Source organism: Uloborus diversus, chromosome 3 (assembly GCF_026930045.1).
Source record: "Uloborus diversus isolate 005 chromosome 3, Udiv.v.3.1, whole genome shotgun sequence".
NCBI classification, from domain to species: domain Eukaryota; kingdom Metazoa; phylum Arthropoda; class Arachnida; order Araneae; family Uloboridae; genus Uloborus; species Uloborus diversus.
In genome coordinates, this window is record NC_072733.1 from 124,533,436 (window position 1) to 124,677,614 (window position 144,179).

Consider the following 144,179-nt stretch of genomic DNA (forward strand, 5'->3'; position numbering starts at 1 on the left):
GCTTTTGACAAGGTACCGCATGTTGCTCTTCTCAGCAAGTTAGCTGACATTGGAATAGGAGGAAAAACTTTACTTTGGGTTAGAAATTGGCTTACTGGTAGGAAGCAAGGAGTAGTTGTGAGAGGAAATCATTCTAATTGGAGCGATGTTTTAAGTGGGGTTCCTCAGGGATCAGTTTTAGGGCCTCTTTTGTTTATTATATTTATGAATGACATCAATGAAAATATTTCTGGAAGCATGAATTGTTTTGCTGACGATGTAAAAGTTATGGGGATTGTTGAAAATGAAGAACAAGTAAAACAGCTGCAAGAGGATTTAGATCATATTACTAAGTGGGCAGATAAATGGGGTATGGCAGTTAATGTAGGGAAATGTCAAGTGCTACACTTAGGTCATGGAAATAAGCATATGAGATATCGTTTACAGGGTTCAGTCATAAATCAGGCAGAAAATGTTATGGATCTGGGTGTCTTTATAAATCAGGACTTCAAGTTTAGTCAACAGTGCAGTATTGCTAGTAACAAAGCCAACAAAATGCTTGGGTTCATCAATAGATCTATTTCAAACAAATCTAAGAAAGTTCTTCTGCCTTTATATAGGAGTTTAGTAAGACCTCATTTGGAGTATGCTGTTCAGTTTTGGTCGCCTTATCTGAAGAAAGATATTTTTGTATTGGAAAGGGTTCAAAGAAGGCTAACTAAATTAGTAAGGGGACTCTCAGATTTAGATTATGATACCAGACTTAATAGGCTTAACATGTATAGCCTGGAGCAAAGGAGAGTCAGAGGGGACATGATTCAGTTATTTAAATTTATCAAAATGAAAGATGTAAATGGATTAAATTTTTGCTGGAAAAGCAGGACGAGGGGTCATTGTTTTAAGCTATTTAAACCTCAGGCTAACTTGGAAATCAGGAAAAACTACTACTTTAGCAGGGTCGTGGGCACTTGGAATAGCTTACCGGAAGAGGCGGTAATGAGCAAGGGAGTGGATAGCTTTAAGAGGGCCATTGATCTTCATTGGGGACTAATTAATTGACTAGGACCAGCCTAGCTGGGCCCAGAGCCTGTTGCTGGTCGTCACATTTGTATTTGTATTTGTATTTAATTATGGGGTTAATCACACCTGGTTGAATGGAATACATATAAAAATATTAATTTGACACTAAAAAATCAAGAATATTTGCATTTCGTAGCACTTAAACATTTCTGGGAAGTGGGATGGAGTCTTACACGTTTGGCATGTATGCATAATGAGAGTGCATACTTCAAAAATACGTAGTCGAAATTGGTATGTAGTCACGTAACCTTTATGTTATCTATCACATTAAAGCCAGAAGGAAAACTGATATTTGTATTGCAATTTATCTGTAACAAACGAGTTCTTTAATGAATCAAAATTATAAAACAAAAACCTAAAATGCACAAGACATTTCATTCAAAAAACAGAGAGTAAATGCCATTAAACATGAAGTTTTACAAATTGGTGAAAAGACATTTTTGAATGAATACTAGCAACATATTACAAAGTTATGTATGAGAACATAAATAAATAATGACACCGAAATGTGCAACTGAAATGAAATATCACAGGTTTCACGTTATACATGTATGCATTTATGACTTGTCATTTCTACAAAAATTCATGTCAACTATATTAAGATATCTTTTTACTTCAATTAAGCGCTGCCATTCAAAATAAATTCATTATGAAATAAATAAGCTACTTTTCAGATTTGAATGAATTTGAGATGACTTATTTTACAAGTTAAAAGTTATGTTTTTGTTACAAACCATACTTGGTGGCATAAGTTTCGTTATAATGTAATGTCACCAAGTGAAGATTTTTTGAGCTGATAAAAGCACGAAACTCCATTATATTTCACATAATAAAGTTTCTATACAGTTAAGAATCAAATCATTTAAAAAAAAATTTGTTCTTATTAAATAATGGGTTTCGCTTATTGGTTGCATCGTTACACATTCCTTTACAGATCCATGATAAATCAATGCTAAAATCAATTTACAAAATTGACATTCTAAATTATTAATAGAAAAATACAGGTAGTAATTTTTTTTTACTGTTTACTTCTAAGCTTGTTAATTGATTTAATTAGTGTACAACTTATAATCTTTAAAGTATTAGAAATAGAGCAAAATTATGTTATGGGATTAACTGTTATGCTTTGATAGTATATTAAAACGTGTATTATTCCCCAACAGCATTATTTTTTGAAGGATTTGGTAAGCTGGAAAAATAAAAAACTTAGCCTTACACACAGGAAATTTGATTGAGAATCGCCCAAAAACCCATTAAATAAATAAGAATTCAGATTTAATAGAATAAGGTAAGTAGCACAGAATTGATAAAGGAAAAACATTATTTGCAAAAACTGAAAAATAAGGATAGTTTCAGTTTACAAGTATACATTTTTGAGTGCTATGCATTGGAATTATAAATATATTAGCAACAGTCTGATATACCTTCAACTTGAACAGTGGGAAAATCCTTGATTTTAACTAAAGATCCTAAGAACCTGTGCAATAGAAAGTCAATGTCAACTCATTACAAAATAAGTGAATGCCCATAAGATGACAGTCGTCTTTCCAGAATGGCAAAATGGATTTTCATACAAAAACAAATTTGAAACAATAGCATTTTGAATCCAAGTATCAGATAAATAAAGTGATATTTATTAAGAGGAAATATGTTTAATTAACGAAATTATGAATTTTTAATATACACAGATTACGGTATGGAGGTGCTCTTAAGCAAAGGGATTGTTCCTAAATTAAAGGTAAATTTACTTAATACTACATCACAGTAACTAAGAAATATGCATTAGGGCACAAGTAAAATCATGCTTAAAACACAAAGATATTTACACTATTAAGTGCGCACATGCACTTTGAAGTATGAAATCTATATCTACCTTATAATAAATGGACTTAGCATAAGCTGTTAAAAAATTTGTCATGATGGCTAATTGAATCTAAAAATATTTGCATGAAATATACATTTCAGAAGACCTTTTCAAATTTCCTTAATCGAAAAACATTTACATATTCCAATCGCAAAATCAAAAATGATGTTTTACATAATGGATACAAAAAATGTACTTATGGAAAGCTGGTATTAGTTTTAAGGAAACAATCTTTGCTTTCTTTTATTGTTCTCATTCAGAACATCCCAGAAATCTTGAATTATTTTGTTTTAAATTTATAATCGGTCTTTCATTTTTTTAACAGAAAATATAGCAAATTGCTAATTATTACTTATGTATCCATTAAATACACCATGATGTGCTAAACATTTAAGGCACAAATTTACAATAATGAGTAATATATGTGGCTAAGAGATCAAAATCAGAGCTTTATGTTCTGTGCAAAAAAATGGAGTTATGTAAAATTATTTACATAAATATTCATTTAAATAAAGCTTGCAAAATAGAATGAAATTGTGCATACATATGAATGAATCTTAAAAACAAGAACACTGACATTGACAAAACTTCCCCAAACAATTTTTATATTTGCAAGCGGATGCTCTTGAAATGCTAATGAAAGAGCATATTCATCAACTTTATAAAGATTTTAAACTTACAGATATTGCTGAATATTAAATTACTTTATACAATATTAAACTAGGAAAGTAATATTGCACTACAAAAAGTTAGCTACTTTTCTTTAAAAGATCAATTTCTATGTTTGGACAAGGCTTCAAATATCCTGAAATATATATATATATATATTGTAAAATATTTCATTGCAAAAATATTTCCATGTAACTAGAAGAGAACAAAAACAAGAAAATGAAAAAAAAAAAAAAAAAAGTTCTATTTTATAAGATGTGTCAATAGATCATACTTAAAAAGGAAGATTTAAGACCAGAATCAAGAGACCAGAATCTCATTCGCGAAAAATGAAAACTTATAAAATGGACAATATGGTTAATATTGTAACTAATTTGTTTAAATCAAATTCAAATACATGTAGAATGTATAAAATGACGTAATCCACATTACGATTAAAGCAAAAACTGACTAATCAGGATCACATAACTACAGATGGACAAAATAATGACACAGAAAACTGAGATTATGCATTATCAGGGTTTGAGCTAAGGATTTCTAATTGCTAGCCAACAAATTAGCCAAATTTTGAAAGTCTTCATCAAAAACTAAAAATTAGCCAAAGACTTATTTTTAATGAATTTTAATTGTGAATTTTTGAATTATTTTCAACTTTAATCAGTAAACAAAGTAATACTTTTATAAAATATGCAATGCAAGTGCTTGTACTTTAAATATGCAGTCTAAACTTTTGTCTAATAAACACTTAAAAATAATTCCTCGTTTCCCTTTTCTGGTGGGGAAATGTGTGTGAATTTTCAATTCTCCTCTTTTGCCATCTCAGAGTTTCTTTCACTCAATTCATGAATTTATCACATTTGGCACGATTGCAAATGCATAACACAGGACCCTGCATTGTATTATGAAAAAATTACTTTTTACTGCTGCAGAGTTTTTAAATGGATCTTTTCCCCTGTATATTAGTTTAACTTGTTTCACAAAAAAAAATGTTACTAGAACACATGAATTTGCATTAAGGTACAATTATAATCATCATGGATCATATGATGGATAACAATAATTTTAAAAACAAGTCTCAAATTTATAAAAATAGAGAAATTCATGTGCACTTTAATATATTAATATTGCAATTTAATATTTTAAAATGAATCAATGAATAGTCAGGGATTTTCTCTGCATAAAATTTAAGCCACATTTGAAATGCATAGGTTTGCAAAAGATTGCAGTCACATGTTTTGAGCTTAGAAGGAATAGTCCCTTTAATGAAAAAGATGTAGGCTAATGGATGAAAAGGCTCCCCAAAATATGCATCTGCAGTTTTCCGGAAATTTGTGCATTTTATATAGTACATAATTACCTTTTTCATTTCAGCACAAAGAAATTCATTTATTTCTTATTTCGTATATGTGTTTACTTTTCTAAAAAATTTATTATTTGGAAATCTAATAAAGAGTAACAAATATTAACTTATTGATAGGAGAACATTAAAGCATTTTGACTGTTTTCAGCATTTCAAATAGGTTTCAAGCATCATTATAAAAAAAGGTAACACTTTTTAATAAACATAATTTATATTCAATAGTTTGTAAGAGCACCAAAACAGGCAACTGTTCCTAACAGTGAAACAGTTATTTCTTTTATTCTTGAAGTTTTGGTCCAATTTCATAGTACAGTCGACTCCCGCTACAATGTGATTCAACTTACGCGAAATGGCTATAATGTGAGTTTTTCAGGAGTGAGGAATTTTAGAGCTAAAGCAAATTTCTTGCTCTCAATAGAAAAATATTTTGAAACGAATTGTGATGCTACGTTTGCTACGTTTCCACTTTGTTATTGACTACTAAATATTGACTTTCTGAATGCACTTTCATCCTTTTAGCATCACTGAACGTGCAAGTTCCCACACTGCATTATAAACATAGCATTGTTAGTGTGTATTTATCGCCCCTCCTCATTTTTCATTTACTTATTCTAAATATGAAAGCTGATGAAATATTGTGGCACCTAGGCACGTTGTTTCATCTAAAATTTGAAGATGGAAACAAAAAGCAAAGGTTTGCGACAATTTAAAAAAAGGTAAAGATTCTTGATACGCATAAACTAGAAAGTGGGTTGAAGGTAGCACCCCATTAGGTATCAGTAAATCTTTCATACGTGCAATTTCAAGTCAGAGAAGGCAATCCATATAAGTCCAGATCTTAGTTTTAATATGAAGCTCGCAGAGTAGTGTTTAAGCAAAATGCAAACAGTATGAAACTGGAACCTGCTCTTGTATTGTAGATATTAGAAACCCTGAAAGAGGGGTGTTACCATAGATGTAAATGTTATAAAAGTAAATGCGAAGCTACTGTATTTAAAAAATATATTCAAATGACGATCAGATTGCGCAGCATAAATTAATAACTTCAATTTGTAAGTTATAAATGTAACTTATGGTATCTACTGCATAGTACTCTTACAATGCAGTGCTTTATTATTACGATATACCGTACTGTTTTATTTTTATGCCTTTCTCCCACATTGAGCATTGATTTTGCGCATCATAGCAGTATTTTTTGTTGAATAATGCAGTTTTTTTTTTTAAAAATAAGATAAAAATTTAGCTATTTATGTAAGAAAAGTTAATATATAGTTAAGAAATGGTCTAAAACAGTTTAAATGGTGGTTAAAAATGCCTAAAATGATTCGGTATGTGAATAAAAATCATATACACAACACTTTTCCACAACGCAAAATTTCGACTTACGTGAGGAGTCTTGGAATGCATCCCTCGCTTAAGCTGGGATCCGACTGTACTTCAAAATTAAGGAACATAAAAATGGAACTTTGGGACAATTCATTGGAATGTTATAAGAAAACATTTTATCAAACACTCATATAGGAATACCAGGTAGCTCGCTTCTATTCAGCAAACTTATTTACATTGTTGACTTGAAGATGAAAATGGACAGTCATAAGATGAAAAAAATCACATATGTTATGAATAATATAAGCGCTGATAACTTATATGAACCCTGAACACTGTTCCAATCGAAACCTTTATAAGGTTTTAAACCACACTGCCTGATGATGGAAGTCTAATTAAGTAAAACTTGGCATAGGTCCAAATTTCTCAATTCAATGAAGTCCTACGAAACTTGAAATAGTAGCATGGCACAAACTCTCACAAGCGATGCAACATATGCTTCATTAAAGAAAGATATCCATAAGGGCAAGCAGCCACACTTTGTCATTTTTTGACAGTGATTTTGAGTGTCTATTCTCAATTTTTCCATCAAGAAAATCAAGGGTACATATTTCCATAAGAACTTTGTACATGAAAATACTATCTTCATAGAGATTCTATTAAAAAGTTGCTCAGGAGAAAAATAATTAAATTGTAAACATACCCCATTTTTTGAAATGCACCTAATCAGGCAGTGAGTTATTCATATGGCAGATGAATGAAAGCATTATGTTTCTGAGGCACTGTAGTTTAAAAAATCAAATATTAGAATTGTATCATCATGTGAACTGCTCACTATCTGAAATTCATCAAACTGAAGTCTGAACACTCGTCCTGAATGCTCCTGAAATATAAGAAATGCATAAAATTACAAGATAAAAAACAGGCAAAGATGTTAAATGCACAAAAAATAGGAAAGGAAAAATAACAGGAGAGCCTTCTAACATTTCCTTAGATACACACTAATCATACTTTTATTTAAAAAAAAAGCTAAAATGAGTATTTAAACAATGCACATATGTAATGTTTCTTTTAAAGAGTCATTCAAGTTTTATTATAATGAAAAAAGCTTACCACCAAAGTGCGTAAACACAATGTCCCTGCTGGTGCTCTTGGGTCTAAAGCAGCAGCAAGATCCCAAACTTTAATTTTGCTGAAAATTATAAATATATCAATTTTAAAAAAGAAATATTGAATCAAAGCATAACTAATGTACACGACAATATGTATGTTATTAAAAACTAAAAATATAAAATGCCTTACCCATCATAAGCACCACTAACAATTCTTTTATTATCAAAGCGAATGCATCTTACTAGTTCTTCATGACCTTCCAGTGTTCGTAAACAAGCTCCACATTCAATGTCCCACAACCTGTTGAAAGTTTTTTTTTTTCATGAGACCATTAAAGTAAGCTATTATGTAGTTGAATGCAAAGTATTTTAATAAAAAACATTATTTATATAAATATAAGTAAATTTAAAACTGAATTTTTAAATTTATTAGAACAATTTGAGCTATTTTACGGTAGGAACTAAGCACTAGAAAGACTATGCTTTCTGCATACCTAAAAAGACTAGCAGCGGTCATTTTGGCTGTTGTACTTAAAAGCCTGAAAATTACTTTTTTTGATCATTATAATATTTGTTTTAATGTGCCGCAAATTAATTTACTAAGTCAATCATAATATAATCTGTAAATCAGTTTCAGGCAGCTTTTTTTATAATTTTAAGTTCAATCAAGTGAAGTACACAAATGCAGGACATAATGGGAAAGAATAAAAATTGTATGAAATAGAGGACATTTTCCAAGAATGTAATACCTAACAAGTATTTTCAACCATACTTGTGACTGTTTTCCTAAATGCATGTGATTGTTTCACAATATAATTTAACATTACTATATTTTACAATATTTATAATACTCATCTTTATCACTTTGCTTGTATATGAGTCACAAACAGTCTTTTTGCAATCAGAACAAACATTCATAGTTTTATTACTGCATTGTTTCATTTGAGACTGTTTTCATTTTTTCTCCTGAGGTGGGACTTTTTCATTTGTAGCAAAATTAATTAGTGGAGGTGGCAGGGAAGAAATATATTTTTCAAGAAGCTTGTGTCCGCTAAATTAAAAACATATTCTCGGCGTTCAATCTTTGTACCAGCTAGCAGATTTAGTTGGCCATCGGGTCGAGCAGGGCTACATCATACAGTGCAGAGCCTTTTATCCGGGAACCAAAAAACCGGAAAACCAGAAAACCGGCAACCTTTTGCCGATTTTCCTGCCATTTTTTAAAACTTCGCATTTTAGGCAATTTTTGAAAAACAAAGCATTTTTTTTTTTTGAAATACCTAAAAGAAAATGAGCGATTTCTTAATAAATACCATATCACTCATCTGTAACTAGGGAAAATGTGTACAAAAATGAACTTCAAAGGGTTGTCTTTAACGCAGGGGAAAAATGTCCGGAATATTTTCTTGAACTAAAAAGTACACACGTAAGTCGGAAATTTTTTTATTTTATTCCAACTGAAAACTAAAGAAATGAATATTGTCACATTATAATGAAATATTTTATTGAATGTCCTTTAATTAAAACCGTTTACAGAGGAAGTGACGTCGCAAAAGCGCGTGAAACGCCGCAATTCTCGAATTTTCCGGATAGTTGATGGTGGAATCTAGAAATCGTTTAACGCAAGACTGTAATAATGCTGCAGGAACTCATAAATTAAATTTCAACGGGTATTAACTTAATGCAAAAGCAATAGTTATCAATAATCGCTAACGCCAAACCTTTACAAAAAAGTGAAAAAACAAAACGTGTTCATGAAAACAAATTTTCTCACACACTATAGTAGAAGAATCGCACATTTACGTACAAAAACTTATTTCTTGCCCTTCTCTTCATTCCCTTTCATTTTAAAACATCGAAAATTGGTGTTTTTCTTTCCTTTTCAAAATGAATGTGAGGGTCTTGGGTCTTATTAAATAACTTAAGGTTTTTGGTGTTAAAATTATTCTCTCACTAGTAATTTTTAATGTTTCGATATTGATAAGCATTTCCGAACTGTTTTCTTCTTATTTTAATAAGTATTACTATTTATTTTAGTAATTTAAGTTTTATAAACAATTGGTCAAAAGCTCTTTAAGTGTTCCAGAAAACCGGGAAATTCAGATATCCGGGATAGCTATGGTCCCGAACTTCCTGGATAATTGGTTCTCTACTGTATTTGTGGAGTTGTAGAAACTAACAACTTTGGGTTTCTTCTTTTCGTTGTCTTGAAATTCGAGGGTATGGTGCAAAGTACTTCACAATAACACATTTTTGTCTTTCTTCCCTTGAAATGACGCCAAAGTAATGTTATCATGCTTGAATACAATTGAGATTTTAGATTTTTTGTGCTTGTAAAAAAAATCTGGAATTCCTTTTTTTGCATGTTTTACAGGGCCAACGAGACTAAGACCTTCATCTCTTTAGTTTTTGGTTTATTTAAATGATGTGAAGAAATTATCAGTTTTAAGGTTCTTTCCAGTGGTACGAAATGGCTCCACTAAACTACCAACTTTATGTTCCCCTATGGTTTCATCACTGGGTCTAGTTTCCATGTTGCCTAAATATCGAAAAAAAAAATGAATAAGTAGTTTTACTGAACATCAGCAGCAAGCCAAAACTGGATTCCAAATTTGTCCGTGTTTTGCGGCATATACTGTGTGAATGGACAGCAAGATTTTGGGAGTATGAGAGTTCTGTATTTAAATGTTTCTCAACTTTTTTTTTCCCGACATCTAACTTTTTTCAATTTTCTTTTCTTACACATCAGTTTATTGGCAATGTTTCCTCTGATTCTGACTCTGAAGAAGAATCTTCATGTACAACTCTAGGTTCTGAAAAATATTCGCTATCATCTGATGAAAGCAAACTATTTTCATTGCTTGGAATGTACTCTTCTGCTGATAAGTCAGACAGTTGTAAGAATTCATTATCTGATCAATTTTGCTTAACCATCCTTCACGACATCATGAAGATAATTATGTGATTGAGCACTTCAAGATCAATAAGTGCCGGTGTTTCAAGCAAAGCATATGTTTTGGAGTACAAAAGAATTTCAGCACAAGTTTATGGGAATCTTCCTGTTTTAAATATACCCTTTTTCAGACTCAAAATTTTATGTGTGCTTTTCAATTTCACCTCACTCAACTTCGCCTCCTGTTCTAATAGCAGAAAAAAAAAACATGTGAACAACTTTTATTTCACATTTCTCTAAACGTTCAAAGAATCCTCCCGACTAGCAAGTGCTGCTCAAACTCACGAACTACAAAAGAATGTTATTCACCCTGACAATTAATAAAAATTCATAGTGTGCATATTTGATAACAGAAAAGCGAACAAAACAAATGCATAAATAAAGGTTTGTTGAGCAGTCAAAATGACCCCAGTCAGTCTTTCTAGGTATAAACATTTATAGGGACAATAATAATAAGGCTAAAGAAATAAAATTTACTTTTGTAAGATATCAATAAATTGTTAGGAAAAGTCAATGACGGAAAGAGTTTGAAAACTAAACGCAGCAAATATGACCATTTGAAAAACTTTTGCGGTCATAACGACCACTTCCGTTTTTCTATAGTTAAGAAATTCCATTGTGCTGCTAGTATATATTTCTAATATATATTAATAAGAAGATTTTTGCACTTTTAATTGTAAAAGAAAATCTGTACCAATAGTGCTATTGTAGCGGGAGAAAAAACCTCTTTGGGAGCTTTGTGGTTACAACAATGATTGGAATGGCAGTGTACTGGTTCGTACACTTATTACAAGCATTTTAAGCTATTTTGCAATTATATGAAACCAGTATTTCCTAAGGCAAAATCCAGAAACTTTCAATGCTATAAAACTAAAATATTTTTAATTAGAGACTAAGTTATTGTAGGGCAGGGTTCAAAAAAATTAGGACATCAAAACTAGATGTCATGGCCATCTAGCTTTTTCGTTTTAATAGCTGAAATGCTCTATTTAGACATAATTAAGAATTAATTCATGCAGCTTAAGCAGAGCATCCAATTACTTAATTTTATAATAGTTATGAATTCACTACCAAGTATCTCAAAACATCACAGCTTTACTGATAAAATTATGGATAATTAAAAACCTACCCCTTCTATTAAAAACCTTTAGTACATTGATTATGTTATTTAGACGTAAACATGTGTATAGATGCTTTTTCCATTAATCACATGCCTAGATGATGGATTGGATAGGATTTGATACCCAGAAATTTCATTGGTGCTCAGAAAAATCAAACACAGGATAATTAGTTTAACCATTACAATTATAGTTGTCAATTTATTATTTTTGTAAAAAGCTAGGAGAAAAAATGACAACTGAATGTAAAATCATGGGCAATTAAAAAAATATAAAAAAATTCAGGTGCAAATTACGAATAACAACTGGCAATTTTAACCCGGTTGCAGGGTATGGTACATTTGGGAGTTTTTAAATTCACAACCTTTTCAATAATTTCTGTCAGTATTAAAATAGTAACATTTTTGCCAAGATACTAAAAGTTTCGATCATGAGCTGCAGATATTTTTTATTTATTGCCTTAAAACAAATTAAAGTGTTGAAGCTAAAGTTCAATAGTTGATTCATCTTAAATTTCAGTACTACAGGCAATTTCTGATAATAAAGTTAGTAATTTCTAATGTCTTTTGGGAACATATGTCTCTTTAAACTCACTAGCTGATTTTGCTGTGCCACAGTGTAATGTTCATAGTAGCAAAAGTGTTAAGCAATATTTTGAACAAACAGAACTCAATTCCTGAATTTAAAAAAAATTAACAAAAGCATTTTTCATACCTAATTGTGTTGTCTGAACTACCACTCACAACTAAACGATCTCTGTATTGAAGGCAAGCTATTCCTCGTTTATGACCATTTAGAGTTCGAACGAATTCACAAGATGTGGTATTCCAAACTTTTATAGTACGATCTCCAGATGCTGACACTATATATTTTTCATCAAAATCAACTACATTAACTGCAGCTCTGTGACCAACAAGCACTCGTCTTAAGTTAATTTCTTGTGCTGTATTCATGTCCCACACTGCTATTGATCGATCCTAAAAATGCAAAACACAAAGTAACTTTCTTTGAGCAAGTAAATATTACAAAACTCGAAGAAAAATGTATTTTAAAGAATATATAACTGATCTGTAAGATGGCAAGAATAGCTTAAAATAAATTATTCATCAAACATTAAGGAGAAAACACAAAATAACAGTCATAGTATAAAAGCATTAGGTCCCTTTTTCTCCATAATTAAAGGAATGAGTTTTCTTTTGAGTGTCAAAAACACAATGAAGAATTTCAAACTGCTAATTTTTTTAGCACTGTAAAAAATTTGTAAGTTGCAGTTTATGATAAATGTCAAATGTTGATGAAAACGTTACAAAGAATTCTTTTGTCAGCCAATAGTGTTCTCCCGCATCTGGCACATTGGGACAGACAGCAAACATCTGCCATTGTTTTAACTTTTCTGCATCCAGACACCCATCTTGTACTAGCATTTTGATCATTTCGGTAACGGTTTCACAACCTATGGAGAACACTATCATATACCAACAGCCCTCTGATATTTAATCATGGACGTGATTTCTTCTACCCATGTTTTGAACTTCGGCTACCTGGATTTCTGTAGAATTATTGATGTTTACAAACTGCAGCATGAGTAAGCCCATTTTCTACAGCATTGCATTTTATGCTAATTTTGGCTGCCTGCTTGCATTCAGTGCTGCAACCTCTCCTCATATAAAATCAGGGTTAATAAAAAACCCGATAATTATTATTTTTTTTTAAACAAAAAAGATTATTTTTTTTAAAAAACCAGGTGTTTTTAGTTTAAACACTATTTGTAAGAGGAACAATTTTATTTTTGGAAAGTTGTGAGTATTTAATGTTAACTGTTTTTATTTTTAATGTTAACTGTTTTAATGTTAACTACTTACTGATTTTGTGGCACTTAGGCAGAGTTTGAAAGCAGTTTTTTCTTCCAGATTGGACAATAGCGATGTGAATCTTCAGTGGGCAGAGTTTAAGGAAAAGCTAGTGGAAACAGTTGGGGATTATGTTCCTTTTAGGAGAAAGGGTGTCAACACTAAAATTTGGCCAATGTGGTTCTCCAGGGAAACTAAAGACGCTCTAAATTACAAGCAAGCTGCTTTTCGTAGGTTTAGAGAAACTGGTCACTGTGCAGATAGGCTCCAATATTGCAAGGCAAGGCGTAAATTTAAGTATTTGGTGCGGATTCAGAAAAGAGAGTTGGAGCAAAGACTGGCAGATAACATAAACAGGAATCCCAAGAGGTTTTTTGCATACGCTAATTCGGGGAAAGTTCGAAATGGTCATATTGGGCCACTGGTTGATGAGCACGGAATTTTAATTCAGGACGATAGTGATATTGCTAATGTTCTTAATAACTTTTTTCGAGTGTTTTTAACGATAATTGTATCTCAACAGTTGACACCAACAAGACACAAGCTATAGTACAGCTTGAGGACTTTGTATTTTCTAGGGATGACGTTTTACTTCATTTGAAAAAAATTAAAGAGACTAAGGCTCCGGGGCCAGATAATATTTATCCGAAAATTTTAGTTGAATGTGCAGAGGAATTAGCAGATGTAATCGCAAACATTTTCAATGCTTCTTATAATTCGGGGACAGTGCCAGAGGACTGGAAGCTGGCTAACATTACACCGCTCTTCAAGAAAGGGTCTAAAGGGAGTGCGGGAAATTATAGACCTGTGAGTCTAACTTCGGTGGTTTGCAAAATTTTTGAAACATTGATAAAAATTAAGATAGTAAATTTTCTAGAGACTAATAATCTATTGACTAGTTTTCAGTACGGTTTCAGGAAAGGCAAATCTTGTGCAACTAATTTATTACATTTCTATGACAAAGTTACCATGGCTTTGGACAATAGGAAGCCTGTAGATGTTGTTTACATTGATTTTCAAAAAGCTTTCGATAAGGTACCGCATGTTGCTCTACTTAGCAAATTAGCTGATATAGGAATAGGAGGGGAAACTTTCATTTGGGTAAAAAACTGGCTGACCGGAAGGAAACAAAGGGTAGTTGTAAGGGGAAATTACTCTAATTGGAGTGAGGTTTTAAGCGAGGTTCCTCAAGGATCAGTTTTAGGGCCTGTTTTGTTCATTGTTTTTATGAACGATATTCACAAAAATATTTCTGGGAACATGAATTGTTTTGCTGATGATGTTAAAGTTATGGGGACTGTAGACAATGCAGAACAAGCAAAACAGCTGCAAGAGGATCTAGATCATATTACGGAGTGGGCTGATAAATGGGGTATGGCTGTTAATGTTGGGAAATGTTAAGTGCTACATTTAGGGCATGGAAATAAGTGTACAAGTTATTATTTGCAAGGTTCAGTCATTAGTCAGGCAGACAATGTTACTGATCTGGGGGTCTTAATAAGTCAGGATTTAAAGTTTAGCCAACAGTGCAGCATTGCTAGTAACAAGGCCAATAAGATGCTTGGGTTTATCAATAGATCTATTTCAAACAAATCTAAAGAGGTTCTTCTGCCCTTATATAGAAGTTTGGTAAGACCTCATTTGGAGTATGCTGTTCAGTTTTGGTCTCCTTATCTTAAGAAAGACATTAATGTATTGGAAAGGGTTCAAAGGCGAGCTACAAGGCTAATAAATGGACTTTCTCACTTAGACTATGATTCCAGGCTTAGAAGGTTAAAAATGTACAGTCTTTAGCAAAGAAGAGACCGAGGGGACATGATTCAGTTGTTTAAATTTATTAAAATGAAAGATGTTACGGGGCTGAAGTTTAGCACTGAAAACAGGACAAGGGGTCATTGTTTTAAGCTATTTAAATCTCAGGCTAACATGGATATTAGGAAAAATTATTATTATAGCAGGGTAGTGGAACCTTGGAACAGTTTACCGGAAGAGGTGGTAATGAGCAAGGGAGTAGATAGTTTTAAGAGGGCCATTGATCTTCACTGGGGATTGTAAATTGATTAGGACCAGTCTAGCTGGGCCCAGAGCCTGTTGCGACTTTTTTAGACGACTTTTTTTTTTATGGTCAAAGAAGGACTTTTCACAAACTCCTTCCCGAAATTTTTTGAAATTAAAGCCATAAAAACGAAATTTAAGACGATCTTTAATGATGTTTTTTGAAGGGAGGGGGGGTGGGGGGTGCTTATGTGACCTGAAAACCTTTATGCCTGTAATTAATTTTTTCTACATTGTATTAAAATGCTGATCTAGCTTCTGAGAATGAAAATAGAAAACAGTGAAAACTTGTAACCCCCATTCTATATTGTTCACATCTTAGTTAGCTTTGTCAGCAACATAAGGCTGAAAACGTCATTAAAACTAATACATACAATGCTTAGTAATTCTACCACGGTGTGTTTTTTTTATTAACCGAATCATATTAAATTGCTAATATGTTTTTCATGATTTTCTATGTATTTAATGAGTATGTTGGTGTACGGAATGTTTTCCGCAACTGAATAAATGTTTTTGAAAAGTATTTTTATTCTCCAAAAATACAGCTTCCAAATTCTTATAAAGATTAAAAAAAAAAAAAATAAAACTATTTCTATTGTGAAAACTTTCTGAAGACATCAGAAAGCCTTCTGTATTTTTGTTTTCTTGTCAGTCTAAAATGTCGGTATTAGTAATCTAGAAATTTTGTATTTGGATGAAATTTTGCTTTTTAATTTCATCCACATTGATGTTTTTTTCCTGAAATGTAATTTTACAACCCCCCCCCCTTTTTAAAGGTAAAATCTACTTAAGTTAAACATTGAATGAACACAAACGATTAGTAACCATGGCGACGACAATTTGACTTCTTAGTAAATATTAAAACAACGAGCTAGAGTTATTCTTGTCATCATGACAATCTGAAAAATCAGAGCAACATCAGCTTTGTTCAAGTAAGGATAATAAGCATTCGCAATTGCTCAAAAAAGAAAAGAAAAGAAAAAAAACTTATTTTTTTCTGGAAGAATAAATATTGTTCTGAATTTTAGTAGTTTTCCAAAAATGATAGCACTGTTGGAGAAATAATATTTAAGCAACGTACTTCAAAAAATATAAAACATGTTTTTAAATTGTAAAGACTATTTGTACAAGCTTGATTCGCTCTGAAAAGTATGGAATAACACAAGTACATGATTGCTTGATTAAAACACTCAAAACCTGCAGTTAATCACAATATCCATATATTTAAGCTATTTCCAAAACAGCTAATTAAAAATAAGTGTTTTAACTTTTTTTTTTCATTGTTTCTGGCAATAAATAAAAACTTGGTGTAAAACGCAGGAATTATGACACAAAATGTAAGCTAGGAAATAGTCTTTAATAAAAATAAAATTAACCACGATTCGCATTGCTGCCCTGGAAAATAAAAATTATGCTATTTTGTTTCTCACGTAATGTTTTAAAAACGGTATAATATCGTACAAAAAGAAGGAGTAATATTGCGACCCCATAAGAAACGTTTCACGATTCTATTTAAGGTCAAATTATGCATCGTTTTCCTCCTTAGGAAGTTTCCTAAAGAGAAATACAGTAAAATCCTATTACAACGCATACTAATGCAACGAAATACTTGTTTCAACCAAATAAATTTCCAATCCCAATTCTGAAATTCGATGGATTTTACTGTATATTATGAATTACATGTTCAATGTGTATCTACCTTCTAAAGAAATTTGACGAGTCTGGCTTTTAAAGACACAAATAATTTTCAAAAACGTTTGTTGAGGTGTGGAAAGCACTTTATGTGTGTACCATTTGTAGTAACATAAAACACATGTAAAACGATGCAAAATACCTAGTATCTGGAATACGATTTAATCTATAGATAAAAATATTTTTCTACTGGAAGGGAAAAATGTCAACTTTTCGCATTCGACAGCATTGTAACAATGTTCATTATATTGTAAATAAACAATTTGACTCAGAAATATACCTTTCAAATCTATTTCTTTTCAAACCACAAATTTGAAAAAAAGCAAATGTTGCTAATTTAACAGCTAATAGCATGCATCTACATGGATTCACTTTCAAAAGCACTTGATTCTTCACGAAAGCCTTAGGAAAAGAGGAAAGAAGAAAGGACGTCCAGCGAAGGTCATTGAGGGGAACTAATGAGAGGGTAATAAATCTTACACCCCATTAGCGCTTACCCCTCAAAAAGGGGAGGTTACTATTCTAGGGCGGGGCAAATGCAAAAAGTGAACGTATTTTGAAATTTTTTTCAATAGTTAGAACATGATATTTGTTTAAAAAATGGTCGCATTATTTCAAACAAGATCTCAAAAGAGAGCTGGAAATATTTTGCGTGTCAGGGGGTTCTTAAAATTTCGATAGCACGAGCTGCAGATGTTTTACAGAAAGAAATGTCTAACAGTACCTCGTTTTCGAAGAAATTCATTTTTTCTAAAAATCGGAGAATGGACACATCAAAAAAGTAAAAACTAAAAGAAACAGACATGGTCTTGAAAAATACACATAAATTTTTCCTTAAGCCTGCATGCGGGCGAGGGGGGAGGGGAGCTGAAAATATTTTCCGTCTTGAACACATCACCAAACTTGCACCCATGATGATAATGCTAAATGAGTTGTTTCCATGTAACTTGCAAGCATTCAAGTTGCCATACACATCTGCCGAATGTCACAAACTTAAAGATTCTTGGTTATCAATAGCTATAAATCCATTATATCATCATTGTTCCCCTATTCTACAATCTTGCAGAAAAGGGGGTAGATTGTGCTAGTAATTAATCAAGACTCATAGATCTTAAAAATCATCTTAAAATTATGTATTGGTACATAGTATAAATAGTACCCTTTTAATAATTTTTATTTGTTGAGCAACTGCCGCGATAGTACAGTGCCAGCCACTGATATTCCCATCAATTATTCTGAGGGTATACTCCCAGTAATCCATTACGCACAATTTGTGTATGCGATCATATATATATAATATGTCATAATATGAAATTTTTTGAAGCTTGAGGGTATAAGCTATACCTCTAAAAAATGTTTGAGAGTATACGGCGTATATGGAGTATACCCTGTAGGTACATCACTGGAGCCAGAAAAAAAAATCTTTATATGTGGGTGGCTATTAAAATCCTGGCATGCAAATTTCTTGTCTTGATTTTACTTGGCATGCTCACCCTAATGATGTGAGACGACTGGAGCACAGTGTAACCGGCCAGTCATCTCGCATCACTCGATGAGCATACGAAGTAAAATCATGACAAGTTAGCATGTCAGGGTTTTAATTGCCACCCATATGTAAAGATTTTTTTCCGGCACTGTACTGTATGAAAATTCGCTAGAGCCCGGGTATATACTTGAAGAAGTGTGGCAGGTGAAGGAAGTCCCTTAAATATGTAAAATAAACTGTTAATAAAACCCTGAGTATTTTTGTCTAAAAAAGGGTACAGAAGAAAGAAGTAAAGTTCATGCTTTATTATTAATATAACCATTGAACTAAAAGTACATACATGTAGGAAAAGTAATATTATTGTATTTATAGCTGGGCTTAATATCTACCAAATGAAGTGCAAAAGCCCTTTAATCCCCATTGACTTATTTTTATGCATTAGTAGCCTGAAATTCTGCTAAAATGTTGCATAAGCATTTTGCTGAATTTGCATAAAATTAAAAAGAAGTGTGGTAACTCAGTTCTCGTAAGCTCCTATATAAATTAAGCCCTGATTCATAGGTATGTTTCAGTACGTATTTAATTTTAAAAAGTTCAATGACTTGCTTTTCTTTATTTCTTCTTTCAGAAAAGGGTTTAGATCATGTAGCAGAAAGTATTTTGTCTTATTTGGATGCCAAATCTTTATGTGCTGCCGAACTAGTTTCCAAAGAGTGGTACAGAGTTATATCTGAAGGATTATTATGGAAGAAGTTAATAGAACGTAGGGTAAGAACGGATACCCTATGGAAGGGTTTAGCTGATCGGAAGGAATGGTAAATATTTTTTAAATTACTAAATTTTAAGAGTTTTATTTAACTTTTTTAATTATATTTCAATGAGAAATTGCTTGTATTTTGGTTGAAAACTTGCTATGTTTACTTATTTAAAGGTATTACAATAGAAGCATTTAAAATAGTTGATTAAAAGTATACCACTTATTCTAGGGCTGTACAACCTTTTTCAGTGAAGGACCACTCACGTTACTGGAAAGTTTGCAAAGTATTCAACATATAAAATCCAAATGAGCAGGAGTTTCAACATTTAAGTTGAAAACATAGGTTTTGAGCACTGAACTATTAAAAAATATGTTGTCATGTGCTCTTCAAAATAACACCTTTTTTGTATATGATTGTTTTCGAGTGCGTTATTTCTGCCAGAACAGTTATTACAGTTCCCAAAGAAAAACTTGAATTTTTTTTTTTTGAAGAGGGCCTTTTAAAATGATTCTTGCAGGCCAGAATGCATAAAAAAATTAAATATGCTTGATTTTTTTCCTTAGATAATATAGGAAAGCACAGATAAGAAAGAGAATTACAAACCAAGAATTGTTGTTATTACTACGATATACCTATTGAATAAATACAAAGTTTCCATCTGAAGAAACCAATTTCTGATTATTTGGCCCTCCAAATTTGCTGCAATCATTCTTTCTACCAAATGAAGATAAATGGTTGTTTTATAAGTTTCCAGTAAATAGTTTTTGAACTGTAACATTGGAACAGAGTGAAGGGCCACATGTGGCCTGCGGGCCATAGGTTGGGTACCACCGATCTATAGAATGGGGTGAGAAATACACTAATAAGATGCTATTTTCTTGAACAAGATTGATCACATCTAGGATGTGAGTGTGTATCGTGTAGCCATCTGATATTAAAACTACTGGATGATCCTTAGTTAGTTTTACATTATAAAAGAAATTAAAACGTAGTATGGAAATTAGTTTGCATTCATCCTGATACATGTCAAGTAGCAATGCTTGTGGAAGGAGCTCCATCGATTGGTTCAGGTTTCATCTTTTTGTAAAGAAACACCAGCACTTGAGGAACAAAATCTCCCAACTCTGATATGATTTCAACAAGTGGTTATGAGCCAGCCTCTTTCTGCAGTGGAAAGCGATGTGAATCTTCAGTGGGCAGAGTTTAAGGAAAATCTAGCGAAAACAGTTGAGGGATCATGTTCTCTTTAGGAAAAAGGGTGTCAACACAAAAATTTGGCCGAGGTTGTTCTCCAAAAAAACTGAAGACGCTCTAAATTACAAGCCGCTTTTCATAGGTTTAAAGAAACTGGTCACCATGCAGATAGGTTCCAATATTGTAAGGCAAGGCGTAAATTTAAATATTTGGTACAGATTCAGAAAAGAGAGTTGGAGCAAAGACTGGCAGATAACATAGACAGAAATCCTAAGAGGTTTTTCGTGTATGCTAATTCGGGGAAAGTGCGAAATAGTCATATTGGGTCACTGGTTGATGAGCACGGAATTTTAATTCAGGACGATAGTGACATTTCTAATGTTCTTAATAACTTTTTTTTGAGAGTTTTTAACGATAACTGTGTCTCAACAGTTGACACCAGCAAGATACAAGCTATAGTTCAGCTTGAGGACTTTGTATTTTCCAGGGATGACGTTTTACTTCATTTGAAAAAAATTAAAGAGACTAAGGCTCCAGGACCAGATAATATTTATCCAAAAATTTAGTTGAATGTGCAGAGGAATTAGTAGATGTAATTGTAAATATTTTTAATGCTTCTTATAACTCGGGGACAGTGCCAGAGTATTGGAAGCTGGCTAATATTACACCGCTCTTCAAGAAAGGGTCTAAAGGGAGTGCGGGTAATTACAGACCTGTGAGTCTAACTTCAGTGGTTTGCAACATTTTTGAAACATTAATAAAAATTAAGATAGTAAATTTTTTTGAGACTAATAACCTATTAACTAGTTTTCAGTACGGTTTTAGGAAAGGTAAATCTTGTGCATCTAATTTATTACATTTCTATGACAAAGTTACCATGGCTTTAGACAATAAGAAGCCTGTAGATGTCGTTTACATTGATTTTCAAAAAGCTTTCGATAAGGTACCACATGTTGCTCTACTTAGCAAATTAGCTGATATTGGAATAGGAGGTAAAATTTTTATTTGGGTAAAAAACTGGCTGATCGGAAGGAAACAAAGGGTAGTTGTAAGGGGAAATTATTCTAAATGGATTGAGGTTTAAGGCGGGGTTCCTCAAGGATCAGTGTTAGCGCCTGTTTTGTTCATTGTTTTTAAGAACGATATTCATAAAAATATTTCTGGGAACATGAATTGTTTTGCTGATGATGTAAAAGTTATGGGGATTGTAGATAATGAAGAACAAGCAAATCAGCTGCAAGAGGATCTAGATCATATTACGGAGTGGGCTGATAAATGGGGTATGGCTGTTAATGTTGGGAAATGTCAAGTGCTACATTTAGGGCATGGAAATAAGTGTACAAATTATTATTTGCAAGGTTCAGTCATTAGTCAGGCAGAAAAAGTTACTGATCTAGGCATCTTAATAAGTCAGGATTTAAAGTTTAGTCAACACAATGCAGTATAGCTAGTAACAAAGGCAATAAGATGCTTGGGTTTATCAATAGATCTATTTCAAACAAATCTAAAGAAGTTCTTCTGCCCTATTACAGAAGTTTGGTAAGACCTCATTTGCAGTATGCTGTTCAGTTTTAGTCTCCTTATCTTAAGAAAGATATTAATGTATTGGAAAGGGTTCAAGGCTAATAAATGGACTTCCTCATTTAGACTAAAATTCCAGGCTTAGAATGCTAGAAATGTAGTCTTGAGCAAAGAAGAGACCGAGGGGACATGATTCAGCTGTTTAAATTTATTAAAACGAAAGATGTTACGGGGCTAAAGTTTAGCAGTGAAAACAGGACAAGGGGTCATCGTTTTAAGCTATTTAAATCTCAGGCTAACATGGATATTAGGAAAAATTATTATTTTAGCAGGGTAGTGGATCCTTGGAACAGCTTACCGGAAGAGGTGGTAATGAGCAAGGGAGTAGATAGTTTTAAGAGGGCGAAGACTAGGACCAGCCTAGCTGGGCCCAGAGTCTGTTGCTGGTCGTCACTTTTGTATTTGTATTTATGTATTTGTATAACTAAATAAATTTTTTATGTTCACATTTGTACCTAACTACTTGATGGTTAATTAAATAATTAAAAGTAAAATCTTGTAATTTCATTTTCTCATAAGTAGAGCTTTCTATAGGGGAAATAGTGTTTGAAAATCTTTAATTAATGTAACAATACAGTAGAGGCTTGAAAATCAGAGGTAAATAGGTATCATGCCGCCTCGGATTACTGAAAACTCGGATTATTTGGAAAAGTCCGCCAGATCAAAATTTTACACTATTCAGGGTAATATAAAAAGCACTTTCTACTTTTTTGTACAAAGAAAAGGAAGTATTATCCTCACAAAAATGTTATCATTTAAATTTCAACACAAATTTTGCTTCTAATTTCCTCAAAAGGAATTTGGACTTTTTTTTTTTTTCACGATGTGAGTGAGTATTATGTATGCAAATTTGTTGACAACCAAACATGCACTTTGACAGTGACAAATCCGTTTCTTTGAGATTTTTATTTTATCTATACCTATATACTTGCACACGTATGTATCTCGTATAACACAAAAACGGTTGGTTGGTGAAGGATTAATTTTCGTATATACAACTTGTGTGGCGCCTAGTTGTGAACCTACTTTTTTGATTGCAATTGGGCATTCTAAAAGGCATATTTACACATTCTTAGGGATAAAACAATGTTAATTTTACCTGTCAAGCTATTGTGTGCAAGGCATCTCTTAATCGATATTTTGCAGTCCATGAATATTTTATGCCACTTAGAGAGCATTGTTGACGCCAACCTTTTAATGAATTTTTTTTTATTATTTACTATAAGTAGTTAAATCAGCTTAACAGAAGCAAAAGATTTATATATTCAGATTTTTATGAAAATGATTCTTAGCAACTGAAATGTAACTTAAAATATTCAGAGTTCGCCTCTAATAAAGCGGAAGATTGAACTTTTGAGACTCGGATTTTTGAGATTCTACTGTACAATACATTTAATAAAAAGACCTTGGCAAAAATGATTAATCAAAGAAACAAGTTACTGCGAGAGTTAAGACATAATTATCAGTTACCAAGAACAAAATCTTGTAAATCAATTTCCTCATAATTATAGCTTTCTATCATAAATATATAAATAAGAATGAAATTAAAATCAAGTACCATACCTGCCAACATTCAAAGAAAAAAATCCAGTAGATTTTTTCAACGTGGCACAATATTACTTTCTTCCATGTTATTAAGGGGAAAATAGGGATTTTTTTATTATCTCTTAAAGTACAATCATATGCAAGTTTCTTGTGTCATATACAGAGATAAATTAATGAAAATATTAAATGGAAGAATAAAAGTTGAAGTAATACTTTTTCTATGAAACGTTATTTAGGGGAAAAAAAAATTCAATTATCTGTAAAAATACAATCATAGACAAGTGTTTTCAGGTTTTCAATAAGATTTAATCTACATTTTTCGGCCGCAAAGTGTCCGATAATAGCGGTCCTTTTGTGTACAAAAAAAAAAAAAAATGTTGTAATTAAGCAACATTAAGAAATGTCGTAGAAATTCACAATTGTATGTTGCTTTATAGCTTTTTGCTGGCTGACATCGTAACTTAAAATTCCTCCCCCCTAAATCCTCCCTGGTTACGATACTCAGTTTGATACTAGTCTTAGCAATGAAAGCACAAAGCGAGATCGCAAACACAAACAAGAACTGATGTTGCCAAATTCCATTGTGCTAAAGTTTAAAATAAAGTAGAAAACTTTTAAACCATGGTGTAAAAGAGCTTAAACGATGTAAAAATTTATTTTAAAGGGGTTTATTTTTTTCATTTTCAAGAAATTCCCTAAATGAAGGGATTTTTTTTAGAGATTAATAAAAACCGGGAGATTTTCAATAAAAATCAGAAGACCGGGAGAAATGTTAAAAATCCGGGAGTCTCTCGGAAAATCCAGTAGAGTTTGCAGACATGAAGTACTCTAACTGCTGAAAGTATTTTGCAGTATCAACAAATGAATCACAAATCTGATGTAGAGGAATGTGGGGCAAAGTGTGTAATACTTATGATAACTTACTTTTTTCAAAATGAACAATTTGGAAATTTGTTCAGAAAGAATATTAAGAAAGAACAATATATTTTATAATGTAACTTGTATTGAAACATTTTTTTTTATTTTTGACAATAAATTTGAACCTCAAAAAAAAAAAGGTGGAAATATTTTGCTTTTTTTTTTCATGGGACAAAGTAAAAAATAAAAATATTTTTCAATGAAATATTTTCTATTTGATAGTTAAAGGTATATTTGATCAAATAAATGAGCAAATAAAAAGAAAGAATGAAAAAATTAAAAGGAAATGGAACAATAAATGAATGAATAAAAATAGTGAATAAATAAGAAAATAAGTGAATAAATATATATATATATATATATATATATATATATATATATATATATATATATATATATATATATATATATATATATATATATATATATATATATATATATAGGGAATAATCAAATGAAGTAATGATTATGAAAGAATTAATAAATGAATACCTAAGTAGCTTGAAAAAGATTGAATAAGTAAATGAAATAAATTGTTCCACTTTACCCCGCATGCCCTTAACTGAACAATGTATTTAAAATACAAATAAGCTTAAAATTAAACAAATAAATACTGCACTGAATATTAGTAAGTCTCAATAATTAAAATGTTATAATAACAATAACTCTATCATTTAATAATAACACGAATAATTTTTGACTTACAACAAAATATTAGACTAAAAGTATCAAATTTTGAAAATTGCTTGTATTGTTACATTCTTTGATTTTCAGAGGTAATTTTTTCTTGACTGTAATACATTACATTTCTTACTACAAGGTAAAAATATTACTAGATAGGTGGTGCTAACAGCAGAGTAAAATATTTCCCTATTTCATTTTGCCCCACTATTTCCCTTTGCTCCACATTCCCCTATATTACACACTTTTAAAAATCAAAAGATTAACACTCATTTTGATTGAAGATTAAACGCTTACAGATCATGTGATAATTTACCCAATGTATAAATAAGAACACTTATACAAAAAGGATAAATAGATCTTAAAAAAATCAGTTTTTCATTATAGACATTATCTCTCTTGGTTTAATGCATTTAGAAATACAATTTCTTTTTGAAAAAAATTAAAGGCCTCAAATAAAAAGACAAGTTCTGAAGATTATTTCTAATCCTAATGTATTCCTTATTTTTTATAATACAAATCAAAATATATGACATTATTCTTTTAACATATTTAAGTAATAAAGACATTGAACTATTAAAAATTAACGTTTATTCATTCTTCTACCTTTCATACATCATTCTTTTAATATATTGGGATTAAAAAAGTTCCTTAAAAAATGAAAACTTGACATTAAGTTTTGTTATAAGAGCACAAAGTTACACAGATATTTTCTGTATTCAAAATTTTATTCATCTTTTTTTTTCTTGCTCCAACTGCATCTATTGTGGATACCAAAAAGGGTGCAATGTTTTTTTTTTCTCTTGTCACTTAAATATTCTACAGAGTTTAGATTTATATACACTACAAATTGATTAAATGATACATGATTTATCTCTATAAATCTCAGGTAATTAAGCAAACTAGATAGTAAAATGAAGTTTCAGCTGAAATATGCCTTTTTAGCAACTTTGAAATGCAGAAAAGAAATGAAAGAAAAATAAATGAATAAATAAAGACAAACTACTTGGATTTTTGTCTATTTAATTTTATAAAAACATAGTTGATTTTTCTTATATTTAGGTAGCTAATAATAAGAAAATTTGCATTGATTTAAGGAAAAAAAAGAAAGAAAAGAAAAACCATTTAGCAAATTTGCGGTTAGTTTGCATTAATTGGATTTTACATTTTCCAATCATATGTAAAAGTTATAGAAACGTAAGGAGGAAAAAGATTTAGTTTTTCAAAAAAAAAAAAAAAAACCACTTTGTTTAAACCAAATTCTGTATGGAATTAGTCTGTTTTAATTCACTGTTTTGCTTGTGTGCAGTCTTTTTATGTTAGTGCTTATTTTCTAAGAAGGAGTGTATTTTCATTGGCAAATACTGTTTAGAAATTTATTAAAACACCTGATATGAATGACATATTAATACTGTTTTTTACAATAAAAGATAACATCAATGTATGACGAATGCAGAGTATCAGGCAGCAGTCACTTTATGGCCAAAGTAAACTAATTTATTATTACAAAATTACTAACCACTTTTGTTCTAGAGTTAAATAAATACCTTTAGGCTGAAAAAAAAGGAAGAAAAAAAACGGAAATGTTTGCGCTTTTTAAAATGTTGTATCATATGCATTCAGTTATCCCCATTATTAATTCCAATTTTATTATTTGTGCTGCCTCTAATTTCCTAAGTTGCAGCTCAAGTTATATAACAATATTTGTACTCCACCTAATTATTTTTTAAAATTTAGAATTTCATAGTATATCTCAGAAAGTTTCCTACTCTTAGCTAGTGAGACCTAAATAGAAAAAATCTTGACATAAATGAACACACAACTTACCTTAGAACAGGTTACCATTAAACCATTGCTAAAACGAAGATGAAGGACTGCTTCACAGTGATGAATTAATGTATTCAAAATCTGACCAGTTGCAACATCCCAGACTCTATGTTATCAGGTATGATGAGAAAAGAAACATCAGATATAAAGAGAGAAAAATATGCAGTGAAAATTACATTAAAAATTTAAGTGAATTTAAAAACAGATGAATGGAAATTCTAAGTTGTTTGTCATCAAAAACCAAGTTTACTGCATACAAAAACAAAATGTTGTAAACAGTCAAAATTTGTGTTGGCCTCTTCTGTAAAATGTCACTAAATAACTGAGAGAACCATTTAGTTTGAAAAAAAGGAAAAAAAAAAAAAAACTCTTTTGCTTAAAATTTTTTTAAAAACCTTAATAAGACATATAAGTTCCAAATTTTATTCTTAATTTGAGCAGTTCAGAAATGTAACATTAGGCTGAATGGAAAAATTAAATTCTTAGTAACTCATGATGGATTTGGTTCAAATGGCTATTACATAAAGTATGCAGCAAAAATATTTTCTAATTAGATTACTTTAGGGCTATTTCTTCTTTTCTTTTGACCAGTTTGAAAACATGAAACAATAGTATATGAGTAAAACAAAAATTTTTAGGTAAAAAAATTGCTAAAAAACATTTTTGAACAAAATTTTGCAAAAACTGCAATGTGAATACATTCATTGTTTCATGAAATTGAAAAAATGATGAACATTGTTGGACTAATTAACTACCTATCATTTAAGTATTACTTTTTTGGGCTGAAAAGAAAGCACTATTTTTTTTGGTTAAAAAGCATGTTGTGATACATATTAGACTTGTATTTCAAATTTGAGTATATTCTATTTTGCAAAGATTAAAAATTTAAACATTTTTTTCTTTGTAAAACAAATAAATTCTATTTGTTTTGAAATAATTGACTGTAATTTCATTATTTAATCTTTATAATTAAATTTCCTTGAAAACTAATGCATTTAAATTAGTGTACTTATTCAATTTAAAATTTTTATTGTAGTTCAGCTACTTTACATTCTACCTCACCACCCCACCCTCCCTCCAGTAAATTTAGATACTTTCAACTTGAAAGATTTTCTTGTTAAATATTTTTGATGGTTGAACTTTAATGAAACTAAAGCAGAACAAACTAAAAAATTGACTTTAGTATTACTTTATTAATGACTAATAATTTTGTTTCCATGTAAAAGTTATTTTTCGCTTTAACCTTAATGTTTTAACAGAAGAGAAAGACTACATGAAAGAAGTGTGGTCAAACTGTGTGGTAACTAAAGCTTTTAAATAAATTTGACTATGCAGAAAATTAAGTTCATTCCACTCAGACTTTTTTTTAATCTTAAAGCTGCATTTTAATTTTTGAAATAATTAAAACTACTCAGTAAATTGAAAAGTTAAAATTGCAATTGAATATTATCAACATTATCTGAGTTTGGTATTGGGAAGTAAAATAATGAATTAAATTCTAGAGTACAACACATTATAATATGACACATTAATTAACAATGACCATAATACACAGAGTAAGTCAAATTGAATTACATAACTAACCTAACAGTTGAATCACTAGATCCACTAACAATTACTCTTTCATCATACTGAAGGCACAAAACTGAGCCAGTGTGACCTGTTAGTACCTAATTGCATTTAAAGAAAAAAGGAACTCGTAAAGAAATTACTCAAGATAATAGCATTTAAACAGTAAAACTAGCTAAAGACAAGTTATATCTTACTTGAACACACTGTAAAGTATTGCGATCGTAAATTTTAATGGTATTATCTCTAAGACCACTAACAATTTTTTGATCGTCATACTGAAGACAGTACACTCCTTTGCTGTTTTCACTACGACAATTAATCCTTTGCAAGTTATGTCGGCCACATTTCCAATTTGACTCTATACTCTACAATGCATAAAAAAATTAAATGAATAAAATATATCACAGATAATGGAAATAAATGTAAAATAAACACTAATTCATGAAGCCAAAAATACAACCCAAATTCAAAATAATAGAATATCAGAACTGTTTGAACAAAACTTGTCCCTGAGTAGGGGAAAAAAGAATGCATGCAAATTAAAAAGAGTAAAACTCGTTATTCATGAATGAGTAAATTAATTTAAACAACTTTTCAGACATTATTTTAACAACTTATGGCCCAGATAGCATGCTCACTTGCGGCAAGTTTGATTTTTTCTTGATATTATCTTGTTGTGTCAAACTTGACGTGACTGGTTAGCGGCAGACTTTCAGCAAGTTGGGCGGCACCACCGTAAACTACTCTTGCAAACGCTTGTTTGATGGACACTTGTTTCAATCCGGACACCCAGCGCATGCGCGGTAGTACATAGTCTACGGTTCGGCGCCAAACACGGAGAAGCAAACGAAGCAGGGAGCCATGATGGATTGTTGACGGACGAAGTAAGCTGCACGTTGGAACAGCAGAGAAAAGGTATTTAGCAGTTTAATATTTATTCAAATGCAATTTTCTTTAAATTGTAATTCAGAAGAATGCACTGGTGTTTATATTTTTTTACTATCACGATTCGCGTCAAAGCATTTCTTTGTAGTGTAGCACATGTTTCAAGCTCAATATTCAGCTTTTTAAACTTGATGTTTATGAATAATTTTGAATATATGCATACAGGATGGCTTAAATACAGTTGGTAACAATTTTTATTTGACAGATTTTATCAAACCGTATGTTTTAATTTGATCGACTGTCGATGTCTTAAAACGCCAAAATAAAGTTTCAAACTCTATCTTAAATATACCATAGTCGTTTTTTTTTTTTACGTTGTGTTGGCCTTGAATCCTTTCTTTAAATTATTAGTTAATTACTTCATGCAAATAAAATGAAAATCATTCCTAAAACAAAAGCAAATCAATAAGTATAGTTAATGGGAAACTTTGTTTATCTGCAATTTTGCATAACTGATAACTTAACATATGACCATCTGAGAATGATCTCTTACATTAAAATTAAGTGGAATGTGATAATATTACAAAGCAACAGTTTGAATTTTTTTGTACTATGGTGATATACTACATAGTCTATTCCAGTCAAGAAAAAAATACCTCTGAAAATCAAAGCATATGATAATACAAGCAGTTTTCCAAAATTGATACTCAAATTGTAATGTTTCGTTGTAAGTCGAAAATTATTTTTGGTGTTATTAAATCATAAAGTTCTTGTAATTAACATTTGAAATATTAATTGGAAACTCCGAATATTCTATGCAGTATTTACTTAATATTCAGCTCATTTGTATTTTTAATATTTTTCACAATTAGTCAAGTGCATGCGGGACAAAGAGAAATAATTCATTTCGTTTACTTATTCAATCATTTACCAAATCACTTACGTATTCATTAACTAATTTTTCCTTAATTTAATAATTTACTGTCACTTATTTTCTCATGCATTCACTCTCTATTTTATTCACTCATTTATTTTCTTCGTATCAATTAATAAATTAATTTATTTATTAGTTTATTGTTTCATTATCCTTTCATTTAGTGAATTATTATTTATTTGATCATTATTTGGTTCGAAAAAATTTCTCACAATCAAATAGAAAATATTTCATTTTTCACTTTGTCCCATGAAAAAAAAACGGGAAAAACTTCTACTTTTTCTCGAAGGCTAAATTTTACTGCCAATAATAAAAAATAATGTTTTGATGCAAGTTTCATTTTATGTGTAATGTTATTTCTTTATACATTGTAATTTTCAAAACAAATTTCCTATTTGTTCATTTTGAAAAAGCTCAGTCATCTTAACCATTTTGCTTTGCCCCACATTTCTCTACTATTTATTTTAACTTTTATTTTATGTTTTAGATTGAAACAGTTCTTGAATCAGGTGTAATTTTTTGCTGATTAATGCTATACGACAAATTTAAATATTTTTATTATTATAAAATTGAAAAAAAAACTGGGCATTTAAAATTTTTTTTCCCAACATTTTTCTTTTTTTTTGTTTTGACAAACGTGCCCTGCAGTGCATGTTAAAATTTTAAAGAATTTTGTTGCCCTGATAATTATTGTCTATTTAAATTTGTTAAAATTCTACTTTAACTTTTACTCTTGTTAAACTTATTTAAGGTACCGTAGAGTCTCAAAAATCAGATGTAGTTGGGGCTCATGCCTCCTCGGATTACAACGTAGCAAAATATTTCAATTTTCAGATATTAATGAAAATCATTTCATTCTAACTAGAAATGTAACTAAAACCATTAAGCACCTCAAATAGAGCAGAATCCAGAACTTTTAAGACTCTTTTGCATTTTGAATATTTGGTTTGTCTGCTGAATAGGCAGGGTACTGAATACCAACTGAATATTCAGTGTATCACTAAAGAGTTAGTTTTGCTTCAATCTATGTATTAAATAAAATTCATAATTTTGTTAATTCGCTGCGAGTTGTATTCCTCTTTCGTCTTTTCCTGAATACCTGGTAAATTTATGCATTTTACCACTCTGGCAGTGCCGACGAGAGGCCATGTCAGCTTAGTCAGAAACTAGCGACCCGTCCTTTGAAAAGGCCCGACTTGGAATCGCAGTAGACAAATTTAACACGCTAAATGGGGGGACGGGGCCTGGCGATAAAACCGACAAGTGGCTTGTTAGCTCACGGCTGCCTTGCACCCTGGATCAATAGAACCTTTTTTTTTTTTTGTAACAACTTCTAGACAGAATAACTACGAATATACTATTTGTTCTTCTCATTGAAGGAATATTTTACATCAAATTACAATGCAGTAAATTAAATGTATGATCTTTTGCGAAATATTGATTATAAGCATTTCAAATGAATGTGTTTTCTTTACCAGACTCCTGTCTTCAATCCCAATTTTCAAAATATTTGGTGTATATTTCATTCAGTATAAATTTTGCACGAAGTAAAACACTGCCATTATTTTTATCAGGGACCCTCTCAGTTTTCTGATAGGAACTTCAAATTTTATCGACTGGTGAAATATGGTTATTCACACTTGGGGGGGGGGGGGACTTGTGAACATGGCATGTTTTACATAACATTAATCTTGAAAAAATCTCAAATAATAGCAGTCCCAGTACTCGATCTCTTGGACAAATATTTGGAACAATGAGATTTATGTTTCTCTGGTAAAAACTTCTTCATTTGAGCAGCTTTTACGTAATTTCATAGTTTTCTTTTACTTGTGAAACCATATTTTAAATTGCTTAGTCAAACTTCATTATTGCAAATCGTTATATTGTTCTTTAAAATATGATGCATGTCCTGCATTTTTTAATCATGTTCATATGTGTCCCAGGCCTGTTTATATGTTCTCCCCAAAAAGGGCACATGTAAGCAATTAAACACATTTTTAAAAAAGTTTGTGACACAAAGAAAAGGCTACCTATTTAATCTTGAAGATATTTTGGTATTGCGAAATTGATAATATTTTTTTGAAAAATAAAGAAATGTAAAAAATTGTTCCCATGTGTCCCTTCCCCCCCCCTACAACCAATGAAAAGGAATATTTGGATATTTAAAAACTTGCAATTTTATCTCCAGATTTGTCAAATCATCAGCTAAAATTTGCTGAATATGGGATTTTGACTAATACCTCCTTTCGGGGCATTCTGATTTTTTATAAATGTATGTAGTTTTCTCGTGGCAAAACTTCAAGTAAGATGCAGTGCACATATAGTGACTTATGTGTTCACTTTTTAATTGTTTTGATTTTGTTCTTGCTTTTGTAATCAAGTATTAAATCTACTTTTTCCTCCTTTTTTCGAAAATATCCTACAGGGTGGCGACAGGAACTGTGAAAAAAAGTTCCCTGACTTTTCCCTGATTTAGTTCACCAAATTTCCCTGATTTACGTTACCAATGATAATAGTTTTCTTTCTTTGCTCTACTTGAAATCCATTAAATGTTTGTACAAAATGCAGTATTTTAAAACGTTTTAACTTTTAAGTTGTGTAAAGTTGTTGAACTAAAGATATATTTTAAAAAGATGCTGCTTTTTTAATAAAATGGCTAAAAAACATATCAAGTCAATTTTTTGGGGGGAAAAACCCCTACAAAACAGTATATTAAATTTTTCAACAATGGAAAGATTATAGAAAATTAAAAAATAAAAAAATTAAAAAATACTTTACTTCCAGAAACTACTTAGCATAAGAATTTTAAGAAACTATTAAAATCACTGTTCAAAACATATGTGTATTTATGATTGAACTAAAAAGTAATTGAAATTATTTTGAACTAAATTTTCAAACAGTATAATAATTGTTGCGAGAATAACAAGTAATAGTGAAATAATAGAAGTAATGTAGTTATTCTTATATAACTAATTGACACATTTATTCAAAACAGATGAAACCATTTGACATCCATTCACAGGGAGCTTTTCTCTAATCAAGAACATAGGTTTTAATGAATGAATACAGCATTTTAACAGAAAAAAAACAAAAATATTTACTTAAGTAAACACAAGTTAACTCTATTTCAAATGATTTCAGTATATATTGAAAAAAATTCTTAGATTGTTTTTGTAACAAACAACTTTGAAATGCAAAAAAAAAAAAAAAAAAAGCGTTTAGTTGATGTCAAAATATATAAAAGAAGAATACAACTTGGTTATAAAATAAAAGAATCACTTAAGTATGAAGAAAAGAAAACCTTTATAATCGGCAGTGACAACAAATAGTATAAAGGCAAAAAACAAAGCTTTTTTTATTGAAAGTTCAATTTTAGCAATTAAATTAAAAACGTAAAGAAGTAATAACATTTAAGCTTTTATCAGGAATTATTCAAAAACTAAAGATTTCTTCTTGAAATCGTGATTACAGTACGCTAATTACTTCGAGACAATGGAATAAAGACAAAAGAGCTAAGGCCTTTCTTCCTCTTTGCCTGTATGGTTGTTTATTTTACGTAGCATTGAAAGCGTGAAAGGAAATTTCACCCTAGGTAAAATAAACAACCTAACAGACACAGAAGCAATCTTAGGAAGTTCATCCTGTGGTTAATAAGTAAGATTCAATACTTTGACGTTGAGGAAAAAAGATGCACAAATATGCAGCGGTGTATAACCACACCTCATTAATTTTACTTTTTTTTGGACGTATAATTGGCGAAAAATGTGTAGGGAATTAGAGTACTTAATTTTGTAAAGCAAAAAAAATTTTTTTTTCTTTATAAAAATCAATTTTCCCAGATTTTTTGTATTTTTTTCCAAATTCCCTGATATTTCCCTGACTTTTCCCTGATTAATAAAGTTCCCTGACTTTTCCCTGATCTCCCTGATCTGTCGCCACCCTGTCCTACTTTTCGACACTGAAAATGTTCTATGAGCTCTGTAAATTTCATGCCATCTTTCTAGACATGTTTGTTGCACAGCATGATTTACATTTGCACTGATTATTGTTAACTATTTTGAGAAGCTGTTTTAAAGAAATGGTTTAAAATTTAAAAGCATTTCTTTGAGATCTCTATACCAAAAAAAAGGAGGAAAAACATAACTTTTGTGTTTAACACGAGGCTTGAAATATACCTGTGCAGAATGATTATTCTGATAATTATTGTAGGATTTTTTACCTTTATCGAAACAAAGTTTGCTTGAATAATTTCTTTTTTGCCTGTGGATTGCCAGATGATTTCATATGTTTAATATGGCTTCATTTCGGAATTCAAATTAAATTGAATATATAGCTTAACTGTAACTTAGTTTAGCTTCTAGCAATAACTTGTTTTTATTATTCAAAACATTAGCTCCATTAATAATATTTGTCTCCAATTTTAAAACTAGTTATATTTCCATAAAATAATTTTAGTCGACAATTTCAAAATAGTATTCTTGTTCGTTGACTTGACTTTGAGCTCTGGTTAAATGTATTAGCAAATATAGCATGTCCTGTTGTTTATTCTTATGTTTTTTTTTATAGCTCTTGTCAAAGGGTGTATAAGGATATATGGCAACTGGCATCAAGAAATAATGTGAGTTTTTGAGTACAGCATTTTTATTTTTATTAATAAACTTCATAAATAGGATTTTTTAAAGCTGGGTTGTCAGGTTTTTGACTAGTAACAGTCTTTCACAGTGTTAACTCTTGCACCTCTAGTCAAAGATTTTTACCATATCTTAGTAACCGCAACCTATCATATTTCCCAAGTTTTACTGAATGGCTTTATATAAAGTATTCAGCAGCAGAAAAATTACTTCCCCTCTTATTTGGTTTCAAGGTAAATATTCATTTTCAATTTACTTTTAGGGGTCAAATAGGTGTGCATAGATAATACTTAAATGTATTTAATGTTTGGCAAAAAACACTTAGAGGTAAAAATGATTGTTTTTTTAAAATAAGTGCATTAATTATAAATACTTTTAAGTTAATTGGACTGACTAGATAGTAAATAATTGTGAAAATAACATTAAAAAAGAATATCATGCACTTGTATATGAGGTTAGCTCTTTTTGAAAATCTTATATATACATCCCATTTAGCATGTAAGCTAAATTAATGCATTTCGGCTATGTCAAATATATATGCTAGCTTGAATTTTTAAAGAAGGGGGGGAAACACAAAAATTTTTGAGTATGCATTGAAAATCAGATTTTAAACTTGTCATTTCATTTTACTTCCTATAAGTTTAGACCAACCAATTACCCATTTAAAATTTCAGCAGGATTTATGGCAGCTATTGCAAGTTTTTAATTTGTATGTTTTTTTCAGTAAGCTTTTGTTCGCAAGCAAATTTGAACGATTGGAGTTTTTTAGTTTAAACCAGTATTTTATTTCCGTCATGTTTACAAACCTAAGCTTGTTAGGAAGTAATAAATCCTACAATTTGTGTGGGGAATGCTACAAGTAGGTGTTGACAAGTCAGGATTTTTGCTTTGGGGAAAACTCACCAAATTAATTTTTTTTACTATTTATAGGAAATGTGAAGGCTGGATTATGCTATTAAACTATCATTTCTAACTTTTACTTAAAACAAAGTATGTCTTCTTTCAATCAAAGATTTTCAACAAACGTGAAATATTCAGTACTAGTGGTACCTACACGGCTTTGCCTGTAATAGAAAAATTAAAAGATCTTTTGGTTCGCCTGTATATTTACAAATAATATATGGTGAATTTTCTCGTCAGTTGACTTGTACCCATGTTACGGTTCCACGTTATGATAATTTCGTATCTCGCCAATTGGCTTGTGCCCATGTTACGGTTAAACGTTATGATAATTTTGTAATTTACTCGTTCATCTTACGAAAATTTTGTTCTAAAAATTGGAATAGAAAAAGAACCACATCGAATTTTTGAAAAATTGCTTCGAGGTGCACATCCCTATGCTACAAACTAACTTTGCCAAATTTCATGAAAATCGGCCGAACGGTCTAGGCGCTATGCCCGTCACAGAGATCCTGACAGATAGAGGAACTTTCAGCTTTATTATTAGAAAAGATTTTTTAAGTTTGCTGTTACAGTGAAACCTGTGTAAGTTGACCACCTGCGGTGCACTACTTTAATGGTCAACTTACAGAGTTTGATTTATATGATAAGGGCTAATTCTGTGCCTGAAAAAAGCGGTCAACTTAAGACAGGTGGTAAACTTACAAGGGTGGTCAACTTCACAGGTTTTACTGTACCTACTTTTAGTTATTCTCTTAGGTGTTTTGTTAGGTACTTGGTGCTTAGTTATGTTCTTTCATACATAATTTTCATCATGTTCACCAACGATTCAATCAATGTTAAACTTAATTTTTATTATTATTTTCATACTTTAGCTGAATTAAATTTTGAACTTCTATATGAGGCAGTGAGATTGCAAAACTCCGTAGCTCTGCAAAAAAAGTTATTTTACTCCGCATTTCACAGTCGAGCGTTCAAAAGCATGAGGCATGACATAGTGCTTAAAATTGTCTTATTAAGTAAAAAATAATTATTTTTATGCTAGTGTTTAAAATGATTATTATAGCTCAAAAATAATTTTAGATAAGTGTTTTTGAGATTTAAAGTTAGTTTTTTGTTGAATTTTATGCAAAATACCGAGCTGCTCCTCAAATTCACCACAGATCAGGGTTGAGTTTTGAACTGTCTAAAACTGGTTTCGGACAGAACAGGCGGTTTTTACCGTCCAAAAGTACCTTAATCTGTCAAAGTATGCTAAAGCTAAAAGTGTAATCAAATCAACTCATATTTGCAGCAATATTAATAATGCATAAATAATAAGTTTTAATTAATGAGTATTTGTATTTTCTCTGAAAGGTTCAATAATAAATATTTTACTTAAACAAATTGCCCATAACTCTATTATGCAAAAACTTTCTTAGTACAGTGAAACCTGTGTAAGTTGACCACTTGCGGTGCAGTACTTTGGCAGTCAACTTAGACAGGTGGTCAACTTATAAAGAGCGGTAATAATTTATTTTATTTTACTTTTTTTTTTGGTCATTTCTTGCACCATGTATTCATTTTTTGAGGAATTCACCCTTACTCTTTCTGTTCAACTCACTCTCATTGTTTAACATTATTGAAAGTGAAACAATAATTAAAAATACTATTCAAATAATTTTGTTAGTTTTTCCTTGTTCATAACTATATTAGACACTTTAGTTTTAGAAATTCCATATATGCCAGCTAATATTCTCTGGCTTTTTCTATTTTCAGTTAATTTTAATATTTCATACTTTTTATTAATCTCAAGTTCAGCTAACTTTCTTTTTGAAGCCTTTTTATGTAAAACTTATAGCACAAAGAGCAACAAGCTCCACTCTCCCAGTTCATAAAGGCAAAATCAAAATATCCTATCTCTTATCCCTTGCACCAGAAACATGTAACTTTACTCATTAGCAAGCCCAGATCTGCGTACACGCAGTGCGATAGGCCTGCATCCTTAAAGGGGCTAATGGCCCTAGAAATTGAAGAAAAAATAGAAAAAAAAACTAGCACTAAGACTTATTTACTTTACTAATAGACACTGCTGGTCACTAGGGAGAGGGCCTACATATTTTGTTGCAGCGGAATCAAAATGTACAAGATCTCTTTTTAGCACAATTCCTGTGTTGTCACAACATATTGCAACTGAAAGGAAAGACTGAACTTTTCTACTGATACCTATTTTCATTGAACAGAGTACAAAAAGCAATCTCAAATAGAACAACAAATGAAAAACAAGTTTGGAGAATAAAGAGCAGTATTAAGCTTTATTCTGCTGTTTAGTTAGTAAAATGCTGTTCTGTCATCAAAGCATTAAAAACATTCTTGGAAAGCTATGAAAAAAAAAAAATAAATAAATAAATAAATAAATAATAAAATAAAATAATTTGCTGAAGAAAGTAAAAAAAAAAAAAACCAAGTGGTCAACTTACAAAGGGTTTTTTACAGTACTCCAAACCAAATTTGGCGAACATTAGTGGTCAAGATAGACAGGTGGTCAAGATAGAGAGGTGGTCAAGTTACAGAGGTTTTCCTGCATTATATGAGATAGGACTAATTCCGTTCCTGACAAAAGCGGTCAACATAGACAGGTGGTCAACTTACAAGGGTGGTCAACTTTACAGGTTTTACTGTAACAGTTGGTAGAGTTATGAAAAGAAATTCACTGCACTACCAAGACAACTAGTTTCAGTTCTATTTATAACTCAGAAAAATGTTAATAAATGTAATTTTTTGGTGGGAAAAAAAAATATTTTTTTAATTGTTTTTGCGTTCAAGTTTTACATGATATTTTAACATTTTTTTTAAACAATAGATTAAAGAATAATTAATTGATTAAATACATTCACTAAAATTTTAAAACTTGTGCATTTTTTTAAATTCATATTTTAATATAATATACATTCTGTAACTATTTATTGCATTTCAGTCAATTACTGAACTATATTTTGAACACTTTCTTTTGCACACCTGTATAAATACCAAAAAGTTTGGTTACTATTTTGAAACAAAACAAAAAATGTGTACAATTTGGAATGTTTAATGATGAATTCAACTTCTATGTAACTAGATTAGAATCAACTGTATCATTCAGTTACATATATTTTTATACTTGAATGTTCACCATTGAATGAATATTCAATATAAAACATAACTTTGATGCATTTTTTTCTGTTTTTGATATTTTCTCACAAAATATTTTCTCAAAAAATGTAGTTTTGAACAGGACGGTAAAAACCGTAGTTTTTACTGTTGTGTCCAAAATCTTGCCAACCCTGCTACAGATGCTTGTCAAATTGTTTCTTCAAGGTTGGCAACCCTAACCCTGGAAGGTGCTGCTGTACAGCATAAATCAATGTTAGTCCACTTAGGACGTTATCTTTAAAGTCATTTTATTCAAAACTTGCATATGTCCACTTACATCCCTTCGTTTCTCACTGCTTCATATGATGTACTTCTAAAAAAAGCTTCGCACTGTTTATATTTGCTATCATCTGAAAAATTATATTTTGGTACTGGGATTTTAAATTATTCATATTAACTGAGACTTGTTCATTCTATTAGAAGGCTTAATCTGCTTTGCGCCCAGAGTTTGGGGATCTGTAAATCAGTTCCTGATCTTGTAAAAAGGATCGCTTATGTTAATGCCACAGGACCATAATGTTTTAACAGGTCTAGTTTGCATTTCGGTGCTGGCGATTATTTTTGCATCAAATAGTTTTGAGAATACAAGGCTAATTTTTCTTTTAAAACACGTTTCAAAAGTGAAAACGTCTCGAAAAGTAATAAAACTTACCAGCAAAGATTCTTCTTCATTTTTAATAGAAGTAAAAAACAGAAATTGTGTGGTAACAAAAGCTCTCCATTGAAAAAAGATTTGAAAATAAATGCAAATATAACATTAAAAATATATTTCTCTTTAAGTTAACATTAGTAATTGGTGGTTTTCAAGTAGCCCCTTTAATGTGAGTAGGGTTCATAACTGGGGAACTATAGTTTATGCCTGTCTTTAAGACTACTCTTAGCAGAATTCTTTAATGAAAGTAAAACTTATAATTTTTCTACAATGCTTTTTTTTTTAATTTTAGGACACAAAGACATGAAGAAAAGTGTGAAGAATCGATGTATTATAATATTCTGTAAATACTGTTGTACAATTTGTTTGTAATTATTGTTAATAAACAGTCTGTATTGATTTATTATAACTGTCTTTTTAAATTTATTTTGTGTTTGCTGAGAATAGGGTTACCACAAAACTGAAAAGTCTCCGTAGAGTAAAAGTTTATTTAATTGATGCTTGTGCCATATTTGTATATCATAGGGAAAAAAAACGTCCAAAAAATAATTTACTAGTAATTTATTCTCCATAATTTAGTTTGAATTGTACATTTTAACAAGTATATTTTATTAAAATAATAGCAAAAATTAACATTTCTGGAGAAGTCTACTGTATCAATTTAATGTCATTCAGTACAACTTGTACAATTTGACCTATACCTTACTTCCTGTGCTCAAATTTGTTAGAAGGTCGCTATGAGACAGTGAACTAAATGCCAGTTCAATATCCAAAAACAAATTAAGTTATTTAATAATAATATAATGTTACGTTGAATTTGGGATTTGTTTTGTGTTCATCTGCTTGATAATCAACTGTTCTTCATAAAATTAAATGAATGTATGATCACAGATTAGCAAACTCTTTACGCCTGAATCAGATCCTACATAGTAAATAATAAAGTAAAAAAAAGTCTTCAAATTTACTTGCAAATTGGGTTTAAATTTACATTCAACTGTATATAATTAACATTGTATTTACAGCATTCGAAGAATGCATGAGAATTTTTGTTAAAGAAAAATGAAATGCCCTTTTCAAATTTTAATTGGTAAATAAAGCTAGTACAGTGAAACCTGTAAAAGCTGACCACCTGTGGTGCATTACTTTAGTCGTCAACTTAAACAAGTGTCAACTTACAAAGGTAGATTTATATGATAAGGGCCAATTCTGTGCCTGAAAAAAGCGATCAACTTAGACAGGTGGTCAGCTTCACAGGTTTTACTCTATTACGTTGTGTAAATTGGGATATAAAATTTTGAAAAGGTTTTAATCCTTTATTAAAAAACAAGTGAGAATTTGTTTAGAGAAAAACTTTTATAAAATTAGCAGTAGTTTAGCTTTGCGCTATAATTTCTACAAATTTTCTGAAAACATAAAAGTTTTGTTGTATCAAATTTTCGTGAATCAGATGAAAGGTAGTGTTAACTAATAGCAAACTATTACAAACTTCTCTTGGATGCATAACATAAATATTCATTGTTTAATTTAATTATATTTTTATAGGTGTAAAATATTTTTCTACAGTTATTGCTAAAACTAAAATAATTGTTTGCTAGAAATACTACAAATTTTGAGACCTGATTTTTTTCAAAGGAGTGTAGTATTATAAATTCAAATTTTTAATACAATAAAGTTTGTTCGATTACAAATATTTCTGCAATGAATACAATAAAAGTATGTTCTTGTTTGCAGTGGGTTCACAATACTTTTTGTTAAAAATGGCTACTTATTCACTAATTTGTGGAAAATTTGGTACAACAAACTTTTCTATTAGTTTGCAGAAATTTTTCAGAATTTGATGCACCTAAGCAAATTTGCAATGAACCTGCAACAGTTTGATATGACTAACAGGACAAACTTGCTGCAAGTTCAGTTCGTTGGTACTACAAGGCTTGCATCAGACTTGCAGACTTGTCGCATCCATTTTGATGCAAGTTTGCAGAATTGCAAAGCAAGTTTGCTGCAAGCAAAAAAAATGCTATTCAAATTTGATATGAACTGGTAGCAAATTTGTTATGACAAAGCTCAGTTTGAAGCAAACTTGTCACAGCAAAGCTTCAGTTGCTTTGAACTTGCAGCAAGTTTGATACCACAAAAATGACTTTCCTACTGGTTTGCAATGAACTTGCAGCAAACTTGATAAGACTCGCAGGACAAACTTGCTGCAAGTTCACTTCGTGGGGAAAGCAAGGCTTGCATAAGCTTGCATCTCCTTTGCATCTGACTTGCAGACTTGTCTCATCCAATTTGATGCAAGTTTGCAGAATTGCAAAGCAAATTTGTTGCAAGTTTGCTGCAAGCAAAAAATGCTATCTGTGGGATTATTAACACATTGGAAAAATAGATAATTTTTTTCTAAGGGTAAAAAAATTAGAAAAATCTATTCACTCAATGTGAAATTTTAAAATAAAAAGTAGCAAAAAAAAAAAAGTAGCGTGTTTGCATACCTGTTAACCGATAGTTAGTCACAAGTATGGAGCTTAGCGCCCGGATAATTTTTCTTTTTTAAAAGCCTTTTATTGCTCAAAATGGGTCGTCAAGGTGATAAATAATGTTAGTTAGAAAAAAATTTTAGTTAGAAAAAAAAAAACTATCCAACTCAATTCAAATGAACATTTTACAATCTATGGTATGTAAGATTTTAAAGAAATATATAGGACTGACCAGCTAAAAATTAATCAAAGGTAAAAAAATTGTAAAACCTGGCAGAGATGAACCCAAATTAAAGTAAATCCTCCAAAATAATCGTTGAAAAATGCTTCTTAGGTCCGTAAGTGTTTTAAAGAATGTATAGTTTCTTGTCCACGCCAACTACACTTGGACAATTGCATAAACTGCAGTTTTAATTGCAGATCTGTGAAGTAACACCAAAGATAAACAAGAAGAAATGTGCACGACTCTCCTGGAGCAAAGAGAAGCTCATACAGGGGCAACAAGGTCGGAAAAGTATTATATTAAGTGATTAATCATTTTTTGAAATTTCTGTGAACAAAAAAAGGTGTTCGGGTTTGACGTTTAAAAAGGACTGGGTATGAGAAATCTTGTTAAGTTCAGGGACGAGAGTGGTCAGAGGGCAAAAAGGAGGAAATCCAAAAAATTACGTAAAAGGGATGATATCCAAAAAAATTTCGTGAAAGGGATGATATCCAAAAACGCATCAAAATAGAACCTGGAAGCCATGATATCCAAAAATTCAACAAAAAAATGGCTAATTTACCAGTTTTAAAGGTAATACGTATTTAATTAAATATGAGTAATAATTTTGTACAATTTGCGGCATTGTACCATTTCTTGCAAGGGTGTTTATTCCTAAATAAATCTAAATTTTGAAAAAGAGGCAACAATTTCTAACCCGAGTCCTTGAACAAAGGGTTGGGGGAGCCAGAGTTCAATCTTGGCTGCATCACACAATAGTGTCAACTTTTCATATTTTTTAGAGAAAAATACATTTTTTTCATTAAAAACATTTGAGTTTATAGTGTTAAACGAGTGAGAACATAAAGTTTAAAATTAGATGTTTGTAAAGTAAAAATTTACAACAGAGAGAAAAATCTCAAATTTCTTTATGTGGTAGAACATACTTTTCATAGTAAGAATTAAAAATAAATAAATATATATGTATATAAACGATTGGTTATCTTTTTCCTTGCATTGGAACCTAAAATTTGTTTTTGAAAACTTCCTAATACAATTTTGGAAAAAAAAGAACAACTTGCAGCTGCCTCATTTAATCATGAAATCTCAAAACTTTTAACAGGTTGTAAAACCTAAACCATTTGAGATTCACCATAAATATTTTTTACACTTTTTTAAATACACAAAAAAAGCAGCCATGCCAAGTTAAAAAAAAATCGAGACTGTGGGTGCTAAGCCACATTTTTTGATTGAGTTTTGCATTTTTTCTAATATAAATTAAAGAAATAAAAATATTATTGAAATGATGAATAAAATAAGCGGATATAAAGTAGAAAAGAGTAAAAAACCACCCAACAATAAAAATAATTGAAATACTTTCAGGATGCAAAAAGATTGAAATCTCAAACGAGGCATGCAACTTTCGGCGCAGCACGTGTTTGACGTCGTTGGCATGATTCCAAAACGTACGTTTTTGGCAGATATCGCGGAGGACGAAGATTCAAGGTGAAAAAATAGAACAAGTAAGAAATTGGAAACCGAAAATTTTAAAAAATCGTATTTTTTTTCCGATTTTTGAGAAAAATAAGGCTTGAAAGAGGCAAAAAAAAGGAGGAAAAGGAGGAAAGGTTTTAAAAGCCAACAGAAAAAGCCGGAAAAATCTCATCCCTGTAAGTTGGTCTCTCCAATTTGACACATCCTTTTTGGTTTGTGGGTGCATGAGAGCTGCTAGAATTGAAAAATTATATACATCTTAAAATAAAACAATGCGTGACTTCCGCTGTTTATCAATAATACTGCATGATACTTCAGCTGCGGCACAGCAGCTACACATTTAGTGACACATTTTATCTTTCAGCAAAAGATTTTACTCTGTGTCATGTCTCTAAATCGACACATAGATTTTAAACAGAAAGTGGAATTTCTGTATTAAACTGGTCAAGCAACTCTACCAATCTTAATACGATCAAGAATCTGTGGTACCATCAATCTAAAGAAAGTGATTCAAGAACTGGTGCCTGCCAACAAAATTGAGCTTTTGCCGCATTGAAGAAGGTATGGATACAGTGTCAGAAAGGATTAATGTAAATAGGAGGTAGAATCCGGGTGTGAAAGGATTAAAGCATTTTGAATCCAGGAAAAAATGATGCATTCTCGTATTGATATCGTTTCTTTTAAAAGTGCCCCCCCCTTTAATTTGAATATTCTAATTTTTTGACTCAATGTAAACCTTCATCACTATAAACTTTTGGATTATTCTGTCTAACAAGGAGACTTTACGGTCTGGGAAATTCAGCAGATTAGTAGTATCCCTTGAGAGTATCCACACAGTAAAGTAATGAAGCACACTAGCAAGAACATTCCGAGAAAACACCCTCTAAAGTTTTAAATGCAGCTTATACACTAGTAGAGATTTTTGCCAGCAGCAGCTCGTTGGCTGTGTGGTCAGCGTACTGGATTCCGGCGCATTCCATCCCGGGTTCAATACCTCTTAAAGAATAAAGTTTTTTTTACCAAAATGTACTTCACTTAATCAACTTTGCGACGTCTATTTTTATAGACAGGTGAAGAATCTAATAAAGCATATACAAAATTACGCATATTTTTTTGAAAATAATAAAAAAATAAATATGCGTGAAGACTGCATAAAAATACAATCAATAGTCCACCATCAACTGTGATCCCCAATTTTCAATAAAATCATTCGGTATGCCTGGTATGCTTTCAAACTCTCGGATAAAAGAGAAATTTTCATGAATATTAATGAAGTATGTTTTCTTACAAATCTTTTACAGAAAGGTTGCTCCTGTAAACACTCTTTCTTTACACATTGTGCAAGATGTCAAAACAGTTTTTGTTTTCCATGTTTTTATGATAATTACCATTCTGGTGTATATACATAAATATATATTTGATAAATAAAAACTATATTGTTAAGTTTTATACATAAATTAACAAGTGCTACCATAATTTTATTGCCATGGTAATTCAAATTGTAATTTATAATCAATTGAATGTATCTCTATTTTCTCTATTAAAAATACATTACGTATTTAAAAATGAAGTATTTCCTTCAATTCAAATTTCAATTAGCTGTAACAGTCAATTTATAAATTTGTATAAAAAAATTCTTTGAGAGGTCTTGAACCTGGGATGTAGTGCACGGGAATCCAGCAAGCTGACCACATAGCCAGTGAACTGCAGCTGGCAAGAAATCTTTACTAGTATATATACGCTGCATCTAAAACTTTAGAGGCAGTTTTCTCAGAAAGTTCTGGCTAGTGCGCTTTATTACTTTACTGTTTGAATACTTTCAAGTGTTACTGCTAATCTGCTGAATTTCATCCCAATCTGAATTTCCGAGAGCATAATGTCTCCTGGTAAGATTAGTTTTAATTGAGTATATTTAAAATGAAATGCACACTTTAAGGTCTAAGAAAGGTGGCACGTTCATTTAAATAACTAATTTGCACTGATATTTGGTTAGAATAAACTTTTTTCCAATAATTGAGGAGTTTTATATTATTTTGAATTTGGTTTGTATTATAATATTTTAACCAAAAATTTAACTTAAATGTTTTGTATATAAGTTTGCTCACAGGAATCTTGTAAACTTTAGGAAACACAATGTACAGTAAATAAATTACAGCAACATTCAAGCTATTATTTGCCAAATATTTTCCAAAAAACATGCACAATTCTAATTGTTCTGTGATTACAAAATACTTGAGAGAAAATGTCAAGAAACAATTAACTATAAAAACATTATGCAACATTTGAGATACCAATTTCAAAATCTTACAACGACATAAGAAATAATATTTTAGTTCAATACTAAATAGTTAGAAAGCATAATATAAGAAACAACGAAAGCGGTAACAGGAACGAGCCATATTTTTACTATCGAAAAGTGGCAAGTTTTTCATTTTTCCAGAGGATGCTTTCCTCTCACACACTTCCAAACATCTAAGCAGATCCATGTAAATGATGCTAAATCTCATCCTTTTAGGAGGCAACTATTTAAAGGTACAATTTTCTACAACTAGAAATTAGTGTTCTCTGCATCAGTATCTAATATAATGAACTAAGCATAATTCTCCTCTAAACAAAATTAGTATAGTACTTAAATGGGAAAATATTATTTTTTCCCTTTCCATTTACCAACCTGCAAATTCTTTGAATTAAGTAAGTACAGTCCAGCAGTCTTGCATAATATAGACGAACGCTGCGAACGGCGTTTGCAGAAAATGTTTGGCTCAGCAGAAATTTTTTTTTCAAACTGCTAACGTTGATTTAAAAAAAAAAAATTTTTTTTTTTGAAGGGCCTTTTTAAGAAAATCCCAGAGTTTATTTCTGTTAAAGCCTTTTAAAGCACATGTGTAAAAAAATAATGGTTTTGGCAGTTTTCTTCAGTTGGTGAAAAATAAGCAAACTATATGTTATTGTAAAAAAATTAAATGACTTAAAGCACTTTTTTTTGTCTCTTTTATATTTGAATATAAATTTAATTTTTTATTCAAGGGTGATTTAGGCAAAATATTTATTTGCAGAAAATTTTCCAGTTAGGATTTGTGTTTGCAGAAAGCTTTTCATTTTATCTAAGTCTGCAGTCCGGAGGCTTGGAGTAACACTACCGTAACTACACTTACTCTCAGTTTGTTGGTGACACAAAGTCGTATCAGCTGTTACAATTATGTTCCTTTAAACAAGATAAACATTATACATAGGTGCGCATGCACAAATCGGAACTTGAGCCAGGTGGACATACGCTCTTGTGATTCTTAAATAGGTTGAAGTCTGATTGTACACAAAAGTAACGAAAAAAAATTAGTTACGTTTGTGTGTCACCCTAAGCCCCTGAATTGAACTTGGTTATACTGAAAACTCGGTTACAATGTCAAAAAAAATTTAGTTTCTTCATTTGCCCATATAGGGGAGGGTGGACCAAAGTGGGTAGACTTTCGTATGCCCTTCTACAGTGTGTTAGCACCGATGAATACATATGTCGTGTTTACCTGAACACCCCCGAGTTATTATCAGTCGCATCGAAGCAGCAGTGAAGCGGCATGGCATAACCAGGCTTAAAATTTTAAAAAAATGACATTAAAAAAAATGAAGTTTTGTAACTTGTGATTTGTCGAAGACTAGCTTATTTTTTTTACTGTCAATAATATTAACTTATTCTGACACTATTCACCTATAAACTATGATGGTCATTCCGTTTTTTTTAATTATTAATTTAAGGTTATAATTATTGAAATAAAAAACGTGCCTTTAGGCAAAGCAGGTATAGGATTTAATCATATATTTATTTACAATTTCTTGACTCATGTGCTGACTTAGATTTTCTCTTTCAATAGGATAAGTATAACTTTAAAAAGTAATTTTTTAGGATGGCACAATTAATTAGTCTATTAATTAACTCGGTTATTTCTTTACATTTTATAAACAAACGTACTGACTTGAAATTGGATAAGTACAACTGTTTTATATTTTTTTATTTTATGGCAGGTAGCTAGTCAACTATTTTAATCATTTATAACTTCATATTTGATTGAAAAATGAACCAAACCACAATTAGTTAAGCTTAGCCGCTTTGGGCTCAATGGTAGGGCAAAGCGGGTTTTTCACACGTTTGTTAAGTTTGATAATAAATAAATATTGTGTTGTACAAATAATACAAAAATGACTTTTTATTTCGAAGTTCAAGAACCCTGCTAGGAGATAAAACTGAAATTGTTGTGATTAAAATCCAAAAACTAACATTTTCGAGCGTTCTTTGAAAACCTACCCGCTTTGGGCTACCCTTCCCTACAGTAGGATGGAGCAAAAAAAAAAATTAATTATTGAATTTTCAAATGTCTTGGGAGTCAAGTTGCCTTTTTGCATCAACGGATTCCCATTAAAATATTAGCATCTTAGAATAATATATATAGGTATAGGTTCCTAAATCGCTCCAAAAAAGTCCAAAAGTACAAAAAAAATCTATCTTTTTTGGACTTTTTTACGAAATTTAAAATATATAATGCTTGGAGGTGTAAATGGTAAACTTAATATTTCCTAGAAGTTTTAGTTCAATAGAGTAATTTCTTTAAATTTCCTAAAAGCAGCAAAATTAACCAAAAACAGACTTTTTTCTTCTATTTTTACAATCTTCCAAAGCAAAAATAGGTTAAGAGCACCACAGTATAAATATTTTAAACACAGAATCTAAACTTAATTATTAGTTATATATTTAATTTCTTATTTAGATTATTTATTACATTTAAGATCTTATGCTATATATCATCATTGTGGTTTTTTATACTATAATGGTACAATTCAATTAACAAGCCTGCAACAAGAAAAGTAATTTTCTATCAATGAAAACTTTTCGATTCAAAAGTTCCATAAATGTTTTTTTACCAAATTTTCCTTTATACGAGACCGAATTAATTTTCCTCAACTTCCGAATAGAGCCACTTTTTTTTCAGAGTGAAGGGAAAAAATTAATTTCCGAATTTTGAAACAACATACAAGTGATTTTCTCCGCAAGAGAAAAAAGCAAAAAAACATTATATTACAACTCTTGTTTAATATCATTATACTTTGAATCAAGCACCTGGCTCAAAACACACAAGAGATATAACAGTTTCATTGGGAGAAGCTAAACTTATGCAGCTAACATCATTAATCTCTTAACATATAATTAGCAACCACTTGACTCCAAGAGTTTTTCATAACTTCATAAAAGTTTTCATGACCTTTTTACATGAAGAGAATTAGTACTATTCAATATCAAACTTGCCAATTTTTGGAAATGAGCATTGGCAAAACTTCCACATGAATGCTACTACCTTATCGGAGCACTGATTTGTGATCGAAAAAATATCAGTGTACACTGAAAAAACTATTCTTATATATCTTTATCATATAAATTTAAGTAAAGTAAAACTAGAGTGAATTCAAATTACTGATGCTTAAGTATCTATCAAATATTCAACATAGGGCAGAATGATAATGAATGGAACAACGGTTGAATAAGTCATTACTAGGTTTCCAAAAAAAAAAAATATTGCCTTTTGATATTAATAGTGCATCAAATCATCCATGTAACTTGACAGTATTTCGGTTCTTTAAAGTAAAGCCAGTCTTTAGTAAATTCACTATTTTAAACCAGATAATAATGAAAAATCATTCAGTAGTGAAAAAATATTCAGATTTAAAATTATTCACATATTTTCAAATGCATATGAATTAATAGGTTTTGGAAATTCCAGAACATAGTGTTTAATTTCTATCATTGAAGATAACAGCGGGCCACATGGCTCAGTTTTGCGGGTCATATGTTTGGCACTCCTGTTTTAAAGTACAAGAATTCTATTTCTGTATTCCACTGCCTGACTTAAGATCTTTATTGGCTAAAATCTTAACCAAATTTAGACACACTCCAATACATTTAATAATAACGTTTCTACGAGTGGTTGAAATGAACTCGGATGCCAATTGAATTGCGCTTTTTGAGTGGGCGTGGCAAAATGAAGAACGTGAAAGTCTGCTACTATAGAATATAGCATTAAAAATAATAGTAAATTGAAATTTAGTGATATACAAGCAATAAAATCACACTGCAAAACAGGGTGGGGGGGGGGCTGCTATAGAAGCAGATGCAATGGGATTTCAAAATTCAGATATATTTTTGGGATTGCTCAATTTTCCAGTTTTTATAGCTTTTATATGCAATACTGTTAAATTACTCAAGACTTCTTATGCTCTTTTAGCTACTGTTACTTTTTCTTTTTATCCAGTATATTTTTTAATGACTTTAAATTAATTTCCATGACTTTTAACAAAAATACTAATTTTCCATGACTTTTCTAGGTCTGAAACTTGTTTATTTTTTCCCCATGACTTTCCAGGATTTCCACAACCCGTACAAACCCTGGTTATAACTCAAATACAGTTGCTTTTGAAAATTGATTTTTGCACCCAAGCCCACTTAATTTTTTAAACACAAATTTAGTTTTTTCTGAAAATTGCATGAATTTCAATTTCCTGTTTGCATAAAACTTTTTTTTTTGTGCATAGGGAGGTGGGGGAAGTGACACCACACATTACTACCCCGGGTGTCACCCATGCTAAGTTTGCTACTGCTTAAACCTAATAAAACCATAATTTGAAAGTTAAAAATGATAGCTAGATCAATATTAAGTTTTTAACTTCAACTAAGAAAAAATGTAACAATCATAGAAAAATAACGGGATATAAAATGGAGAATAATAAGTTTTTAAAATATTAATACAGGCTAGACATGAAATTTCTTTGGTTCATCAACTCGGATCTTAGACTTTTTTATAAGTGTGTTTTTATTACAAAAGAGCTTAGTTTTACAAAACTACTGCCTTGAAAAATACCATACAAATGAGTTTAGTCAACGGAAAATCATGGGTGTCTGTTTTAGAGTTTTCAAGTGATAGTGGAAAATTGTCCCTAGTTTTAAAAAAAGAGAACCTGTATAACATTTCCTACTCTATGGATCAACATTTTGGAAATAATAGATGCTCATTTAGTTAAAAAAATTAAAAGATGTACACTTACATCTATATCTTGAATAATTTTAGGAAACAAGCGACGATAAAACATATGATCCGGGTGTTGTTCTCCAGGAGCTGGCTTGAATAAGTACTTAATCCTAGATAGAAAAAATGTTTTGTGATGTAAGAAAAGACATTAACTGATTTTTAAGAAAGAATTACTTAAGAGTCAGTTTTTTTAAGGAGCAGGCAGGCTGGATAGTTGACATTTTTGATTTTGCTGAAATTTTCAGGATATGTCCCCTTATATAAAACTACTAAACACGTGTTTTATTATTTTTGCAAAAAAAAAAAAAAACTTTAAGTTATTGGAGGTCAAAGTTGGGCTCGTTTTTTTTAAAGAAAAACATACCAATTTACGTAGGCCAATACTTTTTACTTTAACAGTGAATTGTGGCACTGGCAATTATTTTGTGTTCTACTATATCCTCAATATCTGTTAGTACATAATTAGTTGTGGTTGACTCCTTACGCAAAGGTCAGGGGTCACTCAAAGTTGTACGAAAAAAGTTTTTTTCTGAAACTTTGAACGACGAAAACTCTTGTGCCAGCAGTGAGCCACAGTAGTTTTTTGTTCAGTAAATACATACTAAATAGTAGTATCCAAAAAGAGAAAGATTGGTGAGGCTGACATTTGGCGCAGTGAAATATTCGACTCTGAAATTGCAGAAATCATAAAATTTCATGACTTTGAAGGTCAATAATTTCTTGCGCCAAGAGTCGGCAGATATGAAACTGCCTGGAGATGAAGCCTTTCTTGTCATAGAAACACAATCAGTTAACAGACCTATGGCTACTGTTTCAACTTTTACATAATTTGACTCTGAACTTTGCTCAATGAGTGTTTTTTGGTGCTTGTGAAAAAAGCCAAATACCTACTTTTAAGTATTTATTACTATTATTTGCAACAATATTATCATAAATGTTCATAAACTAATCAAACGGTAACAAAAGACAACATATACTTGGAACCCAATTGAAAATTAAGTCCATAAACTATACTTGGTATGCAACAAAAACTCTCTTTGTCTAAGTTAAATACCTTTGTGAATGAAAAGTAAAATAAGAAATAACAATCTCAAATAGCATGAATTGCAGATTACTGCAGAAACATGTTTCGGCATTACAGGGAACGCCTTTTTCAATGCAAAAGGAATCATCTTATGGATGAAAAGGCATCCGACAAAAGACATACGCTTTTGTTGGATGTCTTTTCATAGATAAGCTCATTTCTTTTGCGTTGGAAAAGGCCTTAACGCCAAAACGCCTGTCTACAGACATTTCTTTTTTTTATTTGTCTACTTGGTCAGGCAACTTTTCTTGCAGCACCTTGTCTTCCCTTTTCCATCAGTAACTTATTCATATTCAGGAAATTCCATTTGAGAATTTTGAAATCTGTTTAACTGTAGTACGGTCCAAACTGAATCAAAAACTTTTAAAAAATACCCTGAATTTGAATGTATTTCAAGGAGGTTAGCCTTTTCCAATAGGAAAAAAACGGCTTTCGCAAAAAAAAAAAAGTTTAATTATATAATTTTCATGAAAAAAAGAGGAAAGTAGCATATATGTAATAGAATACCTGGATTCCGTTATAAAATCAGATGCACTTTATTGCATTACTTGTGTTGTGTTTATGTGTTCTTTTATGCTCGTATATGCATTTATTTTTTGTTACTTCTATCTTATGTTATAAACTGGCCCTAAATTAAGTTCTTTTCTGAGTGGTGGGAGCTAGTCAGGCTATTGTTATAGCCTTTACTCCCATCTAAATTTTAAAAAAAAGAAACTGGTATAAAATCATCTCCAGAAAGCACATCAAAAGAAATGAGAAATCAGATAGATTGTAATTGAAAAAAAATATTTCAACCTTCCTAATTGATTTATCAACAAATCAGAAGTCTCTTTACAAGTCAAAAAAGGGATTGTACATTAAAGTTTCTCCAAGTTTTTTTTTTTTTTTTTTTTTTTGCATGTCTGGAAATTTTTGATCACGTTAACGACATTGAGCAAGAGAGCACAATTGAATAAGTAATATTTTGTTTTGAGCTCATGACTATATTATCAATTATAGAATATTAAGTTAGTATTATAAATTTGGTATGGCAGGACATATTATTTAATATCACAGATAGAGATATGAGTTTTATATAAATAGTTCTCCTTTTTTACAGCAATAAAAAGCAAGTGCATGAATTGCTTACCATACTTGAGCTGATTTGCATAATGAGTAGTTTATGGACTTGATTTTTAATTTGGTTCCAAGTATATGCCGTCTTTTGTTACCATTTTAGTTAGTTTATGAAAATTTATGATAATATTGCTGTAAATAACAGTAATAAATACTTAAAAGCAGTTAATTGGCATTTTTTTACAAGTGCCGAAAAACACTCGTTGAGCAAAGTTTAGAGCCAAATTATGGAAAAATTGAAACAGTAGCCATAGGTCTGTTAACTGATTGTGTTTCTGTGACAAGAAAAGCTTCATCTCCAGGTAGTTTCATATCTGCTGACTCTTGGCGCAAGTAATTCATGATATTCAAAATCATGATTTTTTGTGATTTCTGCAATTTCAGAGTCAAATATTTCAGTGCGCCAAATGTCAGCCTCACCAATCTTTTGCTTTTTGGATACTACTATTTGGTATCTATTTACTGAACAAAAAAATACTGTGGCTCACTGTTGGCACAAGAAGATTTCAACGGGCAAAGTTGCAGAAAAAAACTTTTTTTCGTACAACTTTGAGTGACCCCCGATTTTTGCATAAGGAGTCAACCACAACTAATTATGTACTAACAGATATTGAGGATATAGTAGAACACAAAATAATTGCCAGTGCTACGATTCACTCTTAAAGTAAAAATATTGACCTATGTAAATGGGTATGTTTTTCTTAAAAAAACGAACTAAGTCCAACTTTGACATCCAAAAACTTGAAGAAAAAATTCTTTTTTGCAAAAAAAAAAAAAAAAAAAGGTTTAGTAGTTTTAAATGAGGAACATATCCTGAAAATTTCAGCAAAATCAAAAATGTCAACTATCTAGCCTGCCTGATCCTTAAAAAAACTGGCTATTAATAAAAAATATAAAAGAATCACAGCACTCATTAGATATAATAAAAGAGTTGGATCTTTAACAGTGGCAACCCTGCTGCAAATGCACCACACAACTAAATTTAAGAGTTTCGCATATACCACATGTCATGACATACATACTTTATGCCTCAGAAAAAAAACCTCCTCCTTCTGACGTCATGCCTTGGAATGACGCAAAGAACTGAGCCTTGTATTAGCTTACAGTCTAAGTAATTGTTGCTAAGATGTTTTTGAAACAAGAACCATGGAAGTTGAAAAAGTGAATGTGTTAGAGGTTGTGCAGCATGAGTGTAGCAGATATGCATCAAATAGGTCTCTGATTCGCTTGAACAATGGGGCTGGGAAGTGTTGTACTCTCCACCATACTCCCCAGACTTAAGCTGTTGGCCTAGTGACTTGGACAAAATGGGAAAGATGAAGGATTCAGTTCCTGACATTTGCTACAGAACTAATCCAGAGACTGTTGCGGTAGTTTTAAGACAGCTCCATTTGAACTATCAATAAACAGGTGCTGGTACAAGTGTTCTCTCTCTCCCTTGCTCTTGTATGAGAAAGATTTTAAAGTGTCCCAAAATCTTTGAAAATGGGTTGTTTGCAATGCTGACGACTAATGAGTGAGTCAAAAATATTCCCAGGGGGAAAAATTTAAAAAATGGAAATATTCCTGAGAATATTTCCTTGGCCATTGTACCTTCCCAAAAATTGGGAATTTTGGGGACTTTATAAAAATTCTTAGTTTTTTTTATATTTAATGCTTATTTAAAATTTAGATGCGTCAAATTATATCTATTTCAGCAAAATTTCAATTTTTTTTTAAACCAAGAAATCACTACACAGGATGTTCCATTTTAACCTGCAAGACCTCTATTTAACATCCATTAGTTTTACACGCATACTTCCAACTTCAAAAATGTTCAAAATCAGATGCAGAGTTAAGATATTGAAAATTTGAAATGAAAATAAAAATGAGTAAAAAAATGCAAAATTTAACTTTTATACAGGCCCCAGGTCCTCTAACTCATGTTTAGGGAAATAATCTCCATTGAAAAACATTTCCAACACAAAAAGTTTGAAATTAGTACGACCATTATTCACCGAGATATGAAACGCTGTGTTTTGTGACTAACACCACTTTACACTTGCCGCCAATAACACCTTTTGAGGAAAAATATGGCAGTTAACAAGGGTTTAAAATTATATGTGTGCAGAGTGTGGTTTTTCAAATTGTTCGAGGTTTTGCAGTGTGTTTTTGGGTATCACGGCTAACATTTGCATGAATTTTTGAACAGCAATGAAAAATATAAATACCTAGCTTTTTTTTTACTATGTCAACCTGTAATTTTTCTTAAAGGGTTGATAAGTGTAAGAAATTATATGCTCCACGCGGTTACATTGCGTAACACTTGACAGAGATCCTAAGATTAATAACTTGGGATCTCCATAATTGCGTAATGGGGCTTTCCGCGATTGCCTTCTGCGCAGATGCATGAGAGCGCCTGGGTTATATGGCTATAGACAGTCATGAAGGCATGACTGCAAAAAAACCTCCTGACCGAATAGCGGGATAACTTTATGGCATATCTTTTGACCGCTATTCGGGAAAAAGTGCAACTTGGCTGCCCATCATGTATATTGTGAGTAGAAAAAAAAATAAGTTTGTGTGTGTTGTGAACATGGGGTCTTCAATTCTCTCCCTCTCCAAAATTTGATTTATGGAAAATGTGACAAAGAAGAAGGGGCGAAAATCCTCTTTATTATTTGGTGCCGAAAACACGGGAGGGAGCCTTGGGATAGAAGGAGAGACTTCAGATTAAATTTCTACTCACGGAAACAAAGGTAAAGCTTTGAACCCTTTTTTTGCATGAATTTATTCAATCCATTTTGGAATCAAAATGGATGCTACGGAAAAAGCTAAAGTTAAAAGAACCTCGTTGAGAGGAAGTATTACAAAGTTAATTAAAAAATCTGAATCCATATTAGAATCTAAAGTTGAAGATACTAACTCTGACGAACTAACTGAACTACTAGAACAAATAAATAAAAAAGAGTCAGAACTAAACATTCTGAATTCCGAAATCGAAGATGCCATAACCGATCCAAAACTCTTTGAAAATGAATTAAATGTAAGCGAAGAATATTCTGAAAAAATAACGAGCATTAAAGTGAAATTAAAACGTCGGTTTGAAAAAGTAAATAATGATGACTGTGCATCTACTATTTCCGGCAATTCTCAACATAATGTAAATCAAGAAATCAAACCTATACCAACCTTCAGTTTGAAACTGTCCAAACTGTCAATTAAACTTTTTTATGGTGATTCTAGTCTCTTTTATGAGTATTTTAACAGTTTTAATAGCGCAATTCCCGAAAAAGAAGCTTTGTCATAAATTGAGAAATTTGTATATTTAAAATCTTTGTTGTCAGGGAAAGCATATAATATAGTATCCAGTTTTTTTTTTTATCTGAGAAGAATTATGATGAATGTTTGAATTTATTAAAGGATCGTTATGGCAAAGAAGAAACTGTAATTGCATGTTATATGAATAAACTATTAAATATTGAAGCTGAAAAATATTCTTCAAATGTGAAAGGTCTAAGAAAATTGTATGATTCTTGTGAAATTAGTATAAGAAATTTAAATTCATTAGGAGTAACATCGGGTTCTTATGGTCACCTTTTAATTCCAATCTTGCTTAAACTATTACCGTCAGATTTAGTTCTTGAATTTCACAGAAAGAAAGATCCTTCTAAAAGTGATGTATCTGAGTTAATAGCATTCATAAAGAGAGAAGTTGAGTGCAGAGAAAGCGCATTGAATGTGTTTGGAAGAGGCCCGAGTGAGGAGTCTATTGAAAGGAAACAGAGCAGCTCACACAATAAATTTAATCCTGAGAGATATAACACTCTGTCCGCTGCTACTTTAAACATAAGTTCTGTGTCAAATAAATTCTGTATATTCTGCCGCAGTAACCAACATTACGGATCACAATGTAAGAATTTATCGGATGATAATAAACGCGCTAAGTTGAAGAAAGAAGGCAGATGCTATAAATGTTTCAGGCGTCATTTATCAAAAGACTGTAAGATTAAACTTAATGCGATATTTGTAATAGTCAATCACATATCTGATTATTTTGCAAGAAAGAAAAGGACACCGAATTAAGTGCGGATCCACCAGAAATCGAAACTGTTGTAAGTACGTCTCACTCAGAACATACATCAGTTTCATTACAAACTTGTAGCGCTCAAGCTTCGTCTGAAGATAAAATAGTAGACATAAATATTCTTTTTGACACAGCATCACAAAAAAGTTCTTTGCTACGAGAAGTAGCTGAAGCACTTGATTTAAAGTCATTAAGAAGAGAAAAATTACTAATTTATTCATTTGGGATAAGAATTCCTGAATCTTCAGAGTTTGATCTCGTCAAATTGAATGCTAAAAGCTTACAAAACCCAGATATGACCTTCCAGATAGAAGCTTTAGTTACTAATCATATTTCAGGGGCAAGTTTAGGAAATCAAAATATTCCATCCCTTAAAATAAAAGAAATCGTGAAATTGTATAACCTTGACCTCGCGGAATGCTCAAGAGGGAAAATCCAGCTACTCATAGGAATGGATTACATCTTCAACATTATAAAGGGAGCCCCCATAAAATTATCTAAACATCTATTGGCTCAGAAGAGTGTATTTGGGGACATTATTTCGGGTAAGATACCAACAACCTTCAATCACTCCACGACTTGCTTTAGCGTTTCCGTTGAAGATGATTTGAATCAGCAATTAAAAGCGTTATGGGAATAGAAGTGATCGGATGTGATACAGAAAAAGAATTTGTACATAATTTAGAGTTTCTTAAAGAATTTGAAAATAACTTAACATTTGATAACGGCAGATATGAAACAAAATTATTGTGGAAGCTACCAAAAACTCAACTGAATAATAATTAAGAAGTCGCTACGAAAAGTTTCAATCGTCTGTCAAAACAATTAATGAACGATAAAATTTTACTTGAAAGTTATAATCAAATTTTGCGGGAACAGTTGCATGATAAGGTAATAGAAGAATGCCAAGATCAGTCCATTTTAGAAAATTCATATTACATACCCCACAGACCTGTAATAAAGGAGGACAATGTAAAGACTAAAGTTCGGATTGTTTGTAATGCTTCTTCGAAGGGAAAAAACTGTCTTTCGCTCAATGAATGCTTAAATCAAGGACTGTCATTATTACCTTCCATTGCAGATTTAATCCTTAAGTTTCGTAGACATAAAATTGTGTTCTCCACGGACTGTGAAAAAGCATTTTTACAGATAAAAATTCATGAATGTGACAGAGATTATCTGAGGTTCTTGTATTATAAAGATTGTGATTTCGAAAAGAATGTGATTTCCTGCCAAATAAATCATCTGGCCTTCAGTCTAACATGTTCGCCATTTATTTTAAATTTTGTAATAAAGCATCATGTAGCCAAATATAGCGAGACAAATCCCTCGACATTTGAGATGTTGAATACGTCATTCTATGTTGACTTATTTTATGGATCTGACTCTGTCTCTGAAGCATATGAACTAACAGCAGAAGCTGTAACAATTATGAAAGAAGGCGGGTTAAATTTAAGAAAATTTGAAATGAATTCCCTTGAACTTAAAGAAAATTGGGAAACCAATAAAGACATTTTCGGGGAGAATGCATACTCCGCTGCTGTGTTCAAGGTTCTTGGACTAAAATGGTTCAATGTTGAGGACAATTTCGGAATTGAATTAAAATCATTACTTTCCTACATAGACGGGAATCCTCCTTGTACTAAACGATCAGTTCTTAAGACAGCAGCTCAGGTTTTGAATCCCATTGGATTTATTTCACCTTTGTTATACGCATTAAGTGCCTTTTGCAATAACTATGGATTAAAGGGGTTGGATGGGATGAAGAACTACCCAATGAAGTGCAGCAAAAATGGTTGCAGTGGTGCAAAGAAATTCCAATATTATCTGATTTTAAGATCCCTAGGCGTTACTTTTTAAATAAGGAACTAGATTTTGAATGTGTTCAACTTCATGTGTTTGGAGATGCAAATCAGGCTTGCTATGGAGCTGAAGCCTATTTTAGGTTCCAGAGTAACGCACAAGAACCAAACACCTCATTTATTATGTCCAAATCTAGAGTCGCACCTTTGAAACCATTGACTCTCCCTCGGTTAGAACTAATGGCAGCTCTTATTGCATCAAGACTAGCGAATTACATTAAACACCTTTTCCCGAAGATCAAAACAGTTTTCCTTTGGTCTGACTCTACCATTGTTCTGCATTGGATTAAAGGATCAGCTCGAAACTGGAAGCCTTTCGTTGCGAATCGAGTAACAGAAATTCAGAGCCATACTGATCCGCTGGACTGGAAACATTGTGAGAGCAAATTAAATCCTTCAGATATAATTACAAAATGAAGCCATGCTGAAGAGCTACTGCATTCAGAAAAATGGATTCATGGTCCTGCATTCCTTAAGTTACCTGAAGAAAATTGGCCAGTAGGGAAAATGCAATCTTCGAAGTTTGAAGAAATTAAAAATGAAAGAAGAACGAAAATTGAATTCTCTTTACATTGTGCAACCAAAAGGGATGAGAGCCAAAAGGAATCTTTGTTAAAAGTTGAAAATTATAACTCCTGGAAGAAATTAAAACGATTAACGGCATGGATCCAAAGATTTAGCAGAAATATCAGAAAAAAGAAGGAAGATCGCGATTTAGGAGAACTGAAAGCAGAAGAGATGGAAGAAACAGAAATTTATTGGATTAAGTACATTCAAGAAGAATGTTATCCGGAAGAAATTCACGCTCTCAGAACAAATAACAAGCTTCCTACTCAGTCAAAAATAAAGAAGTTGAATCCGTTTCTTTGAAGTAAACTGCTTCTACTGGGTGGAAGACTGCAAAACGCAAATTTCTCTTCAACTCTCAAGCATCCAATTGTGTTACCATCCAATCATATCCTTGTGCAGATGATCATTTATGATGCTCATGAAAACGTGTTCCATTCGGGAGTGTCGGACACTCTAGTGAAAGTACGAGAAAAATATTGGATAATCAAGGGTTGCCAGGCCATCAAGTCCACTTTGAGCAGGTGTATTGTCTGCAAAAAATTTAATGCTCTACCTGGAAAACAGGTAGTCGCGCCACTTCCGTTATCGAGGATTGAACAGTCATGTCCTTTTCATGTTATAGGCATTGATTATGCTGGCCTTCTTTACATCAAGGAGAAGGAGGAAAAACATTACATTTTGCTTATAACCTGTGCCACCACACGTGCAGTGCACTTGGAACTTGCGAATGATTTAACTGCAGAGACTTTTTTGTTGGCATTTAGAAAGTTTGTGTATCGAAGAGGAATACCTTCTGTAATTTATTCAGACAATGTCAAAACTTTCAAACGATCAAATTTGGACTCAAAGACAATTGTTTCACTAATAAAACACCCAGAAGTTGAACGTTACTTTGCTGGGAAGAACATTAAATGGGTATTCAATGTGGAGAAGGCCCCTTGGTGGTGAGGTTTTTATGAGAGACTAGTGAGAAATGTAAAAACTTCTCTACGGAAAATTTTAGGTAAATCCTCCCACACTAGGGATCAACTTGAAATGACAATTATAGAGATAGAAAGGGTCATCAACTCTAGACCGTTGACTTATTAGTGCAGCGAACAGAATGAACCATACCCGTTAACACCAGCTCATTTATTAGTAGTGAAGAGACTTCTAAGTTTACCATCAGTAAAATTACTTTGCAAGTCCCAACTCTCTACTAGGAGGTTGCTAATTAAACAATTTAACTATCGAGAGAAACTTATGGAATCATTTTGGAAAAGATGGTTAAGGGAATATCTGTTAGATTTAAATTCAGCACATTTTTCTCTAAACAAGGGAAAAGTAAAGGAATTTAAGGCAGATGATATAGTTTTGATTCAAGATGATTTTTTACCAAGAAATTTTTGGAAGCTAGGAAGAATTATTGCAACCTTCCCGGGTAGGGACGGGAAAATAAGAAGTTGTGAAGTAAAAACAGGCACGACAATTCTTAAAAGACCGGTGCAATTACTGTATAATATGGAACTGCAAGATTATTACTAGATATTTTTCAACCTATTTTTAAAAAGTATTTGTTGTACAGTTAAAATTAATTATATTTGCGTAAAAGTGTTCTAAATTATTGGTTTAAATATTAACTGTTTTTTATTTTGGTTCAAATTTCAATCATGTATCAGGGGTGATTGTGACTCCATGAAAAAATACCTGAACTTTTTTTTCCCAAGAAGAAGTATTTTGATGGGCATATATATCACATTACGTACATGTACACATTATATTACATTTTTTTTGTAACTTATATACATAATTATTCCATGAGGCTAACACTCGAAGTTTTAATTGGACTTAATACGTCTATATGCATGAAGGGAATTAAATTCTTTTAATTTCTTAAAATTTTTCAAAGAATTTTATTTTTCTCCACTGTATCTGAATTCTTAACCATTAATTACATTCATTTACTAAAAGTGCATGAAGATTTCAGAATTAAATAAAGTTTGGGGCAAAAGGGGCAGCATGTATTATGATCACTGTGCAAGTGACATCACACAATTCAGTCTAAATGGACTTCTTCTCTTGCTAATTTTTAGCCCTTTAGTTTATTACATTAACAAATTCTGCAATTCTAATAAATTTTGCATTTGATAAGTGACAAAATGTTTTATTTCGCGAATTTTCAAAATTACACTTCTTTTATCAATGCAAAAAAGCTAAATGAATTTAAATCCAAATTGCAAATCCAACTTAAGGAAATAAAACGACTAAAATTTTAAATGAATAATGAAAATATTAAACAATAACACTGGTTAAACTAAGTACTATGTGTTTATTTGCTTGCTATCCAATTTTGAAATGAAAATAAATTATTCCTTTTGAGATAGAAAGATCAAAATTTTGAAAGATTACTTTACAATATACAGAAAGAGAACTGGAAACAAATTGCTAACACTACTTTTTTTACACCTTTCATCCTTCTATTTTTTAAAAATAGCACTAAGTTTTGTTTGTTTATGTCTCGCTTTGAAGAAATCTGAAGGAGGAGAACGCTTTTGCCCTGTTGCAGAAGTGGAATTATTTGATGCACTTGCTACACAAGAAAGCTTAGAACTCTGTGAAGCCGGCACAATAATTGAGGAAGAGGCATCTGAAGTAGGTATATTTTTTTAGTGGTTTCCAAAATACTAAGTGTAGTAATAGCAGAAGAGGAAGTTGAAGCAGATATGATGGTGTTCTTGTTGATCAGAGAATCTTGATAGATAGACCAACTATTTACTAAGTTGTCTCGCAACTTTTTGTTCAGAAACTCCTTTGTAGGGTTTTTAGAGCCAAAAGCTGCACAAGAAGTTTTTTCAATAGAAAGTACATAGTATTTAATAGTTTGAATGGAATCTAAACTATCACAGTTCAGGGATGTGCGGAATTCGGTGATTATATCGTTCATGAAATTGAAAGTGCCCTCAACAGTCGGTCCATGAAAACATGTTAATACTGCCTTAACTAATTTAGACAGAACCGGATATTTTTTTTACCCAGAATTCTTCCATATTAAATATAGTGGTCCAGAATTTAAGGATTTCCCTGTCTTCAAAAGACTCTGTTGATAAATTAGCATCCACTTGGTAATTTCTGATCTCTTGATTTAATTCATCCAGTTCATTGCCATTGACAACATTTGGCAAATAGTCAGCCAGTTTCAACAGTGCCTGAAACGTTGTTGTTTCTCCCCGCAAAGCTGGATTCAAGCCTGTAAATTTAACAAATAAAGAGTTTTTTAACGGCAGCTTTTTAATCATGGACTCTGTACACTTAATATAGCTTTGTTTGAAAACAGATATAGCTTCTTTCAATAAGGGATTCGTATTTCCCAGACCACGAAGAATTCGAGAAGCATCACCACCAACAAAAATTAAGTTATCAGGCAAATGACACTCTATATCATTAACATTAATTTTCAATATTTGGTCATATGTTGCCAATTTGGCTTCCACTTCATGCTTCATAAAATAAACTAAAAATTGTTTTATTAGTTCAAACAATTGAACATGAAGCAAATGAAGCAAACTCTCCCTGCTCTGAAACAATTTAATATATTTGTTCAAATGAAGGAGAGCTGCATTATAAAATCCAATGTGGAGTAGCGTTTTTTTTTTCTTTTTTGGTGCACAAAGAGCTTCTTTACAATCCTCTCTTTTCTTTTCTTTCCTTCAGCTCTCAAAGGTTTCTTTTTTAATAGACAACTGATCTTTTTGACTTCGGAGACTTCATCTTCAGACAGTTCCCTATTTTTGAAAATGTCATCAATAATTTCTTTGTAGATGCTTTGTTCAGCCATCCAAGAAAAATAGAAAACTACTAAGGCATCCCATAAGTAGATAACCCTTTCCAGAACAGCCAAGATATAGATAGAGCCATCTATGATTTGGTCTGGAAAGGGACTTTAGGGGTTTCACTTTTAGTAACTTGCATACTTAAAAAAAAATTTGTCGTTTATCGTGACTTTTGAGATCAATATGTATATCATCACATAAACTTTCTAAGTACCTTTTAAAGGGCTTGGAAAACTGCAAAGCAGTTGCTCACTGTATGGCAAGTATCGCCATCAATATCTAAAAGATTGGTAGCTTTGCTCTTCAATCTTTTTTCAACTCCGCTTTTTTTAACGCGCATGGTATTGCATGAATCCATCAACACACCAATTAAATTACTCCATGGAACTTCATTTTTTTCAATTAGAGAAACTATTTTCAAATAAATTGACAATGCAGTTGATGAAGAGAGTTGAATGGATGATAGATGTGTCACAATTATTTTATTTTCTTTTTCACAATAGTACTGTGCTAAAACAGCTAATATGCTATCCGAGCCTCTTTTAGTGCTTTCATCCAAATTCAAAGAAAATTTTGCATTCCTTAAAATTTCCCACTGTTCATCTTTGATTGTTTTGGCAAGTCCATGCTTCAGTTTGTATGAAACAGGGGTTCGACTTAACTTAAGGGAGTTCAATGCTTGCAAGTCTTTTGATAATGTTTTGGCTAGTTTCACAATTTCTGGAGCTACAGCAAATGAAAGAGAATGTTCAGCAATAAATAAGCACACTAAAGCTTCAGATCGACATTTTCTAGTAAGAAAATCAACAGTTCTGTTGTCTTCTTTCATCTCATAATCACCATCTGGATAAAATCCACCTAATACACCAGCATTTTTTAATGATTCCCGGTTTCTTTTATGAGTATTTGTAGAAGAGTGTTGCATTAATGCCTTTACGCCATCATTAGCATATGTAAAGGGCTTGTTGCAAGATACACAAAAGCAAGATCCAGCCCTATCAATTTTTTTTACACCATATTTCCATTTTTTCATTGTAGGAATCTACTCTGTTTAACCATTCCCAATTAAACTTGTTCTTCTTTCCTGCATCGATGAAGCCAATATCTTCAGATTCATCCAGATACCTCATTTTTTAAATGAGAACATGCAAAGTTCAAATGAATAAATTTATCAAACAAAAAGAGTAGCGAAATGAAAAGTAAGAGTTAACTAGTAAAATTTAATTAAACAAACTAATTTATATTTATGAGGAGCCTATTAATAACAATAAAGTATAATTAGAATTAGTTCAATAACAGAACGCATGCACACAAAGATCATAGACCAGAATATAAAATAAATAAAATATTTGCATACAATAAATTCCTCCAACTGCCATAAAGAACAAAGACAGGAGTCAAAGCTCTTATCACTTTTCTCTTCCTACCTCCCCCCCCCAAAAAAAAAAAAAAAAAAACTGGCCCACCGATTTGATTTTACCCGTTCTCAGTTTGACCTTGAAGCAAGTGTGAATGCATCATCTGAAAAATATTTTCTTTGGCAGAAAAAAAAAAGGAAAAATGTTAGAAGTTGAATCTTTTTCTTTTAGATACACGGCCACAAATTAGAATAGCTGACCTCAGCAGCGAAGGAAATTCGTTTGCGGCAACCCTTCCCAAAGGGGAAAAATATTCTTTCAAGTAACCCTCTTTCCTCTTCTTATCTAGCCTTTATTCTAACCCCCACCCCAGCTGTTCTTCGATAATTACCACAGAGTTTGCAAAACATGACGGTGCTTTATACCAAACAAAACGTCTTCAATTTGGACTTTCGGCGTGCGTTTTATTAAACATCGCCCTAAATTTACAAAAGTGGGTTTTCTGAAAATATAGGAGTTCTGGTATTTTCGAAGATGAAGATACCGGAATTCAAGATGAAAGCACCGAAAATCCGGTAAAATACCGGAACACAATCACCCCTGATGTATATATTGTAAATAAGAAGTATTTGTTAAAGTTATGTTTTCGTTATTGTATTTGTAAATATTGTATATTTATCTTATTCTTCAAACTGTTAGATTTTTGTATAGATTATTGATACATATTTTTTCTTTTCTAGTTCAAATTTAATGTTAATTAAAATTTGCTCAATTTATGAATAAGGAAAATGAATAACTTATGAATGTGAAAAATCTATGATTATGAAAATTTATGAATATGGTAAGTAATCATTTACATAAAATATGGTTTAAGTAAATTCATGGCTGAATTGTATTCAGAAAAATTAAAGAATGGAAAAAAAAAATCTTGGAGTTCAGGTAGGAGAAATTCTGTATCTGACAATTCTTATGGCAATTTGATAATTATCTTTATGGTCCATTCTTTAGCTATTGAAAAAATATTTACTGGCTTTTAAATATGATAAATGAAAATTTTATTCTGTATTTCATAGAAATTATAATGTTTGGAACTTGGATAGAATTTATTAATATGATTTATGAAAATGTATGGTATTTAAATTTATCTCTGAATTTGATTTAAAAAAAATAATAAAATTCTTGACTATGAACTCATGTGCTCTCAAGAAAATAATGATGAACCATTGTTCATCCGGGGAGAGTGAGTAAGAAATTATATGCTCCATGCGGTTACATTGCGTAACACTTGACAGGGATCCTAAGATTGGGATCTCCATAATTGCGTAATGGGGCTTTCCGCGATTGCCTTCTGCGCAGATGCATGAGAGCGCCTGGGTTCTATGGCTATAGACAGTCATGAAGGCATGACTTTTCTCCGCACACACCCCACCTCTTAGCCGTAGGCCTTAGGTTAAGAAGGCATGACTGCAAATAAACCTCCTGACCGAATAGCGGGATAACTTTATGGCATATCCATGGGCGGATTTATGGGGGGTCAGAGGGGGGCAACGCCCCCCCAGTTTTGGGAGGACTTTATATAGTAACAACACATCTTCCAAAAATTAAAAAAAAAAATCATTATTTTTTCGTTTTTGAATAGTTTAGAAGAGCATGGGTGGATTAAGGGGGGGGGGGCAAAGGGGACAATGTCCCCCAGTTTTGGCAGGAGTTTATATAGTAACAACTTATCTTCCAAAATCTTATAACAAAAAAAATCATGATTTTTTCTTTTTTGAATAGGAAATTAAAGTTTACTTTCTTTTAAACTTAAAATAGCCGTTTCTTACAAAGTTTGAACAATACTGTACAGCTGTATAATCTACTACTCAATTTCAGAGACTGGAAAGTGCAAATTATTGATAGGTTCTAAAATCCCTGAAAAGAATTGGCGCAGTATAGCCTATGAGGGCTCTTAAGCCAAAAACCCAATCTAACCAACCAAACCTTGAAAATAATTAGACAAGTCTTTGAAACTCCTAAGCAAAGTGTGCTTCAATTTTATTTCTTATCAAGTGTATAAATTATGAATTGTTCAAATGGGTAGAATGTTACTCTCTTGATACCTATTCTCTAAATCTGTGCACCATTTCTTTTAAAGTATTAACTTGCATCACAAAGCTGTTTTAAAGCGTAAAACTTAAAATTATTTGCCTATTATTTCCAATTAACCCTTATAAGACTTCAAAATGCAGAATTTTATATCCATTTTAGATAATTTCCTCCGGGGGAGTAACTCCCGGGCCCCCCTAAAACTGGAGATATTCTATATCCCACTTAAAAGGGAGCACTGCGTCACTCTCTTAATACCAGCCCCCTCTCTTTTAAGGTCAATTTAAAAAGGACAGCATGATTACACACAGTAATGAAAACGACACATAAAAAAGTCAAGAATGGCCTTACGCATCACAGAAAACAGACAAAAACATGGGAGGGGGGAGGGCAATTAAAAATGTTGCTCCAAAAAAAAAAAAAAATCCTGTCCCCCCAGGAACTCAGTCCTAAATCCGCCTATGGGCATATCTTTTGACCGCTATTCGGGAAAAAGTGCAACTTGGCTGCCCATCATGTATATTGTGAGTAGAAAAATAAATTAGTTTGTGTGTGTTGTGAACATGGTCTCTTCAATTCTCTCTCTCTCTCCAAAATTTGATTTATGGAAAATGTGACAAAGAAGGGGGGCGAAAATCCTCTATAAGTTCCAATGTCATCTTCTGTATAGTACCTTAAAACTTTAAGCTGGAATAACTCCCTGAGCTTTGGTCACCCAAATATCAAGTTTTTTTGTGTCAGTAATAGTTTTCAATGGAGATTATTTCTCTCAAGATAAGCTTGGGGACCTAGTGCCCATATAAAAAGTAAAATTTTGTATTTTTTTACTCATTTTTATTTTTGCTTCAAACTTTTAATATCATAACTACGCTTCTGATTTTGAACATTTTTGCAATAGGAAGTATGCATCTAGAACTAACGTAGTGTTCCTATTATGCGTTTTTCAAAGGGCGCGGCACAGTGCCCTTTTTTTAAAAACTGATAGACATAGTATGTCAATCTAAGAGAAGGTTTATTATCATTTTTTATGTTAGATAACATTTTACATATTTGCAGTTTTCATATCATTGTTCCTTAACGAACGCTAGAATCCGTGACGTAACTAGTCTTGGAATAGAGAACGGCACGTGTAGTGGGCGTTGCCCATGACGTGACTACTTTAACGTCGATTCTTCTTGAACATGTGACGTCACGTGCACACGCTTCGGGCTTGGCCACTGAAGATCACGATCAGGTAGCATTGAAGTGAAGATATGCTAATGAGATTCTGAATATAAGCAAAGCTGTTATCAGTTGATCTCTCTCTCACTTCTTGCACAGCCTAGACGCGTTGGCTCATGTCAGGCAAGCCAACTTGCTGTTTGTTCAGCAAGCTTAGGCTGTTAGCTTTTTTTGTTTAATTGAAGTAGTATGACGTTTGTCCATTGAAGACTTCGTTCCTCATGAACGATAGTCGGGTCAATTGATAATTACTTATTAGTCTAGGTCAACGGGGTATTTGCAATAATGGTATACTTATCCTTATTTACTTTTTGTTAAAGCCATATACTTTGTTTTTTATCTTTTAATAAATTAATTGATGTTTAATGAGCTATTCGTCTTCAATTATACTGATTCACGAACTCCAATTTCACTCTGCTAAATGTATTACGTTGTTTGGGCAAGAGTTAGTTTCAATCATACCTTCCCATCCAACAAAAACACTATTATGCGCCCTGTCTTCTTCAAAGCTGAAAAAATGTGCCCTACCCTTTATCTGCAGATGAAAGTTTTTTCCAGAGTGTGTGATTGTCCGCTTTAAATATTTTCCTTTCTTTTCTGCCTTATCTTTCTCTCTCTTTATTTGCTAATCTTCGAAAAACATTTTTGGACCTCCTGTTATTCCAGGAAAATAATCAGATACTTGAAATAAAAAGAATGTGGTTTATTTCCCTCGGGACCATTTCTAATCCCTGCGCATGTTATGATTGGCTGTCGCGATTTTTAAAACCGGTTCGTTTCTCCAATTACGGTTTTTTTTAATCCTTTCTTTTGCTTTAAAGTAATATTGTCCTTCTAATTTATTGTTACCTTACTACATTCATTTCTTTAAAATTAGCAAAAATTTCCTCGCAATCAATTATATGGGGAAAATCAGGATTGCGGCGATTCCTGAAGATAAAATTGTCAAGATTTGTTAGTATTTATTTCTGTAGGGTTGATTTATTACAGATGAACTGAAAACAGAAAAAAGTCCAGATTTTCGAGTGCTTTATAAATTTTATTATTATTTTTTTTTTTACTTCAAGAGTAGTACGCGAAAAACTCCTGGTATAATTGAGAATTTTTTTGGAAAAATTAGCCAAAAAATTGTTTTTAGTAGTGTTTATTTAAGATGACAGAAAAGAAATAATAAGTAAATAATAGTTGATATTAAACAAGAATTATAAACGAATTAATAAAAACATGTTATAATTTTCTTGTAGTAACAAATTGCATTGGGGCCGACATTTTTTTTTAAATTAAAGAAAGGATTTTGTACTTTTAAGTTGGCAAAATCCCTGTAACTTACTTCTTGAATATTCATCATATACTGAAAGAAAAAGATTACAGTAAAAGAAGTAAAATCTTAGCATTCTTGTTCCAAAATAGAAGCAAAAATTACAATCACAACTGCAAATCCATTACACAAATGGCAATTTTGAAAAGCTTTCGCGATCATAAAAACAGACAAACAATCATACACGCTTTTAGTAAATTATACAATTCTGATGTTAAACCAGTGCAATTACTTTATGTCTCTTTTAAAAATCGCTATTTCTAAACTGCGCGCTACTTTTTAAACAATGCGTTTTCAAAATGGCGTCATGATGAAAATAGTTAATTTTCACAAGTTTGAACAAAAATTTCTTTTACAAAATGAATAAAAAGCAGTACAATCATGTAAATTTCTTTTGTAACACATATGAACAAAATGAAAAGGCGCCCTTGTATCAAATGCGTCTAGACAGCTTAAAGATCGCTGAACTGTTTTTTTTCTCTTTGTTCACATTTTATTTTTTTGCACGATTTTTTTATAGAAAATAAAAAGCCTGCACATAGAGGGGAAAACTAAAAATAAAATTGCTTGCCAAGCAAGAACAAAAAATGTTTGCTTTAAAAAAAAAGAGGGAGTGGCAAATGAAACCAATCAGAAAAATTTCAATTGAGGGTGGGGGCATTTTAGGGGTCAGTAAGTAATTTCCGTTTCCACAAATAGCAGTAGGGTGTTTTTAATCCGAAATTCCAGAAAATTTTGCATGTTTTTAAAGGAAAAAAAAAATTCCCCTTTGTTATTTTTTTGTTTACAGCACAAATGTGTTGAAAAGAAGAATCTTTCTGCATCCGTGACAGGAATATTTTTCTGAAATATTTTTTTACATTTGTTACCAGAGTCGGTCAAAAACACCTAAATTATTTTCAACTCTATTTGAAGTTTTGGGTGTTTCATAAAAGAGAATTGCAAAACAAAGGAGGGGGGGGGAGAGAAAAAGAAACTCATTAAATTTTGTTTCTTTTTTAGTCTCAACTAATAGAATTTAGGTTAATAGCTTAAAACTTAAAACTGCACTAATATAACTTCAATGGAATATGAGTTTTAAGGTACTGTAAAAAAAAAAGATTAAAATTTTAAAAAATAAACAAATGAATGAATAAAACACTAAAATGAAATGTATATTGAATCTAAATATTAACTTTCAGAGTTGGGAAAATGCAAAAAAACTTGAAGTGACTTAGCCTCACCGACTGTTAAAAAGCACAGCTTAGAGTATTCCTTCCTCTTAAAAAACTTTTAATTTTAGCTTCAGTTAAATTTAGGTTGGATGGAAATATAGAAACTGAATTAAACTGTAAGCTTTATTCTCTACAACTACTAAAAAATGTTTTCCACATAAGCCAGCCTTACAAATGTTGTTCATAAATAAGATAAAATATAAGTGTTATTTCAGTGATAAGTACTATTCTTCTTACTAAATACTGCTAAAAAAAGTCTAAGCTTCTATGGTACACATTCATTTTAAAAATTTAAACATCTGAGTCAGAGTTACACCAAACCTTTCTTTTTAGTGAAAGAAAATGAAGCTATAAGAGAAAAATAAATTCATCATGTGGATTTAAGTTCCTGCACTGAAGGATGAATTCTTGTACACAATTCTTTGCAGAGTTTTAGTCATTGAGAAATATTAACTCTGGAATTGAGATCTTTTTTTTATTTGATACTAGCCGCCTGCGGCGACCAGCCGGTCCGCTTTCTTACGCCATTCGCCTTTCTATGCAAGCAGCCACCAACGGCGGCTGGTTGGCAAACTTGTCATTTAAATTTTTACTTCAAGTTTGCCGCCTTCGGAGGCTGTTTAAATAAATTTGGCAGCAGTATTAATCATATATCTCTATCTTTTGTTGTGCCATTCACATTTTTACGCCAAGATTGCCGCCTTCGGCGGCTATCTACCTTTACGATCTTTCTCTAAATTTTCTTATCCATCTCTATTTATTTTAACCTCCCCTCCCATTTCCTAATAAAAACCAAGATCACTCAAAAAAAAAACCATCTTTTTTCTATTTAAGTAGAGCAAAAAAAAAAAGTTATCTTCAAAATTCCCCATAGTGTGCAAAAAGTAGCGTTTGACAAAGAAAAAAAAATCTGTTATTATTGAATTAAATGTGCATAACTATGAAATGTAACGTAACAAACGTAATATAGATGCAGCAAAACGTTCCAGCTTGGGGGGGGGGGATGGAAAAAGAAATAAATGCAATCCCTAAATAAAACAAAAACAAAAAAAAGGAAAGAAAAAAGCAAGCTCTGCCGAAAAACACGCGGTCATCACGTCATAAAATGTAGAAGTAAGCTGTATAGTAAAAACAAAAGATAAACATTGTTTGCGATTAAGATTCCATCGTAAATACCGAATCGAAATCCAAGTAGTGACGTCAGAGGCATAAAAGATTGAAGAACGCTTTTTTCGACCGATGCGTGGAAAGACAATGTGTTCAGCATTAAAAAATTGTTTTAAAAAAAACTATTGCGTATTTTTAAGAACTTTTTTCTTCTGAAGAGGGCGAAATGGTTTTACTATTACCAACTTAAATTTTAGAAATGGGGCTTTGATACTTCTCGCAGGATGATATTTAAAAAAAACAAAACCCAGAAAAAATGCAAATTAAAGGTTTTTTGAAAAATTCATAAAAAATACAAAAATTGCTCTATTTTCAAAATTTTTTCATTCATCATATTTAAAATTAAATCTACTTTATAGTGCAAAAAATATTTGTGTGGCCCGATTAGTTCGGGGTCTGTGAGGTAAAAAGTGCAAAAAAAAACACATAAAACATTAAATAACTTTTTTTCTAATTAAAATATCAAAAATCGAAGCCCGAGGTGCACATCTTCAGCAAAAACTGCACCTGTATACCAAATTTCATCTTTCTAGGTCTTACCGTTTTCTCGAGATGCGCGCCACACACACACACACAAACATCTTATTTTATTATATGTATAGATTTCTTCTCGCTCCTGTTTATTTAACTCTTCAAAGCAAGGTGTATACACATCACTCTCCAAGGGCCCTTGTACCTATCAAAGATGTGATTTCGCCCTAACATGTTATACACAGCAGTACTCAGGGGTGCACATACCCTCCATGAGCAAGGGTGCACCCCTTAAATACCACAAAGATCCCTCCCCCCTAAAAATTTAAATGGCCCAGTCTGCACCCCCCCCCCCCCCCCATCCAGATGGCCACCCTGGTTGTATGAAAAAAAACTCCGGAGCAGGTGCCATTTCATTCGCAAAAAGTGCCCTTTTTTGCATTTGAAAGTGCCTTTTTTAAAAAATACACCCTGTTCCTTTTTGAAAAAAAATGTGAACACGAGACTAACGATTGCGAAAATAGAGGTACTGCAGGTTAAAATGGAACACTCTGTATAAGGAGGTTTCAGATCCTTTTCTTTGCCTATGATATTCAAATAAAATATATAAAGTTTCCTTTCATAAACAGAACTGAACTCTTTACAAAACTTTTCAAATTCCTATATTAATACAAATTCATGAGTCTCTTTGTCTTTTAGGTTTTTATTAACCTCTAATCCTCTCATAGAGGGAATTTTCATGACTAAGAGAGGAAAATACCTCCTCAACTCTGTACTCTACTATTTTGTATAACTTTCATGCTTGTTTTCAGTTTTGGTTTGTGTTCCAGCATCGGTTAGCTATTTTGTTACTTTTGGAAAGGTTTCAATAATATCCATTTTCAGCCTAATTTGTGGAAGATTGTTAATAGTTACAGGCTGTTTAACTTATGTTTACTTTTGTAGCTCTGAACAATTTCTACAAAATGAGAAAGAAAAAAAGGTGTAATATGGTACTGTTTTTAAGTAAAAAGGAAAAGGTGTAGTGTGTAAATACTCTTCTGCTGAGTACAAACAGGCAATATCGTGTAAGATGGAAAAACAAATTAAAAAAATGTTACAAATGCCATGCAGGTCTAAAAAAGCTTTCTTAGTGCTTTTTTCAAAATTTTCAACATGAAACAATGGTTTAATAGGTTTTTTTCACGTTAATTATATTTTCACTTTAGGAACTTCAGTTTTTGAATTTTTCAGCCTAATTATGATTTGCACCTTGGAGCCCGCCACGGACATTTGCCACAGTTTCCTCTGGCCTTTTCCTAAGCCTAATTATGATGACATTAGACAATTATTACACAATTATTTGCTACATAGTTTTATAAAAACGTATTTTTCAACTATTTATGACGTAAATTATAACTTCCCATAAATTCCTGAAAATATATGGATTTCGGGAATACTTCCAGAAACATTCTCTGGAAATATTTCCACGAGTATAAATTTACAGTAATTTTACATCACTACTCATGACAATATTGAAGGATGGTAAAACTTGGTGACATGTATCACTTATGCATTAAATGTGCATAAATAGTTGCTACTTTTAAAAATACAACTTTTGTACACAACATTTCAAGCATTCTAACAAATGTTTGTGGCAAAACCAATCTGAATCAATAAAAACTCTGTAGAACATCTGTAAGAACATGGTACAAAATTCAGCTGTATTACAACACGGAAGTTGTTCTAACCAATGTTTATGACTCTTAAAATTCAACTCTAACATGATGCAGAAAAATAATGCTGGGGTAGACCCCCGCCTTCAGAACTCCTCGGACTACTCGGCTGCACTTTCGGACTACTCTGTGGATTAGAGTAATCAGTAGTATTGTCCCAGCAACCTGAATCTGGCAGTAATGGCTGTCATGTTTGTTTCTTAGGTTGTTCATATTATTTTCTACCAGAGTTCCAACTATCAACCAGTAGATGATAATGGGAACACATTTCTAAATGTGATTGCTTGTTTTTCAGATGGTGCAGACAAAAGAGGGATTAAGTAAAAATGAAGGAGATAGTAATTGTAGTGTAATGCAAAGAGAGAAGTTAATATAAAGCTTCTTAAACTTTCAAGTGTAATGTCAAGCAAAAAAAAAGCTATGTAAAAAAACCTAAGGAAGAGTTTGACAAGCTACTTAACCTCAAGTTGGGAAGAAACCTGTTTTGCTAATGTAAATAAAATACTAACTAGTAGAAACATTGTTTAACTAATGCAAAAGACATTTTATAGACTTAAGCAAGATACGTTAAATAAATGATATTTCAATTCCTCATCCAAAATTAGATAACTCATTAGTTTTCACATGAAAAGAGAAGTTCAGGACAAAAATGGCTCATAATTCTTCACAACGCATCATTCCGCTCGGTCATTGAAAAAATTTCAACCTTTATTGAATGAAATATAAAAGGGTTTTGTCTGGAAAATTAAAAAAGTTTTTTGATCTTCTCAAACCAGTTTGGAGAACAATAAGTTCTCATCTGCATTTTCATTGATGAGATAGCCATAACCAGTCCAGTGCAAGAACATGAGAGAAAACTCATTTAAGAGTAGGGGAGAAGTTTACAAGCTTTCCACTGCAGAAAGAGGCTGGCTCATAACCACTTGTTGAAATCATATCAGAGTTGGGAGATTTTGTTCCTCAAGTGCTGGTGTTTCTTTACAAAAAGATGAAACCTGAACCAATCGATGGAGCTCCTTCCACAAGCATTGCTACTTGACATGTATCAGGATGAATGCAAACTAATTTCCATACTACGTTTTAATTTCATTTATAATGTAAAACTAACTAAGGATCATCCAGTAGTTTTAATATCAGATGGCTACACGATACACACTCACATCCTAGATGTGATCAATCTTGTTCAAGAAAATAGCATCTTATTAGTGTATTTCTCACCCCATTCTATAGATCGGTGGTACCCAACCTATGGCCCGCAGGCCACATGTGGCCCTTCACTCTGTTCCAATGTTACAGTTCAAAAACTATTTACTGGAAACTTATAAAACAACCATTTATCTTCATTTGGTAGAAAGAATGATTGCAGCAAATTTGGAGGGCCAAATAATCAGAAATTGGTTTCTTCAGATGGAAACTTTGTATTTATTCAATAGGTATATCGTAGTAATAACAACAATTCTTGGTTTGTAATTCTCTTTCTTATCTGTGCTTTCCTATATTATCTAAGGAAAAAAATCAAGCATATTTAATTTTTTTATGCATTCTGGCCTGCAAGAATCATTTTAAAAGGCCCTCTTCAAAAAAAAAAAAAAAATTCAAGTTTTTCTTTGGGAACTGTAATAACTGTTCTGGCAGAAATAACGCACTCGAAAACAATCATATACAAAAAAGGTGTTATTTTGAAGAGCACATGACAACATATTTTTTAATAGTTCAGTGCTCAAAACCTATGTTTTCAACTTAAATGTTGAAACTCCTGCTCATTTGGATTTTATTATGTTGAATACTTTGCAAACTTTCCAGTAACGTGAGTGGTCCTTCACTGAAAAAGGTTGTACAGCCCTAGAATAAGTGGTATACTTTTAATCAACTATTTTAAATGCTTCTATTGTAATACCTTTAAATAAGTAAACATAGCAAGTTTTCAACCAAAATACAAGCAATTTCTCATTGAAATATAATTAAAAAAGTTAAATAAAACTCTTAAAATTTAGTAATTTAAAAAATATTTACCATTCCTTCCGATCAGCTAAACCCTTCCATAGGGTATCCGTTCTTACCCTACGTTCTATTAACTTCTTCCATAATAATCCTTCAGATATAACTCTGTACCACTCTTTGGAAACTAGTTCGGCAGCACATAAAGATTTGGCATCCAAATAAGACAAAATACTTTCTGCTACATGATCTAAACCCTTTTCTGAAAGAAGAAATAAAGAAAAGCAAGTCATTGAACTTTTTAAAATTAAATACGTACTGAAACATACCTATGAATCAGGGCTTAATTTATATAGGAGCTTACGAGAACTGAGTTACCACACTTCTTTTTAATTTTATGCAAATTCAGCAAAATGCTTATGCAACATTTTAGCAGAATTTCAGGCTACTAATGCATAAAAATAAGTCAATGGGGATTAAAGGGCTTTTGCACTTCATTTGGTAGATATTAAGCCCAGCTATAAATACAATAATATTACTTTTTCCTACATGTATGTACTTTTAGTTCAATGGTTATATTAATAATAAAGCATGAACTTTACTTCTTTCTTCTGTACCCTTTTTTAGACAAAAATACTCAGGGTTTTATTAACAGTTTATTTTACATATTTAAGGGACTTCCTTCACCTGCCACACTTCTTCAAGTATATACCCGGGCTCTAGCGAATTTTCATACAGTACAGTGCCGGAAAAAAATCTTTACATATGGGTGGCAATTAAAACCCTGACATGCTAACTTGTCATGATTTTACTTCGTATGCTCATCGAGTGATGCGAGATGACTGGCCGGTTACACTGTGCTCCAGTCGTCTCACATCATTAGGGTGAGCATGCCAAGTAAAATCAAGACAAGAAATTTGCATGCCAGGATTTTAATAGCCACCCCACATATAAAGATTTTTTTTTCTGGCTCCAGTGATGTACCTACAGGGTATACTCCATATACGCCGTATACTCTCAAACATTTTTTAGAGGTATAGCTTATACCTCAAGCTTCAAAAAATTTTCATATTATGACATATTATATATATATGATCGCATACACAAATTGTGCGTAATGGATTACTGGGAGTATACCCTCAGAATAATTGATGGGAATATCAGTGGCTGGCACTGTACTATCGCGGCAGTTGCTCAACAAATAAAAATTATTAAAAGGGTACTATTTATACTATGTACCAATACATAATTTTAAGATGATTTTTAAGATCTATGAGTCTTGATTAATTACTAGCACAATCTACCCCCTTTTCTGCAAGATTGTAGAATAGGGGAACAATGATGATATAATGGATTTATAGCTATTGATAACCAAGAATCTTTAAGTTTGTGACATTCGGCAGATGTGTATGGCAACTTGAATGCTTGCAAGTTACATGGAAACAAACTCATTTAGCATTATCATCATGGGTGCAAGTTTGGTGATGTGTTCAAGACGGAAAATATTTTCAGCTCCCCTCCCCCCTCGCCCGCATGCAGGCTTAAGGAAAAATTTATGTGTATTTTTCAAGACCATGTCTGTTTCTTTTAGTTTTTACTTTTTTGATGTGTCCATTCTCCGATTTTTAGAAAAAATGAATTTCTTCGAAAACGAGGTACTGTTAGACATTTCTTTCTGTAAAACATCTGCAGCTCGTGCTATCGAAATTTTAAGAACCCCCTGACACGCAAAATATTTCCAGCTCTCTTTTGAGATCTTGTTTGAAATAATGCGACCATTTTTTAAACAAATATCATGTTCTAACTATTGAAAAAAATTTCAAAATACGTTCACTTTTTGCATTTGCCCCGCCCTAGAATAGTAACCTCCCCTTTTTGAGGGGTAAGCGCTAATGGGGTGTAAGATTTATTACCCTCTCATTAGTTCCCCTCAATGACCTTCGCTGGACGTCCTTTCTTCTTTCCTCTTTTCCTAAGGCTTTCGTGAAGAATCAAGTGCTTTTGAAAGTGAATCCATGTAGATGCATGCTATTAGCTGTTAAATTAGCAACATTTGCTTTTTTTCAAATTTGTGGTTTGAAAAGAAATAGATTTGAAAGGAATATTTCTGAGTCAAATGTTTATTTACAATATAATGAACATTGTTACAATGCTGTCGAATGCGAAAAGTTGACATTTTTCCCTTCCAGTAGAAAAATATTTTTTATCTATAGATTAAATCGTATTCCAGATACTAGGTATTTTGCATCGTTTTACATGTGTTTTATGTTACTACAAATGGTACACACATAAAGTGCTTTCCACACCTCAACAAACGTTTTGAAAATTATTTGTGTCTTTAAAAGCCAGACTCGTCAAATTTCTTTAGAGGTAGATACACATTGAACATGTAATTCATAATATACAGTAAAATCCATCGAATTTCAGAATTGGGATTGGAAATTTATTTGGTTGAAACAAGTATTTCGTTGCATTAGTATGCGTTGTAATAGGATTTTACTGTATTTCTCTTTAGGAAACTTCCTAAGGAGGAAAACGATGCATAATTTGACCTTAAATAGAATCGTGAAACGTTTCTTATGGGGTCGCAATATTACTCCTTCTTTTTGTACGATATTATACCGTTTTTAAACATTACGTGAGAAACAAAATAGCATAATTTTTATTTTCCAGGGCAGCAATGCGAATCGTGGTTAATTTTATTTTTATTAAAGACTATTTCCTAGCTTACATTTTGTGTCATAATTCCTGCGTTTTACACCAAGTTTTTATTTATTGCCAGAAACAATGAAAAAAAAAAGTTAAAACACTTATTTTTAATTAGCTGTTTTGGAAATAGCTTAAATATATGGATATTGTGATTAACTGCAGGTTTTGAGTGTTTTAATCAAGCAATCATGTACTTGTGTTATTCCATACTTTTCAGAGCGAATCAAGCTTGTACAAATAGTCTTTACAATTTAAAAACATGTTTTATATTTTTTGAAGTACGTTGCTTAAATATTATTTCTCCAACAGTGCTATCATTTTTGGAAAACTACTAAAATTCAGAACAATATTTATTCTTCCAGAAAAAAATAAGTTTTTTTTCTTTTCTTTTCTTTTTTGAGCAATTGCGAATGCTTATTATCCTTACTTGAACAAAGCTGATGTTGCTCTGATTTTTCAGATTGTCATGATGACAAGAATAACTCTAGCTCGTTGTTTTAATATTTACTAAGAAGTCAAACTTTCGTCGCCATGGTTACTAATCGTTTGTGTTCATTCAATGTTTAACTTAAGTAGATTTTACCTTTAAAAAGGGGGGGGGGGGTTGTAAAATTACATTTCAGGAAAAAAACATCAATGTGGATGAAATTAAAAAGCAAAATTTCATCCAAATACAAAATTTCTAGATTACTAATACCGACATTTTAGACTGACAAGAAAACAAAAATACAGAAGGCTTTCTGATGTCTTCAGAAAGTTTTCACAATAGAAATAGTTTTATTTTTTTTTTTTTTAATCTTTATAAGAATTTGGAAGCTGTATTTTTGGAGAATAAAAATACTTTTCAAAAACATTTATTCAGTTGCGGAAAACATTCCGTACACCAACATACTCATTAAATACATAGAAAATCATGAAAAACATATTAGCAATTTAATATGATTCGGTTAATAAAAAAAACACACCGTGGTAGAATTACTAAGCATTGTATGTATTAGTTTTAATGACGTTTTCAGCCTTATGTTGCTGACAAAGCTAACTAAGATGTGAACAATATAGAATGGGGGTTACAAGTTTTCACTGTTTTCTATTTTCATTCTCAGAAGCTAGATCAGCATTTTAATACAATGTAGAAAAAATTAATTACAGGCATAAAGGTTTTCAGGTCACATAAGCACCCCCCACCCCCCCCTCCCTTCAAAAAACATCATTAAAGATCGTCTTAAATTTCGTTTTTATGGCTTTAATTCAAAAAATTTCGGGAAGGAGTTTGTGAAAAGTCCTTCTTTTGACCATAAAAAAAAAAGTCGTCTAAAAAAGTCGCAACAGGCTCTGGGCCCAGCTAGACTGGTCCTAATCAATTTACAATCCCCAGTGAAGATCAATGGCCCTCTTAAAACTATCTACTCCCTTGCTCATTACCACCTCTTCCGGTAAACTGTTCCAAGGTTCCACTACCCTGCTATAATAATATTTTTCCTAATATCCATGTTAGCCTGAGATTTAAATAGCTTAAAACAATGACCCCTTGTCCTGTTTTCAGTGCTAAACTTCAGCCCCCGTAACATCTTTCATTTTAATAAATTTAAACAACTGAATCATGTCCCCTCGGTCTCTTCTTTGCTAAAGACTGTACATTTTTAACCTTCTAAGCCTGGAATCATAGTCTAAGTGAGAAAGTCCATTTATTAGCCTTGTAGCTCGCCTTTGAACCCCTTTCCAATACATTAATGTCTTTCTTAAGATAAGGAGACCAAAACTGAACAGCATACTCCAAATGAGGTCTTACCAAACTTCTATATAAGGGCAGAAGAACCTCTTTAGATTTGTTTGAAATAGATCTATTGATAAACCCAAGCATCTTATTGGCCTTGTTACTAGCAATGCTGCACTGTTGGCTAAACTTTAAATCCTGACTTATTAAGACCCCAGATCAGTAACATTGTCTGCCTGACTAATGACTGAACCTTGCAAATAATAACTTGTACACTTATTTCCATGCCCTAAATGTAGCACTTAACATTTCCCAACATTAACAGCCATACCCCATTTATCAGCCCACTCCGTAATATGATCTAGATCCTCTTGCAGCTGTTTTGCTTGTTCTGCATTGTCTACAGTCCCCCATAACTTTAACATCATCAGCAAAACAATTCATGTTCCCAGAAATATTTTTGTGAATATCGTTCATAAAAACAATGAACAAAAACAGGCCCTAAAACTGATCCTTGAGGAACCTCGCTTAAAACCTCACTCCAATTAGAGTAATTTCCCCTTACAACTACCCTTTGTTTCCTTCCGGTCAGCCAGTTTTTACCCAAATGAAAGTTTCCCCTCCTATTCCTATATCAGCTAATTTGCTAAGTAGAGCAACATGCGGTACCTTATCGAAAGCTTTTTGAAAATCAATGTAAACAACATCTACAGGCTTCCTATTGTCCAAAGCCATGGTAACTTTGTCATAGAAATGTAATAAATTAGTTGCACAAGATTTGCCTTTCCTGAAACCGTACTGAAAACTAGTCAATAGATTATTAGTCTCTAGAAAATTTACTATCTTAATTTTTATCAATGTTTCAAAAATTTTGCAAACCACCGAAGTTAGACTCACAGGTCTATAATTTCCCGCACTCCCTTTAGACCCTTTCTTGAAGAGCGGTGTAATGTTAGCCAGCTTCCAGTCCTCTGGCACTGTCCCCGAATTATAAGAAGCATTGAAAATGTTTGCGATTACATCTGCTAATTCCTCTGCACATTCAACTAAAATTTTCGGATAAATATTATCTGGCCCCGGAGCCTTAGTCTCTTTAATTTTTTTCAAATGAAGTAAAACGTCATCCCTAGAAAATACAAAGTCCTCAAGCTGTACTATAGCTTGTGTCTTGTTGGTGTCAACTGTTGAGATACAATTATCGTTAAAAACACTCGAAAAAAGTTATTAAGAACATTAGCAATATCACTATCGTCCTGAATTAAAATTCCGTGCTCATCAACCAGTGGCCCAATATGACCATTTCGAACTTTCCCCGAATTAGCGTATGCAAAAAAACCTCTTGGGATTCCTGTTTATGTTATCTGCCAGTCTTTGCTCCAACTCTCTTTTCTGAATCCGCACCAAATACTTAAATTTACCGCCTTGCCTTGCAATATTGGAGCCTATCTGCACAGTGACCAGTTTCTCTAAACCTACGAAAAGCAGCTTGCTTGTAATTTAGAGCGTCTTTAGTTTCCCTGGAGAACCACATTGGCCAAATTTTAGTGTTGACACCCTTTCTCCTAAAAGGAACATAATCCCCAACTGTTTCCACTAGCTTTTCCTTAAACTCTGCCCACTGAAGATTCACATCGCTATTGTCCAATCCAGAAGAAAAAACTGCTTTCAAACTCTGCCTAAGTGCCACAAAATCAGTATTTCTGAAATTGGGCACAAACCTAAAATTCTCTACTTTGTGCATATCAAATTTAATCCCAAACCTAATACTGTTGTGGTCACTGTCTCCAATGTGTTCCCCTACCCATAACCCCTGAACAGAACCTTCCATATCACAGAAAACTAGATCCAAAATCACATCCTGTCGAGTACCCTGAGTTACAATTTGATCTAAAAAACAGTCACCAATTACTTTCAAAAATTCCTCTTCTCTGCTATACTATGGTAAAAATTATTCCAATCAATTCCTGGAAAATTAAAATCTCCCATTATAATGACTGACCCCTTGCTTGAAATGTCACTAATAATACTAAACACCTGTTCATCTTGACCCTGGCTTAAGTTGGGTGGCCTATAAATGTTCCCTAAACGTAGTTTATTTCCCTTATTGCTCATCAACTCCAGCCAAATCATATCAATCTCATTAGGTTTATCATTAATTACCAATTCATTGCAAGTTAAAGTGTCTCTGACATAAAATAAAACCCCACCACCTCTTTTACCTACTCTATCTTGTCTAAACAAATTATATCCAGCAATAGATAATAAATCATCATCACTTTTGGTAGCCCATGTCTCAGTAACTCCAATAATATCCAACCTCTCATCAATAATTATGCTTTTCAATTCTTCCATCTTGTTCCTAATACTACGAGCATTTGTATAAAAAACCTTAAGTAAGCCCATCTTACTTTTATTTAATGCTGCACGATTATTTGAATCCCAATTGTTAAAATCTTTTCTCTTATTAGCCACCCTATTTCGGTTTCTACTAAAATCCAAATAGTTAATACCCTTCGAATTCTGCTCCTTAACCATGCCCCCCATTCCAACTTAGTTTTTTGATTCTGAAGCCTCTAAAACCAAACCACTAACCATTTTGACCCCTGTAGAGCTCAGATGCAGGCCATCCCTAGCAATCCAATCGCGTTTACATTTACTCCACACATCAATAAACCTGATACTACGCTTAACGCAAATTTCCTTGAGTATCAGGTTCATACACCTAGCCCGTTGGTTTAACCAACTCCTATGCACTCCATACCTGGGAAGCAAACCAACCACTTGGACATTTGCCGAACAGTTGGTTGCTTTGTCCAACAGGGAATCCCATTCCTTTGTAAACTCATCGTTGTTTACTATGGCCTACATCGTTAGTTCCCACCCACAAAGTAATTTCATCCTCTTTATTAATACCCCCTTCTTTTCAGCAACCCTATTTACATCTTTCACACCGAGTCCCTGACAAACAACATCTAGCCACCTTACGTCTAACTCTGCCTATTGAGTTTCCCACCTCACGCACCATTGAATCTCCCAAAATTATACCCTTAGTTTCCCAGTCTGTCACCTCAGCAATAGCTTTCCCCTTTACCTCTGGAATTTTACCACTATCTAACACACAGCTAATGCCCACCTCCTTTTTACTAACTTCCTCCTTTACCTCTGAATATTCCCACTATCTGACACACAGCTAATGCCCACCTCCTTTTTACTAACTTCCCCCTTTCCCTCTGGAGTGTTTACCCCATCTACACTCCTACAGCCTAATGCTAACTCACCCTCCAAAGTAAGCATCCTAACTCTGATTTCTGAGAGTTCAACACAGTTAGTGCAAATGAAATCCTTCTGAGACTCATCCTTCCCCTTAAACAAGCAGAACATCTGACATAGGTCACAAGAAATCCACTTGTCCCCTTTACCACTTTTAACCTCCTTCATTATGCATATAACCCCCATTCTAGCTCAAAATGATACACTTAAAAGTCAATATAAAAATGCAAAATTGAAGAAATAAAACTAATTATTAGAATCAGAAAGCATTGGAAGAAAAAGGTACAAAAATTACAAAATCCTAAGACAAGCTGCAAATTAAAATAAACAAGTTACACACTTAACAGAGCACTCAGGCTTAGCAACAAGAAATCAGCACATTTTAGGCTTAGCTACAAAGAATAGAAAAACACTTTAAGAAAGCAAGTAAATCAAAAATGATACTTAAAAGCACAAAAATACTTAATTATATGATAAAATATAATAAAAATACTGAAATTAAAGCAGTAAAATAAACAATTACAGTAAAAAATCACTTATCTCAGGAGCAGCAAAATATCACCCCAGCATTACTAGCGCCCTCTATCGGCCGAAAAAGACATTTTGAACTTTGATTTCAAAAACCTGCATGTCCCCAACGTTACTAAAATGGCCTACAATCATGTTTATAACACTTTGAAAATTTTGCCTCCCCCCCAACATCACACTAAGACTGCGTTTTTAGACTATTTCGAAAAATTCCGGGGAAAGCTTCCGAACTCCCCGTTTCCTAAAAGAATTGAAGAACCTGAAATTGTGTTTTTGGCGTTTCAAGTTCAAAAATTTGCTGGTTGGAAGATCACAGGACCTCTTACTTACTTCCAAATACTACCAGAGATCGTCTAAAAGTGCATTTTGAAAATTTTATTTTCGTGAAAATTAAAAGGCATAGCCCCCAAACAGAGTGCTTGGGAAAATAGGGAGTATTTCTGAGTAAATAGTATGCTTACGGTAAAGATCATGTTAATTAAATATAGAAATGGTTCCCTCTCCTAAACAAGAAGCTAAATCCTTTCTCTCGCTGTATTTACATATTATTAGGAATTAGGAGTCAACAGAATAGAAAATGTGGGACCTCAAAAAAGATTTTTGTTCTATACGAATGAAAATTACTTGATAATCATTTGATTAGAACATTCATTTTATTCTGTGACTGAAGACACGATACGATAATTTTTGGGCACAGAAGTGCGTAACACAGAACTTAAAAAGAAAAAGTTTGTCTTGGTTTTTTTTTTTTTAAATTGTGAACCCTTACTTGTACTTATAATTGCTTTCCTAAATATAAGCTGTTCATTTTTATTTTTGTTTTAACTTTATGTATTTCCTGCAAATCTGTTTCTTGCCCTTTTTTTATTTTTTATTATTCATTCATTAAATGCAAGATGCATGAAAACGAGGCAGAGCGATAAAAACTTTAAAATCTGGCAGAGCGAGGCGTTGAGATTTTTTTTCACCTAAGTATTTCGAGGTCTTTTTTTTTTTTTCTTCAGGCAGATATACATGTAGGTAATATTTTCGTGCCTCCTGAGAAAAAGGACAACCCTTAATATTTATTATGACAACTAACGAGGATCAGACACTCACAAGACCTATTAGAAAATTTTAATAAAAACTCAATGTGCTGAAGTAGAAGCACTATATACAGTATATGACCAAAAGCATTGGGACACTTTCAAAAATTCACATTTTTAGGGATTTCTCAAGAAATAATAGACCAATTGCTCTATAATTTGTTTCGCATAAAATGTATACTCTAGTTGTCATTTTCCAATAAAAATTTAGTCTGCTATTCATTTAGGGGACCGACAACAAATTGAGGAAAAAAGTTTTTTGATCATTTTTCATTGCAAACTGCTGGGAATAAGCTATAATTTTCAGAAATGAGTTAAAAATCTATCAAAAACTTATTTTTATATTTTTGTGAAAATATCTCTTATACCCATGGAAATATAGGCATTTCTTTCAAAAATGCAAAAATTTTTTGAAGGTTTTCGCCTCATATTACGCAGAGTATTTCGTCAAACGTTACTAAACTTTTAGAATATTTGACAGCATTTTAGAGAAACATAATAATACAATTTGAAGTTAAAATATTGAAAATTTGATGAAATATGAACAATTAAAGCTATTATTTTTTCACTGCGCATGCACGCAAGATAGCAATTTATAACGTTCATAATTCAAAGCTCAGATACATCCTACAATCCATGAAAAAAATTCCACCGCAATTTCTTTAAATTTTAAAAAGTTATCAGCGATCTAATGAGCCAAATTTCTATAATTCTAGAATAGGCGACGAATGGTAAGGGATTGTTAGCAAACTGACAACACTTTCCTGCCATCGCTACAGAGTGATTCATGATAAGAACGGATTATTTGTTGCTGGTCCCCTAAATGAATAGCAGACTTAATTGTTATTGGATTTGACGTCTGGAGTATACTTTTCATGAGAAAAAAATTACAGAGCAGAGAGCAATTGGTCTTTTATTTCTCGAGAAATCCGTAAAATTGTGAATTTTTGAAAGTGTCCCAATACTTTTGGTCATATAGTGTATGTAATACCTTATGTATTTTGCCGAATTTAGTAACTGGGAATCTGAGACTCTAAAAGTGCTAGGTTTAGTTTTATTCCAAAATTTCAACGCAAGATAGTTTACAAACATTGAGAGTGGGGGAAGGAGTGATTTTTGCCTTTGAGCTTGGAGCAGGGTGAGCACCCCTGCATACAAAGATCACAGAAAAATCTTTAATTTTTCAAATTCAGGAAATCCTTATCCGTAGCCGTCCGCGACTTTGTCGTTGTTATGCTCAATTTGAAAGAACTTTCACCATAACAACCCCTTGAGAAATGCTATCGTAGCCTTCTCATCTGCATATAGTAATTAGATAAAAAATAAATATTTTTTCAAAAAGAAAAGGATTCAAAGATAAAGATTAGGGGAATTTTCTGGTCACCAGTGGTGAGAAAAGGCAATTATAGTAGCCACATTTTTTTCTAGTCGCCACTGCATTTGTAAAACAGGTAACTAACCAACAAAGTAGTATTTAATTTAGCACTAAAATATAAATATTATCAGTTCAAATAAAGGTTAATGTAACTAATTAGTGGCATTAATGTTTATTGTACAATCAAGTATTAACTATGCAAAGAGGATCTAGTTTCATTTTTAAGAAGAATGTTTTCTGGCAACTCTGATGGGGTTGGGGAGAGAGGCAAACAGGCAGAGGAAGCGAAAAAATTTCGCCAACCGATAACTAGTTAGTCCCCAGTTTTATTCGGCACTCGATTTTTCAAATATATTAAGTAGGATCATCCATTTTTAAAGAATATTTTTTGGTTAGAATTTGGAGTTCATTTCGTTAAAATTCAGTGTGGTCATGCAGGCTATCTTTTTTTTTTCCTTCCTTTTTTGAAATCATCATTTTTCAATAACGAACATTTTTCTAAAAATAAAACGAATTTATAAATTTATTTATTGCAAATATTCATACATTCGTTAATTTTTCCTAGATGAGATCTGGAACCGTATTAATGGGGAAAAAAATCTTCGTTTCAAAAATTAATTTTAGTGCGAATGCAAATAAATTAATATCACATGCAAGATTGCAAAATGCGCGGCAATGTAAAATGCCGCGCCTTTTACATCGAGTTATTTTTCTTTTACCTATGTAGTCAAGACTCAAGAGGGAAAGAACTAGAATTTCCTTGGAAGGGTCTGTAAAAAGCTGCGGTTTCATTTCGCTGTCGGCTATTACCTCCTTCGACTACTCTGCACAGCAGGGGAAGCGTCTGGTCTGTCCCCCTGCAAAATGTGACAGGTCACATGATCCACACTTTCATCGGTCACCGTTCGTTCTATTGGTTGTTGAAGTGTCAATCACTTCACTGATGAACGCTGCTTTCGTTTAAAGAAAAAGCCCATTTTCAAGCGAGATCGTTTTTCTTCTCCACTGAAGAGCAGCCTTAAGATTAAATAAATAAATTTTTGGCGCAGGTAGGACAAAATTTCCGAAATTCTAAAGGAAAATGTCGGAAAACTAACATCTCAGTTACTATAGCAAATTCGTGCATCAACCTGAATGAAAACTAATAAAATGATAAATATAAGAAATGATATCTTTTTTATTAATATTTTACATTAAGAACGAATTTAGCTCTGGTTTGGGGGTGGCTGCAGCCTCATAGCCGCCCCCTGGACATCAATTATTTCAGACTGATAGTCCCAAAATATTGGGCAGCCTTCAAAAATATTAGAGAAAGGGTGGGGGTGCTTTGGGCTCTCCCAGAAATCGAAGTTTTAAAAATGAAATTGTACTCCATCTTTCATAATGTTTATACGCTTTTTGAATGCACTATGGAAGGGATGGAGTTCAAGGAACCCTCCTTCGGCAATATTTCGAAATTGAAATTCCAAAAATGCAATTTTAGACGATGTTGGATAATGTTAGGGGGTAAAAGCGTCAGCGCCGCACCATTAGTTTTTGCCGATCGTAAACATTTTTATTGTAGCAATAAAATCGCTTAGGAAATAAGGTTTTCACTTTTGCAACATAAATCAGTTCTGATCGGAATGTCTACTTAAGGTAGCGCCAACAAACCAGAAATGAAGGAAAGGTGGGGGAAGGGTATGGCCGACTAATGATAATGAATTGGCACCCCCCCCCCCCACAGTCTTCATTTGAAAAATAATTCTTTTATAAGATAGCAGGTGGTGAAATTAGCAATAAAAAATCGCTTCAGTGAAGTAGATATATTTTTTAAACGAGGTATCCTTTCCAATATTCATTAATTAAAAAAAGAAAAAGGGGAACTGAATTCTTAACCCAGGCAGGATTCCTGAATCACATCCCTCTTAAGGCACTCAAATATAGCCTAATGTAGCGCTTTAAATTTTCAGCATCAAAACGTTTTCGGAAGAGAACTCCCGAAACCCTTCCTCTGAGTTCACCACTAATGTCCTAAATTTCAATTTTTAAGGCTTCAGTTTCTAAATTGTTTTGTAGGGGGAATAGTACCCCTCTTACCCTATAAGCATGACTTATGGACAGCCTAAAAGTTTTAATACTTTAATTTTGGAAACTTTTTGTATAAACATGACTTATGACAGCCTAAAAGTTTTAATACTTTAATTTTGTAAACTTTTTGAAAGAACTTTCCTACACCCTTCCCCCTTAAGTCATCCAAAGATAGCCCAAACAAAGTTCTTAAAATTTCAGAAACGAAAATATTTCGGGCTGGAGTGAGGAATAGCTTCCTCCGCATTGTGTTTACTAAACACAGTGTAAGTTTTTGTTTAAAATTTATTTTTCTATTGAGAAAGCAACTCCCCTCCACACATCACCAAAGACAACCCAAAGTTTTAAGACTTAATTTCGAAACTGTTTCGAGAAAGACCCTGAATTCGCTAACTCTTAACTCACTCAAAAATAGCCAAAATAGCTTTTCAATACTTCAGCATGGAGAAATTTTCGGGAAAAGAGATCCCCCCCCCCAAACTCCTTCCCCTAAGTTCACTAAATTTGACTTAAATTTGCGGTTTCCCCTTTTCATCACCGAAGATTTAAGAATTTAAATTCTAAAATTTATTGAGAGAGAAAGCCTTCGAATGCCTCTTCTTAAGACTTTTAAAGATTACGCAAAGCTGAGTTCTGAATACTTCAGCTTTGAATATTCTTTGGGAAAGCGGAACATCGAACCCTAAGACGGTCTAAAGTTGCGCTTTTAAGACTCCAGTTTCGGAATTTCACCTAAAAAGAGCCCCCTCCCTCCCTCTTGACATTGCCAAAGACAGCCTAAAAATTTTAAGACTTCAATTTCAAACACTTCTCCGGAGAGGGTCCGAAATGTCATTTCACTCAAGTCATTTAATTATAGCCTCAAACAGTTTTTAATACATCAGCTACAAAACATTTTCATGTTAAAAACACCAAAACCATCTCTCATAAATTCACCAAAAATTGCCTAAATTAGTGTTTTTAAGACTCCAGTTTTTGATTTTTTTTTAATCTCCCCCACCCCACTTTTACATCATTGATAACAGCCTAAAACTTTTTGACTTTTAAATTTTTAAGAGTTTGCAGGACAGAAATATCAAAACAGTCCTAGCTTCAAAAATGGCTTTCAATTCAGTTTTTCAATATTTTATACTGTAACCCCGGAGTAACACCCCCCCCCCTTCCTTAGATTGTCCAACGTATCAACGTTTTAAGACCTCAGTATTGTGGGTTAATTTGCGAACCCTCTTTGCAAGAGCAGCGTTTTTTCGCAAATTCGTGCTGCCGTTATTTTTCTCCTTTCCTTTCTCTCTCCCCGCCCCCTCCCATATTTCCATTCTAGCGAGGGTTAGATTCAATGACACTGAAATTTAGTGACTCTCAAGTCTTTGTCAAAAATGCAGGAACGGTTGCCCATTGGTGTTTCCAACCAGCTTGAAATTTTCCCTCGATTATTTCCAAAATTCCCATTTTCATTGAAATCTTCAAAATCCCTGATAGTTTCCGTTTTACCTGGTATGTGGACGCCCTTTGCTGTGGCGAAAACATTTCATCTTGTCAGCAATCACTCTCAATCGGTGATTCAGATTCAACTCTTAAGACATTTTAAGACATAACTATACTTAAGTACATAATTTTCATTTATGCGTGTAAAGTTTGCAAAAAAAAAAAAGGAAATGAAAAAAAAACAAAGAATGATCGAAAATAGCATGAGAAAAGGCTAAATTTTTAATTAGAGCCGATTATATCGAAAAATCAGGGAGAATAGTGAGCAACTCCTTGGTCTGCAATGCTGTGAGTTGGAAATAACAGAGCTATACCTAAAAAGAATCAAACGGCGTGAGTCGAAAAGCCACTCCTTCAGAAGCACGTTGCAAACAAAACAAGCCCATGGCGGAAAACCGAGAGAATGTCGATGTAAATTCGTGGTTATGGAACGGTCCAGTAATATTAAAGCCTAGTTTTTGAACACTCAATTTTTCTTTTTTAAGTAAAAACTCAAAGTCATTGAATTTCTTTCCGTCCCGACCTCCGTCTCGGAAATTTTGTCCAAGACGGAAATCCGTCCTGAGACGAAAGGTCTTGCACCCATGATTATCATAAATTATTTTGTTACTTTTAAACAAATAGAAGATTAAAAGTTGAGTTAAAATGTAAAATAATCTGCAAATGAACTGAAACAACACAAAAAGCTCCACTAAAATGTAAAACAATATGCCAAAAAGAGGTATAAATTAGTTGACAAACATTAAAAGTTCCAATAAAATGCAAAATTAAACATGTGAAGCAAATATGGCAGCAATGTAAATTATATTTTTACATTTCCACTACAGAAAATAAATCGACAAGCATCAATATGCCCCTAGTCGACTTTTACACTGATAGCTGCAGCTTTTGTGACCAAAAAGACTGATGAAGACATGCTTCTTTTTATGTGTAAATGAGTTTGTATTGCAGCCTAATTCAGTTTTACATGCATGTGCTATACTGAGCCAGCAAGACATAATTAGTATAGTGATTGTTATTACAAGATTAGATCAACAGTAAAAGAATAGTTAATTCTACAGAATAACTTTCTCATAATGTTTGCTTATAATGTTGTTGCTCAGTTGTAAAGTAATCTACACCTTTAAGAACTTAGTGGGCAAAGCAACAAATCAGAGATGATAGTGGTCAGAGAGCAAAAAGGAGGAAATCCAAAAAAATTTCGTAAAAGGGGATGATAACCAAAACCGCATCAAAATAGAACCTGGAAGTTGTGATATTCAAAAAATTTAACAAAAAATGACTAATTTACAGTTTTAAAGGTAATACGAATTTAATTAAGTATAAGTAATAATTTTGTACAATTTGCTGCATCGTACCATTTCTTGCAAGAGTGTTTATTCCTAATTAAATCTAAATTTTGAAAAAGAGGCAACAATTTCTAACCCCCGAGTCCTTGAACAATGGGTTGGGGGAGGCAGAGGTTAATCTTGGCTGCATCACACAATAGTGTCAATTTTTCATATTTTTAGAGAAAAATACATTTTTTTCATTAAAAACATTTGAATTTATAATGTTAAACGAGTGAGAACATACATTTTAAAATTAGGTCTGTTTGTTAAGTAAAAATTTACAACAGAGAGAAAAATCTAAAATTTCTTTATGTGGTAAAACATACTTTTCATAGTAAGAATTGAAAATAAATAAATGTATATGTATATAAACGTTTGGTTATCTTTTTCTTTGCATTGGGAACCCCAAAATTTGTTTTTAAAACTTCTAACAGGATTTCAGAATCAAAAGAACAACTTGCAGCTGCCTCATTTAATCATGAAATCTAAAAACGTTTAACAGGATGTAAAGCCTAAACCATTTGAGATTCACCATAAATATTTTTACACTTTCTTAAATACACAAAAAAAGTAATCATGTCAAGTTTCAATAAAATTCCAGACTGTGGTGCTATGCCACATTTTCTGATTGACTTTTGCATTTTTTCTAAAATAAATTAAAGAAATAAAAATATTATTCAAATGATGAATAAAATAACCAGATATAAGGTAGCACATCGTAAAAAAATACCCCAACAATAATTGAAATACTTGCAGGATGCAAAAAGATTGAAATCTCAAACGAGGCATGCAACTTTCGGCGCAGCACGTGTTTGACGTCGTTGGCATGATGCCAAAACTTACGTTTTAGGCAGATATCGCGGAGGATTCGAGGGGGAAAAAAAGAAAGAATAAGAAATCAGGGACCAAATTTTTTTTAAAAAATCATATTTTTTTCCGATTTTGAGAAATATAAGGCTTGAAAGAGGCGGAAAGGTTTTAAAAGTCAACAGAAAAAGCCAGAATTCCGGCAAAAGCCGGAAAAATCCCGTCACTGAACAAATGAAAATAAACAATCCAAACCCAATTCAATCCCAGCAATTCTTGTAATACTCGAACTTCTTTTGATGTCATTTTAAGAAAGTCACATGGACAAAATCTTATCTGATTCACCAATCAAATGTCAAACTTCCTACACGATTGAGCCGATTATGATAGAGAAGTTAAATCTGATGTGTACAAGAACATGGCTGAATGTCAGCAAAATATCATGTGCTACAAAGTTAAGAATAAACATTCAGTGCACAAGTTTTTTTATTTGTAAACTATTCCTCATACATAGAAAGGAAGAAATTCAGCAGCCAAATGTGTCAGTTTAGAAACACAACACACAAAAAGGTTTGATTGGTGAAGAGCTCATGCCAGCCATTATGTCTACGTTCAGAACAAAATTCAACCATCTTGGTTTTTGAAATGGTAAAAAATATGTAATGAATTAGCTTAAAAATGAAAGGTAAAGATCCAAGCGATTTTATTTTCCATATGGAAGGGTGGAAGATTGAGTAAAAATGGAAGTAGCTTCTGCAAAAAAGGGAAAGGGTAAGCATGTATACATATATGCACTGGACAAACAAATTAAAAAGTCATTCTATAAGCTTGTATATTTTTTTTTTAAAGATACATACTAGGTAACAGACTTATGAAATCCCTTTGAAGCACAGGTCTTAAGAAAGCACTGACATGACTATGTTGGCTGTGGGTCATTTTGGAAAGCATAAGCTCCACAAACTCAATTTGTTCATGTTCATTCCATTGATCGAAATATCTGACACACTTATCACATTCACGCAGGTATTTTGGTGAATTCTCTCTTGGTTTATTGGAACCCTCAAATGGTGAACCTCTTTGAGGTTGCCCAAACCTTATCGCCGTCTATCAGAAGAAAGAAAAACAGTATACTATTAAATATAAATCATTTTAATTAAACAGCTAGAAAACTTCACCTAGAATGATTTGACTTAAACATAAGAGCTATGATATAATTATCAATAAATATGGTTTTTATGAAACATTAAATAACAGTTTGTGAAAAATTTATTTTTGCAGGTCACTAAAAAGTGCATTTGAGCTGATGGTCAGAATGGAAGAGCTTTATGAACGAGCATGTTAAATGAATTTTGACAAAGAAGGCATTTTTAAATGAAAGAACATATCTTATACATTAAAAGCCAACCATATATAGCTATCTTTATATGTATGTGTCACTCAGAGTTGATGGTTGAAGCAAATGTAGAAATAATTGGTCACTATACAAGGATCTCGAACAGCTGGTCTCATCTTCATAGGATGTTTAAAAGAGCTGCTTTTATCCACTAGCAGGAGCAGTTGCTGCTACTATGAGCTGAGTTTAAAATTACCTTCTCTTTATTAATAGACAAAAAAACTCCCATCCCTGTTTCAGCTTTTAAAGTTGACAAAAAATGAAAATCTTCAAATGCAAAAAAAAGCATGAACCAAAACACATAAGTAAAAATGTTTATGTACTGAAATTAGAGGTGTGACATTGACGACAAATGTCCATGTTCAAATTGAAAACAGTGATGGTACAGTATATCAATCCGAAACCATCAATGATTTGAAACATCAAACTTAGTAAGCCTTGTTAACTCTGACAAATGCTTTTCTGGAAGAAGTGAATTCACACTAACGCCTATGTTTATTAATTTATGACTAAGATGCTTAAGCTATGTAAGCAAAGTAAATAGTATCAATTGCAATAATACAGTAAAACCTGTAAAGTTGACAGCCCTTGTAAGTTGACCACCTGCCTGTGTTGACCACTTTTGTCGGGAACGGAATTAGTCCTATCTTATATAATAACGGAAAACCTCTGTAACTTGACCACGTGTCTATCTTGACCACTAATGTACACCAAATTTGGTTTGGAGTATTGTAAAAAAAATTTAAGTTGACCACTTGGTTAATTCTTTTAAACTCAATTAAGCAAATTATTTTTTTTTATATTTTTTATAGCTTTCCAAGAATAATTTTAATGCTTTGATGCCAGACCAGCATTTTACCAACTAAATAAAACAACAGCATATGCTGCTTTATTCTCCAAACTTGGTTTTCTTTTGTTGTTCTATTTGAGATAGCCTTTACTGTTCAATGAAAACAGGTGTCAGTAAAAAAGTGCCAAGTCTTTTCTTCCAGTTGGAATGTTATGTGGCAGCACTGGAATTGTGCTAAAGAGTAAAGTTACTTATTTCTGGTGCAAGGCATTAAGAGATACGACATTTTCATTTTCAGCTGCCTTCATGAACTAGGAGAGTCCAGCTTGTTGCTATTTGTGTTATAAGTTGTACATAAAATGGTTTCAAAAAGAAAGTTAGTTGAACTTGAGATTGATAGAAAGTATGAAATATTAAAATTAATTGAAAAGGGAGAAAGCCAGAGAAAATTAGCTGACACATATGGAATTTCTAAAACTAGTGTCTAATATATTAAATACAAGGGGGGAAAAAAAACAAAAATATTTGAATAGCATTTTTAATTATTGTTTCATAGTATTATTAAACAATAAGAGTGAGTTAAACACAAAAAATGAAAACATGATGCAAGAAATGACAAAAAATTAAAAAAAATCACTTCCACCCTTTATAAGTTGACCACCACAGCACTGCATCGCAAGTGGTCAACTTACACAGGTTTCACTGTATTAATAAATTATCAAAATTATTTTGTTTTAGAATCAAGTAATACAAAGGAGATATATATATTAGAGTTTCCAATCCCGCGCCGAATTCAGTTCTGCGGGATTTCGGGATTGTATGGAGCCAATCCCGCTGGATTGACTTTATTTTTCTAAAAATTAAATGTTTATGTCATTTAGAAAAGGTAGTGCTTTTTAGGAAGGACAGGACTGCTTCTATTACTTGAATTAGCAGTCTTCTTGAATTCCATACAGCAATTTTAAAGCACTACAAAGTCAGATCCTAACTAGCAATTATCATTTGGTAACCAAAAGTGTGCCGCTCGTATGGAATGGTAAAGGATTTTTGCTCTAAAAATAATGCGCTTGATGAAAACACATGCTGTGGCTCCACTGCAATTGGTTTTTACTAAAATTAAATAATTGTGGATATTTAGAAGAAGATCTGCATTAACTTTATCACCTTCTGGAATAGATTTCTCTATTCTTATGCTGGGATTTTGCTAAAGAACTGCTAATTTTTGACAGAAATGACTGTTGGATTTTAAATTTTAGTGATGGTTTTTGAAAATGCTTGTAAGTTTTTACCGCATTTTCACAATTGTTGAACGTATAAAAAATGAAACCTCAAATGAAAACACCAATTTATAATCAGAAAAATATTTTCTAATTTTGTGTTCTGAAATGGTAAATCCATAGTGGGTCATATGAGACACACGGATTTCATTGCTCTTCTTGCAGATACGAGGAAGAAGATTCAAACTTCAGATGATGCTTATGAAAATAAGTCGTTTTATGAGCGGAAAAATCTGGAAAACGCTTGAATGGGGAAAAAATTTTGGGATTGGGAATCCCATGGGATTGAGAGCAAAATCCCACGGGGTCAATCCAGCTAAATATCCTGTGGGATCGTGCGAGATTCGGGATCAGGATTGGAAACTCTAATAGATACATTGAAATACAAAACATTGAAAATCAGTATAAATTAAGGAATAACTTAGTAACAACTTTTCATTTCTCAACACTAGAAATAAGATATTTAAAGATAAATACAAACTAATCAGAGAAATTGGTAATATTTTTCAAACTAAGTAACTTGAATAATAAAAGGAAAAAAATGATTCATAAGGGAAAAAAAGCATTGTAGCAGACTTATTTCAAACTGAATTTAATTGCACAAATACATTAAAATGCAAAATATATTCAATGATTTAAAATATGTACTTCTACTGTATGGTACATGCTTAAAGTAAAATTATCATTTAAGTATATTTAAATCAATAACTTATAAGGGGAAAACAATAATAACTCAACATTTTAGATAAAAAAAGTGTAGGAAAAAAACGACTGTCAATTTCATTTAAGGTAAGTCTACTTCTTACGCCTACCGACTATAGAAAACGTTTTCCAATGCGGTGGATGTATCTATCGTTGATTAACTATGCAGTTTTTCTCATAACTATACTTTAAAAAAAATACTTTTACAACTATGGTTCAATTATAAAACATCAATTAAGAAACACTGAATACAAAATACTAACGCAAAGGCCTCAAAGTCCTTAGCACATTGATAATAAAAACAGCAATGTTTCAAAAACATTAACATTGATGTCACAATCCTAATTGACATCAAGAAACATTCAAGATGGAAAAAGAAACTAATATGGTGAAAACATGCAAGGTTTTTTTTTTAATTAAAAATGCATAAAGGAAAACTATTGATGTAGTGGCATACAAATACTTTTTTTATTTCTCTACAAAAGCTTACTTAATCCCAGAAGGTCTTTAGTTTTAGAAGACTCTTTATTGATTGGAGCTTTTTTTAAAACTTGTGGAATACATTTTTATACTAACTTAACAGTTTTATGATGGACATATATGCATTTAGCTTTCACAATAGATATTTACTACAGAATATGCCTTTATCCTTTTGAATTGAACTCTATGCTTTATTCCCCATAATATTAAAAGATATTGAACCTGAAATATTGAAATGCATTATTAATGTAATGAAGAGCAAATAAAAAACACCTTTTAGGTAACCAAAAGGAAGACATTTATATACAGGTAACTCATTATCTTGAAGTACTAGGGACTAAGAAACAAGATGCCAATAAAAATTAATTCTTTTTTGAGACACACACAATAACAATAAAAAAAACACACAGATATATAGAAAAGATCGAAAACTTCTATTTTCGTCCCAGAAAAAACAAAAACTTGATTCTAATTACAAAACTTAATTAAAAAAATATAAACTCTCATTTGATTTTTCCAAAAAGTTGAGCATAGAACAATTCATTACAAGCATTATGGGTCTAAAATCTGCTATCAACTGAACTTATTCAAGTGCGGAATTCCAAATTGTTCAGTTCTATTCCAGGGAATAGGACACACTTTTTCTGCTACATGATACTGTGGATGATTTCCACAAACTAGATAGGGGGAAGAAAAGTCACTGGAGTACATTGTATTGCTAATCTCTCATCAATCTATTTCTATCATTAATTTTGTACAAGTTCTAGTAAAGCCACTGAAAAAAGATTAATTTTGATAACTAAAAATATGTTAAATAGCAACGAGAGTATTACAGATAATTCTCTTATCAAAAGAGGTGGTTACCTGTCAATTAAACTTCCCCTTTCAATGTCCATAACCACTTAAGCAGTGGTGACCATCCTATGGTCGGCAGGCAATATGTGGCCTGTGAAGCTGATTCATGACACCCGTTGCTGTGTTCAACGTTACGAAACAAAAAAATAAATAAATCTGAATCTATCCAAAACAACTGATCATTTTCATTATGTGTTATAAACAGTGGCACACAAAGGAATTCTTTAAAAAAAAGGTTGAAGTTTTTTTTTTGTATTATACCATCACAAAGTCCTTCCATTTTATCGATTGACGGAACAAAAAACAGCAAAAAATAAATTACTGAATAAATAATTAGAATTAATTAAGTAAATTATTAAGAACAAGAACTGAAAGTGTTTGATATATAAATACAAAAGTGATTGATATATAATAATTTATATATTTAGATCTCTCATTATTCAAAAATGAAATCAGCAAATTCATCATTATAGAAGCACCAAATCATAGAAGAAAAATCTCATTTTAATCTGTAATTCAAAAAAAAAGTCCTTACAGTGTTTTCATCTGTAGTCAACCTTTTTATCTAACAAATAGTCAATAATCATAGAGTAAAATCTAGATTTCTTAACTTTTTTTCTGCAATTTAATTTATAACTTCCTCGGGTGTGACAATGGTATTACCTGAATTATCAGGGCAAGACCATGTGAACGTTCAGCATAGGTGGTACTTTCTAAGTACATTTTTCCCTTTCTCAAAGTAAAGCAAGATTTCTTGCTTTGTGCACTATGTCGTAGGAAGAGCATACAAATTTCTAAAAAGTTTTTAACTTGATGATAAATTTATCATTGCAGGACAAATAATATTCAAATGTGGATGGTGAGGACTCATATGCATGGGTGTCGGGGTCGGGGGGGGGGGGGGGTCCAAGGTGTCCTCTCCCCCCCAATATTTGACGACCGGCTCCCCTCAATATTTGAAAATCGGATCCCCTCAATAATTGTCAAGATGAAATTCATTATTTTGGGGAAATTATTTTTGCTTTGAAGACTTTAAACAGTTGTATAATATAATAATTTACTAAGTTTAATCCATATCAAATAAAACGAAATGAACATCGAAAAAAAATGAACTAAAAACAAAACAAAATAGGTGATGTGTATAGTGAACGGAAAGTCGGAAAGTGAACTACAATGACAAACCATTGCTCTGCTCTCTGCGCACACTAGCTTCATAAGTCAACAGAAGTCAGACGGGGTTCTGAGTTTCTGCCCCTTTCTTTCTTACCCTCGTTTCTCAGTGCTTCCAGGCTTTTGTTTCGAGTTTTGCAGTGTTTGATTCTCCGATTGGATTCAATTTATAGCGACCCCGATGTTACCCAAACAAAATGAGACACCAGACCTCTTTGGCGGTTTTTTGCAGCTGGCAACAACAACCTGGCCAAAGGATGCACAAATATTTAGAAGACCACTTAGCTGGTCAAAGGTTAAGTTTGGGGTAGAAAGGGAAAGGACGTGTCATGTGTTTGACATTATTCAACACGTGGCTTCAAAGTACCTTACCGAAGCGCGGTTTCTCAAATGTGTTTGCGGCATCTTAAATTTGATCAAAAAAGCGTTACGTTACGGAAAAAAAGAGGAGGAGTCTAAAAATTAATGTACAATTTCAAAAGCAAATCGTAAGCCAGCATAACGATGGATACTGTGATGTCACTTCCGATAGATCAACGAAAAAAGAAGCGCAAGATGAGAAATAATGGGAGATCCCTATTGGGAAACGTTCCAACAAAAACAAAGATAGTTTCACGTGGTCTTTTGGCCTCCTTGAGAGTAGGTGACCTGAAGAGCGCTCCTATTTTGGTAAAAATACTTTTTTTTACATATTCGATTACGGCTATGGAGAGGTGGCTTGAAACGGGAAAATGTAGCAAACCTTCTACATCAAACGAACCTGAGCAATTTTTAACTACTGAATCACCATCAACATCGACGGAATTGTCTTCAAAAAGTCAAAAGACCGTGATAGGTAAGTACCATTCTGTTTAGTGTAATACATGCAGGGGCTCCCTGATTTTATACTATTCAGATGGGGTTACGTCTCGATTTTCCGAATGAAGTTCCTAATTACCCACATCACTACATCTGATGAAAATATCTTTTTAATGCAATATTTCACAAAAAACTACTCGAAATTTGAAGACTCACCAGACAAAATTTTTTGGGAAAGGAAAGTTTATGAAAGTTCACAGTGACCGCCTATCGAGTAGCCCCTGAATGCCTGCTAATCAGGTATGCTTTACAGTCAATATTTTGACATTATAAGTGATATCCATGGGTGCAAGTTTGGTAATGTGTTCAAGACGGAAAATATTTTCAGCCCCCCCCCCCCCCCCCGGCATACGTGCTAAAGGAAAAATTTATGTGTATAAGTGTTGTAGATTTTAACAATGCCAATTTTTGAATCTGTGTTTAATTTGAATTTTAAGTCTTTAAATTGTAATATTTAAGCATTATCGTAATTCCAAAAACCTAAAAAACCGCCAATAAAGGGGGGGGGGGGTCTGGGAGCTCTCCCCCAGAAATTTTTTTAAATTGAAGTCCAAAAAAACGCAATGGTAGGCCATTTTGGTAACGTTCAGGGAAAGGAGGCTTAGGGATAGTCCCAAAATCAATATTGGGCGACCTTCAAAAATAATAGAGAAAGAGGGGGGGGGGGAACGCTCTGGGCTCTTCCCGAAATTGAAGCTTTAAAAACGAAATTGCACTCCATTTTTCATACGTTTATATGCTTTTTGAATGCATTATCGAAGGGCTGGAGTTCAGGAACCCTACCTTACTTCAGCAATATTTTGAAATTGAAGTTCTAAAAACGCAATTTTAGACGATGTTTTAAAAGGAAGGGGTAAAAGCGTTCGCAGCTCCCCGCCATTAGTTTTTTGCCGATCGTAAACATTTTTATTGGAAGCAATAAGATCGCTCGGGACATAAGATTTTCACTTTTGCAACATAAATCAGTTCTGATCGGAAAGTTTCCCAAGGTAGCGCCAGAAAAGAAGGAAAGGGGGGGGGGAGGGGTATGGGCGACTAATGATAATGGACTGGCACCATTCCCCCATACAGTCTTCATTTGAAAAAGAATTCTTTTTTAGATAGCAGGTGGTGAAATTAGCAATAAAAAAACCGCTTCAGTAAAGTAGATATATTTTTTAAACGAGGTACACTTTCCAATATTCATTAATTAAAAAAAGAAATAGGGTAACTGAATCCTTACACCAGGCAGGGCACCCGAATCACATCCCTCTTAAGGCACTCAAATATAGCCTAAAGTGGCGTTTTAAATATTTCAGCATCAAAACATTTTCGGAAGAGAACTCCCGAACCCCTTCCTCTGAGTTCACCACAAATGTCCTAAATTTGAATTTTTAAGGATGCAGTTTCTAAATTTTTTTCTAGGAATAGTACCTTTCCTTACCTAAAACATGACTTATGACCGCCTAAAAGATTTAATACTTTATATTCGGAAACTTTTTGAAAGATTCTTCCTATACCCTACCCCTTAAATCATACAAAGATAGCCCAAAACAGAGTTCTTAAAATTTTAGAAACGGAAATATTTCGGGCTAGGCGACGGAATACCCCCCCCCCCCTCCTCCTCTCATTGTGTTTAATAAAGGCAATGTAAGTTTGTGTTTGAGATTTATTTTTCTATTGAAAGAGCAACTCCCCAAAATTTTAAAAATTCAATTTCGAAAATGTTTCGAGAAAGACCCCCCCCGCCCCTGAATTCCACTCAAAAATAGCCAAAATAGCCTTTCAATACTTCAGCATGGATAAATTTTCGGGGGAGAGAGCACCCGAACTCCTTCCCCTAAGTTCACTAAATTTGACTTAAATTTGCGGTTCCCCCTTTTCATCACCGAAGTTTTAAGAATTTAAGTTCCAAAATTTATTGAGAGAAAGCCTTCGAATTCCCCCTTATTAAGGCTTCCAAAGGTGACCTAAAGCTGAGTTCTGAACAAGGGCACCAAACAGGGGGCAAGTGGGGGCTCAAGTCCCCCCCCCTTTAAAATTAGAACTTCCTTGCTTTTAGTACCTTTTTCTTTGCAAAACTGAAAAACATTTCTTCTCCAGCCTATAATGAATAGGTTATTAAAAATATCAAATTTTAATAACTCTTATCTGTACTGAAATCGGTCTCTACGGGAAAATATCCTGCTAAACCATGGGTAAAATATCTGAGCCCACCTTTAAATTTTGCATATGGGCGCTCATGGTTCTGAATACTTCAGCTTTGAATAATTTTCGGGGAAGGGGGACCCCGAGCCCCAAGACGGTCTAAAGTTGCACTTTTAAGACTCCACTTTCGAAATTTCGCCTAAAGAGAGCCCCCCTCCCCCTTTTGACATTACTAAAGACAACCTAAAAGTTTTATGACTTCAATTACAAACACTTTTCGGGAGAGGGTCCCAAATTCCCTTTCTCTTAGGTCCATTTAAGTATAGTCTCAAAGAAATTTTAATACATCAGCTACAACATTTTCAGGTTAGAACACCAAAACCATCTCTCATAAATTCACCAAAAAATTGCCTAAACTAGTGTTTTTAATACTCCAGTTTTCTATTTTTTTAAAACCTCCCCCTCCCCACTTTTACATCGTTAAAGACAGCCTAAACATTTTTGACTTTTAAATTTTTAAGAGTTTGCGGAGGAGAAATAATGAAGCACTCCTAGCTTCAAAAATGGCTTTCAATTCAGTTTTTCAATATTTTATACTGCAGCCCTTGAGTACCCCCCCCCCCCCTTAGATTGTCCAAGATATAAACGTTTTGAAACCTCAATATCGTGGGTTAATTTGCGAACTTACCCTCTTTGCAAGAGCAGGGTTTTTCGCAAACTCGTGCTGCTGTTATTTTTCTCGTTTAATTTCTCTTTCTCTCTCTCTCCCCCCCCCCCCCCCTATTTCCATTCTAGCGAATGTTGTATTGAATGACATTGGAATTTTGTAATTCCTCAAGTGTATTGTTAAAACTGCAGGAACGGTTACCCATCGATGTTTCAAACCCGCTTGAAATTTCACCCCCGATTCTTTCTAAAATTCCCTTTGGATGCCCTTTGTTGTGGTGTAAAACATTTAATCTCATCAGCAATCACTCTAAATCGATGATTCAGATTCAACTTGAAGACATTTTAAGAGCGCAGATAATTTTCACTTATGCGTGTAAAGTTTGCAAAAAAAAAAAAAAAACTGCTAATGAAAAAAAAAACGAAAGGATAATCGAAAATAGCAAGACAAAAGGCTAAAATTTCAATTAGAGACGATTATTTCGAAAAATCAGGGAGAATAGCGAGCTACTCCGCGGTCTGCAATGCAGTGAGTTAGAAATAACAGAGTTTACACATTAAAAAAAAGTCAAACGGCGCAAGTCTAAAAAGCCACTCCTCCAAAAGCACGTTGCAAACAAAACAAGCCCATGGCGGAAAATCGAGAGAATGTCGATGTAAATTCGTGGTTATGGAACGATCTAGTGGTTAAAGCATATTTTTCAAACACTCAATTTTTCTTTTTTAGTAAAAACTGAAAGAAAATTCATCAAATTTCTTTCCGTCCCGACCTCCGTCTCGGAAATTTTGTCCAAGACGGAAATCCGTCCTGAGACGGAAGGTCTTGCACCCATGGTGATATCGGAGCTAATGCGTTCAACTTTCTCTTTTTTTTCGAAATGTTTCATCTTTTATAAATTTTAATGGAATAAATAATACTCCTTTTAGTTATTAAAGCTTAACAGAAAATTATCCGTTAATAATCCTGCTTTACTAAACAAATTTTATTGAAATAATCATTTTAAAACTTATTGTCACGTGTCAGAAAAAGGCAGTTCATTTCTTTATCTCTTTCCCATGGTCCGCTGATCAGAATTCAATTATACACCAAATGCTGTTTGTTCTCTTTGTAGGCCAGTACTTTTCAATCTGTGGGGTGTGCTTCTCAAGGCAGGCCTGTCACTTAAAGAGGATCAGGAGGGGCACTTTCCCTGCTGACTTTGAGAGATCAGAAATTAATGTAATTACATGGGCATGGTTTTTGCTGTTTTTTGGTTTCATATGCATTGAGTGTACGGAGGATTCAACAGAAAAGCAAAATTTTGGTGCATTTGTTACAAAAAACCTGAAAAATTTTAAAAAATACTTTAAAAGGATGCATTATTAAAGTATGATATTATGAGAGATTAATTATTTGTGTCTTATTTTATTTTTGTAGTTGTGTTTTTCGTAGGTTCGTGAATGTCATAAAGGTGAATTATATACTTTAACATCAAATTAAACTCCTTCGAATCCAACTTGTGCCAAGAACTTAGAGCTGCAGGGCTTATCACTATGCAATTTAAAATTTAATTATACAGATGTCGCGGTTTATATGAGTCACAATTTGTTCTAAACAGCTTTGATTCCATAAAGCGGCTGGTTCAATAAATCTGGATTTTGTTTTTGCTGATTTCATTCATTAAGAACGGTTAATTCAACTGTCCACTGTTTCAAAATGTTGAAAATTTGGTGCGGCTACTCTTGGTGCAGCGCCCTTCGTCGTGTAAAACTGAAGGAAGCTTCAGTGCTCTGAGAAAGCTGAAATTGTATCTAATGTCGACTATGACACAAAATCGGTTGAATCATGTTGCTTTATGTTACGTTCACAAAAACATCTTGGACGAAATTGATCACAAAAAAATTTTCACGAATATTCGTATCCCATGTATAGTCTAGAAAAAAGTATTTACTGGTATTTATTTTTTTTCTTATTGTGTAATTATGTAAATCAAGATGTACCCATTTAAATGTATTGTAATAAATGTAAACCCATTTCTATTTGATGTCAAGTTTTTGTCTCATATGTATGTATGTGTATATATATATATATATATATATATATATATGTATATATATATATATATATATATACTAGCTGACCCAGCCACGCGTTGCTGTGGCGAAGTAGTTGAATTAAATATTCTTTTACTCAGTATTTTAATAGAATCCAATTAATATTTTTAGTGAAGCTTAAAATAGTCTAGCCAGTTTTAAAACATATCATATGAGATTGATAATGGGCGTGTTAGGCTGAAATAAGTACTTATTGAATTTAGTAAGTACTAACTAAATTTTCAATGGCAAAAGAACTATACTTACGCTTAGTAAATTTTGCTTAGTAAGTATGACTTCGGCCATAAATCGAAGCAAAATAACTTGAAAGTGATAGCAAATATAGAAACTGATTGTAAAATATCGGAACGTAGAAATTAAGCATAAACCAACATACACTTTTAGAATGTACACTACATTTTATTTATCTCAGATTTCTCTATAGTTTGTTATCAATAACTTCTTTGCAAAATACATTAACTAAATTAAAAACATGCAAACATTAAATTTATAAATGAGGTAGATATCATTGACTTCGATCTACTATTTCTGTTATTTGAAAACTGAAAATTAGCTAAGCACTAGTTGTGCACAATATTCTTGTTTAGCCTCTGTTTTCCTAACACGAATAGGTATGATAACTTTCCCACTTGTGAGCAAGCGATAGATAGTTTCCCATGAGAGAAACATGTATGTTTTAAGTCCAAACCGAAAGTAGACATTGTTTGGTCTTGAGATCTATTTATGGTACTTTTCATGAGCTAAACAAATCGGAAAAGCCTTCCAAATGTGTTTGAAAATTATGACGCTGTAAATGGATTACGTGGCAACACAAAAATTTCTCCTTTAAACTTTTCTGTCAAAATTGTTTAAATTTTGATGAAGAAACGTGTACCGCTTACATAATTAAGGTGGGTTTAAACTGTGAAAAAGAATAATATTGGTGAACCAATTTTCAACCGGAAACCGTCTAGTGGAATTCCTGGTATATCCCGAGAATTTAAAATTTCAGTTGGAATGTTTCCAGCTTTGTTTTAATTGACAACTGTGTAGCTTTCTTCTGCATCAACGGTGAGCACAATCTGATTATGATGCTTTTTTTCTAGCTGTCAGTAATGGCTCGGTATTTACAATAATTGTAGCTAAGACAGCGTCATTGCACTGTTTTCTCTCGTTGTGAATCAGTGTTAACTAAGTCGGTGACCAATCGATCAGGTGATATCACACCATAATGACTAAACAACAGATTTGAAATTAAAATGCATAAATCTTCAATCAACACTTAAGCTGCATCATACATCTTTGGTGTAAAATCTTGATTTGAACATCGGTGTGTTTGTTTAACTCTATGGAGTACATCTTCAAGCATAAAATTTATATAGTTTCCCCGCAGAAATGATGATTGTGTTGGATCAAAATCATCTTAAACAGTTGACGAATAATGTTTCTCGTTATTCAAAACCTGCATTAGAAAATGCAACTCCTAATGATTGTGTGCTACCGATAATTACAATTCGCGAAATGCATCGTGATATGTACTAAACACTCGACAAATAACAGTCAGCAAATATTCCCGTCTGTTCGGGAATGTTTAACGAAAACAAATGCAAAAACAACATTCACTTTGTTTTGGAAGCACAATTTTGTTTTGGATAAAGCTTTGGTCTCAATGTCTTGGCTTTAATTTTTAATTATGCCCGAGATTGATGAATGTTGTGTTCTTTGTTTGCGTGGCTTCCATTATTTTTTTGATTTTATTCAAAACTGTAAAAACAATTAAGAAATGTCCTGGAAAAAAATGGACAGTGAATACGGCGAATTTCTTCCAGTAACGTATGTTGCAAAAAAAAAAAAAAAAGGAAAGTATTCCACTTGCTTGTTACTCTTGGAAAGTTATGGAATCCAGAGACTCACTTCCTCCCATTCGGAGTTACGTCAATCTGGACAGACCATGACAACGGTAGTGAAATCAGTTCTTCATTACAATTCATTAACCTTACTGAAATTATCCTGGAATCTTTTCAAGAATTCAGTACTATCCTAGGCTAAAAGCCAGTCGTGTCGCTGGACCGTCAGAAAAAACTCAGGAAAGTTACATAGAAAGCTTGATACCTCTCTACTTTTCCAAGAAAGCGCCAACAATAATGCTAAAAGCATGGCGTAATGTAAGACAGAGTTGCAAGGAAGTACCATAAGTCTAACTCACCTACGATTTCTGCACCGTTCCGGAATCCAGAGGCTCATTTACTCTCTCTGGGAGCTTTTAGGCAATGCAGAAGGAACGTAGTTGACCTGAAGCCGATACACTTAATAAATACGCTCAGTTAATCTTTAAACTGGGAGCTAAAAATAGTTTTCGCAACAGTGAGAAGTCTGCATTCATGACGTTTGTAGCAATTCAGGAAACTTTTTGACGCAGATACTTGATTTCCAAATAAAATTGCTGATGACCCGTGAAATCCCAAGATGTTCCACGAAAATAATCAGGGACATTTCGGGTTTTTTTTTTTTTTACAGTGAATGTAAAATAGCGTGGAACATTTTTAAAGAATTTTATATCTGAGAAACGGGACAAACACATTAGGTTTTTGACAATGTAAAAAAAAAAAGTTTTTTTTTGGTGTTTAAGTGCTTTTTGTAGAAAATACCTTCGGTACAATATACTTGTTGACCGTTTACAAGATGTACTGCAAGATGCTGTACAGAAGGGTCTCTTTTGTACATGGGGAAATTAAATTATGCCAGATAGCTTCGTTGCTGCTTATATATCCACTCATCGCGTTACTTCGTCCATATCTCGTACCTCAAATGCGACCTAATAAGGATCTTAAATAACGTACTTGACAAAGTATTTAGTGGAATTCACAGATCAGCAAAACTCGACATTTATATGAGCCTCATACGTTTTAAAAGCAGTGACGAGTATGGAACTATCCGCCGCTTATAAATTTCAACTTGATTTGTAGAATTCGACATTTACATTGAAAAGTGTGGCCTCAATACTCCTCCTTTCTACGGCAATACAATTGAGAACCATCAATATTCGTAACATAGTATCATTTGTAAATTTTAATTAACTTAAGAATAAAGAATTTTGAGGAAGAATTAACTTACAGCGCCATCTATTAAGAATTCATAGAACTAAACAATTAGTACTCACTGTTAATGTGTAATAAACATTTTATTTGCAATTAAAAATTATAAAAACCATCCTATCTTTTAAGTTGGACCAAATTACAGATATTTATGAAATTTGATAAAAATCGGTTCAGTAGCTTCGGAGTTTACCCCGAACAAACATCGTGACACGAGATTTTAATATATATAATATATAGTCCCCCCCCCCAATAAATTTCAGCTGATGACGCCAATGCTCATATGCTGCAGTGTACAATAGAAACCAAATGAATTGTTCAGTTCTAAGCATAAGAGGATGTTTTATGAATCCATGTAGTTAAGTTTTAAAGGGAAAGAAAAGGAGAAAAGAAATTTCATTATTTTATTTATTAAAACTGAAATTGTTATTTTTGTTGGAAATCATTTTCTGTAAAAAATTATAATTAATTGAAACATATCAAGAGCATGAGGAATCAGGTCTAAAACCCCCGCCCCTTGTGTGTGCCACTGGTTATGAATGATTTTAACAAATTTGGAGCCAAATATTCAAAATTAAGTTTCAAAAAAACAGATGGAAATTTTGTATCAATACAATAAGCATGTAGTGTACTACTACATGTCTTTGTTTCGAATTTGCTTTCATTTTCCATGTTATCTAGATGCAATTTAAACATTTTTAAAATTTTATATTTGTTCTAGCCCGTGAGATTCTTCTTGTTATGAAACGCAGCCCTCGAGTAAAAAAAAAGGTTGGCCATCACTGCATGAAAACAACAATTGGTAAAAATTAATGCAAGAATTTTCAGAAATTTGAAGGTTCAGTGGTAAGTAGGTTTCTGTACAAAAAATCAAACAAGCAAAAATTAGGACAATAAATTTTAAAGATGGCTACCTAAAACTTTGAGATAAGCAGAGTAGACTTTGAGTTAGTGAAAAACAAGTAAAAGGGTACCTACAGGCAAAAGGAAAATAGCTTACAAGTATACAACAGATATCAATGCTTCACAAATAGTAGTTTTTACTTCTACTGGGGGAAATTTATTTTTCTTCAACATGAATATTTGCCATGGCAAATGATTCATGCAAGTAACAGGTGAAACTGAACTACTAAAATCCTCAAAAGTAATATGCAGGTAGAACAGGGACAGATTATGCATGTACCAAGGGAATAAAGGCAGAAAAGGGACAGAACAGGCATGTATCAAGGGACATGGAAGTTTTAACAAATTATAGTAAATATGCCAAAAAAAAAAAAATGTTCAAACTAAAATATTTACTTAATGCCTGAAAATTATTTAAAACATTTGAAGGAAAATCTAGTCTCATTTTGCAAATGCAGTACTCAAGATTAACTGGTCTCCATTTAACCAGATCTCACCTTTAAACAGCCATGATATTTCTAAGTAAGAGAATCGAAAAACAAGTTGTAAAATAAAATGGAAAAGCTCATAATAGATTATTATAATTACAAAATAAGATAGTTAAAGCGAGGGAAATATGTTACAAGTGTGTTAAGTGGTATCACAAGATTGGAGACATCCAATGGCATTGGGAGGACAGAGGGCAGAATTTGCAGTTACAGAAAATGGACTTCTTTTAAAGTGAAGAGCACCAAGAGAATGAGGAGCCTGTATGGGCAGTGTGTGGCCTGCTTCAGCATCTGGTCTGAACTTTCCTGCACCAGCTTTCCTCAGTAATGTGATGATTTTAAAAAAATAGTAAAATTGTACATTAACACCATCAAACTTTGTCCCTTCTGCAGAAAAAGAAACAAGTGTTATAATTCTTCCTCCTAATGCATAAAAAAAAACTTTTTAAGTGAATTCATTCGCTTAGGTTCCCACTGCTTTTATTCACTGCTTATATTAATAATTATTTTTAATTGTATTTTAATGTTAAATATTTGTTTATCGTAATTCATAGAAATGCATTCTGTAATCTTATAGACATTTTTCTCCCTTTTTTGCTTAAACTGGAATTTTGCTTAACTGGATAATCTCAGCTCCCATTTGAGCTGGTTAACTGGTAGTTGACTGTACAGCACATTAAAGTAAATCTATCTTAAATATTAATAAATACAACTATAAATTGAAAAATTGTGGTTTAATAAAAAACTAAAGGCTGTTAGAAAATTTTCAAACATTTTTTTTTTCTGATCTCAGCATTCAAAAACACAAGAACCGGTTTTCCCTGCATAAATTTGTTTTGCAGCAGCCAGTTCAATCTTTAAACAATCATAACTGGAGAGGGGGGGGGGGGACTTCTATACTTATAAAATTATGCATTGAACATACTCTTAGCATTTCAATCTCTGTGTCACTGTCATCAGAATTCGGGGTGGGAAGTCCAAATTTCTCGTTTACAAGTCGATTCATAAGCTTGAAACTCTTTTCATCATGGAACAAATACTTCCTGTTGGCAGCCATTCTGAAACAATATAAATTGATCATTAATTAGAGACCTTAAAATTTTAATGTTCACCTGATTCTTTAAATACCTTTTAATCTCTGCTGGACAAAATTACGAGATAGAAAACATATTTGCACAATTCTCATAATAAACCACACAAAATAGGACAGTTTGGGGCCATATGAGGCAGTGAGAAGCAAAGGAATGTAAGTGGCAAAATTAAAAATTTGAAGATAACTAGTCTAAATGATAGGGAAACCTCTCCTCTGTCTTGGGGCAAGAGATAGTACTAGTAGCCCTGGTAGGTGCTGCTGTGCAGCATGACTTAGGGAAAAAAAATCAATGAAAGCCTACCTAGGATTTATCTTTAAACATGTTTTACTAAAAACTTTAAAACATCCACTTACATCCCTTTGCTTCTCAATCACTCATATGATATCAATTAGGGATAAGACAGGCTTTCAAAATTGAGTCTGAACTCATCTCTAATATCAACATAGCATTAGTGTTGGTTAGGGCTTGGCTATATACTGATATACTGTCTTATATAAATATGTATCTAATACCACATAAATATATATCTAATACCACAGTAACAATATTTAGATTTCTATGCTTCTGATGTATCATTTGGAATGGAAATACGGGACTTAATTGCAGAGGAATTCAAAATACTGACTCAAAAATACATAATCTTTCACAGTTCTGTGAGATTGATGAGTATTTGAAATTTTCAGAAATTATCTGCATTTTTCAAACAGTTATTTAGTATTTAATTTTTTATTTATAGTAATAGAAAATTAGCCAGGTCGCCAAAGCAAGCCCCTTGTCAGTTGGGTCTCTGGATCCCTTCCCCCCATAAAGTTTGAAGACTTAAACTACTCTGATTCAGAGCTGGGGCCCCTACTTTTCGATTAGGCTGACATGGCCTCTCGTAGTCCCTGAAAAGTGTATGCGTATTGGTTAAGAAAATATCTTAATGCAACAATTAAAAATTATGAGGCATCAACACGATTCTCAGTTCTAATTAAACGAAAACAATTGATATTGCACAGGATAAAAGCTTCAAAAAAAAACTTTTATTTAAAAAAAAAAATGAAAAACGAAAAAATCTAGTGAGTAAACTTTTGCCACATATTTATCTCACCAGATGGAGCGCAACTCATTCCTTTCAGACTGCATGTTCTGAACCAATATAACTGTAATTTTGAAATTGAGAGGGAAAATATCGATTCCGTTCATAAGACGAAACACCACTTGAATCGATACTCAAGTACACCAATTTTATTTCATTATCGCTGGCAGCCCTGACTTGACTGAACAAAACTAAAACATTTGAATTCCCTCTTGTCGCTAGACAGTTTCTATGCATGTGCAGGCATATTGTTTTTTGTGTAAGTCCTAGGCATAAATGAAATTAGAGTTGTAATGATTAAACCAATAAAAATTCTATCATACACGGACACAAACTTAGATAAAATGAAAAACTTTCTGCAAACACAAATCCTAACTGGAAAATTTTCTGCAAATAATTATTTTGCCTAACTCACCCTTGAATAAAGAATTAAATTTATATTCAAATATGAAAAAGGCCAAAAAAAAAATGCTAAAAACAATCATTTAATTTTTTTACAATAATATATTGTTTGTGCTTAGTTTTCACCAACTGAAAAAAACTGCCAAAACCATTATTTTTTTCACATGTATGCCTTAAAAGGCTTTTGGAGAAAGGTTTTAACAAAAATAAACTAGGATTTTTTTAAAAATTCCCTTTTTTTTTTAATTAACTTGGCAGTTTGACAAAAAATTTCTGCAGAGCCAAAAATTTTCTGCAAACGCCGTTCACGCGTTCATCTATATTATGCAAGACTGCACGGACATAGGTTGTTTGTGAAAGTTCTATGCATAAACCGAATTAGTGTTTTCCGACTTCAGAACTTAAGAGTGTTGTCAATTACTGGAATTGAAAAAGTGATGACATGTAAAAGGAGACATTTTTGAATCGCTTTTAGGTTTAAGTGCTTGTTTGCTTGTTGAATGACGACATTGATTAACTTAATAATTGATTTACTCAAGAAATAAGATTGTTCAAGACTGTCGCAAGAAGATAAAAAGCAAGTACGATTTTTAAGTGTTTTTAAAATTTACTAGAACATGAATTATATACATAATTCTAGGATCTTAAAATTATTAAATTACCTATTTTAATTTTTAAAAAAAGACTTGTAATTTATTTATAATACCGAAAATCGTTTTCTGCATTGGTTTTAGACTTCAAATTTTAAAAACCAAATCAATTTTAAAATTTTGGGAATTTTTTTGCCAAAATTATCTAAGTTATATATCAAATTGCAGTGCATGTAGTTTTCTTTAAAAGAAGCTATGGCACAGCTTTGTAGATGCTATAAAACTTTTGTTATAACATTTTAAAGCATAATTTTACCAAAAATTACTAAAGTTTTCTCCACGTCATTTGCTTGTTTCTTACGTTTAGTTTGTAACTTGATTATAAATTTATAGGTATGAGATTCTTTCATCAATCCACAATTTTACACTATTTATTTCTTTCATGATTTGTTTCATTATTTAAAAAGAAAATTAAACATTTTTTTACATGCAAAAATTTTATTTTCGCCAACTATAAAGCGAAAGTATTAACTTTTTAGAGGGTGAATAAGGCTTGTGTTTTATAATACAGATTTAATGTATGTAGTGTGGCATATTTGTTATTTCATGCTTTTGCTCTACTTTTCGTGTTTGTGCCTGGTCATTCATATTTCTTCTGATTTCATTCTTCTATGCACACATGGTTGAATTTACTAAATAATCCATTTAAATAAGTCATATTTTGAACTGTGTATTTCATTTTTAATATTATTAATTTAATTTGTAACTGTTTAATAATTCAAATTTCTCATTAAGATTTTTTTTTTTTTTTTTTTTTGGATTGAATTTGCAGAAGAAAAATTGACTGCATTTTTGAAATGAGTTTAAAAAAAATATATATATATGCATCATTTGAAAACAATTAGAAAAATAATACTTTTATGTACATTATATATTATACAGTGGTGGACATATTTATAAGACACTTACGCAATTTGACAAATAGTAAACGAAAAGATTCAGAGCTTAAAAATGTTTTAGCAAATACATCAAAAACACTAATTTATTCTGTTATCACACGGAATTGTTTTACAAAAATAGTATTTTAATTGAGTTTAATAAAAAAATTTAAAATATCATGGAAAAAATTATAAGCCACCCTAACATTTTAATTAAAACACCTGCTTTTTTTCAAAAATAATGTGCAATATGCAAATCTTCTGTACGCTGTTATGACACTTTTACGCCTTCACAAACATGCCATAAGGTACAGAGTTAAAGTGAAATTCACGAAAATTGGTGATTAAATTGAACAGGTGCTTCAATTAGTAATATTTTAAAAGTTATTAAATTCTCTACATGCACAATTAGAAATGTTTTGAAAAGAGGAATCAATAGATCGATGAATAAAAGTTTTGGACGTACTCCTTGCTTATTCTCAAGAGACAGACACCATGTGCTTTCGCTCATTACACAGAATAAGACGACCACTACAGGCATTAAAAATGCTTTGAAACTTAATTGTTTAGGGAGAATCATTCGCGGAGTGTTGCATAATACTTCCTATGTGAAATATTAAAAAAAGAAGAAAAAACTACTGCTTCTAAACTGGCACAAAATGGATCGTCTAAACTTTGCTAAACAGACTATGGTCTGGATCTCCAAATGGTACTCTGTGTCATTTTCTGATAAAAGAAAAGTTTAACCTGGAAGGGCCTGATGGGTTTCAATATTATTAGCATGGTTTATGGAAGTTTCCTCATGTACTAATGAGCTGCCAAATAGGTGGAGGCTCAGAAATGGTTTGACCTGGTTTTTCGGCTCAAGGGAAAACGGATATTGTTATTTTGCGTTCAAGAATGACTTCCGAAAAGTATAAGGGTTTTCTTGAAGATCAACTAGCCATATAGGGTGAATTTGTGTATGTATGTTCTCCTGTGGGGGATCTTAGCTTGTGCGGTTTACCAAAATGGGAGTCAGTTTACATGCGTCGAAAACTTAATGCTCTGAAACGTGCTTGGGAAGAACTTTCTTGCGATATTTTGTTAGAGTTGATAGATTCGATGCCAAATCGAATCTTTCATGTAATACAAAACAATGGCGGCTTCACCAAATAATGAATAACTATGTTAACTAGATTTTCTTTTAGACCATTAGTGTTTGCTAACTATGTTGACCACTGTATTTGGATAAAACGGCGTCTTATAATTTTGTCCATTATGTTTTTACGTTTTTTCGTTAAATTGTAGGAAAATATAATTATAAACTAATTATATATGATAACAGAATAAATTGATGTTTTTAACGTATAAAATAAAAAAATTTTAAGCTCTGACTCTTTTCTTTCACCTATTTGTCAAATTAGATAGGTGCCTTATAATTATGTCAACCAATGTAATTAATCAAATGACAATTTCATTAATGACCTACAAATTAGAAAATGTATATTTCATAGTTCTGTGTGCTTAAAGGGGAGTATGAAGTTTCCAAAAGTTATAGCTGCATTCTTTAAGAGTTTATTAAAATTTTACTTGAATGTTATGCAACTAAGAAACAAAAAGTCCTTATGCAAAAATCTGTTAAATGGTTAAAAATTAACTAGTTAAGATATAAACAAGAAACCTAGTTCTAAGTCTAAGAAAAATCTGTGTCTGATGTCTCCTTTGTTACACTTTGGAACTCACCAGAGGTATTTCGAAAGACAGGTGGACATTAGGACTCGACTGATGCATCGGCCTGACCGATGCATCGGCGCCGATGGTTCAACAATTTAGCCATCGGCGGCCGATGCTAACTTGCAGGAAACATCGGCCCATTGGCCTTAAAAACGTCGAAAAGCCGATGGAATTGGCCGATGTTTACAAAAAAAAAAGACCTTTGCTGTTTTACTTTTTAATGCAAAGTAAAGGGAGTTATTGTTTTCATATAAAATTGTTTACTTAAACTTCGGTATGAATTTCTATTTTAGCCACCCATGAAAGAGTTTTCAATACTGCATTCAGGTACCAAACAAGTTAATTATTGCGTTGTTTCTTGCGGCTGGATGTACGCATGTATCTCTCATAAGTCATAACTCAAAAATGGTAAACTGAAGAAGGTTAAAATTTTGCATGTGGGGTGTGCGTACGTTCCAGTTATGCACTTCCCTTTTTGTTTTCGATCGGGTGTACTAAAAACCTTATTTACTCATTTTTTGTGGGGCTATTAACTACTTATTTCAATACAAAACTAATATAGCGTCTCAGATTGACGATCATTTTGTGATACACTCTATAACAAAAAAATCGAAGCACCAAGAAGGAGTGATCCGATTGAGATGAAAACTTGTGGATATGAAGACAATGCATAGAATAGTAAATGATTAAATTCTTAGAACAATTGAATAATTTATGTGAGAGTTACAGTAACAAGTTCAAAAAGGTATTGACCCGCCTCTAGCCTATACATACAAGCTTAAGCACGACGTGGGAAACACCGATAAAGCTCCCGGAGGTTGTCCTGCAGTATTTCCGGCCAAATTCGCTCCAATTGTCGAACGAGGTTTTCAACATTCCTTGCCAGATGCAATCGCCATCCCAAGATATCCCAGAGATGTTCGATGGGAGAGAGATCTGACGATCTGGCAGACCACGGAAGAATTTGACAAGCTTGCAGACAGTTCATAGCAACACATGCCGTATGTTATCTGGCACAGTCCTGCTGAAAACCAGCCGAGGGTACTGCAAAAGGAACGGCAACAAAACAGGTCTTAGGATGTTGTCGACGTAAAACTGTGCAGTAAGTGTACCTCTAATTACAACCAAAGGGGTCCAGTTATCAGAGGAAATGGCACCCCAGACCATAATGCCTTGTTGAGGGCCAGTGTGGCGTGCAAAAGTGGAACCAGGATCCCTCCTCTGCCCTGGGTGTCTCCAAACATATCTTCGATGATCGTCATGAGACAGTTGGAAGCGGGATTCGTCGCTAAAGACTATACATCCCCAGTTGCGTATTTCTCATTCTTGTTTCATCTTTATTTCGTAATGCATAATCTTTTTTGCATCATTTATAGCGATCAATTATTTTCTATAGTAAGTAACTATTTTCATGTATTTTTATAAAATCAATGAACGAGTTATTTTCGTTTTCATCATATTTTCAATAATATGTTATAGAAAAGTTTCAAGGATTTTCTATTAGGCATTTTTTTAAATTTCAGCAAATTATTGTTAAATTGAAAAATTTAATTTGAACTTGTTTGTAGTGCTTCATAAAAGATTTTAAACAATCAAATTGTTCAATATTATGTGTGTGAACATAAGATCAAGTAGTATAAGTATTTAGTTATTATTAACTTGGTGTAAATATCGAGTTTGTTTATTGTAGCTGCGTTTTAAGAACCTCACTCTTTTCATGGCTATTTCTTTTTTCAGAAAAAATTATGTCACTGTTATAGCTTTTATGAAAAATGCAAATTTTTCTATTCATAAATTTTAAATAAGTACAAAAATATTCTTATTATGATTAAATATTGTAATTTATCTCTTACCTTTATCGTTTAATTTCATGACTAAAAAATGTCTACGTGCAAGCTTTCCACTTTAATTGCGTAATTTGTTGACTGTTTCATATTTTTATTCTTAAAGTTTTTTAACTATGTATAGTGTACATAATTCATACATTATTACAATATTGCTGAAATCTTAGTTATATGTTCAATTAAAAAAAAAAACAAATCAGTTGGTTATTAAACAGTCTTTGTTTTTCTTCCTTTTTTTTCTTTCTTTTTTTGGCTGTTGTTCTTTCTATACCATTATACAACAGTCAAAAAAAAAAAAAGAAGCATAACCACATCCTATATAGATTGTATGTAGTACGATCCAAAATTTCGGGGACAAGCTGTATAAAACTTTACCCAGAATAGTTCACATTACCGAAGCACATCCACCTTCAAAGTGTCACCTTGAGGGACTATGTACTTCTGCCAGTGTTCATATAACTTTTGGAAACACTCCTGGAAGCCTTTTTCGCAACCTACTATGATGCAGCTTTATGTTCTCCTGACGAAAGAAAGCGGCGTGCATGCAAATGTTTTTTTGCTGGTAACAGGTAAGAGTCGCACGGAGCTAAATCCGACGAAACGTTATGTTATTTGTTTGTCATATCAGAGCATTGATCAATCTAACCGTGCATCCTCAACATGAAAGTCGCCTTCTTCCCCACGACGAAGAAAGCGGCAGCGCAAGAGGCCTTACAGGAGGTTGCGAAAAATGGCTGCCAGGAGTGCTCCTAAAAGCTATATGAACGTTGGCAAAAGTGCATAGTCTTTCAAGGTGATTATTTTGTAGATAGATGTTCTTCGATAATGTGAACTATTCAGGGTAAAGCTTTATACTGCTTGTCCTCAAACTTTTAGATCATACTACGTACGTATGAGTTTTCAACTTACTATTTCATAACGTTTCTGAGTGACGCACGTTTGCGTGTATGAAGACATCACAAGAGAACTTGCAATAATTAACTAAGGAGATGTTCAAAATGGATATTTTGGTCATCTATATGTTCTTTGGTACATATGCGTGTACAGATGTGCCGAAAAACTTGTGAAGTTTAAATTGAGTGATCGTAAAATAGAAATTAGGGAGAGATTTTTTTTTTTTGATTACAAGTCCTTATTCGTAGAAAGGAAGTAAAGTGAAATGAATAATTGATCCTTTAAATCCCTGACAATCTTATCAATTTATTTCCGTCAGATTTTTTTTTTGTTTTTGCCCATCGGCCAACGGCATCGGCCATCGGCAATCGGCCATTTGGAGGAAAACAATCGGCAATCGGCCATCTTTGAACAATCGGCCAACAATCGGCATCGGCCCATCGGCCAAAAAGTGCCATCGGTTGAGCCCTAGTGGACATGTAACATTTTGCTAAAGCTTTTTTCTCAATTCCAGCTTTTTAGCTAAAGTTCTTTTGAACACAGCTTAAACCATGAGCAAGTCTCTGGTTGCCGCTATATTCATTTTTAAACTTTGGTTTTTCAGTTTATAGTATACATACAGTGTTGCAAAAGGTTTGATATGCCAATAATTCTCCCCACGCCCTACGTTTAAGCAGTCTCTCAAGGTTTTTTCATTAAAAAAATAAAGTCTAGGATAAATTGGATACAAATAATTTTTCAAAAAGTGACCTAAAGTTTTGATTGGGCCGAGCAGTAGCTACTAACATATATTTCTACCATTTGCCAAATTGCAGTGAGAAATTCACCAGAGTGACATACAATGGGCAAATCTTGATAGAGAATGTAATTTTTACCTTAGTTATTAAATGAGCTTCAATCGGAATTGGGAGTTATGAACAAAATAAGTGAAAAGGACATTGTAGGAAAAAATTCAACTCACGTTGGATGGAACTTCTCTTCTGTAAAATTGTGGCGTAAAATAATAAAAAAATTTAGTTAAAAAAAATAGGAATTTTAGGAAAATTAGGACAACTTCTAACCCTGCATAGGAAAAATACATAATATATTCTCTTATACTTATATAGATTGATTGCTTTTTAAATTTTTTTATAGGCAATGGTACCTGCCATCTATGAACAAAAATTCTAAACAGAACTTAAAAAAGGGGAATTTTTGCAGAATTACAAATCTATTTTTAGTCCTGAGTTGAGCACAATATATTACTACAATTAAATACTTTAGAAAGCTTTGAACAGCAGTTGAAGGCAACATAAAAAAAAAAGAAATTTCAGTTTCTATCAAAAACATAAGCAAGTAATTTCTTTAAAAGATTGAAATTAAAGATGTACGAAACAAATTGGAAATAATTGTTGAAATGTTACGAGAAAATATTTCTTAAACTTTTTTTTTTAATTTGCTAGCAAATGATAATATTCAAGTTGTTCAATCTAACGAAACAATATCCAATTAAAAAAATATATATATTTTTTGGCTGTAGCTAAAAATATAACCAAAAAAAATCACCTCCTTTTCTTTGAAAACTTTGGAGAATTCCTGCAATAAAGCAATGTAAAATTGAAAGTGAAATCCCATTTGTAATAAAAACATTTTAGAAAACAATTATGTAAATACTTACATCACTACTTAAATGGCCTAACTCCTTCAAGTGTATAGCTGATCAGGATTTCAAAAGGCTACTGATCATCTGTCATATTCAAAGTATGCAGGCAGAAGACTGAGAAACTGCATTATTCCTATAAATATAGAAGACAATAAAGATACAATAGAATTGTCAAGCATAAATCTTTGACATATAAATACTGGTTTTAAATTCATACCTGCAAGAACACAATGAAAAGTAATCTAAGAATCTATATGAACATAAATCATTTTGATAACTGATTGTCAATTGCAGTCAGGGACTGATTTACGGTGGGGCATTCGGGGCCCGGGGCACCAAATTTCTGTCTTTATTTTTTTTTTTGAGCAAAAAGACAGAGTGCAAAAAGACAAAAAAAAAACTCCAAAAATGTTTTATGATGGACAATGTGAAGAAGTCATATTAGACTCTAAGCAAAGTTTCAAGGTTTCCTGTTTTTATGTAATCTGTTATAATTTGGTTACAAAACTAAAATTCAGAATGTCAGCCTATGATGGCATTTTAAGAAAATTTTCTTACTTGTTTGAACGCGACAAGCAAAATATTCGAAAAAGTGCAAAAGATCTTCAAAAATCTTATTCCTGTGATTTGCAGGAACCTTTTCCTGATGAATTTATTCATATTAGTTCAATCATAGGAAAAGAAAGTTCAGTCACTGAAAAGTTTAAAAAAAACCCCATAAACTTGGTAAATGGATACTTTTGCCAACATAGATACAGCCCTGAAATTGTTTTTGAATTTGCCAATCTCCAATTGTAGTGGAGAACGATCATTTTTGCTATTGAAGAGAACTAAGTATCCTTTGCGTACTCTCATTTCTGATAGCAAATTATCTTCATTAGCTCTATTACCAATAGAAGGAAGTTTGACCACAAAACTCAGTTATAAGGACATTATAGATGAATTTGCTACAGGAAAACAAAGGAGAAAACAAAGGAACACAGAAAGCACATTATGATTTACCTTAACCATCATAGTTTCTCCATCTGTGACTGTAAAAAATTTTCTTACATGAAAATCAGGAATTTATTTTAGAGTTTTCTTTCCAACAAAATAATATCCAAAAATTACCTTCATATTTTTTTGTGGGGGGGGGGGGAGGGCGGCAGCACCATATTTGTCAGTGCCCCGGGGCTCCCAGGTGTGTAAATCGATCCCTGATTGCAGTTATTCACCGAATTCCAAGCCACGCTTACTCTTTTGAACACTAGGTGGCAGGGCTGCACGGGGTCACTCAAAACTTCTGGCGGAAGTCTTATTTGTATTGCTTCTTACGACGAATTGCCTATCCCTTTTCATCACCAAAGACAGCCTTAAAATTTTAAGAATTTAATTTTCAAAATCTACCAGAGAGAAAGCCTTTGAATTCTCTCTTCTTAGGTCCCCCAAAGATTGCCTGTTCAGAGTACTGCAGCTTTGAATATTTTTCATGGGGAGTGAACTTCACCTCCTACGTTCATAAAAATGGTCTAAAATTGCTCTTTTAAGACTCCAGTTTCAAAATTTCTCCTAACGAACCCCCCCCCCCCTACACACATTACCAAAGACAGCCTAAATGTTTTAATACTTCAGTTACAAACATCTTTTGGATTAGAATAGAGTTCAGGATTTCGCGAGCCTGTACTGCCATTGTTTTTCTCATTTTCTTTATGCCCCCCCCCCCATTTCCAATCTAGCGATGATTAGATCAAAAGAGATTTTCAGTGTTTCATCAAGTTTTGGTAGATATTTAACAGAAGCATGTCAAAAATGCAGGAACAGTTGCCCATCAGTGTCTCAAACCAGCTTGAGGTTTTCCCGATCCTTTCCAGAATTCCGATTTTTATTGAATCTTCTAAATCCCTGATAGTTCCCATTTTTTCTGAGTATGTGGACACACTTTGCTGGACACACATAGGCATAACGTTAGCGTAATAAGTAGTGTTCCCGCTAGGCCGTTTTTGAAGGGCGCAGCGCCCTGCCCTTTTCCATATCAGCAGAATGCGCCCTGCCCTTCTTTTAGATCGCGAAATGCGCCCCGCCCTTTTCAAAAATAAGAAATTGCACCTTGTGTTTTCAAAAAGATGCCTCAACCATCGTTTCGACCTGCCGCGATATCGGGGCAATTTTATTTGTTCAGCGATCATCTGTAAAAACGCCCATGTCTTATCCTTGTTCCCAGAATTTCACCCTGAAAACGGCCCCATAAACAAAAGGGGAAGCAAACACCTAGGCAAAGAGGGGATGAGATTCTCAGAATTCAAACAGGCTTATCAGTAGGAAACAAAGGCATGTTCTTCCCTTCTACTGAGGGTGGTTTTTTGAAAGGTTGTGGGAAGGAGTAGGGTCTTCTGGGAAGGGAGAGCTTTGTTCCATTCCTTCCCATCCTTGATCTTCTGAGAATCAACAATGAGAGAGGGAATAGGACATTTTCCTAACATTTCAGCCCTTTGTGTCCGATTTTCGTCTGCACGTGGAAATTAGGCTTAGCTAATTTTAGCGCATTGCTAGTGATTCTGTAGCAAACTTTTCACATCTGTTTCTGGAAAGTTAACTTTCTGATTGTTTCCTAAGAAGAACATAGTACAAAGCTTACTGGGCTAAAATGCAAGGGTATTTTTTAACTATCTTGGATTTTTAACCCCCATCCCCAGTCCCCCTAAAAAGCCGTTTGAAATAGAAACATCGCATTGACAGGGCGTTCATTCAATTCTTTCCTTTTTGCTAAGTATTTTTGTTATCTTTATATATGATTCATATAACAGATTATTTAAAACACTTATTGACATAATAAAAAGCATACTTTTGACATACTTGTGCTTTTTTCTAACAAAAATAATCTTGCACTTTTTCTTTTATAAATATTATACAATTGATTTTTAAAAAAAAATCACACAATTAAAATGCCGAAATATTTTCACAAAAATTGTCTGAGATAAAAAATCTTAGCTTGGCCCAAGCTGCTTATTCATTGCATTTAGGAGCGCATACATCTGCCAACACATTTGTGTTATGAATTTGAACTCCAAGACTAGGAAATAAAGCTGAAATAAAGTCTTTTTAGTTTTGCAACTTGCTATCACTGCATTTTTGAAGCATTGGCACACAGTATTTTAAGTTAATTATTGTATTTGAAGTGTAATATATTTAAAAAAGGAGAATTTACACTCATCAAAATTTTGATGTCTACTAAAATACTTAATGGCACAATGCACATTACTAGGCAGTTTCTTTGTTAGGAAGGGGAGATCAATAATTAAATACTGTTCTTCTTAAATTGAAATTCAAAGGCTTTTGAAATACATAGAATTTTTTTTTACTCTTATAGGTAGTTAAAATTATGGCCTGAAAAGTGTTGAAAAACACCCAAAACCAAGTTTCAGCATTAGCTAAATGTTCCTATGGAGCAAGGCCGTATCCAGAAATTTTTTTCGGGAGGGGCCCGGATTAGCACATTGCCCTAACACACACACACATATAGTATATATAGACACACCACACGCATAAAAATGTTAACATAGAAGACTTTTTGTCTTGATTATTAATGATTCCACTGTTTGGACGTTGTTATTTTAATTTCTTATTTTTCTTATTCACCTTGTAGTGGTAAGGATAACAGGAGAGTGTCCCTTTAAGTCGGTTGTAGAACATCCATAACTTCAGGGGTGCGGGGGGCTTTCCCCCGAGAAATTTTCGAAAAAAAAAAAAACCCTGTATTTTGAGGCCTTATATTAGGTAATTGGGACTACAAAAATATGAAAAAAAAACTAAGCAAACAAAGTTTTTTAAAAGTTATACATTCTTTTGCAAATCAAGATCAAACAAAATAAAAATTGCTTGCTCGACAAATCATGGAACTTAATGGACAGAGAGGAGAAAAGAGAAGCACTTCCTCATCTGCTCATATCGGCTTTTAGTGAAGTTTGTTTTTGATCACTCCCCCTATCCCCATTTTTTTCCTTAAATGCCATAAAGTATGAAAATTGTACAAAATAATTTAAAAGAAATAGTGTAGACATTCAGAAAATAAGAATGGAAGAGTAATATTCTGGCCATTTGGACAATTCATACTTTATTTTCTTGATAAGATACAAAATTGAAGAACTTTTCAAGGAATTTCAAAAACTTAAATAATTTTCAAAGACTATCGAACAGTTGAAATTGTTTGAAGCTCTTTATTTACACTTTTCAGAAGTTGATTGCACAGTCTTACAAAATGAGTATAACTTTGTAAGACACACTCGTTTTAAGTTAAAAATAAATGTAACGAAATATTTCTCGAAACAAACTTTTTTTTTTCAATCACAAGTAGTGCAGAAAATGAAAGAGAGTATAGTAAGTGTTATTTTTTTTTCTCATACTAAAGGTATTAACAGTATGCAGTAGAAGTAAGAAAAAAAAAACAATAACAAAAGAACTTCCATGATACTAATTCGGCATTAAATAAATGCAAGACAAGAAACATAGCAGTCACAAAAAGGATCTGGAAAATTATGCTACAAAAACGCGAGAACCGTGATTTTTGCATTTTTTACTCAGGATGTATCAAGGAGCTGAATTTGGCACATCTTGGTAACAAAATACTCGCCTAATCGGAAACTAGGGGCCCAGCCTTTGGGGAGTCCCCGGCTCGAAATCAGTACAGTGCAAGTTTTATAAGAGTTTTAGGGGGAGGAGTCCAGGGTCGTGCATAGAGGGGAGAAGGGACACCTGTTGGCCGGGCCCGAGCTTAAATGGGGCCCAATATTTTTAAACCTAGGGTTGAAAATATGGGTAAACAATATTGAGGGGGCCCAAAAAAAGCATTTGTGACAGCCCCAAAATTTCTGTGCACGCCCCTGGAGGAGGAAGTGCACAGAAGTCAGTTCGGTAGACTTTTCAAGTCTACCGAACCCCCTGACAGGCCCCTGACAAAGGGCCTGCTTTAACCCTGGACTGCCCTGAATTGAATTGGGAAAGAGATCAGAAAGTCCTAATTAAAGGTCTAAATTTCAAGTGTGCCTTGCAGCTAATGAGAACTGGAACTGCTTTTTCTGTATTTCTGCAAAATATTATAAATTTTGAATAATAGCAAAATTAAGAATTAAAAAAAACTTTGTCATTTTCCTTTTCTGACATTAAGAATTTTTAAAAAAAAAATTCCTTCTGTTTTACGGTACAAAACATTTCGGGTTTCGGGGGGGGGGGGGGCGGGCCCGTTAGGTCCCCCCTCTGGATACGGCCCTGCTATGGAGTGTGGAAAATGTGCTTAACTAAGTTGGCATTTGTGTGTGGGGGGGGGGAGTTAACTCTATTCTGAAGACAAGTGCGTTTTCTGGATGAAATCATATTTAATACTAAAGTCAGTGGTGACGGCGATCAAGGGAGGGGGGAGGGGTCATGGTGCAGACTAGACTGTTTGAATTTTTGCAAAATGTTTTAAGTATTATTTCTCTTAATTTTTTTTTGTAGGGGGGGGGGCACTCAGTACTTTTTGAGTGGTGCATCATTGGTCTTGGGTGGGGGGACACCGCGTTGAAATAGTGCCCTTTTTAAAAAAGATGCCCCTTTCAAAGGCCAGCACCCTGCCCTTTTTTTTTCTAGAGTGAACACTAGTAATAAGTCCATCCTGTCAGCAATCACTCTCAAGACTAGAGATGAAAACAGTCAGAAAAAACCCGGAAAATTTCGGGAAAAAAGTTTTTTCCCCCAAAGGGGTTTATTTCCACTCTGGAAAAATTGAAGAAATGAATTTTTTAAACTTTTCAGGAAGTTTTAATTGAAATTTTCAGTAAAAAGTGATTAGAAATTTTTCATACTTAAATTCTGATGCAATTTCCTCCTCCCAACCATTCTTTGTATGTTAAAATACTGTCTAACTTTGATAATAAAAGTTGCTGTATGATAATACCATTTGCATATTGATTAAAAAACATTTACTACTACTTTTTGCAAAAAATATTAAACCAACATCCTTAGTGAAGAATTTATTTTCCTTCTACATAAAAACAAACAAGCATGACTTATCACAGAACTATGTTGTTTCTGCTGGCTGTGCAAACCAAATAAATAAGTGTGGCAAAAAAAAAAAAAACGTTCAAGCAATTTTCCATGTAACTTTATTGAAAATAAATATATGGGTCATTTCAACCAATCACTCAAAATTACCATCTCAGATTTTCATGAAACTTTCAGGGATTATACTGTTTGACATTCTAAATTCAGATCTACTTTAAAAAAAATCTATCTTTTTTGGTTAATGAGTTATTAATTTTTTAAATGTGTAAAAACTCAGGTTTTTCTACTCATCTGTTGTGCTTAAAAATGCTACAATTTTAGTTCTATGGGGTCAATACAGTTGGTTAACAGCTCATTTTAAAGAGAATTGCATGAGCTTTAATTTGACATGCAACTTGCAAATTTCTCTTGAATTTTTAATATATTTTTTTAATTTTAAAATTTAAATTTTTTTAAAGTTAGTGTCTTTTAAAAATTTTGAAAAAATATGTTTTTTAATATGTTTTAATAAAAACATCCTAAAAATTTCAGAGTGGGGACATGATTGGATCATCAGTTATAGCAAATAATGCAATGACTTTTTTGTAAAATACAGGGTCCATTATGAAAGTAATGAGCATAATGTTATTGTGACGCAACGATAGATGGCAGCACGGTAAAACCGGCTGGGAAATGTGGTGTGGGATATTCCCTTTCAATGCATACAGTCGTCAGTTGCTTTCGAGCAGTGTGAATGGAGATAAGTGCCTCTGCTTGAAGTATGTTTTCAACTTTTGTAACATAACGCAATGGAGCGTTTGCTTGAACAATGATACGCCATAAAGCTTTGTGTGAGGTTTGGAAAAAATGCAACCGAAACATTCCAGATGCTGCAAAAGGCCTTCAAGGACAATTGCATTTCAAGATCACAGTCTGGGAAGTGGCACAAGGCATTCAAAGAGAGCCAGGAGGAGGTCGCCGACGAACCCCGTTATGGATGTCCCCCCCCCCCCCGGAGATCCCTTACCACCTTACAGTCCCTACTTAGCTTCTTGTGACTTCTTTTTGTTTCCGCGACTCGAGAGAGAGAGAGAGAGAGAGAAGAAAGGAAAACCATTGGGGAACCTTGGGAAACATCCAACACCATGTTACAACGTTCCTGCGAGGCATTCCCTTGGAAGAGTTTCAGGGTGCCTTTCAGGCGTAGCAAACACGTCTCCGCAAGTGTATTGATGCAGGAGGAATGTATTTTGAAGAATATTGAACATTTGTACAAATTACGATCAATAAATATATTTTGCCAGTAAATGCTCATTACTTTCATAATGGACCCTGTATATATATATATATATATATATGTTTTTTTTTATTAGACATTTTTTTAGCATATTTTCTTTTACTTTTTTAAAATCATATTTTTTTAAATTAATCTCTTACTTTTTAAAATTACTTTTATTTTAAATTTTCTTTAAAATTATTTTTTAATTTTATTTTTAATTAAGCAATTACTAATTTGGCAACATTTTATTTCAAAATTATGATATAAATTAAAATATAATTGAAAATTACATGCATTAAAACCATTTAAAGAACAGGCAGATCATGCAGCAGCTTGTTTACACATGTGTTGAAACACTCCCTGACATGTTCAAACAGGTGTGTGACGCATTAAGTCCAATAGTTGAAGAAAAGCTGTTATTGTATTCTTGAAGTGTTTTTGCATTTTTTGGAGCTAAGCCTAACATGTAGTGATCTCCTGGTTTTTGATCTTGTGTGCTTTATTGGGTGTAGCAACTCTGTTTATTTACTGCTGTTTTTAGTATTTATTCTAAGTTTTTTTGCATTTTTATCTTTCTGTTTTGCCTTTTGGAACATATTCACTGAGCAGAAATGGGTGTTATATGCATTACAAAAGAGGTAAAGAGTGGGAAGGGGGACAGGTGGATCTCTTGTGATTTATGTCATATGTTCTGCCTGTATAAGGGGGAAAATGAGTCTGTTTTTGAGGAGGATTATATTTGCACTAAATGTGCTGAACTCTCAGACTTAAGATGCTAGTTTTGGAAGCCCAGTTAGCATTAGGGTGTAGGCCAGTTGTAGAGGGTATAAATGTTCCAGAGATTCAGGGGGAAGTTTCAAATGAGGAGTTAGATTGGGAAACTAAGGGTGTAATTTTGGGGGACTCTATGGTAAGGGAGGTGGGTAACACAGTTGGGAGAGTAAAGCGTAAGGTTGCTAGGTGTTGTTTACCAGGGGCTCGGGTAAAAGACGTTAATATGGTTGCTGAAAAGAAGGGAGTATTGAATAAGGAGGACATGGTTACTTTGTGGGTGGGAACAAATGATGTAGGCCACAGTAAAAATGAGGAGTTTTCTAGGGAATGGGAATCCCTGTTGGATAAAGCAACCAGCTTTTCGACGAATGTCCAAGTGGTTGGTTTGCTTCCCAGGTATGGAGTGCATAGGAGCTGGCTAAATCAACGTGCGAGGTGTATGAACTTGCTACTGAAGTCAATTTGCGAAAAGCGCAGTATCAGGTTCATTGATGTATGGAGTCATTGTAAACGGGATTGGATTGCTAGGGATGGCCTGCATCTGAGCTCTACAGGGGTCAAAATGGTTAGTGGATTAATTTTAAGGGATTCGGAGTCAAAAAACTAAGTTGGAATGGGGGGCATGGTTCAAGCATCAGGTATCGAGAGAATGAAATTTTTTTGGGTATTGCTAGAAATGGAAATAAAGTGACGAACAAGAGTAGTAATGTTAACAATTGTAATTTAGGAAATTTCAGGGTGTTAAATAAAAGCAACTTAGGCATGCTTAAAGTTTTCTATACCAATGCTCGCAGTATTAGGAACAAGATGGATGAATTGAAAAGCATAGTTATGGATGAGAAGTTGGATGTTATTGGAATTACAGAGACATGGGCTACCGAATCTGATGCAGAGTTATTACATATTGCTGGGTATAATTTGTTCAGACAGGATAGAGTAGGTAAAAGAGGTGGTGGGGTTTTATTTTATGTTAGAGACAATTTTATTTGCAATGAATTGGTCATAAATGATAAGCCTACTGATATTGATATGGTTTGGCTGGAGTTGATGAGCAGTAAGGGCAAAAAGCTACGCTTTGGAAACATTTATAGGCCACCTAATTCAAACCAGGGACAAGATGAACAGATGTACCGTATTATTAGTGACATGTCCAGTAAGGGATCCGTTATCATAATGGGGGATTTCAATTTTCCGGGTATTGATTGGAATAATTTTTATCCTGGTAATGGCAAAGAAGAGGAATTTTTAAAAGTAATTGGTGACTGTTTCTTAGATCAAGTTGTAACTCAGGGAACTCGAGAGGAGGCAATTTTGGATCTAGTTTTTTGTGACATAGGTAGTTTTGTTCAGGGGTTGAGTGTAGGGGAGCATATTGGAGATAGTGATCATAACAGCATTAGGTTCCGGGTTAAATTTGAAGTGTGCAAAGATGATAATTTTAGGTTTGTGCCCAATTTCAGAAACACTGATTTTGTTGCACTTAGGCAGAGCTTGAAAGAGGTTTTTTCGTCAGAGTTGGAAAATAGCGACGTAGATCAGCAGTGGACGGAATTTAAGGATAAACTTGCTAAAACCGTTGGGGACTATGTTCCATTTAGGAGAAAAGGTGTTAGTACCAAAATTTGGCCCATGTGGTTCTCCAGGGAGACTAAAGAAGCTCTTAATTATAAGCAAGCCACTTTTCGTAAGTTTAAAGAAACTGGTCAAAGTGCGGAGAGGCTCCAGTATGGTAAGGCAAGGCGAAATTTTAAGTATTTGGTACGGATTCAGAAAAGGGAATTGGAGCAAAGGCTGGCAGATGACATTGATGGGAACCCTAAGAGGTTTTTTGCTTACGCTAATTCTGGGAAAGCTCGAAACAGTCAAATTGGGCCTTTGGTTGATGAGTATGGAAATTTAATCCAAAACGATAGGGATATTGCAAATGTTCTGAATAACTTTTTTTCCAGTGTGTTTAACGATAACTGTATCTCAACAGTTGACACTAACAAGACACAAGCTATTATACAGCTTGAGGATTTTGTATTTTCCAGGGAGGAGGTTTTATTTCATTTGAAAAAGATTAAAGCAACTAAAGCTCCGGGACCAGATAATATTTATCCAAAAATTTTAGTTGAATGTGCAGAGGAATTAGTGGATGTTATTTTGAATATTTTCAATGCTTCTTATGACTCGGGGACGGTGCCAGAGGACTGGAAGCTGGCTAACATAACGCCACTCTTCAAGAAGGGGTCTAAAGGTCTTGCTGGGAATTATAGACCTGTAAGTTTGACTTCGGTGATTTGTAAGACTTTCGAAACTTTGATCAAAATTAAGATCATGATGTTCTTAGAGACTAATAGTCTGTTGACTAGTTTGCAGTATGGTTTCAGGAAAGGTAAATCCTGTACTACTAATTTATTGCATTTCTACGACAAGGTTACCTCAGCTTTAGATAACAAAAAATGTGTGGATGTTGTTTATATTGACTTTCAAAAAGCTTTTGACAAGGTACCGCATGTTGCTCTTCTCAGCAAGTTAGCTGACATTGGAATAGGAGGAAAAACTTTACTTTGGGTTAGAAATTGGCTTACTGGTAGGAAGCAAAGAGTAGTTGTGAGAGGAAATCATTCTAATTGGAGTGATGTTTTAAGTGGGGTTCCTCAGGGATCAGTTTTAGGGCCTCTTTTGTTTATTATATTTATGAATGACATCAATGAAAATATTTCTGGAAGCATGAATTGTTTTGCTGACGATGTAAAAGTTATGGGGATTGTCGAAAATGAAGAACAAGTAAAACAGCTGCAAGAGGATTTAGATCATATTACTAAGTGGGCAGATAAATGGGGTATGGCAGTTAATGTAGGGAAATGTAAAGTGCTACACTTAGGTCATGGAAATAAGCGTATGAGATATCATTTACAGGGTTCAGTCATAAATCAGGCAGAAAATGTTATGGATCTGGGTGTCTTTATAAATCAGGACTTCAAGTTTAGTCAACAGTGCAGTATTGCTAGTAACAAAGCCAACAAAATGCTTGGGTTCATCAATAGATCTATTTCAAACAAATCTAAGAAAGTTCTTCTGCCTTTATATAGGAGTTTAGTAAGACCTCATTTGGAGTATGCTGTTCAGTTTTGGTCGCCTTATCTGAAGAAAGATATTTTCGTATTGGAAAGGGTTCAAAGAAGGGTAACTAAATTAGTAAGGGGACTCTCAGATTTAGATTATGATACCAGACTTAATAGGCTTAACATGTATAGCCTGGAGCAAAGGAGAGTCAGAGGGGACATGATTCAGTTATTTAAATTTATCAAAATGAAAGATGTAAATGGATTAAATTTTTGCGGGGAAAGCAGGACAAGGGGTCATTGTTTTAAGCTATTTAAATCTCAGGCTAACTTGGAAATCAGGAAAAACTACTACTTTAGCAGGGTCGTGGGCACTTGGAATAGCTTACCGGAAGAGGCGGTAATGAGCAAGGGAGTGGATAGCTTTAAGAGGGCCATTGATCTTCATTGGGGACTAATTAATTGACTAGGACCAGCCTAGCTGGGCCCAGAGCCTGTTGCTGGTCGTCACATTTGTATTTGTATTTGTATAAAGCTGTTCATTCTTATTCTGGCTTTCAAATAGTAAAGTAGGTTGTGTTTGATGTATTGATAATTGTGCTTTTTTAAATTTTGCTTAATTGTTTGTTTTTCAATAGATGTTCTCATATTTTAATAGTTATAAAAGTTGATTACTTTAAAATACTTTTTGTGCAAATTTTCAAGAGTGCTTATTGGAATTTAATAATGACCTTTTAACCAAGCTTTAAAGAAAAAAAAAAACATGACTGAAGCAGGGACTTCAAAAATTATTTCTTTGTACTGCTGCAATCCATTTAAGAAGCCTGGACATGACTATTACAAGAAAAATTTAAGAACTGAGTAATAATGTATCAAAGCATCATAAGGAAGTAATTGAAGGCTATAAAATATGTGATACTTGCTGCAAAGCTGTACAAAAATTTATCTATAGTTACCTCAGATTATAAAGAAAGATCAGATGAAGCTCTGAGTGGAACAGATCATGAGACTGAAATTTCAACTCCAGAAAAGTCTAAAGCTATTGAAATTTTAAATGAAAGTCTTGGAGTAATTGATGAAACTCCCATAAAAAAAAATTCGTCTTAGTGAAAAGAAGTACCCCCTGACAAAATTAACTAAGATCACTGAAGTTTTAGGAACTCAACTATTTGGTTTAAGCTCAAAAAAATCAGATGATCTCATAAAGTTCGATTATGATAGTGAAATATTTAGCCGACTTAAGAGAAATTCTCTAGTACAACTGACAAAAGCTTAAAACTGCAAATTTTAACAACACTTCCAGAAAGTTGGACCTTAAAGCAAATAGAAAGCAAATTTAAAGTGACAAATTTCATTGCTAGAAAAGCTAAAAAAACTCATGAAGGACAAAGGAATAATGTCTGCTCCTGATCTAAAACCCGGAAAGGCATTAAGCCCTGAGACAGCGAATCTAGTGAAACAATTTTATGAATGTGATGAAATCAGTCGTCAGATGCCTGGTAAGAAAGACTTTGTTTCTATTAAAGTGGATGGAAGAGCAATTCATCTCCAAAAATTTATAATTTTAAATACCTTAAGAGAATCTTATGTGCTATTCAAAGAACATTATCCTGATAAAAAATAGGCTTCTCCAAATTTTGTGAACTTCGTCTGAAAAATTGTGTTCTTCCTGGATCAGCTGGAACACATTCAGTTTGTGTATGCGCTATTCACCAGAATGCAAAATTGATGATGGCTCAGCGTAAGTTACCAGAATTGATTAACAGGGACAAACCAATTAAAACTTATAAAGACTTACTTAGTTTAATGATTTGCGAAATTCCTACAGACAAGTGTTATTTCCGTTAATGTAACAACTGTCCAGATACTAATAATTTGAAATAGCTTTTTGAAGATTCGTTTGAGCAAAACAGCATTGATACTGTAACATACAAGCAGTGGATGCAAATTGATAATAGGACTGCACTTGAAGCAATAACAAAACAAACTGATGATTTCTTAAATTGTTTGTTTGATAGCTTACCCAAACTGCTGAAACATTCTTTTATTGCTAGCAAACAATCTGCTTATCTTAGATATATGAAAAAAATCTGGTTGAAAATCAATGTATTGTATTATGTGATTTTGCTGAGAACTACTCTTTCATTCTACAAGATGTTGCACAAGGATTCCACTGGCACAAGCAACAATACATCCTTTTGTTGTATACTACATGGAAAATGCCATGTTACAGCACCTGAATTTAGTTATCTCTGATTGCATGTGCCATGATACAGTTGCTGTACATTTGTTCCGGAGGCTTATGATAGCATACTTAAAGCAAAAATTGCTGCAAAGAGTAGACAAAATTCATTATTTCTCAGATGGAGCTACATCGCAGTACAAGAATAAATCGAATTTTGTAAACCTCTGTCACCATACTGCAGATTTTTCTATTGAAGCAGAATGGAATTTTTTTGCATCATACCATGGGAAAAATGCTTGTGATGGTATAGGCGGCACAGTTAAGCGATTAGCTGCACAAGCAAGTCTTCGTATGGTCTATAATGAACAGATTATGACCCCCCGTCAATTATATGAATGGTCTAAAGACAATATTAAAAATATCGATTTCATATATTCAACAGAAAAAGATTACGAAAAAGAATTAGCATTTCTGAAAACAAGGTTTGAAGAAGCCATAACAGTGAAAGGAACTCAACAGTTCCACAATTACAGACCAAAAAACAAAAGCACAGTTTTCGTTAAATATTACTCCTTTTCACACCACACAAAAGAAGAGATAGTAAGCAAACATGATGCTGATGATTTGGACTTGAATGATATAGTTGGTTTTGTAACATGTGTATATAATAATGAATGCTGGCTAGGTTGTGTTTCAGGAATTGAAAATGAGGAGGTTAAAGTAAGTTTTTTACAACCTCATAGACCTTCTCCATCCTTTAAGTACCCTCATATTCCTGATGTATTGGTTGTAAATAAAACTGAAATACTAACCAAAGTTGACCCTACAACACAAACTGGAAGGGTTTATAATCTCTCAGAATCTGAAAGTTCAAAGGCGAGTAAAAAGCTACTTTCCAAACTGAGGAGATGAAAGACTTATCTGCCACAAGGTATTTTTATGTATCAAATTCTACTTTGTGTTTATACATTTCAAAATTACATCCTCGAAGTTTCTCTGCTAGTTCTGTTTACTGAACTTCAAAAGAATAAAAGATAACCAAAATTTAAGATTTTTTTGAAATTTAAAGGTTTTTTAATTAATTGAACTATTTATAGTTTTACTACAAAATGTTTATAATATTATTAAAAAAAACTAAAACATGTATATTTTGAAATAAATTTAAATCGTTAAAAATAGTTTTGTGCATTTAAAAAAGTATTATTTATTTATTTATTGTTTTTTTAATTTTTAAACAAAAATGCTAAGTAGCACTATTGCATTATTTGCTATAACTGCTGATCCCATCATGTCCCCACTCTGAAATTTTTAGGATAAATCAACTAAAACATATTAAAAAACATATTTTTTTCAAAATTTTTAAAGGACACTAACTTAAAAAAAATTTAAATTTTAAATTTTAAAATTTAAAAAAATATTAAAAATTCAAGAAAAATATGCAAGTTGCATGTCAAATTAAAGCTCATGCAATTCTCTTTAAAATGAGCTATTAACCAACTGTATTGACCCCATACAACTAAAATTGTAGCATTTTTAAGTGCAACAGATGAGTAAAAAAAAGTGTTTTTTTACAGATTTAAAAGATTAATAACTCATTAAACAAAAGAGATTAATTTTTTTAAAAAGTAGATCTGAATTTAGAATGTCAAACAGTATAATCCCTGAAATTTTCATGAAAATCTGAGATGGTAAATTTGAAAACAATTTTTTTTTTTTTTTTTTTGGTTGATTTGACTTGGAATGACCCATATTAAGAAAACATAAAAAATTATAATATGAGAAGGCCTTTAGCAATCAATAAATTCATTGGCTTCAAACTGGCTGCCTTTTGAAGTAATACATAGGTACAACTGCTTTTTCATTCAAGGGCCTCAAGTCCTTTAATCAATCCTAATCCTTATAAAGCAATTAATTTAGAAAGCCCAAACGTATGTGTAGTTTAGGGTAGACCTTTGACTCTAAAACAGGCCATACAGTGTAACAAATGGATTGAGGTCTAGCGAGTAGAGCGTCCACTCTAAAGATGATATCATGTCAAAAACAATGCACCTTGCACCACTGTTGTCTTTTTGGCCATATGAACTGGTGTGGAGTCAAATTGCAATGTTCAGTCGACATTACAAAGTGCTCTTAGGTTCACAAAAGTACAACAGCTACTAAAATGTCCTTCTGGTACACTTTTTGATTCATTTTATGGTTCAAAAAATGAAGTATGATTCATGCACAAAAAAACAGAATTATTTTGTTGCTTGTGCTGATTTCATCAAAAACCTTGACCTGGATTTTGGCGATGTTTAACATTTTCTAAGGTGCTTGGAATGTCTACAGACCAAATCCTACTGTTCTGGGAGTTATGAGCTGGCTGAACGGTAAATCAGTGAAAGGTATTTCTTCCAGCGTGGAATTAGAGACCGTCTCAAACGTTTCTGGTATCTTTGGAGTCATACGAATGCCTGAACTTTTTGGAACTCTTAAAACTTTTGTTCGAGCTGTTTTTGCCCTTAGTCACACTTATCTGTCACAAATTCCCATCTTACGAACGACTTCTCTCGAGGAAACCAAAGGATTTCATTGAACTCACTTTTGGATGACCTGACGATTAATTGAAATGTTCACTGTTTGTTTTTGTACAATTACTGGACATCGACTCATTTCCAAGCCACTTGAAGCAGCATACCGCGTCAAATACTGCTTGCCGAGGCACAACAAGTGAATGAACTGTCGTTCTACTTGGTTAAACAACTTTAAAATAGTAGGTCTTTTGCTTAAAATTGTAAGAAAGGCGAAAAACAATACATAAACTAGGACATATATTGTAAAGTATTTTCTAATAAAGTGAGAGACAAAAATAAATAAGACACTCATTCAAATGAAATTATTTTACTTTCATTTGATGATGCAATCTTTTTTTTTCTTGCCACCCCCTGTATACTGTCGTGCTAAGCACAAAAGTGGAATCTGCAGTTGAGCTCAAGCTGAGATATTGTGTTTTAAAGTTGGACTCTCCATATATTTGATTCAGATGGTGTTTTTTTCCAGAATTAAAAAAAAAGAGTTCTTGATCAAATGACCCTAAAACATTTTAATTATTAAGTAAAACACGAAATTAAGAACTTTGTTCAAAAGGGCAGGTATGACAACTTTTACCACTGTGCTTAGCACGGCCTTATGAATAAATCTCCTCCTCCGAAAAGATCACTTAAATTCTTTCAAAGAGACCACTGTGAAATTTTCAAATTTTTTTTATCAACACCAACAAAATTTTAGTACAATTTTAGGAATTTTAAGAGCTGAATTTTTTTTCAGGAAATTTAAGAATTTTAGGGGGAATGAGAACCCTGTGTAAAGTTCAGAAGCAAAAAAAAACCGCAAATGAATAAGAAAATGCGAAAGGATGATTGAAAAGATTAATAAACTTTTGAATGGAGACAAGCACAAATAAAGGAGATTAATTCAAAAAACCTGCGAAAATAGCAAGTAACTCCAGTCTCCAATGCAGTGAGTTGGCAGTAACAAACAGAGCTACCTATAAAAAAATTTTGAAAAAAAAAATAGAACCGACTTCAAAATTGCTCTAAAAAGTGAAAAATAATTTTATTCTTTAAACACCATCGATAATGCTTTTAAACATAATTTTTGAAGTTGGCGCAAAAACAAAACGTAAAATCCAGTGTAACCATGCTTCGTTCATATTTTTTTTCAGAAAAGCATCCAAAGTTACGAACGAAACATTTATAACGTTATTCAAATATGCTGTCATCAATGCATAATGTGTGATAGTGAAGAAACTGGGCCTGGTTAAATTTATAGTTGTATTCGAGTTATGGCTGTGAATGATTTTATCCAGCGTTTTTGCGCCAACTTCAAAAATTATGTTTAAAAGCATTATCGATGGTGTTTAAAGAATAAAATTATTTTTCACTTTTTAGAGCAATTTTGAAGTCGGTTCTATTTTTTTTTTCAACATTTTTTTATTTCATTCTTTTTAGTGTAAATGTAGGTATTTTAGAAATAGTAAGAAGTTACCATCACAATCACATTTTTTTCTTAAAAATGCTCCATACTAAAAAAAAACTATTGACACGCATTAAACTTTAAGCGATTGGCACTAAAAACTTATCTTTGTTCCTCTCTGGAAATCATGTGTAGTTAATTTAATTATAACTATTTAAGTATTGCGTTTTTCCTAACTAAATTTACATTTTACAGCATCTAAGTTGCTCATGATGCAATCCTGTATTTTCTTATTGAGCCCCGATCATCTGTTATTGGCATAGATGATAACGATAAAAATACTACAGAGTAGTTGAGGCAAACCTAATGGTAGCATTGTGAAGGCTAAGCAGATCCTAATCACTGCATCACCTTGCTTCCAGGTTAGGTTTACCCCTACTGTGGAGCAATAGCACTGAAGAAAGGAAGATTTTGATAATTCACATAGGATTACTATAAATCAGCAGGGTTACTAAAATAAAATTATTTACGCCAAAAATGAGACGACAGCGCCAGATTCCCCATTATTGAAATATCCCTTGAAGAAATTTGATGCTTGCTTCAGAGAAGCCTTCATTCAAAATTATCATTATAATTACTATTAATGTTACTGTTGTATGGTACCAAACTTTCATAACAATGGGTTTCATATTTAATCTAATAGGGAAATTGCATGAAATTTATTGTTTTTTGCCCATAACTTTTTTTCTAAAGGACAAATATGGTCAAACAAAGTAATGGGACCTAAGTTGAGCCATCCCCTATCCATTAAAAAAATAATCATCAAAATCGGTTCACTAGGTGAGACGCTGTGAGTGGACAAACAAAAAAAAAAAAACATACACACGGTATGAACTGATAACCGCCTCCTTTTTGAAGTCGGTTAAAAAAAAGTTAAACGGCCCGAGTCTAAAAGACACGCCTCCAAAAGCACGTGACAAACGAAACAAGCCCCCATAAAATCAAGAGAATGTCGATGTAAATTCGTGGTTATGAAACGGTATAACGATTAAAACATATTTTCAAGCACCCAATTTTTCTTCTTTTAGTAATAACTGAAGAAAACTCATCGAATTTCTTTCTGCCCCGTCCTGTCTTGGAAACCTCGTCAAGACGGAAATCCGTCCCGAGACGGAAGGTCTAGCAACCATGTAACAACCTGATAGTTTCATCACGGGGGAACATAGGCGGATTTACGGGGGTGCCAGGGGGTGCGCCGCACCCCCAACAATTTTGGTTGGATTTTCAGGGAAAATTTAAATGAAATATATATTTCTCCTCAAGAATTTTGTAAAACAACTTATATTTTTCAACAGCTAAATGGAATTTAATTTACTTGAAAGCAAACTCAAAAATACAATAATAGGCAGCTTATTGTGTGACCCGGTCACCACACATCGCCAGTGCAAGAGAAATTGTGCTGCATGAATTAAAAAAAAGTATTTCTCCATTTAAAAAAAAAGATGATAAATAATTACATAAATCAAATAAAAACATTCCTTTAATTATTTTTCAGCGCTGTATTATATAATAACTTTATACTCTGTAATTGGATATGTATTGGTATAACATTACAATTTTCTTTTTCTTTGAAACAACCATGGCTAATCAAGTCAAAAAATATATCTATTGTGATATACTTCCTCAAAAACAATATAAAGTCTCTACACATCAATAGTACAATAAAATCACTATAAAATCAACTGAAAACCAACATTTCCACTGTAAAATTTCAAAATTTTCTGAAGGGGGCGGGGTAGTGCTATCACTGAGTTCCACTACTAAAATTAGTTGCTTTTGTTGCCTTAAATAGTTACCAGATACAGAAAATAATTCTAAAATAGTCTCCTATTAAAAAATAAAGTATTTTTATCATTTTAATTCCAAGAAGTGGGACAGACCTACGTGGGGTAAATTTTCTCCAAACAACCTTTAAAAAGGAAAATTTTAAAAAATATTTTGCAAATTTTAGCCCAACCCGAATAAACACTAGAGAGAGAGAGAAACCAGCACTGACAGATTCTAGTATATTTTTCTCACTGTCTGTATGTTAAAGTCAACAGTAAAATACTGACTGTATAAAAAGAGCTCGAAGCGTCACATTCATATTCCCGATCGAAAGAAAATTAGCTCTCGTTTTAAAAAAAATGAATGTATAGTACGAATAAAAGAAATTAAGAACCAAAAAACAGTAAAAAAAAAAGAAATAGTTGAGAAACAGAAATCGCGATTACAAAAACTAATCCTTTACAAAAATCGCACTCACAAAAACGATACTGTTACGAAAATTGCGGTCTTTTACGATCGCGACGAAACTTTACGAAACTTTTTTTATACAAAAATATTAACTTCACATTTTTTTCTGGTTGTGAATGTTTTATTACATTTCATTTTCCCACTTTTTAAAACAATTATTTTCAAAAATGAAATGCGGTAAAATTTTTCCTTTTTTTTTTTTTGTGGTAACTAGGAGGGTAAACTTAAAATTGATTTTTTAATTTTTTTTTTCAAATTTTTTTCTTCTTGGAGGAAAAAAAACGAGCTTTTTACGAATTTTAGTTACACTTACTAAAATAGTTGCTGTATTTTACAACTGATTGCAAAATACTCGCTTTAGTCATCAAAATAGTCGCCTTTGCCGTCAAAATAGCAGCTTTACTCGCCATTTGCAGTACTGTATCCCCCCCCCATCCCCTGTATTGCAATGGCGTAGCTACAGTTTCTGTCGCCCGGGGCGGTTCCTCTATTTGCCACCTTTTAATTGAGGCGTATCTAATACATTAAAGCATTGAAAATTACCGCTCAAAGTCAAAATACACTGGTGTAAGAAATTAAGAGAATTTTCAGATTTGGTCAGTTATTTCCAGAACTACTGGACCAATTTCAATGAAATTTGGTATGTACATACATTGAAACAATGCATACAAAATAGCCATCTAAAATTTAAAATACACACGCATGGTCATAAAAAACGCTCTTCATAATCGGATGGTATAAAACAGCTGTTGCAAAATTGAACAAAAAAAAAAAGGTTTAGTAGGGGATATGATCCCATGTAACAGACATATAGGCCTCGCAATGTGACTCCTTACTTGAAATGAAACAGTTTATGGGATCCTGAAACAATTTTTTCCCGCTCGTTCAACAATGCTATACTCAGGCTGTAGAGGGTCCCAGGAGGGGTATTACGAGTTGCTATTGCCCTCCCGAGAGCGTCCCAGACATGCTTTATAGGATTGGAGTCTAGAGATCTGCTTGGCCAATCTATCCTGTGAATATCCTCCCGTTCAGGAAATTCGTCGCCCAGAAGAACTCTATGTGGTCTTGTGTAAACATCCATTAAAATTAACTCAGGGCTAACAGCGTCCCTCAAAAGGTGAGCGTAAGGCTACAAGATTAATCCCTATACCTCACAACTGTAACAGAGCCTCTCTGATAGACATGGAGGGGCCTGCAGCCATCTAACATGATGCCTGCCCAGACCGTCAAACCTCCTCATCCATAATGGTTGATTTCGTGGTTATTGGAGGGCAGGTAGTGGCTCCCGGTTCAGCTTAACCGACTATTATTGTCCTACGTTCATTGGATAGAAGCAGGAACCCACTACCTAATCTCCAATATGAGCGAAATCGACCATTATGACGGTCTCAACAGGCATCATGTTGGATAGCCGCACATCCCTCCATGTCTATGAGACAGGCTCTTTGACATTTGCGAGGAATACAGATGTGGTCTTGTAGACTTATGCTCACCTCTTTGAGAGGTACTGTTAGTCCTGGGGTAATTTTAATGGATGTTAACGAAGGTCACATAGAGCTCTTCTGGTCGACGAATTTCTGGAAGAGGAGAATATTTACTGGAGGGTTTAGCCAAGCATATATCTAGACTCCAATCCTATAGAGCATGTCTGGGACGCTCTCTGAAGAGCAATAGATACTCGCAACACCTCTCCGCGGACCATCCATAGTCTGAGAACAGCGTTGTTGAACGAGTGGAAACAATTGCCCCAGGATCCCATAAACTACTTCATTTTCAAGTATGGAGTCACACTGCAAGGTCTATACGTTTGTTAGAGGGGGCCATACCCCCATTAAACCAATTTTGTTGTTCAATTTTGCAACCGCTGTTTCATACCATCTAACTCTAACGAGTGTTAATTATGATCATGCGTGTATATTTTAGATCTTGGACGGTTATTTGTTTTGCACTGTTTGAATGTATGTGCATACTAAATTTCGTTAAAATCGGCCCAGTAGTTCTGGAGATAATTGACCATACCTGAAAATTCTCTTAATTTCTTACACCAGTGTAGAAAACTTCATTTCAGATAGTAAAGGGAAACTAATTTAATCTGTATTCTGCCTACAAAAATGAGGTGGGGGGGTCAGGCGCCTATCTTAGAGAAATATTCTGAATTTACATCAAAAATTGCAGTTAAAAGTAACTTTTGAGGGAATGGGGTTCTATACCGAATATTGATCAAAACTGAAGTCAGTTTAAACCTTTGGGGACGATAAAGAGTCAGCTTTTATTCCGTAACAAAGTTCCAATAATTTGTTTTCCCTGCATTAATTCAACACTGGCAACGAAACAACTTTTACAGAAATACATTTGATATTTATATACAGAAACATATGTTATATTTCAGAAATATATTTGATATTACACATTTTAATATTTTCCGAAATTTAAGTTTTAAAAATACAATTTAAGGACTTACAATTTAAAGAGATTAAGTGAATAAGGAAGGTTAAAGGCTCACGACGGAAATATTTCAACTTTGAACACTGAAATGATCGTTCAGTCATACCAAATCCTTATATTTCAAAGGGTTTTTTTTCTCTCTTTTACCGCCAGTATTAGATTTAAAGTATGATTCCTTAATTTGATTTTGTTTTCACACCAAAGGTGCTGAATCGCCGCCCCAGGCGGACCACCCTCTCCGCCCCTTCCTAGCTACGCCACTGCTATAATGTTGCACCCCCAGAATTCACAGCCTAAATCCGCCTATGCGGGGGAAAAAAAATACATAAATAAATAAAAATAATGGGAAGTAAAGAACTAATCAAAACTGGAACAAAAGCATGGTGACTGAATATTTATTTATATTTAACATTTTATTATCTGGAGTAAAAAGTTTTAAAGGATTTTTTTTTCAAGTTTGACGCTTTATTGTGATAAAATGGTTTCATATTCATTTTTCAAAGTATTGTTCATCATTGGCCACTATCATTTCCCATCTTTCTGGCAAATTTCGAATGCCATCTCAAAAACATCATGCGTCTTTTGATGCGATCCAATTTTGGATTTCTTCAAAAGAGCGGGAGTGCTGACCTTCAAGAGCATGCGTCATCGACGAAAACAAATAGTAGTCTGAAGGGGCAATGTGTAGGACTTACCATTTCAGCATATCAAGGTATGTTTTGACCGACTGCGCAACAATTGGCCAAGCGTTACGTTGCAAATTTACCTTTGCGCGTTTTTCCTGCAGTGCTCGGCTCAAATGGATCAATTGAGTTTGGTAAAGTTGTCTTGTGATGGTTTCACCAGGTAGTATCAGTTCATAGTACACTAAGCTCAATTGGTCCCGCCAAATACACAGCCATGACCTTGCCATTGTGAATATTAGGCTTTGGTGTGTGGGGCGCCTGGGGATAATGTAATAGGACAGTTCTCAAAAGGTGGAAACAAAAAAGTTAATTCTGAGCAATTTTTAAAATTTTGAAATTTGACATCAATTTTGTTTTTATTCCATAGTATGTACACCTAGAACATCGTATACAAACATAAAAAGATAGCAGGTATTTATAAAATTTAATGATCAGTCTGTAGGTAACAGATTTTGGACATGTTGTCCAGTAGATAACAGATTTTGAACATCATCAAATGTAAGTTTCACAGTTTTTGAACTTTTCCAATGAAAATTTTATCTATTTTGACATTCTGCAATGAAAAATAAAGGATAGTACTTGAATGACTTTAAATAATAAAATTTTGTTATGGTTTCATAGAATCCAAAAAAAAAAAAAAGAACCATTTTGCCAGCGCAGGTGATGAAGTCGCCAAAACTGACGCTGTTGGCGAAAAATGGAATTCTCGCTGGTAACCCTTTGCTTATTGTACGCTGTGAGTTGTCGCCAATCGGAATTAGCTTGGCAATTTTTGTGCCGTTTTGTTTACTTAAATGTCTTTGTTACGATCGAAACTTGCTTTTCTACTGTTATTAATGTAATGTTCAATGCATAACTGTACAAAATTTCAATGGATTAAAGGAATTAACATTATATTAGCCTTTTTTATTAAGGTTACAAGACAGAAGATCACTTATAATAATTAATAAATGGACAGAATTATCAGCGTCTAGAACATAACGCAGTTTGGACATCTCACATATATGTTTAAGAAAAATGATTTTTCTTCAAAGATACTGCATAAAAACATATGAAAACACGTTAAAATAATTAACAATTGATTTTCATTATCGAAAAATACCTTTATAACATATAAATCATACATTTAGTTCTCAAATAATAGCATTGTCCAGATCGTAACTTTTGGACATACTTCCAACTTCTATTTTTTCTAAAATTGTTTACAAAATAAAAAAACCGTCTTTAATTTTTTAATTTGTGGAAAATATTATCAAAAAATTATTCAGTTTGAGATTCATACCCTTAATTTTTTTTTTTTTTTTTTGAAATGTATGGAAATAATTAAAAAAATTTTTTAATGGTACATTTGCTCAGTTAACGTTTTGGTATGTCCAAAATTGTGCCTTTTAGCAAAGAAAATATTTTTTAAGGGTATTTGAAGAGCATTTTTTCCATAATTTATGTTAATTCTTGTCTCTGTACAGTATTACAATTTAACTCAAAAATTTTTGAGTTAATTAAAATGAAAGTTATTTGGTGTTGAAGCTTCAAAGTTGAGGTCTCTGTTTCCTCCCACCTTTTGAGAACTGCCCAATAGACCCATTTTTCGTCACCAGTAACAATATGATACAAAAACATTTTATTTTTTGCCGTTGAAGCAGCTGCTCAGAAGCGAAACAACAGCGTTCGACGTCCCTCGTCTTCAGTTCATATGGAACCCAATATTCTACATTTTGGATCATTCCCATGGATTTTAAGCAAGCGGATATGGCTTGTTAAGTAACTCCTAATGCTTTTGCTTGTTCTTCTTTAATTTGGCACGAGTTTTCGTCCAACATAGCCACCAATTCGGCAGCCGCCCACCACGTTCTTTGTCATTGGTATCAAAATCATCACTACTAAAACGTCTATACCAAAACTCACATGTGGAAATTGATGAAGCATGTTCTCCGTAAGCTTCTTGCGGCATTTGATGGCCTTCAGCTGCATTTTTCTTCTAATGGAAGCAGAAAAAACATTCTTGTTTTGTTGGTACAAAAGTTGACACATTCAGAGC

The 144,179-nt window shown here is 32.8% G+C and overlaps 1 protein-coding gene across 1 annotated transcript; it reads right to left on the minus strand.

The window, feature by feature from the left end:
- Positions 1-7,000: 7,000 nt before the first annotated feature.
- Positions 7,001-110,398, minus strand: LOC129218364 (beta-TrCP-like). The gene is made up of 11 exons (XM_054852606.1): positions 110,201-110,398; positions 93,256-93,502; positions 76,100-76,286; positions 51,044-51,137; positions 28,815-28,985; positions 28,633-28,718; positions 27,049-27,154; positions 12,176-12,438; positions 7,581-7,691; positions 7,392-7,470; positions 7,001-7,161 (listed from the first exon to the last, which is right to left on the minus strand). Exons 1-11 carry the CDS (start codon positions 110,354-110,356, stop codon positions 7,045-7,047), a joined length of 1,617 nt encoding a protein of 538 aa, XP_054708581.1. The 5' UTR covers positions 110,357-110,398; the 3' UTR covers positions 7,001-7,044.
- Positions 110,399-144,179: the final 33,781 nt, after the last annotated feature.

Bases quoted from the DNA above. Each gene is read 5' to 3' on its own strand.
- LOC129218364 (XM_054852606.1), bottom strand. From the start codon at position 110,356: ATGATCAATTTATATTGTTTCAGAATGGCTGCCAACAGGAAGTATTTG. The intron at 76,287-93,255 runs GTATGTATCTTT...TTCTTCTTTCAG, and splicing joins TTTCATAAGTCTGTTACCTA to AAAAGGGTTTAGATCATGTA. The intron at 7,162-7,391 runs GTAAGCTTTTTT...CTTATATTTCAG, and splicing joins TGTGTTTACGCACTTTGGTG to GAGCATTCAGGACGAGTGTT.